At 44.4% G+C, this 144,179-nt stretch overlaps 1 long non-coding RNA gene across 1 annotated transcript; it reads right to left on the bottom strand.

The window, feature by feature from the left end:
* Positions 1-37,256: 37,256 nt before the first annotated feature.
* LOC138274330 (uncharacterized) lies at positions 37,257-113,362 on the bottom strand. The gene is made up of 3 exons (XR_011200372.1): positions 113,316-113,362; positions 85,274-85,319; positions 37,257-38,376 (listed from the first exon to the last, which is right to left on the bottom strand). It is a non-coding gene; the product is annotated as an uncharacterized lncRNA (long non-coding RNA).
* Between the last annotated feature and the right edge of the window lie 30,817 nt (positions 113,363-144,179).

Below are 144,179 nucleotides of genomic sequence, written 5' to 3'. Positions count from 1 at the left end.
ACATTGTTAGAGGCACCAGACAGGGATGTCTTCTATCTCCATTGTTATTTGCTTTAGCTATTGAACCTCTGGCCGCCCGCCTTCGCATAATGGCCCCCACATGGGGTGTTTTGGATGGCCAGTCGCACCAGATAGTCTCCTTATATGCAGATGATGCGCTGATCTTTCTACGAGATCATTCGGGAGCCCTTCCGGGCCTGCTGGAACTTTTAGAAAAATTTAGCTCAGTGGCCGGGTTAACAGTGAACTGGGCAAAATCCTGCATATTCCATATGCGCCCGGTCCCCGAGGCACTCAGAACACTATTGGGTCCGGGTGGCTTGAAATGGTGCTATACAACATTTAAATATCTAGGGGTAAATATATACCATGATAGTCAAGATCTTAGAGATGGTAACCTTGGCCAAGTGATCAGATCAACGAGGGGCTCCTTATCCTTCTGGTGCTCACTCCCATTGTCCCCTATGGGCAGAGTAGCCATTGCAAAGATGATAGTGCTGCCACGACTCCTCTATTATTTTATGGCATTACCCTTGGTACTCCCGGGCTCCTTTTTCAAACTATTGAATAGCTAACGGACCTAATATGGGGCAATGGTCGCAGACGCGTTGCATTAACAAAAGTGCTCCAACCACTCAAACTGGGGGGGATGGGCGCCCCCAAATTTGAAGCATACTACGCAGCTGCTCAGATACAATGGATATCCACTTGGGTTGGAAACTCCGCCGGGGCCGAAACTCAGAGAGTGTTGTCGGATCTCGACGGTACAGAAGTAATGCAATACCTCATGAATCGGACCGATCCAGTACACACTAGTAACATGCTGCTGTACACCGCACACTGGGATTGGGGCCGGTACACTCTGAAATGCGCAAAAGGTCCGCAGTACTCACCTAGGATCCCACTGTTGGCTCAACCGACATTAGCAAAAATAGCAGCCAAAGTTGGCCTGAACACATGGGGTAGCAGGGGCATACATACACTAGGGGACATTTACCAGGATGGGCAACTTCAAACATACGAGGCATTAGCCGATAAGCATGCGCTGGGTCGTGGTGGATTCATAGCTGACGGGGCAGTCCGGCAGGTAATGCGAGAGTGCTGGAGAAGCGGCAATTCGGAACCAGATGTCTCCCCTTTGCTTCACGAGCTGCTGGGGAGCACTAACGCCCCATCAAGTATATTGAATATATACAACATCCTCGCTGCCCAGTCTGAACACAAACAGGAACATGCAAAAAATAAATGGGATCGCGTGTTACCGGAACCATTAACACACAATTCATGGGAACAGGCGATGAAAATGACTCGCGAGGTCTCACGTAACCCCCGCTTCCGATACACACAGTTTAACTATGTGCATCAGACTTACTTATCACCACACCGCATAACGCGCATGTTTCTCCGATCACCGCAGACATGCCCCAGATGCGACACAGTAGAGGCCACCTTCTATCACATGACATGGGAATGCCTCCCGGTCCGGAACACATGGACAGATATAATAACGTTGTTAAATGAATGGACAAACACTACATTATCTCCCACTCCCGAGGTGTGCCTACTGGGTATAACAACCCTCTCCAAAAAACGCAAACGTACATATAAATGCATTGCCCTGGCATTGGTGCTGTATAGACGCCTTATTGCCATGAAGTGGAAAGCCCCGGCGCTCCCAGTGTTGCCCAGTGGTGAGAGGAGGTAATACGATGGGCCAAAGCAGAGACACAGACACTACAGATTTTACTGGATAAAGGTATACTAGTTAAAGGCCTTGAGGTATGGAATTCATTTGTGATAGCTGCAGAAAACAAAGACGATGAACGCCCTCCTTAAATAAACGAGAAAGAGATAATTGCCGTCACCTCAGTGGCCACAACAAAACATTATCGTAGAGGCTGATGGATGCGCATGGGGGAAGTAATGAACCTATACAAAACCACAACACCCTTCGCATGAACACCTAGGCGCATCACTGGTGCTCTGTGGTGTGCTGGCGTGTGATGGGATGGGGGACACTGAACCCTGCTGTGTCCTCCTATCGTGACCCGCTGCCCACGCACAGCTGCCCACGGCTAGCAGCGGGCTGGACTCCTGTGGATCTGGGGCAGCATAGTTGAGTGCAGGTGCGACGACGTCACTGGGATGAGCATGCAGACGTGCTGCACAATTAGTGGAGAGTGCCTCTCTTCCCTCCAGCACCTGGTTCCTCTTTTCCTGGGCCTTCCCCCCCTCCCACGCTGGTTTCCCTCCCCCCCCTCTGCCCGTGACCGCCGGAACCGCCTCAACCCCTATTTTACTCTCTCTTACTATGTTGCTTGTTTCTTTAATAACCTTGCACATGTCGAATACACCTCGTGTGTAAAGATACAACTCATAAGGCCCAAGCTGGGTAATGGTGGACCCACACGGGATTTGCAGAATGTGCAAGCAAAATAATTAACATGAACAATGCATGATGTAACATAATGTAACCTCTTGTATTTCATTTAAATGTTGCCAATTGGCTGGTAAAACAATAAAAACATATTAAAAAAAAAAAAAAGTGTGTAAAAGAGTCCTTCAGGAGTACTGCTTTACTTACTCTAAAATGCCTTAGTGAACAGACCTCTATAACTTGCAGTAAGTTACAGTTAAGATGTGAAATATAATTTTGCAGTGGGGTAAGTTAACACTGAATAACGTTAGACATTCTGATTCCTTTCAGTCACCCACAGTGAACACAAAACTCACCTCTCTCTATGTTAGGAAAGGTCCTTATTTCTAATTAATAATTACTGTTTTTTAGAAGTCTACTCTAGCTTTAATTCTTTTTTTTCATTAGAGAATGTTCCTCCAATGGAGTACATTGTGAATTATATACTAACTTAAAACCATTGTTATATGAGACACCGTCACATTTTTGATTTCCGGCCAAAATGGGGATACGCATTTAGTCTTTGTCTCTTTTGAGAACAGAGAACAATATTCATGAAGTTGGCACCCATAGTCGCGACAGGAATATAAATGTAGGTCTATTTTTGTCAATTGTATCTTAGTACATGATGTTAAACTTGACAACATGCACTAAGCGCTGCTGGGCAGCATCACAAAATCCTAAAAATGCCTACAGTTCCTCAAAGCAATTCAAACATTATATTTTTATCCGGAGATTTGAATGCAAGCATGACTCAGAGAAGCCCGCCCTTACATGTGAAACTATTTGTGAGCACCTATTTACTGTTCTAAGCTGACACGTTGATCAGCCCCTGCCCTTAATTTGTTTGAGATTTCAGCATGGTGTTTTATATTTTGCAGAATCGATAGATATTATTTGCATCTTGCTATTTTCCTTTCAGTAGAGCTTTTAAATGTCTCTCAGTTGTTTTATAGCTTCTGTTTGGATGAATGATGGAACAATGCATGCGCCAACCATGCATGCCTGAACAACGCGGTCGGAAGAACAACCGCGTTATTTCTACGAATACCTTTACAACGCATGCCTGTACAATGATTTGTCATTGTAAAGGCATGCCTATTAAAGGCATTTGTGGAACAGCATGCATGGTTTTCGCATGCCATCCCCCACCTGCCCTAAAAATACAACTACCCGACCCCCTGACCTGCCCCTAAAAACTACCCTGATACACCCCACCCACCCTGAGCCCCTAAACCTTTCCTCGACCCCCATCCACCCTAAAAACAACTGACCCCCCCACCCGAAAAAAAAACTACCCTGCCCCTAAAATCAAAAGTACACCGGCCCCCCACCTATACCCTAAAAATAAAACTACACCGTGCCCCCCACCCACCCAAAAAATAAAACTACCCCAAAACTCACCTACAAAATAAAACTGCCCTAACCCGCCACCCGCCTCAAAAATAAAACTACCCCACCACTCCCACCTGCCCCTAAAAACTACCCCTATATACCCCACCCAGCCTGAGCCCCAAAACCTACCCCAATCCCTTACCTGCCCTAAAAACAACTGACTCCACCCCAAAAATAAAACTTCCCACCTGTAAAAGTAAATTATCCAGATTCTCCACCCCATCCCTAAAAACCCACTATAAATACAAAATTACCCTGACTCCCCCCAGCCCGCCCTAAAAACCATAGTACCCGACCCCCAACCACTCCCATTGATAAAAATAAATAATACCCAACCACCCTCACCTCTAAAGACTACCTCAACCCTGTCCCTGCCCCACTTATTTGACCGTGTCCTACCCCGATTCCCCGCCCTAAATACAAAATTACCCGAACCCCCAGCCCCCCCTTAGAACCCAACCCCCACCCTCTAAAAACAAAATTACCACAAGCCCCCGGCCCGCCCCTAAAAAATGCCCCCACCTGCCCTAAATACAAAATTAGCCCTACCTCCCACCCCCACCCCTAAAAACCCACCCCACCCCTGCCCCACCCCTAAAAACCTACCCCCCACCAAACCTAAATACAAAATTACCCCTTCCCCTCCAGCCCACCCCTAAAAACAAAATTACTCTTCAGCCCCACTTACCTGACTGCATCCTCTCCCGATGTGGACTCCCTTTTTCTCTGCCTCAACCACGCATGTGCGTTGCTCAGCACATGCGTGGTTAAGGCAGAGAAAATGGGAGTCATTGTTAACACAAGCGTAGTTCCGCTTGAGTTAACATTGACGTTGTGGTTCCGGCGTCGTTGTTCAGGATGTTTACCCTGGTGTTTGCCTCTCGAGAACATGACAGTGGTATCAGAATACAGTTAACATTGATTGGAACATTTCCATCTAACTAGTACCATGTCTTCTTTAATGCCAATAGACACCCTTATTTCATATATCTAGTCTGCTCACCTGCGACATTAACCTCATTAGTGGAGGCATCGGCCATTGGCCGACGCCCACACTACCTCCTTGGTGCAGGTCACAACCAGTGGCCGACACCAGGGAGGGGGTTAAAAAATCTTCCAATGCATTGCATCGGAGGATTTTTGTTTATTAAAAAATTCCCAGGAGACACAGAAGATCTTCCGTGTCTCCCCACCCCTCCACCCACCCCTTGTGACATCAGAATGCCGCGAGGCACGCTGACATCACTGTTTGTTTTCTCCACCTGAGGAGGAAGCGACCTTGAGGCCGCTTCCTGCTCCAGTGGGAAAAACAGGCCCAAACGGCCTTCCTGACATTCAGGAAGGCTTCATTTGAAAGGGGAGACTCTCTTCTTTCAAACGAGGCCCTCCTGAACCGGTTTCCTGGCCCTCGATAGGCCCATGAAACCCCACTAGACACCAAGGATTTCACTTGGGGGGGTAGACCCCCTCGGAAAATGGGTCGCCACCCCCTGAGGACATATTTTTTATCTCAAAGGTAGGTTTACCTCTGTGGGGGGGGGGGGCGCAAAAAAAATTAATGAAAATGACAGGGGGCCACAAGTTCTCTTGCAGTTGCAGCTTCTGTCTTCAAAGCAATGCACATACTTCAACTGAACCGTTTCAACTGTGGCTTTTAGGCAGCAATAAAAAAAGTCAAGTAACTCTGGTGATTATGTTTCTGCTAGAAAAGGATCTGACTTTTGTCTAGTGGCAGTGTTGATGTCATAAAGTAGCACAGAAGGTTTATATGCCTACTGTAAGGATCAAAACTGTATTATTTGTGAATAGCTGAGTGGGTTAATAAAGCCAGTCATTATCTGCGCTATACTACCAATTAAATGTATGTGCGAGGGAGGCTATGGAGAGTTGAAATGCACTTTTGCTGGGTGGTAGTGAGGGAATCGGAGGAGGAGGTAATTGGAGTGGGAGAACCAATAATTATTGTTGGACTGGGCTCTAGAGGCGCTAAAGACTATGACTATTGGTATGTGACAATAGTGTGTCTTTTTTTTTTTTTTGAGTGTCTTGAGAGAACATACTGATTGAGGGAAGAAGCGAAGGTAAGGTGACCTCTACTGTTGCAGGTATCACACACACACACCCACCAGCAATTTGTGACTGTCTACATAGGCTAGTGTTTTAGAGCGACAGTTTAGCCAGTAGCAGAGATGGCATCTCGTTGGATGACTGCTGCTCAAGCCCTAACTTGGGTTATAAAGGACAGCTCTGACTAAGGATCAGAGACTGAGACAGCAGATACTGAGACAGCATCTGAGGGATAGGGCAATGGCACAGACTCTGGGAGTGATTTTTCAGTCGGATGTGTCCCATTCGATACCTCCTCTTCCAGTGATTATGAGGGAGGTTATGAGGACAGTTCTGCTGTCCCTTTGCAAGCATAGTCTATGCAGCAAGACAATAGCGAGTTAGCCCATCAACGAGAACAGGTGCATGCGGCGGCAAGCACAGAGAGAGTGTTCTCTTGGGAGCTCCCCAATTTAGTTCAGCCCCAAATTCCACCATCCAAATCGTACTGTGGAGACATCAAAATTATCTATCACAAAACTACCTGGTTTTGTAAGGCAGGCACCTGTGTTTTTGGTACTGGGCTTGGCGACAATATAGGGAAACCTACCAGACCCAGACATTTCTGGAAACTAGACAACTGGGGGAGTCCACAGAGGTGTGACTTGTATGAATTCCCTGCAAAGCTGAAATGTTGAAAAAAACCTCTATTTTTCTTGCATTTCTGTCACACAAACTACAGGAATATGCTGGGATCCACAAAATTCCTACCACCCAGTGTTTCCCCACCTGTCCTGACAAGAACGCTGCACCACTTGAGTGCCTGTACCTAGTGCCTTCATCAGGAATGGATCACCCGAGGGATCAACAGTTGACCTCATGTAAGGGCCAACATTAACCGTTGTGTGATCTATTCCTGAGACAGGCACTAGGCCTACCCACACAAGTACGGTACCATTTTTATTGGGAGACTTGGGGAAATGCTGGGTGGAAGGAAATGTGTGGCTCTTCTCAGATTTCAGAACTTTCAATCACGGAAATGTGAGGAAAAAGTGTTTTTTTGCCAAATTCTGAGGTTTACAAAGGATTTTGGGTGACATAACCTGCTGAGAGCCCAAAAGTCACCACATTATGAATTCCCCTAGATGTCTAGTTTTAAAAAATGTATAGGTTTGCTAGGTTTCCCTAGATGCCGGCTAAGTTAGAGGCCAATGACCACAGCTAGGCACTTTGCAAAAAACAGGTTCGTTTTCTTTGGGAAAATGTGATGTATCTACGGTGTGTTTTGGGGCATTTCCTGTCGCAAGCACTAGGCCTACCCACACAAGTGAGGTACCATTTTTATTGGGAGACTTGCGGGAACACTGGGTGGAAGGAAGTATGTGGCTCCTCTCAGATTCCAGAACTCTGCAGCATCGAAATATGAGTGAAAAGGCTGAGCTAGAGGCTAAAGACCACAGCTAGGCACTTTCCAAAAAATACGTCAGATTTCAATGTAAAAATGTGATGTGTCCATGTTGCATTTCCTGTCGCGGGCAGTTGGCCTACCCACACAAGTGAGGTACCATTTTTATAGAGAGACTTGAGAGAACACAGAATAGCACAACAAGTGTTATTTCCCCTTGTCTTTCTCTACATTTTTTCATTCCAAATATAAGACAGTGTGTAAAAAACACGTCTATCTGAGAAATGCCATGTAATTCACATGCTAGTATGGGGACCCCAGAATTCAGAGGTGTGCAAATAACTACTGCTTCTCAACATCTTATCTTGTGCCCATTTTGGAAATTCAAAGGTTTCCTTGATACCTATTTTTCAGTCTTTATATTTCACCAAATGAATTGCTGTATACCCTGTATACAATGAAAACCCATTTCAAGGTGTAGCTCACTTATTGGCTCCGGGTACCCAGGGTTCTTGATGAACCTACAAGCCCTATAGTTCCCCCCGCAACCAGAAGAGTCCGGCAGGTGTAACAGTATTTTGCTTTTGAAAATTTGACATCGCAGGAAAGAGTTACAGAGTGAAACATGGAGAAAAATGGCTGTTTCTTCAGCTCAATTTCAATATATTTTTTATTTTAGCTGTTACTTTCTGTAGGAAGACCTTGAAGGATCTACACAAATGACCCCTTGCTGAATTCACAATTTCTTTTCACACCCACTTCTGTCACTAACTGGAAGGAGGCTGTAAGCACAAAAAATAGTAAAAATGGGGTATGTCCCAGTAAAATGCCAAAATTGTGTTGAAAAATGTGTTTTTCTGATTTAAGTCTGCCTGTTCCTGAAAGCTGAGAGGATGATGATTTTAGCACCACAAACCCTTTGTTAATGCCATTTTCAGGGTAAAAAAACACATGCTTTCTTCTGCAGCCCTTTTTCTCATTTTTCTGAAAAAGGCTTGCCTGGCTTATAGTGGGTACCAATGGTACTTACACCTTGTGCCAGGTCCAGAGCATCCAGGGCTGAACTAGGAGACATGCAAAGCTCATGCAATACCACTTATATCATATAGGTACTACATCATAAGAAAGACAATACTCAGTGTTACTAAAAATAAAGGTACTTTATTAGAGTGGCACTGTGCCACAAATATCTCAGAGGATATACTCCCTTAGGAGTTAAGTAAAATACTCAAAATATACACAACAAACCAAATCAGGTAAGTAAAGCAGTCAGAAAGTAGTGCAATCACTGTAGAATTCATTAGGATGCAATAGGCCTAGGGGCAACACAAACCATATACTAAGAAAGTGGAATGCGAACCACGAATGGACCCCTAGGCTGGTGTAGTGTGTAGAGAGTCACTGGGAGTGTAAGAAACACTAAGGGTGTCAAAGATACCCCACCCCAAGACCCTGGAAATTAGGAGTAAAGTACTACTATTTCCCCAGAAACGCACCAAAGTCATGATAAAGGATTTTGCAAGGACCACAACAGACTGAAAAGCACTGAAGACGGATTCCTGGACCTGAAGACCTGCAAAGAAAGGGGACCAAGTCCAAGAGTCTCTAAAGTGTCCGGGGGGGCAGGAGCCCACTAAACCCCAGGTGAAGGTGCAAAATGGCTGCCTCCGGTTGGAAGAAGCTGAAGATTCTGCAACAAAAAGTTCTTCTTCATTCAGAAGATGTCCCACGGCGTTCTGGAGGATGCAGAGCTCTTTACTTGGCAAAATACCACAAACAAGCCTTGCTAGCTGCAAGAGTCGCAGCAGGAGAAAAAGGGTGCTGCCTGGGCCCAGGAAGGACCAGAATGTCGCCACTTGGGAGAGGGAACAGTGGGGGCCCTCAGCAACATAGAGAGCCCATTCACAAGCAGGAAGCACCCGCAGAAGTCCTTGAACATGGGTTCAAGAAGACTGAACATGGCGGTTGTCTCAACACTACAAAAGGAGGTCCCATGACACCGGAGATCAACGCAGGGAGCTGAGCATCGCAGGACAGAGTGCTGGGGACCTAGGCTCAGCTGTGCATGCAGGATTTCTTGGAAATGTGCACAGAAGCCCTTGTAGCTGCAGATCATGCAGCACCCAGGATTACTGTCTGGAGAGGGGAGGCAAGGACTTACCTCTTCCAAATGTGAACAGTTGGACCACTGGAGAGTCTTGGTCACTTGGGTCCACCACCTGTGTTCCAGAGGCCGCGCTCGTCAGGATGAGAGGCGTCCCAGAGTACCGGTGAAGCTGAAGTTTAGTGCCTGCTGGAGCAGGGGGAAGATTCCGTCGACCCACTGGATATTTCTTCGTGGCTTCCAGTGCAGGGTGAAGGCAGGTAGCCACCCGGGGCATGCACCACCAGGAAACAGTACAGAAAGCCAGCAGGATTAGATGCTACAATGTCGTTGGTAGTCCTCTGACTACTTTGTTGCAGTTTTGCAGACGTTCTGGAGCAGTCAGCGGGCAATCCTTGGCAGAAGTTGAAGAGAGAGGTGCAGAGGAACTCTGGTGAATTCTTGCAAGTCGTTATCTGAGGAAAAGCCCACTGGAGAGACCCTAAATAGCCCTCGGAAGAGGATTGGCCACCTATTCAGGTATGCACCTATCGGGAGGGGTCTCTGACGTCACCAGTTGGCACTGGCCACTCAGAGGCCTCCAGAGTGCCCCCACACCTCTGGTTCCAAGATTGCAGAAGTCTGAGACACACTGGAGTTGCTCCGAGGACCACCCCGGAGGTGGTGATGGACAGGGGAGTGGTCACTTCCCTTTCCTTTGTCAAGTTTCGTGCCAGAGCAGGGACTGGGAGTTCCCTAAACCGGTGTAGACTGGCTTATGCAAGGAGGGCACCATCTGTGCGCTTCAACGCATTTCCAGAGGCTAGGAGAAGCTACCCCTCCCCAGCCTTTAACACCTATTTCCAAAGGGAGAGGGTGTGAAACCCTCTCAGAGAAAATTCTTTGTTCTGCCTTCCTGGGACTGGGCTGCCCAGACCCCAGGAGGGCACAACCCTGTCTGTGGGGTGGCAGCAGCTGTAGCTGCAAAGAAAACCCCAGAGAACTGGTTTGGCAGTACTGGGGGTCCATAGTAGAGCCCACAGGATGCATGGAATTGGCCCCCTAATACCAGATTTGGAATGGGGGGACAATTCCATGATCTTAGACATGTTACATGGCCAGATTCAGAGTTACTATTGTGAAGCTACATATAGGTATTGACCTACATGTAGTGCGCATGTGTAATGGTGTCCCCACACTCACATAGTCCGGGGAAATGTCCCTGAACTATGTGGGGGCAGCTTTGCTAGTGCAAGGGTGCCCTCACACTTAGTAACTTTGCACCTAACCTTCAGCAAGTGAAAGTTAGACATATAGGTGACTTATAAGTTACTTGGGTGCAGTGAAAATGGCTGTGAAATAACGTGTGTGTTTTTTCACTCCGGCTACAATGGCAGTCCTGTGTAAAGGTTTCTCTGAGCTCCCTATGGGTGGCAAAGGAAATGCTGCAGCCCATAGGGATCTCCTGGAACCCCAATACCCTGGTTACCTAGGTATCATATACTAGGGAATTATAAGGGTGTTCCAGTATGCCAATTGAAATTGGTAAAAGTGCTCACTAGCCTATAGTGACAAATTTAGGCAGAGAGAGCTTAAGCACTGAGGTTCTGATTAGCAGAGCCTCAGTGACCCAGTTAGTCACTACACAGGTATACACATTCAGACCACAAACTATCAGCACTGGGGTCCTGGCTAGCAGGATCCCAGTGAGACAGGCAAAAACAAACTGACATACATGTGAGAATGGGGGTAACATGCCAGGCAATATGGTACTTTCCTACAACATGGAGAAAAATGGCTGTTTCTTCAGCTCAATTTCAATATATTTTTCATTTTAGCTGTTACTTTCTGTAGGAAAACCTTGAAGGATCTACACAAATGACCCCTTGCTGAATTCACAATTTATTTTCACACCCATTTCTGTCACTAACTGGAAGGAGGATGAAAGCACAAAAAATAGTGAAAATGGGGTATGTCCCAGTAAAATGCCCAAATTCTAATGAAAAATGTGGTTTTCTGATTCAAGTCTGCCCGTTCCTGAAAGCTGAGTGGATGGTGATTTCAGCACTACAAACGCTTTGTTGATGCCATTTTCAGGGAAAAAAACACATGCATTCTTCTGCAGTCCTTTTTTAATTTAAGCCCTGATAGCTTATGTGGACAATAAGTTATGAAGGCTTAGGTGCGAACTACCCCAAATAGCCAAAAAAGGGCTCAGGACTTGGGGGGAGGGAGATGGGCCAGCAGCTAAGGGGTTAATAGATCTTCACTGTTGGCCGATATAAACATTTTGGAATATATCATATGTCTAGCATACCCTCCCTCCTCATTTCACTTAATTACACCTCAAAATGATTTCTTTATAGGTTGCTATTAATTAGCAAATAGAAGCATCTCCAAAACAAATGGGATGCATTTTGATAACATTTACATTTCTCTGTTATTTTCATTTTCTAGTGTAGTGCCTTGTTTCAATCATTAGCGACTATTACTGAGTTGTATCATTTAAATATTCCCATCTGTTTCCGGGCATTAGGATGTTTTACATTTTGCTTCATAAAACATTTATTGTTATTCTAAAATCTTTTCAAAATATAGAAAATATGTCAGTGGAAGTGTGCCTTCTCCATGTCCACTCAGATTGGAGTGTATCATGTTACACACTGCAATAGTCCCTCAAACAATTTCAAACTTGTGCAATGCAGCAGTTTCTTAAACAGCCACACAGATCCAACATAAGGATGTAGGTGGCAGGAAAATAGGTGGTGGAAATTGAGGCCCGATTTGTATGTATTTCTATTCATAAGTGCTTAATTAGCGCCCTGTTACCTACATGTTTGAAAACACGATCCATTAGGTTGTTCTCTGTGAAGCTTTGTATTTATCAGCAATAATGTTCCAAATATACAATATGTTTGGTGGTTGAAAACCAAATACAAAATGGAATAATGAAAAAACAATGACTATATGCCCACATATATGATAGATGAGCATTGTGAGTACAAGTGACAGAAGCACTAACTTTGGAAATTAGGTCCTCAGAAAGAGAACTATATGGCCTATACGTTTGGGAGTTTGGCTTAAAGTAAAAAGTATCACATTCTGTGGTTGCCTCGCCCTGTATTCATAACAATCATCAATGTGACATGGCTCTTTACCAGCCACAATTATATTAAGAGGGCCTGCTATGGCATGAGAAGGCGGAAAGTCGGATGGGAGATTCTACATGCAAAATACAGTTACCAGATATTGGTTTGGAAGGGGAGGATTGTTGGAAATGAAAATGGTAACAAACTCATATGAAGTACAGAAATAAAAAAAAAGTTGTGGTGACTTCCACCAAAATTATAGCTTAAAACATAAAAATAGAGATTCTCTTTCTTTTGCAATAACCTTTGAAATGAGTTGTACAAAAAAAAAGGTAAGAAGGTGGAGTGGTGACAGTATTTACCCTTCATAATCGCATGTGAATAACAATATGCAACCTTTAAAGTGTCTGGGGGCTATTAAAGACAAACAGGTGTACATCAAGGGAGAACATAGCAATATTGGGGGATACCCACAAGACTAAGAATCAGCATTTTAATATTTCATGTAAAAATAAGGCTTCATAGATTTGTACATAAAACTGTAAAAATTCACAAGAAAACCCTACTAGTCCACAGCTTTCTAGCCACAACTCACAATTCTCAGCTTGGTTATCGCAGGGGGAATGGTAGAAGCTCACATCGTCACTACCAGGCTCCCCCATACATAAATGTATCCGTGTCTCCACACTGATTGTAACAAAATGTTAAACCAGGGGGACTTATGGTTTGAACTAAGGTCAATTCTGAACACTATTGACCAATCACCCCCATAATTTTGAACGTGCCATGGTGCTTTGATACTGCAGTTAAATCGGACAGACGCATGTTAAGAGTTGATGCATCTGTTAGTAAAAATCCCTCCTTTCATAGAGAGACATTTAGCTGAATATGTCTCTCTATGTCTTGCAGGAAACCCTGGGATAGAGGGTAATAGAATGACTTTGAAGAGGAGTCGGCTCACCTTGTGGGGGTAGGAGTTATTTTTGAAGTGAGAAGATTGGTGCCATGTTGGATATTAATTTTCTTTGAACTACAGACATTTCTTGGTGCCCGTTGGAACAGAACATCATTGTAGTAAAAAGCAGACGTTAATGCAATGGGGACAGTTTAAGGATTGAACTGGGTTACCTGTAATATGATGTTGGAACAAGAGGAATGTCTCCTGCTTGGGTCAGGTAGCATTATCTGGCAGCCAAAGGGAAGTTTGAGGAGATTGTTCCTCTCCCTAGTGAGAATGGTTGATTTTAAGACTTGATTCCAGGAGTAGGAGAACACTTCTGCTATCCTGGTCCACAGAGCTCTCACATATACTCTGTTTTGGAAAGAAAGACTGACTGAGAATGACTATGTGATAAGACACTTAGGAGGTCCTGGATCCATGAGTTGCTCACCACTGAAGCCCTGCAGAAAGAGAACTGGAACTGCTGATCCAGCTCTAAATAACTGCATCAGTATTTAATTAATTAAATAATGAACTTGCACCAAAAGTTCATTTGCATTTCATACACTGTTTTGAGACAAAACTTAAACTCTCTTTCAGTATAGTTCACCATGGAGCCACCTGCTTCCATATTTGATCTAGTGTGATTCGTTTGACCTGGTGCACACCTGAAATACCCTCCTAGTACAGCACACTTCACCCTTCTTCCAGGAATTGGACATATTTTTGTTGCTTTTTTTTGTGCCCTTTGGCTTACATTTAGGCAATATTTGATTGTTTGAAGGTGCTGATATTGTTTTCATTTTCTATGTAGTCATTTACACTTCTCAAATGTTTTCCTTAATCACCTATTTTTGACTATTGTTTATGTTTACTAGAGCAGGGTGTGGACTTGTAATTGTTAAAAATTGACTCTCTGGTTGTCAGAGTATGCACACTGTACAAGCAGGAACTACCATTTCTAGTCAAGGCATGCTAGGTACACAATTAGAGATTACCTGTGTTCACCCTCTGGTAGCTTGGGACAGAGCAGACAGGCTTATCTAAAGAGGCACTCTGTAAAGTATTTGTGCAACACCCACATACACATACAGTAACACTATGAAAACACCACAAAAAGACTCCACACAGGTTTAGAAAAATAGTGGATATTTATCTTTTGCAAAATGACACCAAAATGACAAAAATCCAATCAGTAGAAGCCAAGATATGAAAGAATAAATAAAAAAAAATGCTGGAAGTCAATAGTGCAAAAAGGTGACTTGAGGTCGCGCTAGACCAGGCTAAATCCAAACTTCAGGCCGACCATGATGGAAGGCAGGCTGGCTACAGTACTCATGCAGATCCCGTTGAAAGAGTACCTTGGGTTCAGCAATGAGCGACGTTGAGAAGCAATGCAAAGGTGATGCTTCAGTTCTGATCCACACAGTCGGGTTGATGTGCCTGTGTCGAGCCTCGCAGTCGGGTCCTGCGTTGGTCTTGACCTCTGTCAAGATGAAGGCAATGTGTTGATGACAAGCTGTGAGGACCATTGTCATTGGGACGTGCTGGCTGTAGAACTGCTGTCATCGAACAGCCTCTCCATCAGAGGCGAAGGACGATGCATCAGTTCCTATCATTGCAAAGTTGAAAATGCATTGATTTTGTAGCAAAACAGTTTGCAGAACCCACTTCTGAGGCCCAGGACTAGAGGGGGTGACTCAGGCAATAGTAGGACTCACAGATAGCAGAGTACAGGAGCCAAAGCAGAGTTGCAGGTTGTCTTTCATGTCCATGAGACTGCAAGAGAACGTCAGGGAAGCCAGCAAGCTCCTGGAGCCACTGTGGGTCAGATGAGATGGTCCAGTCCTTCCGCAGCTGTGCAGAGATCAGCAGGCAGCAGAGTACCTCATCAAGGCAGAGAGCAGTCGGTCTTGGTAAGCAGTCAATCAGTGTGGCATTCCTTGCAGCCCAGCAGTCCTTAATCCAGGCAGGCCAGCAGACCTTACTTCAGGGTTCCTAGAATTGTACATAAAACTGTACAAATTCACAACAAACCCTTCTAGTCCACAGCTTTCTAGCCAGAACTCACAATTCTCCTTACTTCAGGCAGAGTTCTTTGCAGGTCAAATAGTGTACTGATTTGGTAGAGTCAGAGCCCCAGTTCTTGTACACAAATGTGCCTTTGAAGTGGGGGTGACTTCAAAGAAGGGTCTTTGAAATGCTCAGAGATCCTTTCTTCCTAGCCCTGGCTCTAGACAACCAGTAGGTGGGAATCACCCCTTTATGTGGTGACAGGCATTTCCCCATTCAAGTGTGTCAGCTCCCCTCTATCCTTCCTGCCTGGAAGGCCCATCACAATGCAGATGAATGCTGATGAGTGCTCTGACACATATAACTGTTCTGTGTTTGACCTGTCTGGAGACAATGCACAGAGTGTAACTTTCACCTACCCCAGACATCTATTGGAGATAGGCTGAAAGGCACACACAGCAGTAAAAGCAGAGAAATGCCCGCTTTCTAAAAGTAGCATTTCTAAAATAGTAATGTTAAATCTGACTTTACCCTTAAAGAGGATGAATCATTATCATTGCAATGGTATGAAACATGAAATATCCTCCCTTTCCTGATCAGGAATTACAGCTTAAAAGTAAATTAAGAAATTCCCAATGCTTGCCTATGAGAGGAATAGAAATGACTTTGGGAGTTTTTCATTACAAGGGCATAAAAGCTTATGCCCTGCCATTTACTTACATAGCAACCAACCATATGGGCTACCTAGGGCCTACCTTAGGGGTGACATATATATAATAAAGGGGTAGTTTGAGACTTTGCAAGAGATTTAAATGCCAAGTCGAAGTGGCAGTAAAACTGCACACACTGGCCATGCAATGACAGGCAAGAGACAGGTTTGAAAGGCTACTTGTGTGATTGACACAATCAGTGCTGCAGCCCCACTAGTAGCATTTAGTTTACAGACCCTGGCTGTATGGTATACCACTTAACAAGGGGCTTACAAGTAAAGTACACATGCCAATTGTGGAGATACCAGCCTCTTCTCTAAACATGTAAGCATGTTTAGGGGAGAAGCATATGCACTTTAACACTCGTCAGCAGTGGGAAAGTGCACAAAGTCCTAAGCCTAACAAAAACATACAGCAAACATGTGAGGCAAACAGGCAAAATGTTTGAGGCAAAACCACCCTAAGGCTGAGAGGTCTAAGAGTAACCATATTGTTGTTTGGTTACGTTGTTTTTACGTTTCTCCATATAGTCTTTTGTTGCTCTAACCAACGTACGAGGGACAAACCAATGATTACTAAGGAATTGTGTTTACCTATGTTCAGAGGTTTTCTGAGTTTTAGACCGGTTTATTTCATTGTGGTGTTCCCAAATTCCTTAATTATCATTATCTAGAAAGGGTTTTTGGCAACTAAATTTGGGGCCAGACCACATGTTTCCCAGCTTGTTGTAAATAATTAGCTCAAATTGCTCAAGTCTGATTGCGCTTCATAACAGTATGATTGATTTTTTACTTGACCCCTATTACTAGAAACTCTTCACGTAAGCACTGAGTCACTCTTTAAGCATCTTTGCAATAGATGGTTAAATCACCGTACAATGAAAGCTACTAGACAGTTGACAAAATATCTAGCCTTTTCAGTCTAGTATTTTTGAAGGTAAAAATGGTTTGAATGAGGAGACAGTGTCTACTAGGAGTGAGCATAATTGCATTGTTCCTCCTGAAATTCAATTTTCAAGATAATTATTCTTACTACACAGAACTCATTCAAGTGAAAGCAGTACATGATTCCTTACCTCACATACAAAAGTCACTTAAAATGCTGACACGAGACTTGCTCAAACAGAAACTATTTCCTTTGAGAAATTTTCTTCTAAAATCAGCCTCTCATTAACAAATAATACATTAACATGTATAACCGGGAAGGGGCGTTGAGGTTAAACTAAATAAGCATGACATGGAAATGGGAATTATGAAAGATTTAGCTTGGTAATCAAAATTTTACTCCAGCCTGAAGAGTACTTTAGTTGTTGAAATAAACTGCATCTTAACAGAAACAGTTACAAAAATGATTACAATACTCAATTGTCTTATGTGATGGATTTCTGCCAATCAAAGTGACTTGTCGAATTTTAACAAGAATGGGTGCTACATAACATAATATTTTTGTTTTAAAAAACTATGAGGCATAGTTATACTTTGTGCCACAGTTGCATCACTTTTTTATTCAAATAAAGCACAAACCTAACTCCATATTTATATTTTGAAGGTAGGTGCATGTAGTGTCAAAATACTGGAGACTGCTATTTCTTGGATCTGTTAACCCACCTTGCATCAGTGAGATGCAAGGTAGGCGTTCCCATCCAAAAAATTACGCTATCCCCATAGTGTCATATTTTCCCTGTGCTAAAATGACGCACCGGTGAGAGGAGGACCCAAATAATGGCACTAAGCTTGTGTAGCACCATTATTTAATACCTGGGTACTGTGGACCTCTGAACCCATGTCAATGGCTAGACGCCATGGAATGGGCCCACAGGTGCCAGCCCTAGGAAAACCCTACCCACATCAGAGGGACACCAGAAAATAGGTGACCCCATCCCAGGTAAGTATAGGTAAGTATTTGTAAAAAAATGTTTTAAGTGCCATTAAGGGCCCGGACTTGGCCCCCCTGCAATGCACTCGGTGCAATTGCCATGCCCAGGGGACTCTGGTCCCCTGTGCTGGCCATTGGGGTGGTAGGCAGGACATCTGTCTTTTTAAGTGTTATGGATCGTTGGGCGTCAGGAAATGACGCTAAGCTGGTTAGCGGCATTTTTTTTACGCTCAACCTCCATTTCCTCTACCGCCACCCCGCCAGGCTAGCGTCTTTTTTAAAAATGCTAGAACAAGCTTAGCACTGGCTTACGCCATTGCATAAATGTGCTGCCCTGCTTGCGCTTTGGAATGACGCAAGCCGGCTGTAAACTTTTTGATGTAAAACTGCATTAGCGCAGTTTTGCACCAAAAAGTATAAATATGGCCCTATATTTCTTAATACTGAACATAATGGAGGCTCGTACTTCAATAATTGCGTTGTTATATCCATGAAATCCCTTTGCTGCTTAGCGTCTGCTTATTGCTACTTTATTACTGTTTTTTCCCCCGCCAAAACATGCAGGAAGAAGCGCTCCAATTACACGGTGCATTAAAGCAACAAGGGCACAGCAGCATTTAAATCAAGACACTTATCTAAAGATGGCCGAATCATCCAACACAGAGTTAGAGAAACAAAGGCATTCATGTTTACAGAACTGTGTATTCCGTTGCCAGGCTCCAACATAAAAAGGATCATTGCCCCATTATTAAATAATGATACCATGTTTTATTGGGGATTGAACAATCTGGAGTGTTTTTGTTAAACTGTGTTAAAATAAAATGTATACATCTTTTTCCAACAAAGGAAGAACAGTTTGCATCCCTTGTGCTGTTTAGCATTCAGATGGAGTGTGTATACATGGACTTGAGCCAAGATCTGCGATTCCATCTTTTCACATCTGTTCAGAATAGGTACAGTATGTTCAATATAATATAGAAGAGCTCTCTGCGGTTTTCGATCTAAAATGGTGCCTCCGACACATCGTAGTATCTGTCTTGTGTACTAGTATCAGGGCATTGTTTATCTTTTCAAATATGCTTTCCATGAACAACAGTGTCAGGGCAAAATGGAGAGAAACACTGGGTGTGATGCAATAAATAAGTAATTGAAAACCTATTTATTGAGTTGACTGGATGATGTACAGTTTCCAAAGCAGACATAAAAACACGAACAGCCCAATAAAAGGCAGCTCGAACTCTTGGAAGATACCGGAAATGCAGACTGAGTGGCTGGCTGCCTGTGACTAATAACGATGAAGAGACCCTGACAGCCATGCGAATTCTCATTGAAGGAACTCATTAGCCGCAGAGATGAAAATAGGAGATTAGAAAATTAAATGAAAATATAAAAAGGGAAAGCGCGCCTCGTGCATTGGTTTGAAATGCAGGACGTGTAGTTCTAGTACATATATTGTACTGATTAGCTCTGATGTCTTAATAGTATCTTGCATAATGTTCTCCACAATGCACAGGGGGCGCTTCACAATCCTAACATTCACGTTGCGCAAATCTGCACATGAAAATTTTATCTTATGCTTTTGAGTAACTTGGGGGCATATATATATATACTCTGGGACATATTTATACTTTTTGACGCAAAACTGCGCTAACGCAGTTTTGCGTAAAAAAAATTAACACTAGCTAATGCCATTTTTGTGCGTCGTGCGGGCGTCAAATTTATACTTTGACGCTCAGCGGTGCAAATCAGAGGTGTGAGTCATTTTTTTTACGCACACCGCAGCGGCGAGTCGCAAAGCAAAACGACGCTAACGCGACGTAACTCGCTTTACGACCACGCACAACGTATATGCGTCGTTTTTTGACGCAATTGCGCCAAAAATCGCCGCAAACACAGTCATCGCAGCAGAGGAGAGCCAAAATGGATCCTACATGCCCCAACAGACCCAAGGAAGAGGACAACAGACCAGGAACAAGCCAGGAGGACCCACACAACAACCAGGACACCTCAAAGAAAAAAGAAAGTGTTGCTTCAGTGCAGAGGAGCAGGAAATTCTGGTCAAAGAGGTGACGGAACACCAGCACCAACTGTTTGTCACATCCAAATTGCCCATTAGTAGGAGAGAGGCCATATGGCAACAAATTGTTGCCAAGATCAACAGTGTGGCAGAAGTACGCAGAACGGTCATCGAGTGCAAGAAACGCTGGCATGACTGCAAGCGCAGGACCAAGGAGAAGATGGCCAGGAACAGGAAGGCAGCACTGCAGACTGGAGGTGGGAGTCCAGCACACCAGGAGGCCCTGGACCACATGGAGGAGATGGTCGCAGCCGTCATCCCTGAGGAGATCATCACAGGGATTCAAGGACAGGACAGCGCAGATTACCAGGAGACAACACACATGCAGGGTAAGTTGCATGGGGAATTAACATGCACTAATGTCAACTGTAAGCAGGGGAGGGATACCAACCACTAAATGCATGGAAGACATCATATACAAGGAGTGGCATGGGCAAAGGGGGATGGCATGGGGGCATGGCCTGCACAGACAGAAGCTGGGGCACACCATTACACTACACCATCAACAGTCCCATGGGGGCATGCCGACATGCCAACAATGGAGCAAAGGGAAAGCCATGCCAGCAGGGAAGGGCACAATGTCAAACTGACATCCCGGCACACGTCAGCCACCATACCCCCTACCCTAACTAGGGCCCTAGTAATAACCACTAGCCATACTGACAACTGCAATGTCACTGCCACAACAGTTGCCACCACCACCTCTGCACTGTGTGCAGCTCAAGTAGCCAATGCCAGTAACTTCCCCATGGATCATACACACCTAAATCAGAGGGTTGGGGATGACAGCTACAGTAATCCCCTGAAAAAAGACAAAGGCCCCAGTACTGTCAAATGTCAATGCCCATAGTTGTCCACAACATCAGCCAACATCAACAACAATAGGAGCCACACAGCACTAAGGACACACCCATGCTGCACATGTCAGGGTCCATCCTGTGCCCGGGTCACAATGTAACATCACAAATGTCATACTGCTCAGACAACAGCATTGAGGGGGAGGACACATGTAACTGCTCACTGAAATACACCTGCACAGTCAGATCAGGAAATAGGACACCACTACCATTATCAGGGCATTCCAATGTACCACACATTCACAACATCAGCTCCACACATTACCAATGCCAACATCCATATGGTGCCATAACAATGCTATGCATAGGAGATGCCACATGTCAACTACATTTAAGTGGAAGCAAAAGATCACAGACTGGGGAAGGTCCAGATTAGTAAGTGTGCTGCCAGTGCCATCAGAACACCCACAGACAGTGAAAGACTCACCATGAGAATGGATGTAGAGGGAGGGTTGGGTAGGACAAGAAGGTGCCAAATCACTAATTGGCCTAAAACTCTACTAGAGGAGATGATGCTGACAAGTCCAATAACCTAATACTATACATGTGACATGCAGGTGGGCCATAGGCCTGGGAGAATGTCCATCTGAAAGACTGGAGCTATGCACACGAAACAAGATCACAATGTGAATCCATCACAAGGCAGCCATGTCACATCACTAATGCCACTACACAGACCCACTAATTGTACCCTGTTTCATTGCAGAGGAAGATGGATCTCCTGCAGATATGCCTGTCCCAGAATACCCTGATGACATGGATGACAAGCTGATAAACATTACCCAGGAGACCATCCAAGAGATCCTTGGAACCCTCCAGACCCCACCTTCAGTCACAAGGAGGAGCACAGAACAAGCAGCCATCACACAGGACCCACCCACCACCCCAATTGTAAGACCTGCCAGCTCCAATACAGCTGAGGACTCAGACGACACTGGCACCAGCTTTGAGAGAACTGTAGTCGGAGTACAGCGGGAGCTGGCCAAGGAGGTGCGGGTGGGGATGCAAACTATGGCAGCCAGCCTTGAGGGGGTGCGCTCGTGCATGATGTCATCGGCAGATCAGGCAGCAGCTATGCAGGCGCTAACATCCATCTTGCAGGAACAGCAAAAAACCCAGAAGGAAATCTGCACAGCCGTAATACAGTTGACACAACACCTACAACAGCAATCCTGTCAACGCGTGCACAAATGCAACATAGAACCCCTCAGGGCCGACCTGGCTGCCTACCATCGTGATGTGGCTGCTATTCTTAAGGATCAGCAGATTCTCCTTGCAGCAGTACTGCCCTTAATACCTTCCCAAGGAGCAGCGGCCGGGATGTTTGACTCCACGTCTTCTAACACTGAGGTGTGTGTTGCCCTTTCACAACCACCACCAACAAGGACAGAGGAGGCAACACACACATCAGAAGAAGAAGACATGGAACAGATGACCTTCACACGGAAAAGTACCTGGAAGCACTAGTCCCTGCCACATGGCCAACTATTACCAAGGTCCTGTGCTTTGTAACATGCCAGTCTTACAACAACTCGACTCAATGACTGTTCTGCTAACCACTCTATATCTTGTCAGCCTGCCCAGTGATTGTCTCTCTCCTACTAATCGGCAAATCCTGTCCCTCTGCACTGTCTGTAACATCACCCCAGCATGTCAGTAGCATTACCTTCACCCCTTCTGTAGGATCACAACGTAAGATTTCACTAGAATGGACTCATCAAACATGGACAATGTACATATTGCACTACAGCACTTTTAAAAAAATAGCACTTGCACAAGAAATCTGTCTCTGTGTAATGTGACACATCAACTGTGCAGTAGAGAAAACAAATGTGCCTGTGTTCAAATCATGTAGCTTGTCAATACAACTGTCCTGATATCATGTAGTCAGATACATCTGCACAGTGGCCAGGATTGCATCATAGCCTGCCCATCCTGAGGATAATAACTGATGAAGTGAGAAACCACACACCATCATGCTGTGTTGAACAGAATAATGCTTCCTCAAGGGATATCAAAGTCAACAAATAGTGGCTGATAAATGTTGTCACCATGCAATACTAACACATATAACTGTGCACACTAATCTAAGCAAACACTACAAAACACTGCATGAATTAAGCTGTCTGAGTTAACATCCAAATAGGTAATCATGCTGAATAGTGCCACAAATGATCTATGTGAGTCATGAAGACAAGAAGACAAGAGTGATTACAAGAACTCATCTTAGAAGGGGTCCCTGAACATCACACTGCAGTCAGACCTAAAACTGTCCCCCCAATACCAAGTCTGGAAGCACTCTTTGTAACGTAGAAAACATACTCATCAACAGAAATACTTTGTGATCCATGTTAACTGTGATTGATGGTTGAAACAAATGGTGGATTCTTACCAAGGTAGCTCTGGGGTAGCTGCCATTTTACACCTCAGTTTGTATTTGTTTGTAGCATAGGACACAAATGTCATAGTACAACAATCATCTACACTTATGCCAAGGCCATGATCAAGTAGCAGTTAACACATAATGTAAAGGGTTATATATATATTTATTAAAAGCTAATCACACAAGATGAAACTGAGGGAAAAGTCATACCTACCCTAATCTAACCTGACTACTCATTACCCACAACTGTCCCTAACTAACCTAAGCTAAACTTACTTGTCACATGTAACGAATCGTTCTAAACATCAACCTCCCCACTCCCCATTATGAGACGGGACACATGGAGGACAACATATACTAACCTACACACATACTATACTATCCTAAACAAATCTATATTTTTTTGTATTTTTTTTTTATAATTTTTTTCTTTTTTTTTTCTTTTTTTTCTTTTTTTTATGAAACACACAGGAACCCCAACATTGACAACACACACTTAATAAGTAAAAGTAGAAAGAATCAGGACCCCCCGCCCCCTCCCTAACACTAACTAAACTAACAGCCTATACTAACCTAACACTAATCCCCCAAGCCCACTAATCATGAGAACAAGGAAAGAGGAGGGAGGGGAGGGAATCATGTCCATTGCAAAAAAAGATATTTCTAGAGGGTGGCCCTCCGGAGGGTCCGCCTGATCGATTTGACCCGCCTCTTGATGTAGCTCACATCCCGGGTAAGATTGTTTACCCTCCTCAAAACTCGGTCCATCTCATGTTCCAAATCCCGGAATGCCGCTGGGTCAACTGTTGGTGCTGATGCCGTTTGTGTCCCGGTCGAGGTGCTCTGTGGCCGTGTGGAGCCTAGCCCACTGGATTGTCCTGCAGCTGTCACACTGCTGGGGCCTGGGTGTGCTGCAGATGTAGGGACAACTGTCCCCGCTGTGGGTGGGGCCACCTGGGGAGAACCGGTGGTTGTGGTGGTGGTGGCTGTGGTGGGCAACGTTGGGCCACCCTGTGGTGAAGCCCACCATGCTCCGGAGGCCCGTTCTGCCTGGTATGTACGGGCCATCCTTCTGAACCCTGACTGTACCTGCAGGATGTGTCGGTACCTCATGGCCCGCCTCTCAAACTCATGCTTCTGGCCGGGTGTCATGTTTGCAGCTGTGAAGACAAAGGGCAACTATTTACCATAGGAACTGCATTGTGTGAAATAGCACAAGTGGTCAATCTGACAATACATCTACTGTACTTGTAACAGCTCATATCACCATACAGATCATTGAAAGTCTCAGAGGATGTACATGGCAAGCCTGACTACAAAGGTCATCTCACACATAGCATATCCAAAACCTACATGATGGGTAACAACTGTCAATAAGTTGCCATCTGAGTTCTGACAGTTGTCAGCTAACAATCATGCTGCACATCCTCCGCCTATTGCCTGGACTACATATGTCAGTGTATGTGATGATAAACAAAAACCACAAGGTCTGCTATTTGTAATAGGATTTGCTAGTACAGTACTCATGTGCCATACCTGAGTGTGTACACTAGGTTCCAAACAAACTTTCAAATAGTCACAAGTATGTGTAACATACTGGTAGCTTCAGTCCCATGTACCCTATTCACAAACCCATGCCTGTGTTTGGGGGGGGGGGGAGAACAAAAAACAATTCCAAACAACATGCACACCCAGGAGTGTATAGAAAGCTCAACATGTGTTTGGCTCTACACACACACCACGGGTAAGGGCTATCAACAATTCGGAGTCAGCTAAACCTTGACCTATCCAAGGCCCACACATGTCAGAATATACTGACCTAGGTCAACATCACATACTTCCAGTGAGGCATTATTTTCAACAGACACAGAGTAGCCAGAACACCCATGATGATGATTAGCATGCACACCTAGGCCTTAGCACTCTAGTTCCACACACTTGTAGTACTACATGTGAAAGTATATGCTACCAGAAGGTTCAACCTACAGTGTAATCAGTACATCGGTGAATAGGGAAGCAGCAGTCTTCAGAAAAGCAATTTGCAGAAGCTATCTGGGTGAATGTGAGTCTGACATGCAGACTCAATCTGAGACGAGTCCCAGTGCAACTCTTATTGTTACTAGTGTATTCCACATGACTCACCCCAGTTGTCATAGCAGGGCCTACAGGAATGGTCTACAAACCCTAGATCATACAATTGGAGAAGCATTGGCCTAGTCTAATATTTAAAGACTGAAATCCCCCTAATGGAACAAGACTAATGATTGGGCAGCGCATCACACCTTGCAATGTGTTCAACACACAGGAGTCCATTACACATCACCAGCAAACGCAAAACATAACACACATGTCAACACTCACTGTAGGTGTCAGGGTCCTCAAAACGAGCCACCTCTCCCACTGTGTATGGTGCCGGTCCACCTGTAAAGCATGGAAGGAAGAATGTGCTCAGAATCTGTGCACTGACAAACAATTTCAATAACAAAAACAATGTGTAAGCTGACATAAGTAATGAAACCCTTTCAGACATGCTCATACTGCATGGAATATCTCACGGCCAACATTTACATAGGATGGGTCTCCTGCAACAGTTACACACACTTCTACACACATGCAGTTGCCCTGACTGTCATGTGGTGGCAAACATGCACCTTCATTAGTGGGCAGCAACAATATTGGTGTGTATTCGTCTCATCATGTGCATCCAAGAGAGACATCGAAAGGCTGGTTACTTGAGGACTGCATTACCTGTCAAACAGCCTATGTGATCATGACACATTTGTGACAGATAGGTACATTGAACAGAGGGGCAGGGACTTTGTCAATACCTCATGTTGTTACAGTTTCATCATTTGATGTGTCCCAACAATGGTGATTGGCACCAAACATATATATTTGTACCCTTGTTCATACCTTTGGACTACCATCCCTAATCGGAATTTGGCACAACAAACACCAAATACCTGTCTAAGATGTTAGCTGAGGGCACCTAACTCCTTTCCAAAAATGGTTCATGTCCAGATCTAGCATGTATCAATAAAATATGAAGGAGCACATTAATCCCTAACAGGCATAGCACTTCCGTGAACGATTTCCTTACACACTCACCAGACACACATGAGACATATGTCTGGCTCACATTGCTATCATCAATTGACGTGAAGGCAGCACTCATTTTCATCATCATGTAGTGTTTCCAATGTCAGTCTAGCTATAGCGTCAAAGTATGTAGGTATGATGTTAGTACATCTATACTTCACTGGCAATTGTGGCCTGTAGAGTCATGATTGCCTCATAAATGTTTTGCTTGTCTGACACAAAGGCGGCACTAAATTACATTAAGCAACAAGCATCCTGTAAGTTTGCAGAGCATGAGCTCGCTGACTGCTAGCATTTGTCATCCTTCACATAGTGCATCAATTACCCTGTATGTTTCGGCAGCATTACACACAGTCAGCAACTTATCTGGCAGATTGTGTATCAATCATCTCATGTCACTACCCAGCTTTTAATTGTGCACATTTACATGATCTGTACTCACCAACAGGGCCACCAATCATGATTCCCAGGTGGTCCAGCAGATCTCGCTCCCTGGAGATCAGGTCAGCCCAGCGGTGCTTCAGCTGGTGGTCATTGTGCTGGCTCCCATACACATGCACCAAGTGATGCCGCACCTTCCCCCACCGGACTTTTCGGGCCCCAGTGTGATACCCCTATATCACCCTGCCCCCTGCCTCGATCATCAGTGGGAGGAAATGGCACACCAGCCATATGAACCCCCCCCAACTCCTCCTCACCCATCCTGCCAAGACGTGGCCTACCCGACATCTCAGCACAGATAAGGGGAAAATGTAGGGGGAAAAAAGAAGAAAGGTGAAAAGGGTGAAAGTAGGAGTAAGGAAATACAAAGTAAACTTAACAATTTGAAGAGCCCAACTATCCCCTATATAACAGTACCCACAACAGACTCCCACAAACAATAAATACACCACTGGACCGGACAAAGGTAAACAACACACACTCAGACAGTATTATACAACAATATTAAAATCACAAAACAACAAGTAAGATAGCTCTCAGGACACAAAAGCATAAAATCACTAGACAACACTCTGCACACAGCCACACAGTGTAGAAGAATCACAGACTGCAAAGTGAAAGTGAAAGTACACCCACTGTACAGATTCTGTAAACAGGATATCCTATTACATCACATCCAGCATAACATGGCCGCCGTTTTTTTCGATTATGTGTCATTTTTTCACCCATACAGCTTGTGCGTCATATTTTTTGATGCACAGGAGTGAAAATAATGCCGCCTCCAAATATTATTAATAATTGGTAAATATAATTTGGATGCAGCATAATTTTCACTTACAGAAGTTAAAAATATGCAGCATCCAAATATTATTTACCAATTATTAATAATATTTGGAGGCGGCATTATTTTCACTCCTGTGCGTCGAAAAATATGACGCACAAGCTGTATGCGTGAAAATATGACGCATAAGGGAAAATATGTATTTTTTATGGCCAGATGATTCATGCAAATTTGCTTTCGCTAACGGTGCAAAATGCAAAATACTGGGCTTTGCGAAAGCAAATGTGCCTTTCAGGATGTATGGAAGGCATTCACAGTGCAATAGTAAGGATTTGCCAAAATAGCCATTCCTTAAAATTGCGCACACATTTAGATAATTGCTAATTGCGACTCTCTAAATATGAAAGAGCTAATAGGGTGTCCTTACTAGCTAATTTGTGAGCAGATGTATGAAGCTTTTCCTAAATTCAAAATAGCCATTTAGGCAATGCAATTGACGCCAACACAATTTTTGGTGGTAACCATGTGCTAATTACCAGATAATTTAGAGGAAATATTTTTTACTATTGACATGTAGCGCACCCATGCCCCTTAAGCATGTGTGTGCTTCATGTGTCCATAAAAAGTTTTTAATTGGGCTGCAGCAGAGGGGGACTTAGGCCCCCAGCACCCTGGGATTTACTGTACCTCACTTGCTAATTCATCAACGGTTTTCCCAATTTATGTACTGCTAAACCATTGGCAGCAGGCCCATAGATGCAAATGGAGTATGATTCTCTATTTGCAAATCAGTAATAGCATTTGCCCATTTGAAGTTGTCCCTATTACTGCTTTGGAAAAATCAGACATACCATTTAGCATTGATTTAATAGCAAATTCTTAAAGTTCCATATGTTAGAATAGCAAATAGGTTTTTTGATACATGTGGCCCTTAATGCATTACCTGGTTTAGTGGCCATGTTTCAATCTTCATGCTAGGTTACAATTGGGACACTACTGTGATAGGCTGCTTGCAACCATGTTGGTGATTGGTGGTGTATGTTCATATGTGAGACATCATACTGCAAAGGACAATGCACCACTACTTCCTTAGCTGGAGTTTGACGGTTGGCTGACGCACTAGTTGACCATATGTGTGGGCTACATATATGTCTTGCAGAATTTGGCCATGTTTGCCATCAGGAGAAGATAGCAGTGTGACGTACATGGGTACGATACCTCAATGCCTATGGCTTACTGTGTGTGCAGTGGCCACTAATGTAGTTGTATGCCCAGTGTGTGTGTGCATCACAAGATACATTATAGCAAATTTGCTTGTAGTATGTGTTGTCAATGTGTCCATACCATAGATGCAAGTCAATGTGGAAATGCGTTAGGACATGTGTCAGTTATACATGTGGCAACATCCATTGTGTGGCCTTCCAAGGTTTTGGGTAACGTAGACACCACAAATGGAAAAACATGCACCAGATGGATGGCTGACATTTGGTAATGAGAATTGCCCACAGTCAGACCTTCCTATTGTCCTGGATATTTGTAAACTGCTTCCTAGGCACTTGTTGGTGACTCTAACAGTGAGTCAGGCCAAAGCCTTGACGAAGTGGGTACCTTGTAATTGGGCCAGATAGCCAAAGGTGAAGCAGATATGTATAATGAGGCCACAGTTGAGGACATATAACTGAGCCACACCTCTCCAGTGGCTGTGGTGTACCAGCATCCGAGGCAGCCTGTGTCCACATATTTCCTGTGATCAATTGCACAGAGATATCATGTTCATGTGTGTGGTCCAATGTTGATCCTGTATAAACTGTTCAGGTGTATGTTGTCATGTTATGTCCAGGTCTCATCATGAGTTAGTGGCAGCTAATCGTGTATCTACTGAGTATCCTTTGGAGATAAATGTGAGTAAAGTCATTGAGGACATGGGAACCTACACGTGGATGGTCCCACCCTGTCACTGAAGACGTGTAATGAGACTTTCAACTGGGCAACCTTGGTGTGCTGAGTGAGAGAATGTCTCAGGTGTCAGGATCCGGCCAGTGTCATTGCAACATTTGTACTCATGTTGGCCTCTGTGGATCCTACTGCATCTGGGAACATCATAGCCTCTGTGCAGAATAATATGGCTGCTATTCACCACACACAGGCCATCTCTAATATTTGGACAATGTTTCTCAGCGTTTGAACTGTCAGGGTCCTAAAATGTTTGGACTTTTCATGGACATCATCTAAGGTTGCTGGTTCTGCTGGAGCCCACGTACACCATCCCAGGCTATGGCCCAGGTACACTGTCACACTTTGTAGTTCAGGCATTAATGAGGCCCAGACAAGGGATGGGCCATGATTTTGCTATTCTAGGGCAATGTAACAAATATGGTACAAATAAAAGTCAGATGATGCAATACAATGTATTTGAGTATACATTGATGAGGCACATGACAAATTAGCCTCTGAGGAATGAGAGGTTTTGTACAGCAAGTGTGGTCCATATGTAGCCACCGGGAATCTTTAGGGTGACCCACGGACAGGTGCCAGTCAGGCTGACAGGATGCAGGGTCAATCAGGATCCAGCTCTTTCACAAGTGACATGATCAGTGGTCTGACTAAGACTGGTCGGAGGGAGCAGTAGACAGTTGACATGTCAAACTGTGTATGTCCTGTGTTGTTTTAAAGGTGACACATGAACCCAGATAATGTGTTACACGGCTTCATTAGTAGCAATGCTTAACGGTGTATTTGCCAAAATGTCAACTTCTATGCTGTTGGAGGCATCAGCAGGGGCGGTGCATGTAAAATTGGGTGGTGTGCATGGAGGTGATCACTGGTGTGGCCTGCATCAGTCTCTCACAAGTCCTGTCGGATGAGATTTGCTTTCAAATGGCCAACAGTACCTTTCACACGGGAAGCAATCTACAGGTTATACCAGGCCTTAGAAACTCCAAGCCAGTGTATTATTTGAGCTGACGTCCATGCAGTCAGATAGTACTATGACAATGGTATACCATAGGAAAGGGTGTAGCACACTGGATGACTCTTGTTAGTGTGTGTGTGTAGAGGAGGGAATATCAGGGTACACATATTTGTATTCCAGGGACCTCTTCAGACTGGCGGGTTGTGACCAGGCGCATGGGTGTGTCAGGATTTTAGAAAAGGGCATACATGTAGATGGAATGTCATGTGCTGAATGCTTGTCATATATGTGACACTTATGCTGTGTATGTTCTGCTTATGTGGAACTCTAGTGACAGATAGTCTTTGCAAAGATTGTATGTAGTTGGACTTACTGCTGTCAAGGGTCTGGTCATACATTCCTGTTCCTGAAGCGAAAGCATGTCAACTGCCTGATGTGTGAGGCCTGTTTTCCCCTACTTGAGTGATGGTGTTTTAGTTGTGTGCCATATGCTGCAATGAACCATGTTTCCAACATGTATGTGTGTAATAGGTGTGGTCCTCTGCTATTGCCCTTCAAAGGTGAACTGTACAGGATGCCAGTCATTTACATTGTGTGTGTATGTGACCGTTGTATGATAGGCATCATATTTGTTGTGGGATTTTCTGTGTCCTGATTGTTATATCATCAATGCTCCATGAGGCGACACTCTTCTTCTGATAGTTAGAGCTAAAGGTGTGCAGAAATGATTAGCCAGACCATGATATGGTGTTTCTTATCAGTGTTTATTTACAATAGTTCATAAAGTGGTGATGGTGATTATATTTAAAAGAAATTGTTCACGATGTGTTGGCGCCTACGCACTCCAGCAGCCGTGTTTGGTTGTTCCCCCTCATGTTGCAGGGCAGCATTCTCCTCTTCCTCGTCTTCAAGCATGTGTGGGTCTGGTTCCAGGAGGGGAATGTTCCTTCTTATGCAAATGTTGTGCAGGATGGCACATGTTAGTATGATCTTACAGACCATTTCAGGGGAATATAGGAGGCTACCACCAGTGATGTCGAGGCACCTGAATCTCGACTTGAGAATGCCGAAGGTCCTCTCGACTATGCTGCGTGTCCTCCTATGTGCGTCATTGCAAGCACGCTTTGCTGCAGTACTTGGGTTGCCAAATGGTGTCATGATCCATGGCTGGATCCCATACCCCTGATCAGCTGTAGGAGAAAGAGAATGGGATAATTTAGATGTAGCTTGGCCCATTAATATCAGCTTGCATGTCAGTAGTTGTCTTATGTTGTCTGTGTCTCTTTTGTGTTATTGTGTTGCATCCTGGGCTTATAGGATGTGCCATCTGCATTGTGTTGTTCTGTTGGCTGACCGAGTGTTTGGCTGGTGAGTGGTTGTCAGCAGTATGTTTTGGGATTTGCAGTACAGTGTGCCCTCCCTTGCACTGTGACTTGTGATCCAGGTGTCCCTGTGTCTTGATTGAGGGTGAGATGATAGTTCCATACACAGGATAATTTTGACAGTGTTGTTAACACGTTGATATCAATGTACCATGTACATCCCATACATTTAGACTTCTGCAATGGATTGTAGAAAACATGATTGTGAGGCTTACTATTTTCAGGTGACATTTAGCCGACCCACTCCAAACGTTGTGATCATAGACGTCTTAACATTAGGCTCTACAGTATTGTCAGATGTGTGACAGGTTCAATGGTGAGCTATGAGACATGGCTAGCGATGTCACAACCTGAGTGTGTTCTTGTCGACATGTTGCAGTTGTGGTGTATGTGTTTTGTGTCCTAGAGGGTTTCTGTGCAGTGTGAATGTCAGTAGGTTTTCTGTACTTACCGACAAGTAATTCATTGCCATAGCTTCCATCCTGGAAGTGTTGATTGATGGTGCTGTGACGGAAGATGAAAGAGTCATGTACACTCCCAGGATATTTAGCAACGATGTTGGTGAACATTCCTTGGTGATCGACAATGGCCTGCACATTGATGGAATGTGTGTGCTTCCTGTTGCGGTAGAGGTGTTCAGTTGCAGCAGGTGGCACATGGCGTACATGTGTGCAGTCGATTGCACCAAGTACGTGTGGGAAGCCACTGATGAGATAGAACCCCTGTTTTGTTTCCTGCTGCTTCTGCAGTGTGTTAGGGAAGCAGATGTGTTGGGGTGTGAGTCTGATGATGGCATCCAATACTTTGCGCAGGAATGCAGAGAATGATGGCTGTGATATTCCGGCACCCAGGGCACCAGTTGTTTGGAAAGAGCCACTTGCCAGCATGTGGAGTACAGAAAGCAGCTTGGTTTGTGTTGGGATGGTGCGGGGTGTCATCAAGATGGGTGCCAACTGTGGCTCGATGTTTCGCAGCAGGTGCTGAATGGCTTGCCAGTTGAGCCTGTACCTCTGTATGATGTTGTTTTCCCTGAGGCCATGAAGAGTTGTTCTGGTGCGAAATATCCTCTGCTGCCTTCTGCGCTGCCTTTGGGGTCCCTGCTGGTGTTGTGGTTGCTGCTGTTGTTGTTGCTGTGCTCTGCATCTACGTGCACGCTGGATGAGAAGCACCTCCATGCCTCCCTTTTGCTGCTCTGGTGTTGCTTCTGTGTGTTCTGATTAAATATAGGTGTGTTTGCCCCATTTTAACGCCTGCCCTGACAAAGGCGTAAATTTTTTAGGCAAATCAGTCTTTGCGTCATTATTTGAGTCCGCATCCTGGCCGTGCGTCATTTTTGCCCGGAAGCATAAATACGACGCTGAAAGGTAGGTGTAAAGTGCACCTACTACCCCCAGAGAGCACAGAAGTCGTGATAGGGGGATTCTGCAGGAGGAACAAACACCAGCAATGCAACAACAGTGGATTTCCGGACCTGAGTACCTGCAAGACAGGGGGACCAACTCCAATAGTCGCAACAGTGTCAAGAGTGGGCAGGAGCCCAGGAAATGCCAGCTGAGGGTGCAAGGAAGCTGCTACTGGATGGAAGAAGCTTGGAGTTCTGCAAGAAAGAAGAGAGCTAGGGACTTCTCCTTTGGAAGACGGATGTCCCACGTCGCGATGAAGTTTGCAGAGGTGTTCCCACGCAGAAAGATCGCAAACAAGCCTTGCTAGCTGCAAGGGTCGTGGTAGAGGTTTTTGGGTGCTGCTGTGGCCCAGGAGGGACCAGGATGTCGCCACTTGGAGGAGGGGACAGAGGGGGCACCCAGCAAATCAGGGAGCTCTCACAGAAGCAGGCAGCACCCGCAAAAGTACCTGAACAGGCACTTGGAAGGAAAGTGAGGCGGAATCCACGCGAAGTCACAAAAGGGAGTCCCTCGACGCCGGAGGTTGTGCACTGCAGGAAGGAGTGCCGGGGACCCAAGCTTTGCTGTGCACGAAGGAAATCCTGGAAGAGTGCACAGGAGCCGGAGCAGCTGCAAATCACGCGGTACCCAGCAATGCAGTCTAGCGTGGAGAGGCCTTACCTCCACCGAACTTGGTCTGAAGAGTCACTGGACTGTGGGAGTCACTTGGACAGAGTTGCTGAGTTTCAGGGACCACGCTCGTCAGGATGAGAGGGGACCCAGAGGACCAGTGATGCAGTCTTTTGGTGCCTGCATTAGCAGGGGGAAGATTCTGTCTACCCATGGGAGATTTCTTCAGAGCTCCTGGTGCAGGGTGAAGGCAGGCTACCCCCAGAGCATGCACCACCTGGAAACAGTTGAGAAAGCCGGCAGGATGAGGCGATTAAGGTTGCTAGTAGTCGTCTTGCTACTTTGTTGCAGTTTTGCAGGCGTCCTGAGAAGTCAACGGTCGATCCTTTGGTAGAAGGTGAAGAGGGAGATGCAGAGGAACTCTGGTGAGCTCTTGCATTCGTTATCTAAAGAATTCCCCAAAGCAGAGACCCTAAATAGCCAGAAAAGGAGGTTTGGCTACCTAGGAAGGAGGATTGGCTACCAAGAGAGGTAAGAGCATATCAGAAGGAGCCTCTGACGTCACCTGCTGGCACTGGCCACTCAAAGCAGTCCAGTGTGCCCCCAGCACCTCTAAATCCAAGATGGCAGAGGTCTGGGACACACTGGAGGAGCTCTGGGCACCTCCCCTGGGAGGTCAGGGGAGTGGTCACTCCCCTTTCCTTTGTCCAGTTTCGCACCAGAGCAGGGCTGGGGGATCCCTGAACCGGTGTAGACTGGCTTATGCAGAGATGGGCACCATCTGTGCCCATCAAAGCATTTCCAGAGGCTGGGGGAGGCTACACCTCCCCAGCCCTCACACCTATTTCCAAAGGGAGAGGGTGTTACACCCTCTCTCAGAGGAAATCCTTTGTTCTGCCTTCCTGGGCCAGGGCTGCCTGGACCCCAGGAGGGCAGAAACCTGTCTGAGGGGTTGGCAGCAGCAGCAGCTGCAGTAGAGACCCCGGAAAGGCAGTTTGGCAGTACCCGGGTACTATGCTAGACACCCGGGGGATCATGGAATTGTCCCCCCAATGCCAGAATGGCATTGGGGTGACAATTCCATGATCTTAGACATGTTACATGGCCATGTTCGGAGTTACCATTGTGACGCTATACATAGGTAGTGACCTATGTATAGTGCACGTGTGTAATGGTGTCCCCGCACTCACAAAGTCCAGGGAATTTGCCCTGAACGATGTGGGGGCACCTTGGCTAGTGCCAGTTTGCCCACACACTAAGTAACTTTGCACCCAACCTTCACCAGGTGAAGGTTAGACATATGGGTGACTTATAAGTTACTTAAGTGCAGTGGTAAATGGCAGTGAAATAACGTCGACGTTATTTCACTCAGGCTGCACTGGCAGGCCTGTGTAAGAATTGTCAGAGCTCCCTACGGGTGGCAAAAGAAATGCTGCAGCCCATAGGGATCTCCTGGAACCCCAATACCCTGGGTACCTCAGTACCATAAACTAGGGAATTATATGGGTGTACCAGTATGCCAATGTGAATTGGTAAATTTAGTCACTAGCCTGTTAGTGACAAATTTGGAAAGCAGAGAGAGCATAACCACTGAGGTTCTGATTAGCAGAGCCTCAGTGAGACAGTTAGGCATCACACAGGGAACACATACAGGGCACATACTTATGAGCACTATGGCCCTGCCTGGCAGGGTCCCAGTGACACATAGACTAAAACAACATATATACAGTGAAATATGGGGGTAACATGCCAGGCAAGATGGTACTTTCCTACAGTTATTTACGAACCAAATTGTTTTGAAGTTGTGTATAGAACTAAATTTAAATAACCTAAACATGTTTTTAAAAGTAAAGTTACATTGTTGTTTACATTAAAAAATAACACATTTTATATTAAATCAATATTTAAGTTTTATTTATGTGCGATTTCATTAAACTGGTTTCATTTATATGTTTAAAAAGTTTTAAAAAGATGATTAAAATTAGTTCCTATGGCGTTCTATTTATATTTCTTGTCTCAATTACTTTCTGTGGTTTTATTAGGTGTCTGGTCAGGTGTGGTGCTGGAGTTACTCCAGATCTGTGCTGGAATACAGTTACATTTCAGTTTATGTGTAGTAATATTTATTTCCTCTTTTGTGGGTAGGTGCATGTCCCTCGCTAACACCATCCACGGCCCCCCATTAGTCACTCCTTCCTGCTCTCTAAACCCTCCCATTTAATCATAAATGTTCCCCTTTTCTAAGATACTTGCTGCTGTGTCCCCACATTTGTTATTAAAACGTATAACTATGTGAGTAGAGATCGCCTTAGTCAGGGTGGAGACCTCAGCACATACAAGATATTGGTGGCGGAGGCTTAAATATCCTCATGTAGGTTTATGAATAGCAGTTTATAGTACATTAGTAGTCCTACTGCACTACTACTAAACTTACTAAAAAAAACACAGTTTTTGAATAGATCCTGCTGCAGCGCGAAGAAATCCTAGCTATCACTTCAAACTGAATAGTGGGTTTTGCGCTATAGGCCAATGGATTGACGTGGCATAGGCTTGAGGGGATGTCAATAATGGATGCTATAATCATCAACAATAGTCAATATTTTCAAAAATCTGAACATCAAACAATAACCACACTAGTTTATTAAGAAGGATTGTGAATTTATTTTCTATATTAACAATGCTAATGTCACGAAAATAACTTTAAAAAAAATGATAAGTATATAGAATCAATAATGGCTGATTAGAATGTCTTATATATCTGAGTTTAATCAAAGCAATCAAACAAATAATATCAAGTATCATAACATTGATTAATAACACGAAGATTGGCAAAAAAGGCAACGTATACATTAGGGCAAAAGATCAAAATATATCATCACTATGAATCATGAGCATGTGAAGTTAAATTCCCTCACTAACCACACATTAGCATTAACATGTTGGACTTCATGTAAAAAGAATTTAGAAACACAGATTTAGAAAAATCACACTTGCTCAGGTTATTATTAAAAAAACATTGTTATTATGCAGCAATTAAACTATAAGTTGCAGCTGGTACTGTTGCGTAGGCTCCCATTATCCTAATGAGACTACTGGATTTTGAGCGGCAACATCGTTCACAGTGTGGGGGACTAAGTCTGACCCACGGTGAAGGACCCTTTTCACTCTAAATCCGGTTTTGCTCCGGCTAACTAGCAGTGCCTCATCTCTCCCAAAGGGAAGAGACAATTGGGCAGCCGAGCTCATGACATCTTAGCACTTCCCAGGGAAGTCGTGGTCACTCAGGTCACAACCGGTTCTCTCATACACAGTACGATCTCATATAGAAATGACAAAGGCAGTTTAAGTTTTAAAGATTGATTTAATAAAACAACTGCATTTTAGATAGCAAAGCGTGAGCTGCAATAACCAGAACTACACAACACAATAGGATTGAAATAGTAACGATGAGAGTGAAGCACAAGAATAAGGCTATCATAGTGCCACTAGATTATGTTCTCTCTAAGTTATAGTCTGAGCACAGCATGTGAACCTCTAAGCCTGCCTTTTAGGTTCCCCCGGGAGGACATCAACTCTCAAACCTGAGCAAAGGCCTGTAATCTGCATCAGCATCTGCAACTGGGCAGTCAGCATCTAGTTGTAGGTTCCTGGCCGGAATCTCCCTCTGACGTGTACTAGGACTAGGAAGTGTTTTTATAACTAACACGCAGATGTTCTAAGAAAATGGCCCTACGTAAAGATGTGTATTTTCTACGAATACTGGAGACTAAACTTCTACCACGTTTACCGGCAATGTACCAGACTGTAGCCTTGACCGAAGCACAGGGCGATAAAGAATGCATTATTTGAGAACACAGTGCTGAACTAAGCTAAACAGTGTGATAGGAGGAAATTAAAACAAGACCGTAAATCTGGTTATTGTAAAATAACAGTGCAAGACTGAATAAAATGTATCTAGGGCAAAGTGCACAGCGGCCTAGTATGTTAAATTAACGTGCATGAAGCTATATTAAAAATGGCTACACTACAGTACCTGCAAAGCAAAAGAGGCACATATAACAATGCAATTTCATTCATTACTCATAGATCAACAACATGCAGTCTACTTCAGCAAGGGGACACCATTAGGTAAGTCTTCAGAGAATCGGGCCTATCAACATCTAAACCCACATCGCTAAAATGACGACCCACGAATGAAGAATGAAGAAGAAGAAGAATCCTTCCTCAAAAAAGATGAAAGATCGTTAAATCAAATCTTGAAAAGTCCATGATTGGTCAGTACATGGGGTGGTTTATGATTCAGCCAAATGACCATTTATTATATCAAAAATACGTTGATGACAATACTAACTAGGGCACAATTATAACAGTAACTTTTCCTCTTCCGTCTCGTCTGTGACTCCATTGTTCCATCTTGTCTAAACTTTTCTTCTCAGGAAGAAACGTTTCGGTTTGCAACATCTACTTCCATCCTCGAGGAAGAAACCACGTATTAGTGATCATTTCAAACAATAGAACATTCAAACTCATGTAATGACTTAATAAATCTGACCTTGTAAGACATGATGCAGCAACCCACTAGGGGTAGCTGTTTACACATTTATAAGCTATTAATCACACTCTTTTCTGTCAGCATTGAGCAACAGAAAATAACTACAATTTTGACTGAAGCTTTGCTTAGACAGGGAACAAAATGAATTATGGTGATAATTTACAAAAGTCACCTGTTTTCTCATGTTAGTTCACCAACGATTAGTACATTAGTAATCATTATAAAATTTGCACTCTTGCAATCCTACAATGTGTACAAGGTCTGCTTAGATGCATGAGTCATCTGGTTTAGTGTTTCAAATGTTCAATTTGTGATATAGCAGGATGAGAAAGTAACATGGAGAAATTAATAGAGGAGATGTATGAAAATAGGTTATTAGTTGGGGAGGAGGTGAGTCCTTCCCAAGTAATAAGCCCCAAATCCTATTACGTCCAGTACACAAGCTGAATTAATAAAAGTGAGTTCAACCTTTGCAGCTATGGCATAGACAGGCACGCTTAATTTATGTAATACTGTGGAAAGTATTTAGTAATAGTAAAAATAATTGGAAAGACAAAACATGACACAATTAAAATCCTACAGTCAATTTTTAAAAGTACAGAAAAATGTATTAATAATAAAAATAACTTGTATACATCGAAAATTCAATACAAGAACTAACAAATATGACTTTTTAAAGGTTTTAAGGCAAAAAGTGGCAAGAAAAAAATCAAGCATACCTCACATGCCTGTTCATGTTTGACCGAAACATAGATATGATTTCCAGCCAACCGCAATGAAGCAAAGGTTGTATACTCAAAGTGGGTCGTGCTGGTCAAAGATAATACGTTCTGACTTGTGGCTTGATTTAGAGTTTGGTTGAAAGGTTACTTGATCATAGATGTGACAAGTATGCCACCCTCTTTATTAGTGCATTACATCCGATGGCATGTGTCATAAGGCAGATCACATTTGTCAGAGAGTAATGCTCAACCAAAGATTAAATCAAGCCCCCAGTCTTTTTTATGGATGGGTAAGGCTGCAGGTTCTATCCAGTGACATCCTCCTGAAGTTGAATAGACACTGGACGAGTCCTGCTGAAGCAGTTTGGTTTTGGTGAGAAAAGCTCGGAGTGGAAACATTCAAATTTCATGGTTGCCAAAGTCCTTTTGTTGAGCTAATACATTTCATGTCTTCATCTGGTTAAGAATTCTCCCTTCAGACTTAGGGGGTTATTCCAACTTTGGAGGAGGTGGTAATCCGTCCCAAATGTAACGGATTTACCAACAGCCGTATTATGAGATCCATAGGATATAATGGACTTGTAATACGGCTGGTGGTATATCTGTCACTTTACCGTCACTTTTGGGACGGATTACCACTTCCTCCAAAGTTGGAATAACCCCCTTATTCTCTCTTTTTTGGAGCTTAAAATTCTCCAGGAAGGCAAGCCTGAAAACTGTGCAGGACCACGTCTTCCTAAAGTTTTAACCTATGCTGTGAGGTTGTTGTTGACTCTCCTGACTACTGGAAGTCCAAACATGTTCTAAGGGGAGAGGGGGCAACCATGATAACTTCATTATAGAATATGTAAAACCAATGCAATTTGAGAGGTAACAGTTCAAAGTTAGCACAGACGGTCAAAGGAAAGATACTGCAGGGGAGAATTTTCCCTGGAAGACCTCGATTACATGTTAATCAAGGGGATTTTGTAATGATGGAGGAGGAGAGATGGAGGCCAAGATGGCGGTGTGGCACCAAAGCCGCAGGTCAGAATCGCTCACCGATTGAAGGAATCCCGGATAGGCCACAAGAAGCTTCACAAAACACTACTGTGAGCCTCTACAGTATTCTCTACAGTATTGTGAACTCAGAGAGGGTGCCCCGAATTGTTGCACTGCTTTCCCGGTGAGTGAACAATCTGGGCCAAAGCGGATGTGGCCCCACCCAGTGCCTCCAGTGCAACACAAGCATTCCCGCAGCCCACTATTGAACCCACAGACTTACTGGGGGCACGAAGGAACTGAGGGCAATCCCTGTGTGCCTGATAAGACAGGAGGGACACCGAAACCCAACATTGGGAAACTGCTGGCATTTGCCTGACCTTCCAATGGTGGTGAGATAATATTACATGTGCTGCCTATTAGCAAGCAGTTCTTTTAGTACCATCCAACTGATGGATGATTGATGCTACATCTGCCTTAAAAATGTAATGATTTAGGGCACTCCCCAGCTCACTATTAGCCCGGGGACATGAGGAGCACAATTACTGACTTTAAAATGGTGGTCTCAGGGTTCCTTCTACATTGAAAGCTTTAGGACCATCACCTCTGTCCTCAGCCTTCTGTGCAAACAAGCCCCACTCCTGTCAGCAAAAGCGGCTAAATGGTGAAGGAAAGACACCCTGGACAGATCTCATGGAACTTCCAATAGAGACCTTGCTGGATCACGCGCTAGTTCTGCGGTCTCAAAGCTAGAAGTGACACTGGCAACCTCTTTGGTGCTGGCAATATAGAGCTCCCTTAACCACAGCTACTACGAATACACATTGTTGCGAGAGAGACACTGCACAGGGGAAATAAGACTGCACCTAAGACTGCAGCACTCAAAGATATGTGCTTTAGAACCATTAGTGATCAGTGACAACTTGCTCCAGTCATCTAACACCATAGCGGGATCGCTCCCACAAACAGGAAACAACATCTCAGCCCTCCCCCAGAAATATATTGACTGGGGATCCTTTGCAAGAGCTCTCAGTTCCAACACTCCTCCTATTTGTGCCACAGACAGTCTACCACCCCTCACCCTTTGCCTATATGCTGCCAAAGAAGAAGGGTATCTAATTATTTCACCCCGGCCGAATCACAAGAACATTCTGCAGTCCACACTTCCATGGTCAGCATGTCTCTTATAAAGGAAGATCTCCTTGCATTCTTATGTGACTTCAAGAACGAGCTCCATGAGGAATTGAAAACAGACCTGACCTCCTCTCTAGAGGCCTTACAAACTGACTTACATAGCACACTCCCTGAGCTCCAAAAGAACATTGACTCATTGGATACCCATGTGCTCAACCTCGAATCCAAGACAAATGATTTGGAAGGCCATACTGGCCAGATGGAGGTCTCATCTAGTGTGCTCCAATAACAACTACAAGCAGCTATCCTTAATTGTGATGCCCTTGAAAATAGATCACGCTGTAATAACATCCGGATAAGAGACCTGGAGGAGGGTTCAAGGGCCCAGACCTGGAGGCCTTCATGATCATCCTCTTCTAGGAGCTTTTGGGTGATACCTCACCTGAAGTCAAGCTTGATAGACTCCAAGGGATTGGCCCCCAGCCAGGGACAGGAAGCACCCAAGAGACATTTTAGCAACACTACACTCTTTGAAGACTAAAGAGGCCACATCTTGTGTGCACAAGGTGGAGACAGTTACTTTTAAAGGAGCTTTCTGTCTGCGCTTTAAAGATATTACACCATCGACCTTACTCAGGTACCAACAAATTCACCCAGTCACTGACAAATTGAGGAAAGACCACATCAAATATCGATGGACATACCCCTTTGGTCAGGCCTTCGAGCTTCACAACAAACCATGATAAGATGCAGATCTCACAGTGGCCATGAACCTAATAGGTCTTCCAATCCCCAGAGCCCCAACACCAGAGAATACACCAGCCAACTCCAACGGTCACTCAACTGGCTCTCCAGATAGAGCCCTCAGGCGCTCCCAATGCTGACTATGCCATACTAAGAAACATTGACTTGCCGTAGACATACTAATTCTTTTATGATTAATATGTTTAAGAGACACTACTTGCAAAAGGCCAGAACGTCCTTGCCAGCATGCTGGATACTAGATACTACTGATGTGATACCCAGTGTCATTATCCTTTTTTGGGGGCTTGGTGGAGGGCGAGGGGAACAATCACAACTAAACAGATGACACAAAAATGCCTTGTATTTAAGCTTAATACTTGAACGCAAGTTACAATGCCTTAACCAACATTGTTATCTTGAAGTACTATTAGCAGTTTTTGACTGATTCACCTTCTATGCTCAAAGTGCATCTCAAGGAGATAACTCTTCCAGCTCCAAATGTTAGGTTGATTACATGTTTGTTGTTCTATTTTTCTGTTACATTCAGTAAATGGATGACTCTCTTCTTTAGGTCCCTTAGGGACACTGGAGAGAAAATGAGATGAGGGCTAACAGAAGCAGATGGATGGGGGGTTGGATCCTTGGGGGATTCGGGGAGGTCAGGCCGAGTAGGACCTTAGAGAATAGCTTTCAGGGCTTGGGTTCAATTCTCCTGCCAAGGTGATCACTATACTTACCTGGAATGTTAACGGCCTCAATCTGCCCCAAATGTTATGGAAATACCTTTTAGATAAATGCCATGACATAGTGGCATTACAAGAAACCCATTACACAAGAAACGAGGACCATGGGCTGAGATATAAGACATACCCCCAGTGTTCAAATCTTTGGCTTCCTCCAAACACACTGGAGTGGCCCTACTGTTCCACTCCTCATTGTAATGTAAACTAGAGGGTTAAAAGACAGACATGGAGGGTAGGATCATCATGGTGAAGGGAAGTCTAAGAGGCAGAGGGGCACTTTTGCTACTGCTTATGCACCCAATTCTAATCAGGCGCCATTCATACATTCATGTCTAGGTATGTTGGGGGGCTTTGCGGAGGTAGATATTGTCTTGATGGGGGACTTCAACCCAACCTGGCACTCAAAGACAGATATCACTCACCCCCACAGATCACCCACTGGCAGGTTTTCCAAGGCTCTTAAACAGGCTTTCCAAAACACGAGCCTCATAGGAGAACACTCCATCCCAATGCACATAACTATACATTCTTTTTCCACATACATCGTTGATACTCCAGGCTGGACTATGTCTTTATCAACCAAGCCATGGGACCCGACCTTAGGGGTGCTTCACTTCTCCCTATTACCATTTCAGACCATGCACCAGTTTCTGTGAGGCTGGAAAGGGCCCTCTATCAAATCTCCACCCCGCTGATATTTCCTCAATTCGTTGATTAGGGAGTGGCTTCTTCGTGATGACCTTTGGAAGGCAATTATGGAGTTTTTCCAGATCAATACCCTGAAAAGCACCTCTCCTTTAAACACTTGGGATTTGTTTAAAGCATGCATTAGGGGAAAATGCCTAGCATTGAACTCCTCTCTTAAAAAGCAAAGGGCCTCAGAGCAAAACTCTCTTGAGTTTGAATTACAGCATGTGGAAAAGACCCATAAAGAGACACCGATGCTAGCCCTCCAGGGAAAGGTCACTGTACTAAGGGGGAAACAATGCTATTTATAACAACAGAAGAAAATTCACAATGCTGCACCTAAAACACACATTTTACAGAGTAGTGAAGTGGGCATCCATCTAGCTTGCAAATTTTGAATTAAAAGAGAAATACAGCATAAAGGAGATAGCCTAGAAGAATCAGCAACCCTGGCAACATCTGATCCAGAAAAAGCACATACATTTAGAGATTTCTACTCTAAACTTTACACAGTGGATCAAGTAAACACAGAGGCACAAATAGAGTATCTGGAGAGAGTGGACCTTCCACAAGTGACAAAAGCACAAAATGAAGCTTTGGGAGAATCAATTAAGTACACAAGGCTATTAATTCTATTAAAATCCATAAAGCTCCAGGACCGGATGGCTTCACAGCCCAATTCTCATTCAGGCCAAAGCTGGTCCCACACTTGACCTTGATGTTCAATTACATTGCGGAGTCAGGGGCAGTTACTCCCACCATGGACGAAGCAGTGGTAACAGTTCTTCCAAAATCTGTGAAAGATCCTCAAGCATTTAGCTCATATTGACCCATCACATTACTGAACTTAGATGCTAAGCCCTACTTCAAAATTCTAGCCTCACAACTAGATGACCTGATGCCATATGTAATCTACCTGGATCAGTCAGGTTTTATCAAGGGCAGACTCATGATAATTTGAGGTAAGGCATCCACTTGATAGAGGAAGCCACTAAAGAGTAGATCTTGGCAGTTCAACTGAGGCTTAATGCCAAAAGACTTTTGATAGAGTGAACTGGCCCTTCCTCTTTCTAATGATGAAACACTTTGGTTTCTGTGATCCATTCATTGAAATGATTTGATCAAATTATGCAGCCCCAAGATCTAGAGTACTATTCAATGGGACTAGTTCTGAACCCTTCTCCCTGGGGAGAGGATGACAGCAGGCTTGCCCTCCCTCTCCCTTATTACATGCCCTTAGCCGAAAGCCACTAGCCACCCAGATCCGTGCAAACCTAGACATCGAAGGCTTCAGGTGTGGAGGAACTAAGCACAAAATATATTTCGTAGACGTCCTACTTTTGACTTTGTCTACACCCAATTCCTCACTGTGGTTCCTACAGGACGATCTGAGTAAATTAAAAAAAGTTGCAGGTTTCCAAGTTAACCTCACAAAATCCTTCCTCCTTTATTTGACACTGCCCACTATACATATGGAATCCCTAGTTGCTTCAACTCCATTTCAATGAGCGAAAAAATAAATTACCCATCTGGGAATAAAAATGACTACCAATTTATCAAACCTATATCAGGCCACCTAGCCCCATTTCTGTGTCAATTAAAAGCTGACCTTAGGTGCTGAGCTCCCATAAACCTTTCATGGCTGCAACACATTAATGCTATGAAGATGGTGGTGTTGCCTAGAGTCCTGTAGTTCATCCAAGCCCTACCAGTAGCCTTGGAAGGAGACTTCATAAAAACAATTCCCTCCTTCATCACACAATTTATATGGCAAAAAGGCAGATACCCTTACTGTTTGAACTCCCAAGTCTTCCTAGTGAGACAGGAGGCCTGGCTCTCCCTGATTTTCACCTGTATTACAAAGCTAACTAAAGGTCATAACCGAGGGGTCCCTCAGGGAATCAGACAAACACTGGCTAGATACAGACAGAGCTATAGCCAGACAGATCATTTTGGATCAGCTATAGAAACCTGAAGTGGACTGCCTCCTATCCTTACCTGAGTACCCCCATAAGACCATCTCTGAAACATGGGATGAAGTCAATAAAATGGCTGAGTGGACCACTTAACCCTCACCATACACACCCATACATTGTAACTCCACTTTCCCACCAGCAGCAAAGACCACACCCTTTGATGGTAGCTGTCTGAAAATCTCTGATCTATTCCGCAACTGGCACATCTTGACATTTGAAAACTGTAAACACAATTTTCAAATAAATGATACAGAACACTACCATCATATCCAACTGAGACATTGGGTGTTACGCCCAGAGATTAGGGAGGCTCCACCAGAGACCTTCCCCCGGTTCAGCAATTTGTTAGGAACACTAGGTGTGCCAAAGAGACTATGGGGGTCATTACTACATTGGTGGTAAAAGGCGCTTACCGCCGTGCAGAAGACCGCCAATACACCGCCGCTACCGCGGAATCCCGCCACAGCTATTATGACCCACATCTCAGAATCCGCCGAAATTCAGACACCCTCACAAGTCCGCCACAACAAAGGTCAGTGTTAAACTGGCGAAAACAAAACCTCCACCTCCACGCCAACAGAAACACGCCCATGCTATTACGACCCACGAATCCATGCAGCGGTCTGTCAGCCGCGGTATTCCATTGGCGGTACACACCGCCGTGCTCAAAATACACACACATCTCCAAAACACCGCCACATTGGACAATTCCAAATACACACACCTGATACACATACAAACAACACTCCCACACACCCAACACAATATAAAACACACACCCACAAACCCCTACGACAAAAAAATAGAGACGAAGTCCAGAGAGAGAGCACAGAATAGACAACCCCACCACACAGAGGCACACAACACCATCACCCACACAACATCCACGCACAAAACACCACACACCACTACACATCACCACACTCATCAACACATACACCACCCCACACATCACCTACGCCACCCCATGTCACGCCAAAGACACCACCGGTTTTCAGAGGAGGAGCTCAGGGTCATGGTGGAGGAAATCCTACGGGTAGAGCCACAGCTATTTGGCTCACAGGTGCAGCACACATCCATAGCCAGGAAGATGGAGCTATGGCGCAGAATCGTGGACAGGGTCAACGCTGTGGGACAGCATCCAAGAAATCGGGAGGACATCAGGAAAAGGTGGAATGACCTACGGGGGAAGGTGCATTCAGCGGTCTCCAGGCACAACATTGCGGTTCAGCGGACTGGCGGCGGACCCCACCTCCTCCCCCACAACTAACAACATGGGAGGAGCAAGTCTTGACCATCATGCATCCAGAGGGCCTCGGAGGAGTCGGTGGAGGAATGGACACTGGTAAGTCAAATCTTAACTATCATATCCCCCACCCTACCTGCATGCTATCACACACCCCCACCCTCACACCCTCCCCTATCGCTCCAACTCCTCACTAATGTACTAATAACACAAACCACACATCCCAACACCAAGCCCTCAATGACACAACTAAGCATGGTCACCCCTCACCAAAGCATGCTCACTGCACATACCCAGAACACCCCCCCAACCATCATCACACAAGCCCCCCCTCAGGAATACTTGCACTGGTGTACACGGTGAGCCACCCATTGCACACCATGACACACACACATGCAATAATCATGCACTTATGCCCCTGCAGGATCACGAAGGGTCGTCACCACACCGGAGGGTCCAGACAACTACACTCCACCCACAGAAGAGGCCCACAGTGACGATAGCAGCTCTGCCCTACTGGATCCTGATGACCAGGCGGGACCATCGTGGGCCTCGGGACAGTCGGTTCCCCTTGCACAGGCACAGCCCAAAACTGACCTTCCACCCTCCGGTAACACCAGCACAGCACCCACCCAGCGGGCCCATACCTCCCTACCCAGGACACGTCAATCAGTGGTGTGTCCACCACTACAGGGAACCCAGGATAACCCACCACCCCAACAACAACAGGGACAAGGGGGCAGTGGTAGTGGGCACACGGCCGAGGGGACGGAGGCACAGGAACACAGGGGAACTGGGAGGGCTGTGTGCGACAAGGTGCGGACAGGCCAAGGGAACCCACTCTCCACGAGGCCCTATCCTCCATCATGGGAGCATACCACCACTCCCAGGAGACGATGGCGACGGTCCTGGCCAAGTTTCAGGACACCCAGCGCCTGCAGGAGGAACAGTATTTGGGGTTCAGGGAGGAGCTCAGGACCATTAGCTCCGCACTGGGCACCATCGTAGGGGTGCTGAAGGACATACAGCAGACCTTGAGGGACATCGTGGCACTCCATGGGGCCCCTGACACTAGCATGGACAATGAACTGGCCACCACCTCCGCCGGCGCTAGTGGACAGGATGCCATGCCACAGGACCACCACACCAGCACCCCACCCCCTGCAGACGGACAACCAACACGCAAGCGGTCCCTGAGATCCAGGAACAGGACAGAGCAAGATGGCAAGACCCCCGCCAGGAAATGAGACCACCCTGATTGTCCTCCCACTGTCCCACTTTGTTACCCTGTCCATACTTTAACTGCCCCAGCTCCACTTCCTTTGCCCATATGGCCAGTGTACCTGTGTGACCAATGGACTGGACTCTGCCATGGACATTCCTCCACCGTCCCCCATCACCATAGTACAACCCTCCTCCATTTTTGCACACTTCAATAAACACCCTTGAACCACCCAAAAATCTGGAGTCAGTCTGGGATTTGGTAAAATGTATCGTCAATGACAGTGACAAAATGCGTTTCTAGTTGCAAAGCCAACATACCTATGTCACACATCACAAGTCCTTGAAGGATGCCAGCAGATAACACACGTTGGTAACCACACCTGTGAAACCGTAATGGAAAGGTACAACTCAGTTACCAAATAATGCTATGAAATTACACACAGGATAGAGGAAGACGTGTGACAGTGAATGTAATGGTAAAAATGAAAATGTTCTCACCTGTGTGTCACTGGAAATATTGCTGGATGACTGACTCCCTGTTGTCGTTGTCTTCCTCAGCTTCCTCCTCATCACTGTCCACAGGCTCCAGAGGCTCCACAGCTGCCACAACACCGTCATCTGGACCATCCTCCTGCAGAAAAGGCACCTGGCATCGCAAAGCAAGATTGTGAAGCATCGAGCAGGAAATGATGATCTGGCACACCTTCTTCGGTGAGTAGAATAGGGAACCACCTGTCATATGGAGGCACCTGAACCTGGCCTTCAGGAGGCCGAAGGTGCGTTCGAGCACCCTCCTAGTCCACCCATGGGCCTCATTGTAGCGTTCCTCTGCCCTGGTCCTGGGATTCCTCACTGGGGTCAGTAGCCAGGACAGGTTGGGGTAACCAGAGTCCCCTAATAGCCACACACTGTGCCTCTGGAGTTGACCCATCATATAAGGGACGCTGCTATTGCGCAGGATGTATGCGTCATGCACTGAGTCAGGGAACATAGCATTTACCTGGGAGATGTACTGGTCTGCCAAACATACCATCTGTACATTCATCGAATGATAACTCTTCCGGTTCCTGTACACCTGTTCAGTCCTGTGGGGGGGGGACCAGAGCTACATGGGTCCCATCAATAGCATCTATGATGTTGGGGATGTGTCCAAGGGCATAGAAGTCACCTTTTACTGTAGGCAAATCCTCCACCTCAGGGAAAATGATGTAGCTCCTCACGTGTTTCAGCAGGGCACCCAACACTTTGGACAACACGTTGGAAAACATAGGCTGGGACATCCCTGATGCCATGGCCACCGTTGTCTGAAAAGACCCACTTGCAAGGCAATGGAGCACTGACAGCACCTGAACGTCAGGGGGGATTCCAGTGGGATGGCGGATTTGTGACATCAGGTCAGGCTCCAACTGGGTACATAGTTCTTGGATAGTGGCACAGTCAAACCTGTAGGTGATGATTAAATGTCTCTCCTCCATTGTCAACAGGTCCACCAGCGGTCGGCACACCATAGGATTCCGCCATCTTCTCAATTTTCCCAGCTGACGGTGCCTAGGAAGGACAACAGCGACCACATAGTCATCAAATTTCCAGGTATGTACCCACAGATACACAGAACACGACACCAAACACAAAACCATTCCTGTATGTGTGTTGAGTGTAGGCCTAGCTATGTGTCACGCAGAAGTAAATGAAGCCATGTGGGCTCCTGAAATGGCGGCTGCCTGACCTCTAAACTGGGACAATGGTATTGTGAGGTAACTGCGCTGGCGTTGCACACCATCGCAATAGGCGGTGGTAGACCGCGGCGCAATGCAGCATTGGTTAACATTGGACCCTATGGGTCCCAGGAGCCAATGAACAAGTGCGCCGGAGTTGATGATACGCTCTGCCGCAGACGTCACCGCCGCGGACGTCACCGCCATTTTCTATCTATTCAATCACTCGATACCTGACCTTCGACAGGAGAGGACCTACACTGCAAGTGCTGCTGTGACCTCGGTCTGGAAGCAACAATGGCTGCTGCATCTGGGGAAAGGGCCCCTGCCTTCACTGCTCAGGAGTTGGAGAAACTAGTAGACGGGGTCCTCCCCCAGTACACGCTACTCTACGGTCCTCCAGACCAACAGGTAAGTACACAGGGAGCACGTTGTATGGGCTAGGCCTGGGTGGAGAGGGCTGGTTGTAAGAGGGAAGGGGGCAGAGCTCAGGGAACATGAATGCATGTGAATGCATGTGCCACATGGCAAGGGTAGGGAGGGGGGACACTTACATCGACGGTGCAGTTGGTAATGACTTATCTTCTTCCCTTGTGCATGTCATGTAGGTCAGTGCCCACCAGAAGAAGGACATTTGGCGTGCCATCGCCAAGGAAGTCCGGACCCTGGGGGCCCACCAGAGACGGGGCACCCACTGCCAGAAACGATGGGAGGACATTCGCCGCTGTAGCAAGAAGACGGCGGAGGCTCACCTGGGGATGGCCTCCCAACGTGGGACGGGTGCCCGTCGCACCATGACCCCCCTGATGTTCCGGATCCTGGCGTTGGCCTACCCTGAGTTGGATGGGCGCTTGAGGGCATCACAGCAGACACAATGGGGTGAGTACACTATCATTCGGGGGACTTTGCGCGCAGTGGAGTTGTCTGGGTGGGGGAGGAGGGCTGTGGGTTTCCCTTGGCCATGGCGACTTCCATAGGCTAGGCCCCTCCGTAATGCAGGCCATGTGGCACTCCACCCCACCGCAGTAGAGTGCCAAGTGCAGGTATACATGCCCCTGTGGCATCCATGTGTGCAGATGTCCACCATAGCCATGTAGTCCAGATCCCAGGAATTGCATTTGTAGAGGCCAGGAGCACGGCGTAGTGCAGGGGGCTGCTGTGTCTGTATTGTCCGCCAACGGTTGCGGTATGCCATGCACTCAACCTGTCTTTCTTCTGTCGTTCCCCCCCCTTTTTTTGCTCTCCCTGTTCTTTTGTGCATCAGCATCATCAGGCGGAGGTACAGTGGCACCGGAGCACGAGGGAGCTGCATCCCACATGGCCATGGAGGGCCACACCACGGACTCAGAATGCACCAGTGGGACGGAGGGCGAGGGGAGCTTCACGTCAGGCACCAGATCACCAACCAGCGACACAGACTCGTCCGCCGATGGGAGCTCCCTTGGGGTGGCGGCACCATCTGTGCCCCCCACTTCTACAGGTACAGCCGCCACCTCCCCTACCAGCACCGCCCTCCCAGCAGCCCCTCAGCGTTCGCCCCGTGCCCGCTCACCCAGGAGGGTGGGCATCTCCTTCGCCCCAGGCACCTCAGGCCCTGCCCCAGTCACCCCTGCTGCCCTCAGTGAGGAGGCCATTGACCTCCTCAGGTCACTCACTGTTGGGCAGTCTACCATTGTGAATACCATCCAGGGTGTAGAAAGGGAGTTGCAACACGGTAATGCATTCCTGGAGGGCATTCATTCTGGTCAGGCTGCCCTTCAGCGAGCCTTTCAGACTCTGGCCTCAGCACTGATGGCAGCCATTGTCCCTGTCTCTCGCCTCCCCCCTCCAACTTCCTCCACCCAGACCCACACCCCTCCCTGTACCTCAGACTATCCCAAGCACACCATCAGACCAGCATGCACACACCTCAACACACAAGGGAAGCTCTGGCAAACATAAGCACCCCACATCCCACAGGCACTCATGCAAGCATCACACACATGCAGGCACACCAACATCCACTGCCTCCACTGTGTCCCCTCCTCCTCGTCTCCCTCCTCCCTCCTAGTCTCATCTCCACTCACACCCTCACAGAGGCTGAGGGGCTGCTGGGAGGGCAGTGCTGGTGGGGGGGTGGCGGCTGAACCTGTAGATGCGGGGTCACAGATGGGGCCATCACCACAAGAGAGCTCCCATCAGAGTAGGAGTCCGTCTCGCTGGTGTCAGCTCTTGTCCCCGCCGTGGAGCTCACCTCGCCCTCCGTCCCACTGGTGAATTCGGAGTCCGTAGCCTCGCCCTCCAGGGCCATGTGGGATGCAGCTCCTTCCTGCTCCGGTGCCACTGCTCCTCCGCCTGATGATGCTAATGCACACAAGTACAGGGAGACAACAAAAAGGAGGGGGGGGACAGAAGAAAGACATGTTCAGTGCATGCAATACCGCTACTGTTGGCGGACACGACAGACACAGAAGCCCCCTGCACTATGCCACGCACTCGGGGTCCACTATTCAATCCCTGGGACATGGCTTACAAGGCTATGGCCGATTTCTGCACACATGGATTTCACAGGAGCCTGACTAGGTGTAGTTGGCACTGTACACAGGTGGGGTGGGGTGCCACAGGGCCTGCCTGAAGTAGGGAATTAACTAGCAAACTCGCCCTGGCCTAGGGGAACCCACAGCCCACCTCCCCCACCCAGACACCTAAAATGTGCGCTGAATCAGCAGAATGAGAGTGTACTCACCCCCTTGTGGCTGCTGTGATGCCCTCAAGCGCCCAATCAACTCCAGATACGCCACCGCCAGGATCCTGAACATCAGGGGGGTCATGGTGCGATGGGCACCCCTCCCACATTGGGAGGCCATCCCCAGCTGGGCCTCCGCCATCTTCTTGCTCCAGCGGCGAATGTCCTCCCATCTTTTCCAGCAGTGGGTGCTCCATCTGTGGTAGACCCCCAGGGTCCGGACTTCCTTGGCGATGGCACGCCAGATGTCCTTCTTCTGGTTTGCGCTGACCTACAGGAATTGTACAAGGGAAAAGAGAAGTAATTACCAACTGCACCGTCATAGTCATTGGCCCGCATCCCTACCCTTGCCATGACGCACATCCACTCACAGTCGTTTCATGCACGCCTCATTCTCACCCCCCCTATCTTTCATCCACCCCACTCCACACAGGCATTGCACATACAGCATGCTCACAGTGTACTTACCTGTTTGTCTGGAGGACCGTAGAGTAGCGTGTACTGGGGGAGGACCCCATCTACGTGTTTCTCCAACTCCTCCGTGCTGAAGGCAGGGGCCCTTTCCCCAGACACACGAGCCATTGTCACTTCAAGACTGAGGTCACAGCAGCACTTGCAGTGTAGGTCCTCTCCTGTCGAAGATCAGGTATTGAGTGATTGAACAGATAGAAAATGGCGGTCACATCCGTGGCGGTGCGTACCGTCACCGCCGGTGTACATCGTCATTGGCTCCTGGGACCCATAGGGCCCAATGTTAACCAATGCAGAATTGCGCCGCGGATTTCGACTGCCTACCGCGACAGTGTACAACGCCTATTACCTCATATCCCCCTGTCCCACTTTACAGGTCAGGCAGCCACCATTTCAGGGGCCCACATAGCATTATTTCTGACTGCTTCACACATACCTAGGCCTTGCCTAACCACTCATACAGGCAAATTTAGATTTATGAATATTTTCAGAGTAAGCTGTGTTTACGTACCTCAGAGTTTGGTTGACTATCTGCTCGCTGTTCTCCTCCGTAGGCACCGCCTGCTGGGGCATGTGAGGAGATGGCGGCATCCTCCGGTGTACAGACCGCTGGTGGACCTATTGACAATGGAGGAAAGACATGTGATCATCACCTACAGGCTTGATCGTGCCACAATCCAGGAACTGTGTGCCCAGTTGGAGCCCGACCTGATGTCAGCTATACGCCATCCCGTCAGAACTCAATTTCCTAGCAAGTGGGTCATTTCAAACAACAGTGGCCATAGCATCAGGGATATCCCAGCCTATGTTTTCCAATGTGTTGTCCAGAGTGTTGTCTGCCCTGCTGAAACACATGCGGAGCTATATCATTTTCCCTCAGGTGGAGGATTTGCCTACAGTGAAAGGTGACTTCTATGCCCTGGGACATATCCCCAACATCATAGGTGCCTTTGATGGGACACATGCGGCCTTGGTACCCCCACGCAGGAGTGAACAGGTGTACAGAAACCGGAAGAGTTACCATTCGATGATTGTGCAGATGATGTGTTTGGCAGACCAGTACATCTCCCATGTTAATGCAAAATTCCCTGGCTCAGTGCATAACGCTTACATCCTGCGGAATAGCAGCATCCCTTATGTGATGGCACTCCAGAGGCACCGGGTGTGGCTATTAGGTGAGCACCTGGACCCAAATCAGTGGGAATCGTTGTCTGGGTCTGTGGATGTCCCTGTGAGTCAGTGTGTGTCTAACAGTTGTCCCTCGTCATTTGCAGGTGACTCTGGTTACCCCAACCTGTCTTGGCTACTGACCCCAGTGAGGAATCCCAGGACAAGGGCAGAGGAACGCTACAATGAGGCCCATGGGTGAACTAGGAGGATTATAGAGCAGACCTTCGGCCTCCTGAAAGCCAGGTTCCGGTGCCTCCATATGACAGGTGGTTCCCTATTCTACTCACCAAAGAAGGTGTGCCAGATCATCGTGGCCTGCTGTATGCTTCACAACCTGGCTTTGCGACGGCAGGTGCCTTTTCTGCAGGAGGATGGTCCAGATGGAGGTGTTGTGGCAGCTGTGGACCCTGTGGACAGTGAAGACGAGGAAGCAGAAGAAGAGGACATCGACGACAGGAACACAATGATCATGCAATACTTCCAGTGGGACACAGGTAAGAAGACAACACTGCCTGCTACATCTGATTTTAATCCACTACCTCTCTACTGTCTGATATTTTCACCCAGTGTATGGTCACTGAGTTGTCACTTTCCCTTACGATTTCACAGATGTGGGTCCCACTGTGTGACATCTACTTTGTTTCCTCATGGACTAGAGCTGTGTGACATAGGTATGTTGACATTCCATTTGAAAGAACATTTTGGCACTGTAATTGCTAATACACTATTTCGAAATCACAGACAGACTCCTGATTGTTTTGTGCTTTAACGGTGTTTATTTAAGTGCTCAATATTGGAGGGGGTTGTAAAATGGTGAGGGGTGATGGTGGAGGAATGTCCATGGCAGAGTCCAGTCTATTAGTCTCACAGGTGCATTGTCCAAAGGGGCATAGGAAGTGGAGCTGGGGCAATTTAAGGATGGACAGGGTGACAAGGTGGGACAAAAGGATGACAATCAGGGTGGTCTCATTTCTTGGCAGGGGTCTTGGCATTGTTCTCTGTCTTTGTCCTGGATATCAGGGACCCCTTGCAGGGTGGCTCCCCATCGGAATGGGTTGGGGTGCTGGTGTCATGGTCCTGTGGTGCTGCCTCCTGCCCACTAGCGCCGGCGGAGGTGGTGGGCAGTTCATTGTCCAGGCTAGTATCAGGGGCCCCTTGTTGTGCCACAGTGTCCCTCCTGGTGTTGACGAGTTCCTTCAGCACCCCTACAATGGTGCCCAGGGTGGAATTGATGGATCTGAGTTCCTCCCTGAACCCCAAATACTGTTCCTCCTGCAGCCGCTCGGTCGCCTGAAACTTGGCCAGTACCATTGCCATTGTCTCCTGGGAATAATGGTAGGCTCCCATGATGTTGGAGAGGGCCTCGTGGAGAGTGGGTTCCCTGGGCCTCTCCTCCCCCTGTCGCACAGCAGCCCTCCCAGTTCCCCTGTGTTCCTGGGCCTCTGTCCCTTGAACTGTGTGCCCACTATTACTGCCCCCAGGCCCTGGTGTTGTTGGGGTGGTGGGTTATCCTGGGTTCCCTGTAGTGGTGGACACACTGCTGCTTGACGTGTCCTGGGGACTGAGGTATGGGCCCGCTGGGTGGGTGCTGTGCTGATGTTTCCAGAGGGTGCAAGCTCTGTAGTTGCCTGTGCCAGTGTGAGTGGAACCAACTGTCCTGAGGTCCCAGATGGGCCGGGCTGGTCATCTAGATCCAGTTGGACAGAGCTGCAGTCATCACTGTGGGCCTCTTCTGTGGTGGAGGGGACATGTCTGGACCCTCCTGTCCGGTGACGTTGGGTAGGGGTCCTGCAGGGGTGTAAAGGCATGATTATTGCATCTGTATGTGCCATGGTGTGCAATGTGTGGGTGACCCTGTACCCCAGTGCTTGCATTCCTGTGTAGGACCTTGTGTGATGATGGTTTAGGGGGGTGTATGGGTATGTGCAGTGGCCATGCATTGGTGATGGGTGTCCATGCTTTGGTGTTGCATGCAGGGCTTGGTGTTGGGATGGGTGGTTTGTGATATTGAGACATATGTGAGGAGTAGGAGTGATGGGGTGAGGGCGAGGGTGGGGGTATGTGATGGCATGCAGGTAGGGTGGGGATGTCATAGTAAAGAGTTGACTTACCAGAGTCCATTCCTCCAGCTACTCCTGCGAGGCCCTCAGGATACAGAATCGCCAAGACCTGCTCCTCCCATGTTGTTAGTTGTGGGGGAGGAGGTGGAGGTCCGCCGCCAGTCATCTGTACCGCGATGTGGTGTCTTGAGATCATGGAACGCACCTTCCCCCGTAGGTCATTCCACCTCTTCCTGATATCATCCCTATTTCATGGGTGCTGTCCCACTCTGTTGACCCTGTCCACTATTCTTCGCCATAGCTCCATCTTCCTAGCTATGGAGGTGTGCTGCACCTGTGGTCCGAATAGCTGTGGCTCTACCCGGATGATTTCCTCCACCATGACCCTGAGGTCCTCCTCAGAGAACCTGGGGTGTCTTTGCCGTGCCATGGGGTGGTGTGCGTGATGTGTGGGGTGGTGTGTGTTGTGATGTGTGGGGTGATTTTAGAGGTGTGTTGTGTGAGGTGCGTGGATGCTATGTGGGTGGTGGTGTTGAGTGCCTGTGGATGCTATTGTTCTTTCTGATGGTGTCTCTCTCTGGCCTTCTGTCGCAATTGTTGTCGTGTGGGTTTGTGTTTTATATTGTATTGGGTGTGTGGGAGTGGTGTGTGTATGTGTATCAGGTGTGTGTATTTCGAATTGTCCAATGTGGATGTGTTTTGTATATGTGTGTGTATTTTGAGCGCAGCTGTGTCTACCGCCAATGGAATACCGCTGTTGAAAGACCGCCACGTGGATTCGTGGGTCGTGAAAGTGTGGGTGTATTCCTGTTGGCGTGACGGGGGAGGATTTGTTATTGCCAGTTTATCACTGACCTTTGGTGTGGTGGACTTGTGTGGGTGTCTAGATTTAGGCGGATCCCGGCCTTTGGGTCATAATGACCGTGGCGGAATTCAGCGTCGGTGTGTTGGCAGTCTTCTGCACGGCGGTATGCGGCTTTTACCGCCAATGTTGTAATGACCCCCAAAGTCTTCTCTTCCCTGGGACCTCCCTCACAGTTAGCTATGAATGAGAAGACCTCATCCAGGTTCTTGTCGAGTTAGTTAGTTCCTTGAGCCTTCCCAACTGCCCTTCCTTAGCTGACAGGAGGTACATACCCCACACCCAGACATTCCTGCGAGAAGACCTAAGTCATTGTTTCTGCTTTAGGATCAGGTTTCACACCTCATTAAGGGGAAGCACTTACAGTGTCCAACTCCTGGTAGGATAATTCTAATTAGTCTACTGGACGTTCAGGCAGACAAAGTCTAACTTTTGTTAGCTGCTTTTCTTACATATTTATTAAAAAATTAAACTTCTGCATTGAATTAAAATTGTACTAAAGTAATGGACTTTACAAATAGTCTGGTAGCTTGTCCCAAACCAAGGATAGCAGAGTTATGAATTTATTCTGAACTTTAGTTTTTTCCCACAGGATGGCTACAGCCCTTTCTGGAGCAAAAATAAAATAAATACAAAGCAGTCTATCTTGTGAGCTACAAAGCTAACTTAGGGGAAGCTATTCAATATTTAGAAGAGGTGTTCTTTCCCATCAACTGAGGGTTTTGCAACAGGTTTACCTACAGGTTAAAACCTGCAGTAGTCTGGTTACACATACAAGACTGAAGCCATACTTTTCATTATCAGCCTAGTGGATGGCACCACATGTGTTGCAGTCTACAGGTGATATTTACTTTTCCCATGCCACTGGTGTATTCTCCTGCACCAAATACTATAGGGTGACAGGACAGTTTAATATGTCAATTGGGATTTAGACAACTTTACCATAATTTAGGATTCACAGCATACACATTGTGGATTGGACAGAAGTGTCTCAGTGAGCAAAGTTCAAAACCAGCAATACCAGCCAGCAAAAAATGAAAGATGATAACGCAAAAGAGGGATTTACTCACTTAGACACAGCAAGGTGAAACAACTTTCTTAATCAATGAATGAATCATGCAAATCTCTTTGGAGGTCTCCCCAGGGCGTTTGGCTGGGTCATTTTGGCAGGAGAGGCATACCTGTAATAAAACCTTCATGCCTTTTTCATTATAATGTTTTTTAGGTGTAGTAATCAATCCATAGGGACAAATTAAGCTTGTATTGATTTAATTATATGCCAAAGATATGTGGCTTTAAAAAAATGATCATTTGTTTATAAACTCCATTGAAACTGTTTCCTGTCATCGCACAGTATTCCTCAACCGTACATGAATACACTTTGATAGTCTACCATAATTCCTTTTCGAAGTAAGAATATTGTACCCTCTCATATTTGCCAGCAAGTAGTAAACTTACATATTTGGAGCTCTCCCCATAGAAAATATAGGAGAGGTGCAGGTGGAGATTTCCCCTGGTAAGTTTGTGAATTGCTTTTTTCAACAAGTAGTACTAGCATAGCACAAACTTATGTACTTCAAAATGTAATTTGAAAATTGGGTCCATAACATCCAAACGGTGAAGGGTCTCCTAGCATCGACATAGTACATTTTAGTACATTTGAATATGGTACAAGGCTTATAACATTAGACCAATGCATTGACTAAATTGAATCAAGCTGCCATCTGTGGGTCAAATATATCCACAACAGATGTTATGCATCTGGGACTTCACCTACATTTCTGACACAGAAAACATATCTGCATCACCAAATAAGGGATAGAAAAGTGTCTACCATACAAAGTCCCTCCCACTTCACCCACAATCCGACCCATCCCCTCTGCTCCACTCTGAATGACCCTGCTACTTTCCTAGCTGCAGTGTTCCCCAAGATCTATAGATGTTGAGGAAGAGAGCAGGGTTTTCATTCAATATTTCCTTCCACTGGATGCCTCTTATCATTTACTGCTACTGGATGCTTCTTATCAGTATAGATTTAGCAAGAAATGGGAGGCTGGTTTAATGGCATCTCATGTGGTCAAGTAAAATAAATGGCTGTCCAGCTGCTCCCCACAAATTGTAATGTTCTGTTTTTGCTTTATTAAGCTAGGAAAATAAAATATACTAACTGCCCTAGTCAAGTTCACTTGTTTAAACAGGGATTATGTCACAAGGTTGAACATTGACTTCTGCTTATATGAGGAATCAGGAAAATGTTTACATTCAGAAAGTGCTATAAAGTTATTTGATAACAGTTTTGTAGTATGTGAAAAAATGTCTGTTTCTGCATTACAAGACTAAAATGTACCAAAGTAACTTCTTCCACTCTTCCCAAAAATTTGCCAGCTTGATACTTTGCTTTGAGGTAAATGAATTCTCACCTGTGACAACATTTGATTCCAATCTGACAACAAGGCATGGCCATCTGATGACGCTCTTTCATGTTATATTATTGTTCTCTTTTTCACTTCAAAAAGAACCTTGGTTGTTGGCCAGAGCTGGAGATTTCCAGTGATGGGTGTGAAGACAGCAAGAAATCCTCGAACCCAGGGATTATGAAGGATCTTTAGGGCAATTACAACTAATGATTTGTTTCTGGTCTTGGTCATAGAAAGGTATTAAAGGTCGATTAACTTCATCACTTTCTATTCAGCGCATTCAAGAAATCCAAGTCTGTCACAGTCAGTGGGTTACATAGATATATTTCATAGTTTATAACCATTTGAAAAAGTAAGAATGCAGCAATTTTCCAAAATTCTTAGCTATCAATTTTCCAAAATACTTAGCTACCCCATAAGCATCAAAACAGATTTGATGAGTTCAACATTTTGTTTGCTTATTCCTTTTGGAGATGATATAATGTGTACCTTAACTAACATGCGTGCTGATGCGTTACAGCCTACATTGCACAAGAGTAGAATCAATTTTGCATTGCAAATAAGTGAGGACAGCGTTCACTATATCTCCCTGTATCAGTTTCTAAGAATGCAATAAGAACTGCTAAACGGTACCATGAAACACTAAATTCTAAAATATATTGCAATCTTTTGTGAACAAACAGAGCACTAACTGTACTCATAAGTCATTATGGTCAATCAAGTCAATCGCGGAACAATATAAATGATGACCTGTTGCGATTCTTTAAACCATCACTTTATTTGAAGACCATTTATAAAAAAAATTGAGCTTAATTGTGACATATACCAAAATTATAGCCAACATGTTTTGTTCCATCAGAATTTCTTCGGGCTCTGTACACTTGTAAACATTGCAGTTATTGTAATTATACATGTCTCAACATTTCATTCCAATTATCACTTGCAGTGTAAATCCTTCCATGTGTAACCTTATAAAGAAATAAATAAGACCTCTAGTTTCTTCTATGTATCAATACAAACTTCCATACCATACAGTCATAGGCAGTTGGTAGTTAGTTCCCTATCCTGTTGACTCCTAATAGGTGCCAGGACACTGCTGTACACAAGTATAGAACACTAAACACCAGCAAATATACACATATAGATTTACCTTTGTGAATAGGTTTGCTACTGTGGAAAATGCGGGATTCTTCTCTTTATTCATAGAAGTAAGCAAATATGGGGATTCTTAAATTCATTCACAGGGTACTCCTCTCCCCTCCTTCAATGTGAGTATGGCCCACCACATCAGATTGCATTTCTTCCTTTGAAGGATCCTAACCGTCTTCTATGATGGCATCCTTGAGGAAAAATATGCACTAGAAACCTCTGTTTTATTGTTTTCATGAAATACTCTAGTCAGATACTATCTGATGGAATGATACTTGATATATGTTTTAATCTTGAAGTTCTCTGATTGACATTCTGCTTTCCCATCTTCAGGGAGGTGGAATTCGGCCTTTATTATTAGGACTACAAGCTTATTCAAGAATTCTTTTCATTTTATACATTTCTCTTGTTTGGTTTAGTAACCTATCCAAATAGGTGTCTATGTTACTTCAAAATACTTATCTGCTTTTGATTTTTTTATTGGAAAAAGTGAGGTCCTCAAGTAGATGGGAAGAAAATGGCCATTGTTTCAGATTAAAAACTCCTTGTAGAGAAGGTTGCTGCCATTGGTAATATGGCATTTCTAGGAAAACCAATTTTAAAAACTGACTTTAAAGCCATTTATCAGGCAGAACGTCATTGTTTGAGGTATATTGGGATAGAGTATTTTTCCCAGGTCTCACATATACTCTATGAAGGGCCACTACCGTTATGCGTTTGTGTGGATGCAGCGTTTTTGGTACAATTATACATTTGCCTTATAAGCCATCATCTACTGCATAATATGCAGATTTTAATAAAAACATGTTTCTAGCAGAAACAGTTCTAAAGGTACTAAAAAAAACAGTGGCAAATGTTGCCTTGACATCAAAGCCCTTTGCAAACATTGAGTCATCACCTTTCTTTTGCTTATTGATATATCTGGGTGTTAAACTGGCACGAATGAGGTACAATCAATTCCAGAAACAGTGTTAACAAGTGTACAAATGTCAAGAAAAACGAAGTAATAGGATCACAAAATGAGCCTCATTTCAAGGTATAATGTGCCTTTTCTTTTTGTATAATTTGCTCAACGCTGCCGCTTTAATTAGCCCTCAACTGTCTCATAAATCCAGTGGCCCTGCCTCTATGTAAGCATCATGCCTTGCCCAGCCTTCTACACTTCAAATTTGGTCTTTCTGAGCAAAAGTAGCTTTCAGTGCATTTGAGGCCAGATGCATGACCCTCAGTGTTTGTGACTCGCAATTAGCAATTTTTTGCGACTCACAAATTGTCCGTAGCAAAACCTAAATGTATAACAGTGTCTGAGACACTGTTTGCTATACCCAAAAGGGTCGCAAGTGACCTGCCTCAGTAATATTCATGAGACAGGTCACAATTTGTGACTCATTGGGAATGGCCATCACTCACAGGAATGGTGGCCTGATGGGGTCAGCAGATCACCATCTCTGTGACTGATTTTTCAATAAGGCAGGTTTCTTTTTGAAAAAATGCAGCCCGTTTTCCCTGAAGGAAAATGTGATGCATTTCAAAAACAGGAATGTAAAGTTTTCTTTTCATTTTTTTAGAGTGGGCAGTGGTCTGTATTATGTTGGCCCCCCAATTCAAAAAGGGGAAGGGGTGCCTTGGGGACCCCTTCACGTTTAAGAATGAGTTACCACCTCCTTCATGGAGTTGGCAAAGTATAAATGTTTTCCGACTGCATTCCCAGTTGCAAAACATTCATAGATACCAGTGCAACTTGCTTTTAGGAAGACACTCCCTTTACATGCCCCTTCCTAATAGCACTCGCACACTCTATTTTGCGAGTAGGTAATAGATTACCGACTCACAAAATAAGGGTGGTACATAGGAGAATGCATTTTACTGGTCGCAAGCCCGATGGGCTGTTTACGACCAGTAAAATGCTTTGCATATCTGGCCCTTAAAGTTTAATATTTTACCTGTAAAATTTGTGGTGGGAAAAAGGCTTTAAAATCTAAGTCAGAGTTGATTCTTCACAACAGTCCTTTATAAAATTGATTTGTTGCAAAGTTATCTTAGAAAGCAGTACCTCAATGTATGAGTTAAAAGTGCACAGTAAAAAGGGGTTATTTACTAGGGCCCTTATGTACAAAATGTTGCACGGACACTTGTGAGATTCAAGACACTGTGGGTTTTACAAGAATCTGATGCATCAGCCCGATGCGTCAGATTATTTTCGCTGCTTTACAATCTCCTAACTTCACCATGGATACCCTGTATTTACAATACAGAGCTCCATGGCACACATTTTCACAGATGTGTCAGAAATTCTGTTGGCATTGCTGGACTAGCCTCACATAGAGAAAAGCCTTGGGTCAATTTTGCGCCTGTTCTGAGCAGGTGGTAAAATTCGGACGCAGTGAAATTCCAGAATGACACAATGAAATTTTCACTGTGTCAGTTCTGCATGGCTTTCCCCGTGGCAACCCCTATCCAGCATACATTATACTTATCGCAGGTATTGGGCCCAATGCATCAGTTTGTAAATCTAGTGCAGGATAGAGGACTGCTAGCACCACCTCTGCGTCAAAAACAGGCCCTGTGTGTTTGAAATGGTTCATCCAATCTGTTTTTAAAACACAATTAAAAGTTCTCGATTTTTCTAAAATGGGTTGGGACCTCTCTTACCTGTTGTTTTTCAGTTTGATATTGTTCTGTACATAATTTTTTGCTGCTATTGCCACAGCATTGAGGGTGGAAGCAGAGTTTTCGCTGGAACTGGGCTGTGACTTGACCATATTTTATTTCATTACATTGGTGCGCCAGTTGCTGATTATTTCTGCGAATTGGGCAGCTTGTGACCAAGAAAAAGCTACACACATCTGGCCCTAAGTTACAGTCTGCCATAACATGTCTAAATGTGTTTTGTTCAAAGTTGAAAATATGTAATTGTTTTCTCAGGTGATTATTTTACCTAAATGAAGTCAAATAGCACCATCTCCTGTCCTTAGCTCCCCAGTTAAAAGATATTCTACGTATTATCGTCCCTAGCTTAAAAATTGAAAAAAATATGTTCTATTTGCGAATGTAAGTACTCATCAGACCATTCAGAATGCACGAAAACATGGCTGCCTAAAAAGTGGATTAAAAGTGCAGGCTCGCTCGACCCATGCGTACCAATACTTAGCTTGAACTGGTGAAACTCCTTTGTTGTAGGGAAGCACCTACGAAAGAATCCCTATATAGACTTGCCACTGTGCCTAATACAAATTGTTGAGAATGGAAGCTTTGCCCAGCAGACCACAGCCTTTTTCGATTTTTTGTTTCTTGGGGATTCCACTAGTTTACCATCTGAAACATGTTCAAAAGCAGCTATTTACTCCATTGGCATTTTATCTTCCAGACTGCAAACCAAGTCATGCGCTTTCAATTTACAGTGGAACAAGCTGCCTTTCCGGCAACCAAAATATACAAATGCACGTCTTCCTTATCCAAATTTAGAACTAGTTAGAATACAACTGGCTGCAATGCAATCCATTGCAAGCAATACAATTATTTTGCCCCCAGGTACTCACAAATATGCTTGTAGGTCACATATGGTTGCAAAAGTTTTTCAATTCAGAAATGTCTTCCAAAAGAGCTGACCAAAATCAGAAACGTAATTAGGTCAATACTCAACACCCTCGGCACACCAGTGATTCAGTCAATAGTTATTTCCTGTACCTGGGTTACTCAAATTAAAATACTTCACATCTAGAGATTAACTAGAGAGCTGAAGACAGACCACCCAAAGGCATTATGAAAGAGTAATGTAGCGATAGCTTGTCAATGCCTCTATTGACGTAAGGTGTAAATTTAAAGACATCTGTCAAATATACGTATGTGTGAATGTCTATATGCAATGTTATGTGTATCTACAATCATCTTACATGGCTGCAATAAGCCAGAAAGATTATATGGCACTAGTTAGCAGTTCTCACCTTCTCCTCCCTACTGAAATGCAAGCTAACATTCAAAGTGCCATGCTCTAGATTTTAAAAATGCTCCCAAGAAAAGTTTAAGAAAACACCTTATCATTTCAACTTCAGTCTCTGCTGAATGGATATCCCCCATTACAGCCCTTATTACCTAAGTCCCAATATTTGTGAGGTGCATGTAGAGCGCTAGATCACTGTTGTGAATCCATCCATAATGATAACAAAAAAATAAACAAACCAATTACTGACATTCTTCCTCCATTCAGCCATCACCCATCTTGTCCTCCGTAATGAGGTATTATTGGACTTGACCTTCTCTGCTGGGTCGACCCCAAACTTTTTGCCTTCACCCTTCAGCTTCCTAAACTGTTTCTGTGGCTGTTAGGATTCTGTGCACTGCTAACCAGAGCTAAAGTGCTTTTGCTCTCTCCTCCAACCATTGTAAAACTGGCTTAAAACCACTTGGTTAATTTAATGTAATTCCTTTTAAATTGGTACTACATGTATCCCAGGGCCTTTGAAGTGAATGCTTCTAGTAGGCCTACAGCGCTCGTTGTGCCTCCTACTTAAGAAGCCCTCTAAACATGTCTCAGGCCTGCCATTGGAGCTGTGGGAGCAGTTTTAACTGTCATTTGCAACTGTAGAAACATACCTTTTGCCAGGCCTACCTCTCCTTTTTAATACATAGAAGTTGCCCTTAGAGTAGGCTCTGAACAGCCCCTAAGACAGGGTGCAGTGTATTTAAAACGTTGGACATGTACTTTTATGTTTTACATGTCCTGGTAGTGAAAACCACCTGAACTTGTTGTTCACTACTGTGAGGCCTACCTCTCCTGTAGGATAACATTGAGTTACCTTACATTTAGTTGGGAATGTAGGAAAGTCTTCCTTTTTGCCCTGGTCACCCCCAAACGTTTTGGACAGATACTGGTAGTTACTGACGCTTGGCTGTGCCCTGGATACTGCTAATCAGTCCCAGGGCCCGTAAAATTAAATATGCAAATTGGGCTAATTATAATTGGCTGTATCAACCTACCAATAAATACCTAGTATATGGTAGGGCATGTTGGTTTAGGAACCTCAGCATAGGTAGTGCCCCCATAGGTGCACTGCTTAGGTGCCCAGTGTAATTGTAAAGGCAGACCAACCTTGCTAGCTGCTTTTAAATTAAAGTTACCTTCAAATTCGACTTTGCAATTAAAAGTACTTCCAAAGTGTCAAACTACCTTATTTTAACTTATAAGGCACCCCTAACTATAAGCAGGGATCTTATAAAATACGTTTAATAATCCCTGGTGAGGGAAAAATAGCCACATTTGTTTTCCTTCATTGTAGTGAATGGGTTCCATAGGTTAACATGAGGATACTTTATTTTTAATTAATAAATTCTCAGAAGGCGCTAACTATTTCAATTTTGGTTTCAAACTTATTATTATAATAAATCCAACAACTTGCCATTGCTGAATTTAATAGAACTAACTCAGGTAAAGAGTTTCAGGACTCTACCTGAAAGTTACCAGTTTCAGCTATGTAGTACCCTTTCTTCATTGTCCAGCCTCTGGCAGCATGGCCTGCCGCTGTGCACTTTAACTTAGATATAGTTTATTCAGCTTTGTTTATTATTTTAACAATAGCCACATTTGCGGTCTTGTTTTATTTCTCTCCATTTAGCTGTTCTTTGCCTAGGTCAGCACTGCGTTCTTAAACAAGACATTTCTTTCACTCTCTGTTTTTCTCAAGGCTGCAGTAAGATAGGTTGCCGGTAAACGTGGTAATGCTTTGTCTCTAGTGTTCATAGAAACATACACATCCTTAGGTAGGGCCATTTTCTCAGAAGATCAGCTGTTTCATTATAAAAACACTTCTCTGTCCCATACACGTTGGAAGGAGATTCCAGCCAGATGACCACAACTTATGCTGATTGCTGAGTGCTAGTTATTGCAGTACATGTTTTATTATCTAAGATGCAGTTGCGTCATTAAAACCTTATTGAAACATATACTGCCTCTGATTGTCCTTGGACATGTTAGACTAATGTAACTGAGAGAAACTGATGCAATCTGAGTGACCACGATTTCGCTGAGGATTCAATTGTGTCATGCGCTCGGCTGCCCAATCATCCCTGCTCTTGGGTAGAGATGAGGCACTGCTAGTTAGCCAGAGAAAAACCCAGATTAGGCCGACAGGTGTCACCTGCAGTGGGTTCAGACTCAGTCTCCCACACTGGAAGTGATTCTGTCACCCAAATCCAGTATCTCATTAGTATAATGAGAGCCTACGTGACTGGGAGAGTAGCCAAACTGGACCTCAAAGGATGGAAGGACATTTGGTCCTTCAAGGGAACCTCACCCATTTCCTGCAACACCAGACAGCCATGTGCCTCCTGATTAGATTAGGAGAGGGTTGGGAAGGGGTGTTTCAAGGGAACTTAGCCACACCAGCGGGTAGGCTCAACCAGACCTAACCTCTGAGATAGATTTTCTGCTGGTTTGGATTTTTGAGAAATGGTGCTCCCTGGGATTGTTTTTTGCCACATTCCCAGAAAGTGGTCATCCTAGAGGGTGGTAGCCTGCCTGTGACTGGACAGTTGCCCACCCCCTGCTTTCTACCACAGGAGGAAGGATAAATATGGCAGATCTGCACCCACTCATCAGATCCCTACAGGGAACAAAGACAACAAGAAGGACTGTCCTGTTGGATCCCTGACCTGCACTTGGACACTGCTCTCTGAAGGACTGCACCAGCTGCACACTTGGGCTTCACCACAAAAAGGACTTTGCCTTTCTTCAACTCTTCAAGAAGGGTCTCCCTGTTTGCTACACATAGAAAATAAATGACAGAGGGCCTGATTACAACTTTGGAGGAGGTGTTAATCCGTCCCAAATGTGACGGATATACCACCAGCCGTATTACGAGTTCCATAGGATATAATGGACTCGTAATATGGCTGGTGGTATATCCGTCACTTTACTGTCACTTTTGGGACAGTTTAACACCTCCTCCAAAGTTGTAATCAGGCCCATAGTCTCCTGCATCAAAACCTGAAGAAACTGATTAGCTGACCACTGTCTAGTGGTCATTTTTGGATTTGAGCAAGGTGCATTCTGGGAGTTAGAGTCCTAACCCTCAAGGAGCAACTCAGAGATTCTGGAAACCTGGGGTGAGTTGTGGGCTTGTAAACGACCTTCAAAGACCTTCTGGAAAAAGATCCAGATGTTTGGAGAAGATTGGAGAACTTTTGGAAAAAAGCTCCATAAAGGGACTGACCCGACTTCGTAGGTCAACCCAGCCTGACTTGCAGGTTTGTCCTGCTGAAAAGCTCCGCACTTGGAATGGCAATCTGATGACGTCGACTGGAAATTGGCTTGCTGAGGAGGGTCGTCTGACGTCAGAGAGAAAAAACTCCAAAAAAGTCTGAACGTAAAAAGTTGACTGAGACTTCCCAGGCAAAGAATCCAAGGAGGACTCCAGGGAGGTTGGCTTGAAATTCCACTTGGTCCCGGATGAAGGATTCCATCCTGAAGAGACTAAGGGCCCCACTTATGAAAAGTTAGCACCACCTTTCTGGCATTTTTTAACGCAAAAGCTGTGCAAACTTAAAAAAATTATGCAAAGGGGGCGCTAACTTTTCATAAATCAGGTCCTAAGTCAGAATGTAGAATCTTCACCGAGGCCTCCTGTGCAGTGCATCCTACAAGGGCTCCATGGAGTTCGACTTCAATTATGACCTGGTCCCGGATGAACGTTTCCAACGCAAAAAGAGACTAAGGGCTTTATTTATGAAAAGTTAGTGCCACCTTTACGTCATTTATTGGGGCAAAAATGGTGCAAACTTACAAAATGTAATATTTTGTAAGTTTGCGTCGTTTTTGCATCCACAAATGATGTAAAGGCGGCTCTAACTTTTTGAAAATCAGGCCTTAAGTCTGAAAAAAAGATTCTTCACCGAGGCCTCTTGCAACGCAGATCCAAGGAAGGGCTCCAGGGAGGTCGACCTCACCTGTAACTTCATTCTGGTGCGAGAGAAGACTGCAAAAAAAAGACTAAGGGGCATATTTAGAGAAAGTACCCCCTGCAGCCACCATGTGTGCACTGTATTTAAAAATAAAAATACGGCACACCATGGCGCAGGGTAGGGGGCAATAGTGTAATCTTTCATGATGTTAAGGATGTACTCTGCAGCAGTAGCGCCAAAATATTGGAGCCACTCCTGCAGAGTACATAGGGCCCAATTCTAAAGAATGGAAGGCCTCTTTTAACACCTGTTCCTGGGCAGGCATTAAAAGTGACGTTAAAAATGGAGTAAGGAAATCACATAGATTTTTCTGGTTCCCCTAACGGGGGAACTCCCCCTTAGAATACATTATGGGGGTCATTCTGACCCTGGCGGTCATATGCCGGGGACCGCGGATGCACCGCCAACAGGCTGGCGGTGCATCCAGGCCAATTCTGACCGCGGCGGTAAAGCTGCGGTCAGAAAAGGGAAACCGGCGGTTTTCTGCCAGTTTTCCCCTGGCCTGAAGAATCCTCCATGGCGGCGCTGCAGGCAGCGCCACCATGGGGATTCCGACCCCCTTCCCGCCAGCCTGGTTCTGGCGGTTGTGACCGCCAGAACCTGGCTGGCGGGAACGGGTGTTGTGGGGTCCCTGGGGGCCCCTGCAGTGCCCATGCCAATGGCATGGGCACTGCAGGGGCCCCCTAACAGGGCCCCACAAAGATTTTCAGTCTCTGCATAGCAGAGACTGAAAATCGCGAAGGGTGCAACTGCACCCGTCGCACCCTTTCCACTCCGCCGGCTCCATTCGGAGCCGGCATCCCCGTGGAAGGGGGTTTCCCGCTGGGCGGGCGGGCGGCCTTCTGGCGGTCGGCCGCCAGCCCAGCGGGAAACTCAGAATGACCGCCGCGGTCTTTTGACCGCGGTACGGTCTTCTGGCGGTTCCCGCTTGGCGGGCGGCTCCTGCCGCCCGCCAAGATTAGAATGACCCCCTATGCCTGGTGCAGGCATAATGTAGCGCAAAGGGCTACAGGGTGGTGCAATGTATGGATTGTGCCACCATGTAGATATGGCTAGGGGATATTGGCCTCATTGGGCCACATTTACATCAGAATAAATGATGTTAATGGGGCGCAAGGTGGCGCTAGGGGCCTATAAATGGGCCCCTAAGTCTGAAGGTAAACGTTTGACCTAGATCTCCCATTTACTGTAGCCGAGCAGGGCTCCATCATGGGTGGCCTCAAATTTGTAATTTGCCCCAGTCAATGTGAGACCAGATATCCCAAGTGGCGCTACTAATTTCTATGCGCTAAAAAACAGTTATTGGCATTCCCCTTATCTGATTTTATTTGTTTAAGTGTAAAATTAAGGATAAATATATAACCTATTTTTATAAACTGGTGTTGGATTTTTAAACTGTTTCCTGTGTTTTATTTTATTGCTGTTTTGTGATCTGTGAATTCTTTACACACTTTGGGGGTCATTATGACCCCAGCGGTCGGTGTAACTGTGGCAGTAGTACCGCCAATAGGCTGGCACTACATACCGCCACATTATGGCATTGGCAGGTTGGCTGAAGCCAACCCGCCGATATACCACACCGACCGCTGTGGCAATAGCAGCCGGCGGGCTGGATATAACAATCTCCAACCCGGTGGCCACTACTGTACCACCAGCGGCATTTTAACCCTGCCTACCGCCATGGTTTTTGTGGTGTTAGTAATGCCACGAAAACCAGGGTGGTAGGCCCTACCAGTGTCAGGGAATTCCTTCCCTGTCACTGGCAGGAGGCCCACCCACCCCCCTTACACTCCCCAGATGACCCCCACCCTCCTCCATCCACGCTCCCCCTCCTCCAATCCCCCCCATACACGCACACTCGCAGGCACACACCACACATTCACACACTCACTCACACAGGCATACACGAATGCATACACACATGCATCCATTCATTCACGCATGCATCCGTACACACATTTAAACTGACACACAGACATGCATACACATTTCCATTCATAAACGCATTCTCACACATGCACACACACACACACAAACAACAATAACCACACATTCGCATTCACACACACACACACTCACACATTCATGCACACACACACACACCACCCCACCTCCTCCCCTGTTGGAAACCTGACTTACCTGCATCAAGGTGGTCTTGCGGCAGGGGCCGGGAAGGGGTGTTTTGGCGGCCATCACCACAGCGGTAGGCGGCCCTTACTGCCAATGTTATAATGTGCCCCTATGTCTCCTAAGTTAAGCCTTGTTGCTTGTTGCCAAGCTACCAAGGGTTGACCCAGAATTAATTTACTGAGACTCTGACTGGACCTAAGGGGGGAGTTGTGACCTATTGCTAAGCCACTTATCAATAACCCACTTTCAAACAGGTAGCACGTAGGAATGTTGAGCTTTGTCACTAAAGAATTGTAAATTAAAATCCTCTTTAATAGTAAAGTTAGATTTTAAGTCACAGTTCTGAAATTGCAACTTTCATAAATCCTGCATTTTCTTATCTTGTTTGGTGCCTATACCCTGTATCCTGAGTCGCATGATCAGGTGTAGTTGGCGGTTGGTCTATGTGCATTGCTCCCAGAGAGTTAGACAAAGAGGGAATAGCTGTAGTCCGGTACCACACTTGCACAACACAACGCTCTGCCTAAGCACATACCAACCAGTCTATTCCAGAATGGGAGCTGAGAAATTCCAGATACCTCTGCACCTGGAGGACTCCTACTTAAAAATGGGTAATAGGTATAAAGAATGAACCCTCAAACCCAGCTGTGCAGTATACCTCTGGACAAGTGGAAGACTCAGAAGCACTGCTGTGCTGTTCTGCATCAAGAAAGACTGCTACTCCGGTGTCCTGTGCCCTGTGGCTGAAGGAGAAGGACTGGATCTGCATCTTGATTCCAGGACCACAAGAGTGACTCCAAGGACTAAATGTCTGGCCTCCTGATCAGAGCTCCAGGGACAGAAAAGGAACCAACAACCTTGAACCCAGCCCCTGGACTCTGCCTGCTGTGAGTGTTGCCCCAGAAGTGGTGCTCCCCTAGTCCTGGACACTTAGAAGGGGCCTGAAGGTGCTTTGCCAGCCCAGCTATGGCCTTTCGGGCAGAACCAATGCAGTGTCTCGCAGTGTCACATTGGAACTGCTGCTGTGTGAAGCATCACCAATGCAGGACCTCACATAACAGCCCTGCAGCTCATCAGAACCACCACTGTGCGATTCATCTTTAACACGGGATGCCTCAATACTCCGCAACCAAGGTTTAAAGGGGCATATTTATACTCTGTTTGCGCCGAAAGTGCATCAAATATTTGGACGCACATTCAGCGCAAACCGTGCACCATATTTAGACTTTGACGCCCGAGCCCACGAATGCAAAATTCCGCTGTGTGCGTCATTTTCTAGATGCAGTAAACCACCTTGCGTTAATGACATGCAAGGTAGGCGTTCCCGTCCAAAAAATGACTTAAAAGCCCAGACGCCTTATTTATCCAATTGCGCAAAAATCCCGCACGGCTGGGAGGCGGAGTCAGAGTCAGAAAATGATGAACACCCCGTTTTGTGTAAAAAGATAACACCTGGGTCAAGGCAGGTGTTAAAATGGGGCAAACACACCAGTACTTAATGAAAACACATAGAAGCAACAGCAGAGCTCCAAAAGGAAGACATGGAGGTGCTTTTCATCCAGCATGCACGCAGACGCAGAGCACAGGACCAACAACAGCAGCTTCCACAATACCAGCAGGGACCCCAAAGGCAACGCAGAAGGCAGGAGAGGATATTCCGTACCAGGACAACCCTTCTGGGACTCCACCAACATGACATCATCCAGAGGTACAGGCTCAACTAGCAAGCCATTCAGCAGCTGCTGCCCAACATTGAGCCACAGTTGGCACCCCACTTGCAGACACCCCGCACTATTCCACCAGAAACCAAGCTGCTAGCTGTACTCCACATGTTGGCAAGTGGCTCCTTCCAAACTACTGGTGCCCTGGTTGCCGGGATCTCACAGCCCTCACTCTCCGCCTTCCTACCCCAGGTATTGGATGCCATCATCTCCCTCACACCCCGCCACATCAGCTTCCCCAACAAACAGCAGAAGAAGCAGGAGACCAAGCAGTGCTTCTACCAAATCAATGGCTTTCCACACTTCCTTGGTGCCATTGACTGCACAAGTGTACGCATTGTGCCACCTGCTGCAACCGAGCATCTGTACCGCAACAGGAAGCACACATACTCAACCAATGTGCAGGCCATTGTCGATCACGGGGGTTTGATCACCAACATCGTGGCAAAGTATCCTGGGAGTGTACATGATTCATTCATCCTCCATCACTGCACCATCGATCAACACTTCCAGGATCGACGATATGGAAATGGCCTACTTGTTGGTAAGTACAGAAACCTTCTTATATACACACAGCACAGCAACCTTGAAGGACACTCAACACATACACCACGACATCGACACACGGCCACGAAGAAAATGAGGTTGTGACACTGCTAAGCATGTGTGATATCCTTACCCATTTGGATATACACCTATGGACAAATGACAGTACCAAATAACAACAGATGCCACTCCACCGACACAAAGGAATAATTTATAACACAATGACAATTACATGGCCTCAACTGGCAGTACAACTTGGAAGATTAATCTTTCAATATCACATCAATAATACTCAATCAAACACCCTTCCAACCAATACATACTGTGTAAGGGGTGTATAATGTGTTATGCTACAGGTCAACACTATGACACACATAGCATGATGATGACTACAATGAAGGTGACATGGAATCATTGAGGCTGTACCAATATCTCACATCACTCCTGCTCTCACATTGACCCATTACCAATAAGCAAGTGGACTGTGCGAAGAACACATATTGATGGGACAATATTGAAAGTGCACATTCCTACACATACGGATTGAGACAATTTCACACACACACAACAGATGTACAGGCATACGGACCTTCTGACGCTCAAAATGACAACCTCACAATCAAGATAGCCAGCTGAACTAGAACATGTTCAGATGTATAGGTACACATTACAACCTGAGTCGACTTGGCAAGGGCAGAGAAATAAGTCTGCAGAGAACTTGCCAGACATGGGATATTTGTGCATAGTCAAATTTCAACACGTCAGTGCTGACAACGTACGGAGGTGTGTTGTACATTGTCACCTTGGCAAATCTAACGGTCTCACTGATGTTTAAATAGTTCTATTGCATATGTGAAATTGGATGGGATGTCCAGGGTATATAGATGCAACCATGTTATCACCACTGTGGAATTGATTCTGTGTATGGAAGTATCATGTCATCCCCAGTTAAGACACATGGACACCTCTTTCACATGACATAATGCAAGGGAGTACACAATGTACTGCAACTCTACAAAAAAACTGCTGACATCCAGTCAATCAGCCAAACACCCGTTCAGATAAGGAAACAACCCAGTGCTGATGGTATATCCTAGAAGCCTAGGATTCCACACAATAACACAAATACCGATGAGTCACAGACAACACAAGAGAACAACTGCCATGCAAACTGATAATCATGGTGCAAGCTACATCAACATGTTCTCACTCATTTTCTCTTTCAGCTGATCAGGGATATGGGATCCAGCCATGGTTCATGATCCCATTTGCAAACCCAAGCACTGCAGCAGAGCGTGCCTATAATGAGGCACAGCAGAGGTCACGCACCATAGTCGAGAGGACCTTTGGCATCCTGAAGTCAAGATTCAGGTGCCTTGACATCAACAGAGGCCGCCTCCTATACTCACCTGAAATGGTGTGCAAAATCATTTTGACCTGTGCCATCCTGCACAACATATGTTTAAGAAGGAACATTCCCCTATATGAACCCGACCCACAAATGCTTGAAGACGAGAAAGAGGAGGATGCTGTCCATCAACATGAGGGGGACCATCCAAACACAGCTGCAGGATTGCGTCAGAGACTACATATTGTCCAAAATGTCTTTTAACTCTACTCATCCATCACCACTGTCTTACCATCTGTCAATAAACACCTATTCTAATCACTATATCATGATCTGGATAATCATTTTTGCGTACAATTATCCCTATCTATCAGAATCAGAGTGTAGCCTCATGGAGCATTGCAGAAATACAGATTAGGATACAGAAAAATCCACATCTAATTTGATGCGTATGAATGTACAGCCTAATTCACACACACTGTAAATGGCATATATCCTGTACATTTTATATTAGAAGGGCAATAACAGAGGACCACAGGTATTTCACACATATATGTTGGCAACATGGTTCATCGCAGCATATGGCACAGAACTAAGACACCATCAGTCAATAAGTGAAAAAAATGCCTCATACATGAGGCAGTGGATATGCTATTGCATTGGTGACAAGAAGATATGACCAGACCCTTGACAGCAGTAAGTGGTACATCAGCTATCTTTGCAAGGACTATGTGTGACAAGAATTCCATATATGCAGCAAATGGATAGCACAAGTGCCCCAGGTATGACTAGCATTGCTCACAAGACATTCCCTGCACATGGCAGCCCAGGTCTTAGATCCTGCCACACCCATGTTCCCTGTCTCACCCCACCCTTCTTCAGAGGTCCCTGGAAAGGGAATATGTGTACCCAGATAATCCCTCCTCTACACACACCCAAACTCACATTGTGAATCCAGTGTGCTTCCCTCTTTAGTATGGTATGTTATAGTCATTGTACTTCTGTCTGCATGGAATTCGGGTTAAATAATGCACTGCCTTTTAGTCTGTAGTACCTATAATCACCTGTACATTGCTTCCCATGTGTAAAGGTACTGTTGGCCCTTTGAACTTGATTCTCACCTACAGGACTTGTGAGAGACTGAAGCTGCACACACCTGTGAGCACCTCCATGCAGACCAGCCATTTGAACTTGCACTGCCCTTGCAGCTGCCTGGAACAGCATAAAAGCTGCCAATTTTATGTCTAACACTGCATTATGCATTGCCGTATAAATCACTTGTGTAACACAGCCTTTGGGTTATTGTGTTACGTTCCAACACACAGTTTTCATTTTCCACAGTGTTGTTCCACCTTTGACCAGTCTGTCTGCTCACTGTGTATTTGCCTTGTTAAATTTTTTTATCCTGATTGACCCTGCACCCTGTTAGCCTGACTAGTTCCTGTCTTTGCATTACTTAAAGGTTACCTGTGGCTACATTTATATCATCGTTGCTTTCCCAGCCCTCACTTTCCTCCTGGGGTGTTGTGTCAGGTGGGTCTACAATGAATACTTATATACATTGTATAGCATAATCAGTTTACTTATCGTACCATGGGGTGGAACTTGTCACCAAATCACCTAATCATGGCCCATCCCTTGTCTGGGTTTCCTGTATGCATGATCGACAAACAGTGACAGTGTACCATGGCTGTATGCATGGATTGGGTATGGTGCCTCCAGCACAAACAATGTCAGATAATGTGCATGAACTGTCAACACATGTTAGGACCCTGACAGTCCACACACTGATTCACATTGCCCCCCACATATTGATGGGACTTGCGTGGTGAATAGCTGTGAGATTAATCAGCACAGAGGCACTGATGTTCCCGGATGCAGTGGGAATTTTTGAGGCCAACCTGTGTACAAATGTTGTGAAGAAACCTGCCGGTTTAAAATTCCTGATATATTAACCATGTCAGAACACCAAGGTTGCCCTGTAGTCAGTCTCATAACACGCCTGCAGTGCCATGGCTGGACTATCCCCATGTGTGTTCTCAATTCCTCATTGGCTTTCCTTCAATTCAGCTGTGAAGGATACTTTGTAGATGCAGGAAATGGCTCCACAGAATCATGACTAGACCTGCACATAACTGTGACAAAATGGACCCCAATAATGATACAGGCTAAACATTGGCCCACACACTTGAACCAGACACCTTTGTGCATTTTACCACTGGAAATATGTGAACACGTGCTGCTTGGCCTGCTGGTCCTCCACTGCCACAGGAGAGACATGGCTCATTTATATGACTCCAACTGTGGCGTGACATGAAACTTGTGAATTGTATTTGGGACTCGGTGTCACAAACACCATACCCACATAGCATTATCCCATGCCTGACTCATGGGGTGTAAACAAACAAGGAAGTAGTATCCAACATTCCAGGACATGTGATGGCTTAGTTTTGGAACATTGCCATGATCAACCGTCTGCTATCTATCCTGTGCATGCTTTGCCATTGGTGGTGCTTATGTTCCAAAAAACCTAGGAAGTGCACACAGCATTTGTTGCTACGTGTATGACAAACACATTTCCTCTCTCATTTCCACACTGAATAGCATCTGATGGTTGGACACATTGACTCCACATACATACAAGCTGATTTGCAAAAATGCGTCTTGTGATGTTCACACAGTGGGACAACTACAATAGTAATAGCCAAATCACACACATTGACCCATAGGCAATGAGTTACTGTATTGAGTTGTGTCGCCTTCCTATCCTCTCTAGACACAAAACATGCCCTAATACCTAATTGTATTCCTCATGTTTGGCCATCTATTGCATCAGTGAAGAGTGCAAATCCGGTACAACAAGTAGAGGATCATGGTCTGCAGTAGTACTATAATCTGTCACATGTGCCCATACACTGGAATGCACAATGTTGGTGCAATCAGCCTACCTCTGTATTGTCACACCTGTCATGTACTATTACAAATGAGTAATGACCCAAACCCAGTCAAAGACAGAAATGAAAAAATGACGCATATGCATCAAAATATGACGCTCATTGCCATGAAACATCCATTGGCCCTGAGCGGTAATTTCCACACTGTACCCCCTGAAAGTTATAGCTGACCTCAGGTAACATCTTAGACTGATATTTGGACTTTGTAGTACCACAATTAAATTAGGGATGGATGCCAAAAGTTATGCACACGGGTTCATATCTCTATGGTTGGTGCAACTTACCATAGCTGTGGCACATAAAATTAAGAAAATTATACAAATGGAGAGCTAACAACTGTCCCTGGCCCTCTGTACCTGTGTGTTTTAAATCGGTCTTAGTCACAGTAGCTGGGTGACTGATATTGCAGTCCTCCTGGAAAGTGGCTTTGCATATCTCTCTTGGATACACATGATGAGAGGAATACACTCCATGAATTAGTCTGCTAACCAATGATGGAGCATGTTTGCCACCTCTTGATAGCTAGGGCCACTGCATGTGTGCAGATATGTGTGTATCACTCACTGGAGTCCCCGGGTCTGCACCTGTTTGCAGTGGTATGTCGGATGCAGTATCATCATGTCTGAGAGGCTTGACTTTCTTATTTAATATTACTGATAGTATTTGTATTTGGAAGTGTTGTACAGTGCACAAACATTGAGCACATTTCTCCCTTCCATGCCTTACAGGTGGACCTGCCCTCTACACTATCGGAGAGGTGGCTCGATTTGCAGACCCAGACATCTCCAGTAAGTGTTGATATTTCTGTTCTGTGTTGTGTTTGCTGATGTTGTGTGATTGACTCCAGTGTCTTGGACACATAGCAAGGTGTGATGCGCTGGTCAATGATCGGATATGTTTCTTGAGTAGAGTATCATTTTTTCCCCATCTTTGAGTTGGCCAATCATTAGCGTATTGTCATAATTTGGGATTGTAAGTCAGTCCTGTAGGCACGGCCATATGAATAGGGATGAATTTTGTGGATAAAACTTAAAATCTGAAAATGTAGCAGAGGACCATATTTGTGATTTAGTCAGCAAGTCAGACCCGTATTCTCACAGAATAGGGATGCCAAAGTCTTACCCACAGACGTCAGCTTCTCTATTCACTAATGAACATGTTTGATTGTATGATTGACTTCCTAGCAGCATGTAGCTCCACATGTTGTGCTATGAGTATGAGGCACTTGAGTACAATGGCCTAGATGTTCATGCAGCTCATGGGCAGATGTGTGCTTGCATCGATCTGCTTGTTGTAAGTCATGTGTTACTGGTAGGGATAGATGCTGACAATTGTCTGCATTTCCAAACATAAGTGTGGATGGGATTGTCCAAGGTTTGGCTGTATCCTAGTTGGACTTCCTCCTTGCCTGTGGTGGGCTGCCCAAACCCATGTACAGCTGTCCAAAGCTTCCTGGGTGTCTTTGTTGTTTGAAAGTATTTGTTGCCCAAACCCCCCCCCCCCCCCGGCACAGGCGTAGGCTTGTGAAAAGTGTACCTAAGACTGATGATCCAAGTTTAGTACACAGACATGTAAATCTGTAAGTGACTTGTCCAAACCTAGGATACCCACTCATGATTATCAACTGCATTCTATCCTGACAATTCCATTTTCAACTCATAGATCTTGTGGCCCTTGATTGTCATCAAGAACATAGTCATTAGTTGGCCTGTCAGTGGTGGACTTGCAGCATTTTTTTTACCTGACAAATGGCTGAAAAAGGATGCATAAGTCATTCAAGTTGTGACCCATCTTCTAGAGTGTTGCTGTGCTGTTTGATAGGACATGTGTAGACCGCATTGGCATGTACTTCCTCAGGGACAATCAGTGATCTGTATGACGATATGGCCTGTTTCTGGTATATTAGATGTATGGTCTGATTTATTTCTGGACACAATGAAGTGCCTAATGTTTGGTTTTCTATTTGTTTTAACAGCTGCCAATATGAATCCCATCCATATTCGGGAGTTTCAGCGCAGGGCGATGCGTTACTGCCACATCCTGGATGTTGAGTCGGGGTTCCGCAACATGGCAAGGCTTTATCGCCATGAAAGAGCCTCCGGAGTGTGGAGGGCATTTGCCCAAGGGGCCCCTTCCGTGTCCACCACAGCCACAACCACCAGCACCACCACTACCACCCAGGTGGCACCAACCGTAGCAGGCACCTTTGCTTTGCTGGACCGTCAACCTCCACTGCTCCAGGACCTGTCACAGCACTAACTGCACCTCCTCCTAAAGACATGGCACCAACAAGGGCACATACTTTCTCAATTGGCACCCAGACCACCCCTGTTGCAGTCATAGACCCAGCAGCTTTTCAACAGATGCAACGGAACTTGAACCATATGTTGTGGAAAATGACCAGGCTGCAGCAGGAGGTGGCACAACTAAATCGGAGGGTGCGTGCCATAAAAAAAGACCCTGCGAAGGGCAAACTTGTAGACAATATACCCTCAGCCATGATTCCCTCCCTCCTCTTTCCTGGTTCTTTTAATTAGTGGGTTTAGGGGGCTTAGTGTTAGGTTAGTATAGGCTGTTAGTTTAGTTAGTAGTAGTGGGTGAGGGTATAATACTTTTAATATCTGTCTTTTTATTATGTGTGTTGATGATGTTGGGGTATTGGTGTTTTTAAAAAAAATATATATAAAACAAATACAAAAAAAATATATATTTGTTTAGTATAAGATAGTATGTGTTTAGGTTAGTATATGTTGTCCTCCATGTGTCCCGTCCCGGGGGTGGGGGTTTGATGTTTAGATCGTTTCGTTAAATGTGATAAGTAAGTTTAGCTTCGGTTAGTTAGGGCCAGTTGTGGGTAATGTGTAGTTAGGATAGGTTAGGTGAGGTGATTCCCCTGGTTTTAGCTTCTGCTTTTACTGTTTAATAAATATTTAGGTAACCCTTTACAGTATGTGTCACATGTTTGGAGATGTTTGGAGATTTTGGCATGAGTGAACAGTGTCTCTTTTGTATTAACTTTTGTGTCCCATGCTGCAACTAAATCCCAAATAAGCTGTTACATTGGCAGCTACACCAAAGCTACTTTGCTAAGATTCCGCCATACATTGCACCTACCACTCACGGTTACTATGGATCCCAAAGTGTGGTTAATTTTTGATGTATGTTTTCAATGTCACATACTTTGCTACCAAAATTGGTATTGAGGACACTGTGTTAAGTCTGCCTGCAGCCTGATGTCCATGCAAATCCTTATAAGGTGAGTGGTAGTATGCTCTCATGTATTATGGTATACATAACTCACACCTATCATTTGTTACAATGTTTAGCCCAGTGACATCTTTGTATGTAAACTCATACACATCCATTCATGCAGTATGGTGTATGTTAGGTAAAATTTGAGTCAAATGTCACATACATAAGTTTTTGCTTGAAGAAACATTTGAAGGCAATATTTTTTGGATTAGACATCCCTTGAGGAAGCGTTATTCTGTCCAACACAGCATTATGGTGTATAGTTTCTATTTTCCTCTGAAATAATACAATACAGACCACTGTGCATAGTTATCAGCCAAAATTCTTTCAGGTCAGGTGTATTGACAATCTATAATCATTGACCTGAGGTAAACATCACTGATCTACCTCACGGTTGATGTGTCACATTACACAGAGACAAAGTTGTTGCGTAAGTGTCATTTATTTTAAAGTGCTGTAGTGCTATATGTACATTGTCCATGATTGTGAGTCCATCAGTGTGACACTTTCCATTGTTATCCTGCACAAGAGCAAAAGGACATGTCATTGGACATGCTGGGGTGAAGTGTCAGACAGTGCTGTGGGGCAAGATTTGCCAATGAGTTAGTGAAAGACAATCAGAGGGCAGGGGACAAGATAAACAGTGGGCTGAAGAACAGTGCTTGAGTACAGTCGTTGCAAGACTGGCATGTTAAAAAGCACAAGACCTTGGCAATAAGTGGCCATGTGGCAGGGACTAGTGCTACCGGGTACTCTTACGGGTGAAGGTGATCTGTTCCACGTCTTCATCTTCTGATGTGTGTGTTGTCTCCTCTGCCCTTGGTGGTGGTGGTTGTGAAGGGACAACACACACCTCAGTGTTTAAAGACGTGGAGTCAGACATCCAGGTAGCTGTCAACTGTGGGGCTATTAAGGGCAGTACTGCAGCAAGGAGGAGCTGCTGGTTCTTAAGAATAGCAGCCACATCACTGTGGTAGGCAGCCAGGTCGGCCCTGAGGGGTTCAATATTGCTTTCGTGCACGCGTTGACAGGATTTTTGTTGTAGGTGTTGGGTCAACTCTCTAACAGCTGTGTTGATTTCCATCAACCTTTTTTCAAGTTCATGCAAGATTGTTGTTCGCCCTTGCATGGCTGCTGTCTGTTCTTCAGTTGACATCATGCACGAACGTACCACCTCTAGGCTGGCTGCCATACTTTCCATCCACACCCGCGCCTCCTTGGTCAGCTCCCGCTGTACTCCAACTACAGTTCTCTCAAAGCTGGTCCCAGTGTTGTCAGAGTCCTCAGCTGGGTTGGAGCTGGCAGGTCGTACAAATGAGGTGGTGGGTGGGTCCTCTGTGATGGCTGCTAGTTCTGTGCTCCTCCTTGTGACTGAAGGTGGGGTCTGGAGGGTTCCAAGGACATCTTGGAGGGTCTGCTGGCTGATGTTTGTCAGCTCGACATCCATGTCATCAGGGTAGTCCTGGACAGGCATATCCGCAGGAGAGCCATTGTCCTCTGCAATGAGATATGGTACAATTAGTGTGTCTGTGTTGTGGGATTTGTAATGTGACGTGCCTGCCTTCCTATTATTTTCACATTGTGATCTTGGTTCCTGTTCATTGTTCCTGTCTTTCATATTAGCATTCTTCCAGGCCTATGCCCCACCTGCATGTCACATGTAGTGCGGTCAGTTTGTGGACTTGTCAGCATCACATCCTCTAGGTGTGGGTTCTGGCCAAATTATGAAGTGCCACCTTCCATTCTCATGGTGAGGCCTTTCACTGGCTGTGGGTGTTCTGATTGCACTAGCGCCACACTTAACATTCTGGAACTGCCCCAGTCTCTGATATTTCACATCCTCCTATATGTTGCTGAGATCTAGCATATACTATGTATAGCATTGGTATGGCACGATACAGATGTCAGCATTAGTAATATGTACTGCTGATGTTGGGAAATGGGTGCTACATTGGATTGCACTGATGGTCCATTTCCTCCTCTGACTGTGCGGGTCCATTTTTGTAACCAGTTGCATATGTCCTCCCCCTCAATGCTGTTGTCTGAGCAGTAGGACATTTGGGATGTGGCATGGTGTCATTGGAGCTATTGTGCCCCAGGCATAGGGTGGACCCTGACATATGCAGCATGGGTAAGACATTAGTGCTGTATACCTCCTAATGTTTATGACAATGGCTGGTGTTTGTAGCAACTATGGACAATCACATTTGACAGGACTGGAACATTTGTATTGATTTCAGGGGATTGTTAACGTTGTCATCCTGAATCCTCTAATTTGGGTGTGTTGGATCCATGGGGACACTGCCATTAGCTACTTGACCTGCACACACAGCTGAGGCGGAAATGGCAACTGTTGTCAATGTTAAATTCCACTTGCAGATATGGCTAAAGGTTGTTAATTGGGCCCTAGTTCATGTAGGGAGAATACTGGCTGATGTGTGACAGCATGCCAGTTTTACATTGTACCCTACCCTCCTGGCCTGGCTTTATCTTTCCAACATCCTTGGCATGGCAGCATACCCCCATGCAAAGGTTGTTGGTGTAGTGTAGTACTGTGCCCCAGGTTTCATCTAAACGGGCCATGCCCCCGTACTGTTCTCCTTTAACCATGCCACTCCCTGAATATCATGACTTCCATGCATTGTGTAGTGGGTGTGTGCCCCCCCGGTTGCAGTTAACAATTAAGCATTTTAGTTCCCCATGCGACTTACCCTGCATCTGTGTTGTCTCCTGGTGGTCTGCGCTGTCCTGTCCTTGAATCCCTGTGATGATCTGCTCAGGGATGACGACTGCCACCATCTCCTCCATGTGGCCCAGGGCCTCCTGCGGTGCTGGACTCCCACCTCCAGTCTGCAGTGCTGCCTTCCTGTTCCTGGCCATCTTTTCCTTGGTCCTGAGCTTGCAGTCATGCCAGCGTTTCTTGCACTCGATGACTGTTCTCTGTACTTCTGTTGATCTTGTCAACAATTTGTTGCCATATTGCATCTCTCCTACTAATTGGCAACTTTGAGGTGACACACAGTTGGTGCTGGTGTTCCGGCACCTCTTTCACTGGAATTTCCTGCTCCTCTGCACTGAAGCACCACTTTATTTTCTTCTTCTCCCTGTCCTGGGTCTTGTGTGGGTCCTCCTGGCTGGTTCCTGGTCTGTTGTCATCTTCCTGGGGTTTGTGCAAGCATCTGGGATCTATTTTGGCTCTGCTTAGCACATTTTGCTGTGTTTGCGCTGCTTTTTGATGCTAATGCGTCAAAAAACGACACGTTTCTGGTTTGCAACGTCATAAACCGTCTCACAGTCATTTTCGCTGCGTTAACGCCGCTTTTCTTTACAACGTGACGCATTGGTTTGAGTAAAAGAAAATGACTCACACCTGTGGTTTGCGCCACTGTGCGTCAAAGTATAAATTTGACGCCCGCACGGCGCAAAGAAATGGCGTGAGCTGGTGGTAAAAATGTTAGCGCAAAACTGCATTGGCGCAGTTTTGCATCAAAAAGTATAAATATGGCCCAAAGTAGTTTGTTCAGTGGGTCGAACCTACTCCCTGTATTCAGCCAACACTCCATTGCAGTTGACCTGAACTTGTGACTTTGCCCCAGTCCAGCGAGACCACAGTTTGTCTGTGTTTTAAATTAGTATTTCTACTTACATCTTTGCAATTGCACATCTCCAGTTCTACTAACTGGATTTTTTATTTTTAATCTAAATTAATTTCTTCAGCTTTACTCTATTTTTCTAAATTGGTGTGGGATTTTTGTTTTGTTGTGTTTCTACTTTATTACTGTTTGTGTGCTCTATAAATACGGTGCACATTGCATCTAAGTTAAACATGACTGTGTTTGTGCCAAGATACCAGAGGGTTAAGAACAGGTTAATTTGGGGTTTGCTTGTGTTCCACCCTGCAAATAATTTTGGTTGCTACTTTAATAGTATTTCACTCCCCTAACCCAGTGACCCAATTTCCTACAGGCATTCCCAGTGAATGTAGAAGGAAAGTAAAGCACTCATAATCATCTCACATGTCAACATGCAAAGTTTTTCAAAAACTATTTGAAATGTACACATTCTCATGGATTTTTCCACTGTCAATTATTTTTTGGATAATCTGGATCTTTATGAGTCAACAATTGGATAATCTAATTCTGTCATAAACTGTACTGCTTAATCAAGAAAACCTAAGTTATCCAAGAAAAGGGGTTTCCAACCATTAACGTAATGGTATTTATGACAGCAGTGATAATTAAAAATGATCTTTTAAGCTACCTTTGTTACGCGGTGAGCTTTGGAATACAAGTGGCTGTGCCACCATGTATGAGAGCTTAAGTTCAATGAATAAGTATTCCTTTGCAGCAACACATACAGTTCAAGCACATGCTTAACAAGCTGAAGATCATTATCTTTTTCCTCAACGGTAGGGGGGATTCTGGTCTCCACGCCAGAGGTACAGAAAGGGATCATTGGCTGGAAAACCTCAGCCTCCATGTCCACCTGGTTGTCAGAGATTACAGGGGATCTTTCTCTTGATCCTACAGGTGGGATCCCTTCAATTCACTGCTCTGCCGAACAATCACACTTATAGGCCTTCCTGCCTTCCCTGTGTCCGGCTGTCCTAAGAGAGCTCCATATAGTGCCAAGCAATGCTTGTCTATTCCCTGGCCTAGTCACATCATTCCACAGCCATTCTGAAATTGTTTTTTATCATTTTTATGTGTTGCAAGAGACTGCTATTGGCTGCACTGGGAATTGGTTATTTAAGGAAGCACACTCAAATCAGCCTTCCTTTCACTGCATTGCAATTTTTAAACTGGTTCACTGCTTTTGGTTTTTGTGTTCCAGCTGTCGGGTTCAGTTATTGAGAACTTTAATCCTTTTGTACCTTTTCTTGGGTGTCCAAGGAGATGCCAGACTGCTCCTTCTTGCCACTATACAAAAAAGAACACAACATTGCAGGTAGAGTGATGTGCTGCTTTTGACCTCTTTAGAGTACATAATAATTATTTTTAAAATGTTCTGAATCCCCACAGTGTAAAGCTAACTTGACCAACTAGGGAAGACAGAAGTTACAATATTTATGTTAGCTGTCATTAAGCTACCACATAGCCTAAACAGATGGTGCATTAGAACTAAAACAAATTTCATGACAGCAAATTTGGATTACATTTTATAGCCTGATATGAATGACGGTGTGCTCCTAATCAAAATTGTTTTCAGAATATGTGTATATCAACCAACCAAATAACAATGTAGTAAAATCTCTAGAGCCTATACTTTCCACAGTAAGTACTAGCAAAAGATAAATGTTTATTGAGACAAATACAATGAAAACAGTGAAACACATATTATATATAATGGAAACCAAGAATTAGAGTTGCACATATTCTTAAATCCCGGTAGGAACAAGGGAAATTTATTTTTTAAAGAAAGTGTAATAAATAATCATTTAAGGTAAGAATTATGAAGATACATATGAAAGAGTCAACATTGGAGTGTTATTAAAAATGACATTGAAAGGGAAGGCATGTGCCAAAAAATTTCAAGACTATTAATTTGGTGCAAGTTTGTTAAACCTGTCAGCCTTAGGGTGGTCTTTCCTCAAATGTTTTGCTGCCCTTCAGACTCTGAGCACTTCACCACTGCTGATCTGTGCTAAAGTGCATATGCTTCTTCCCTAAACATATTTTCATTAGTGTATACACAAATGGCATGTTTAATTTATCTTTAAGTCCATTGTAAAGTGGTACACCATATATCCAGGGCCTGTAAATTAAATGCTACTAGTGGACCTGCAGCAATGATTGTGCTACCCGCACAACTAGCCTTTCAAACATATCTCAGGCCTGCCATTGTGGGACCTAGGTGTGCAGTTTCCTGACATTTTGACTTGACATTTATAACTACTTGCCAAGGTCTAAGGCTCCTGTGCTTGGGACAACAAGGGCTCTGGTGGTCCCCCAATGCTACAGGGCTCATGAAATTTCCCTGGCAGGACATTTGGGCAAAGACAAGACCATTGCAAAGCTTGTGCCCCACTTCTATCGGTCCCGGATCAAGACTTCCTCAGATGTATTCTGTAGGACTTGTGTCACCTGCCGGGCCAGTGGGAGAAAAGGGCATAGGCTGAAAGCGCTCCTTAATCCCTTTCCTGTTGTTGTTGTTGGCACACACTTTGAGCAGGTGGGCATCAACATTGTTAGTTCTATGGATCTCTAAAGTGCACCAGGCAACATGTTTATCCTGATTCTGGTGGATTGTGGACCACAACTGCACCTACAGTGGCAAAGGCCCTGATGGGGAGTTTTACTTGAGTGGGGTTCACCAAGGAAGCTGTGTCTGACAAGGACACAAATTTCATGTCTGCATGCAATGTGGAAGGACTGTCAGGTAACCTACAAGTTCTCCATTCCTTACTATCCACAAACAAATGGCCTTGTTAAAAGATTTAATAGGACCCTGAAGGGCATGATCAGAGGCCTACCTGAGGTCTCAAGTGAAAAGTGGGATATGCTCTTTCCATGCCTGCTGTTTGCCTACAAGGAAGTGCCACAGAAGAGAGTGGGCCTCAACCCCTTTGAGTTTCTGTATGGGCACCCTGTCAAAGGACCTCTGAGTTTGGTCAAGGAAAGATGGGAGCAAGTTCCCAGGACAATTCCTAAGATGTACTGAGCTAGATGACATCCTTCAGGAACCAAATGGCTAAGTTGTGGAAGCAAGAGTTATACAACTTAAAAGCTAGCCAGACTGTGATAAAAGGGTGGCATGACGCAAAATTCTATGACTGTGGAGTTATAGCCCGGACAGAAAGTGTGGGTTATGGAACCTGTGGAATCTAGGGCCCTCCAGGACAATTTGACTGGCCCTGTGAGGGGATTGAAGGAAGGGTAAGGCTAACTACCTGGAGACCACTGGGCACTCCACATCAATCGCCTCAAACCCCACTTTGATAGGTCTAAGCTCGCCATGCTGTTGGTGACAGATGGGGAAGAGGAAGAGGATAGTGACCCTCTCCCTGACCTCTGAGACTTCAAGGAGAACAATGGGTCTGTGGAGGGAGTTACCCTTTGCACCAGTCTAACTACTGAACAACATAGAGATTGCCACCATGTGTTGTTATAGTATTCATCTCTATTCCCCCTTTCTCCTGGGATTACCCACCTGTGTATCCATGATGTGGACAGAGGGGACAACCTTCCTGTTAAGAATAAGTCTTACAGTTTATCAGATAAGGCGAGGTCCTGCATTAAGGGTGTAGTCTCTAAAATGCTGGAGTTGGGGGTGATAGAATCCTCCAATAGCCCCTTTTCCAGTCCTGTGGTTCAGGTACCAAAAGCTGCTCCACTGGGCCCCACACCTGAACTGAGGTTCCATGTAGATTACAGAGGGATAAACTCAGTGACAAAGACAGATGCTCATCCCATTCCCTGGGCTGATGAGTTGATTGACTTGTTAGGGGCTTCCCAGCACCTAAGTACCTTTGATCTTACATCAGGGTGCGGCAGATGGTCTTGCTTGCCAAGGAGAGGTCAGCCTACTCCACTCCGGAAGGCCACTACCAATTTCATGTGATGCCCCTTAGACTCAAGAATTCCCCTGCTGCCTTCCAGAGGTTAGCGAATAAGGTCCATGCTGGTTTGGAGGCCTTCTCATCTGCCTACCTGGATGATATAGACACCTTCAGTAGCAGCTGGAAGGACCATCTTTTTCACCTACAGAAGGTGATTCAGGCTCTGCAGCAGGCAATCCTGACTCTCAAGGGAAGGGGTCTGTGGTGTACATGGGACACCTGGTGGGCAGGGGTAAGGTACAGCCCCTTCAGGACAAGATAGAGAATATCACAGCCTGGGAGCCCCCCAAAACCCATACTGAATTTAGAGCATTCTAGGGCCTCACTGGGTACTACATGAGGGTTGACAAAGGCTATAGCACCATTATGCCCCCCCTCGACTGAGCTGACTTCTGAGATGCAGCCCAAAAATGTGATTTGGACAGAGTCATGCAAAAAGCATTTGACTCGCTGAAACAGGCGATGTGAACAGCTCTTGTGCTGAGAGCCCTTGACTTCTCCAAGGTGTTTACCATTCTAACAAATGCCTCAGAACCTGACCCAGAGCCTGTAAATTAAATGATACTAGTGGGCCTGCACCACTGATTGTGCCACACACACAACTAGCCTTTCGGATCTATCTCAGGCCTGCCATTGTGGGGTCTTGGTGTGCAGTTTACTGCAACTTTGACTTGGCATTTCAAACTACTTGCTAAGCCTTAAACTCCTCTTTTATGACACATAAGTCACTTTCAAGGTAGGCACTAGGTGGCCCTAAAGGAAGGGTGCTGTGTAAATAAAAGATAGGACATGTAGTTTTAAGTTTTGCATGTCCTGGTAGTGAAAAAACCCCAAAGTAATTTTTTACTACTGTGAGGCATACTCCTATCATAGGCCAGAATTGCGAATTCTGTAATACACTTTTAGGTTGTAATTTCTGGAAAGGAATAGCTGCATCATGTTTCATATCTTTGGAATGATAATGATAAATACTCTTTAATGGTAAAGTTGGATTTAACATTACTATTTGAGAAATTACACTTTTAGAAAGTGGGTGTTCCTCTGCTCTTACTGGTCTGTGTGCCTTGCAGCCTGGTTTGAATACATGTCTGGGTAGGTGACAGCTATACTTTGTGCATTCCTTCTGGATAGCTACAAATACAGGAATGCTGGGTGTGACAGGGAACTCATCTGCATTCATCTCTATTCTGATAGCCCTTCCTGGGTAGGAAGAGAGGGGGGAGCTGACACGTACATCTGAATAGGGAGTGCCTAGCACACACAAAGGGCTGATTATCCCTTACTGAAAGTCTAGAGCCAGGGCTGGGTAGAAAGGACCTTTGTGCACTTCAAACATCCCTTTCTGAAGTCACCCTCAATGGGCCTCTGGCCCTACCAAGACAGTACAGAACTGGAAATGTGAAGAACTCTGCCAGGATTAAGGACTGCTGTGCTGCAAGGATTGCCACTCTGCTGAACTGCTTCCCTGGAATTACTGCTTTCTGCTTTGATGAGCTGTCCTGCTGTCAGGTCATCTATCCCCTGCTGAGGACCTGGACTAGCCCCATCTCACCTAAACCCAGAGTGACTTTAAGGGATTTAAGGCTTGCCCCCTGTTCTTCTTCAGTCCCAGGGACATGAAAAACTGCCTGCAATCTGCAACCAGAACCGGTACTCCATCTGCTGTGAGTCCTGCTCTGCCAAGTGGTGCCTTTGGAAGTGAATATCTGTGCTGCAACCCACGAAATCCAATGCATCAATGACATTGCATGAATCGGAACTAGTGCATTTTCAATTGACACCGATACATCGCTGCTGCTCCAGCCACATACACTGCATCGCTAACTTTCTGACACGCATCGTACACAGACTCTGAGACATATTTGACTCTGCATGGCTCAATGACGACATATCGCCTTAATACCCATCCCTCCTTGACTTTGATGTTTTCTCAAGGTTGCACAGCTTGCAACCGATGCATTGCCTCCATGATCAACATAAAGGCATCGCCTCCTCTGCTCTAAGCATCGAGTCCTCAACAGTGATGCTTATTCCACCCAAGGTACTTTTTCAGCAGGCCCTGCAGCCGGCCTGCTATCCTCAGGGTCTGCCTGAAAGTTGGATTTACCCCAGTCTAGTGTGACCTCAAGAAAACCCCTAAGCACTATTGGCCTCTAAGCACTACTTTTTGATTTATTCTTTAAATTCATATCTCAACTTCTACTCATACAATTATTGTCTATTTTTCTAAGCTTGTGAGGAGTCCTTTTGTGGTGTTTTTAGTGTGTTACTCTGTGTGCATGTTGCACGCACACTTCACAAATTGCCTCTTTAGATAAGCCTGATTGCTCTGTGCCAAGCTACCAGAAAGTGAGCACAGGTTACCTTTATGTTTGTATCAAGCTTACACTGACTAGAGTGGTGGTTCCTGCTTATCCAGCGTTCATACTCTGAAAACCAGAAACCCCAGCTTTAACAAATGTGTTTCACCATGTTCACAATGTAGGAATTAAAAGATATTTTTAGACAGAATCTGAGCATATACAAGTGATTTCATCCACTTGAAAGGAGTTGTTGAGATATTTCTTCTTGGTAACCAAGTCAGCAACAGTCCGTCTCAGTACACTAATTACCTCTTGATACTTTCAAGTTCTATAAGCTTTCTCTTTTTCAGGTCCTTCTTCAATCCTCAGTTCTCTTGACCTTACCACAATCCAACTTTATACCCTACCCTGCAGAAAAAAAAAATATTTTAAAAACTGCAAATAGATTAATCAGTGTTATTCCATGGTGTCTCCCTCATGCTCTTGTTCCTCGTGTGGACATTGAATGCTAGAATCTGCCTTTGTCCAGAACTCTAGAGGACAAGGAGCATGATATATGATCAGAAGAAGATGGTCCTGCTGGTGATCGCGTATTTACTGGTATTCATAAATAAACTAACTCTGTCTGCACTGTAACTGGCAATAAGCTGACAAACGCATCCTGTTACACGTTATTCTGGAGGTGAGTGCTAATTCCACTGGTTCTTTTTCTCAGCCATTGTTGTTCATTCCTGGCATTTATTTAGGCAACCACCTATCTGCCATTTTGCAGGAGCCATGGTATCTTACAAGCATCCTTTTTGAAGTACAGCTCTGGGCTGTTACCAATGACCTTTTCCTCACACATGTGTGCGAATCAGTGCACATGCCTGGTTGACTTATCAGTCCCTGTCTCTCTCCCACTGTGAGGGTCAGCCATCACATTTGTGGCATAGATCAGGAATCTCTTCTACATTTTAGTATGAGGGAACTATTGCTGGGTACAGCATCCACCTACAATTTGAATGTAAGTTATTTTTACAATAATTTGGATGTTTTATGAAAATACATTTCTTACGGATAACATCCATTTTATTTATTGGTTTCATCATTATACAAGCCATCCTTCCTCTACCACCTTTTTTGCAATTACCTGGTGACACACTGATAGCCTGGAAAGAATGGTATAGATTGTTTAACAAATTTTTAGGCGCTATTGATGGTTTTAAATTAAAACCAGACTAAAATTGTTGTCTCTTGGGACATCTGGTGGAGACCTTCCACGTGGGTAGCAGAAGAAGAAAATAGTGAATATAAGGTAGTTGTGAAGAAAATAGATAAACATTTTTGTAAAATTCCAAATTTAATTGTCAAGAGGTATACATTTTTTCCAAGTGAACAATCTGCAATGCAGGCAGTGGATGCATATGTTGCCACATTAGGAGATTTAGCTATTGAGTGTGAATTTATTACTTTCACTGATCAGCTAATCAGAGATCAAATGCTACTAGATGCCTTAATGAAGAATTTCAAAAAAGGTCACAGACATCCAATACTTGAAGAATCTTTGGATGTTGCTAATAACATCCAGGATTAATAAAAAATAGTTAAAGAACTCAACAAAGATGCTGATGAGACTGTTCCTGTGGTTAAAAAAACATAAAACTGGTCCCAACAAGTTATTTGATAAAAAGAACCTAGCTGATATTTGTGCAAATTAATGTTATTTTTCTAAATTTCAGATTACTTTGTTTTAACAGTTTTCATCTTTAGGCAAAGAATGCATCATGTGGCATATATGGACAGTTTTTGAGAATCGTTTGTACTTATCCTAAGAGGAACAATGTGAATATTGTGAACGATAAGGAACATGAATTACCAAATAGCGTAACATGCTTTTATGTTTTGTAGCATATGAAAAGGACTTTGCAAAGTGTAAAGATCCTATTGAAAATGTTTTATTGGTGATGTGATTGATCCACTGTTGACTGATTCAGGTTTCAAAATAATCATTGTCTCAAAAGACTTTCACAAGCAGGGACTTTATGACTAAATTAGACTTTTCCCGATATAAATCTTCAAGGGTACAATCATGAAAAAAGTAATCTGAAAGGTTTTTAACACTGTTCTAAAATGTAAAGGGTGGGAGGTACAAGGCAAGGTGTATGTGTCTCATCATGTTCCTGACACTGTTGGTTGGCATCACCATGGTTGTCTGGGTAGCGTTTTAAGGCCAGGTTGTGTGAAGCACATTTTAGTTTTAGATGAAGATGTTATAATTACAAGTAAGAAGGACATAGAGATGGTGTTTTCAGAACATAATGAAATATTTGAATATAAGCCAGGTATAATAGTTGGCTTTGAGTGCATCATCAAGCTCAAGGGATTAAGTATACATGTGAAGCAAAAATTGAGATGTATTGCGTAAAGTATCAAGGACAATCTAAATAACATCTTTCTAAGTTCTATAATGATGATGTGATTTGACCAGTCATATCTCCATGGTCGTAGTGGACAAGAAAAATAATGAATTAAGGATGTGAATCTGCCTTAAAGGTTGAACAAGACTATATGGATGGATGGACACCTCTTGCCCCAGATTAAATGAATGATTATCACATTGGCTGGTGCTAAATGTTTCTCAAAACGTGACATGAAGTCAGCTGACCCCAACAGGTTTTTGCCATCTTGAGAATTTCAATTTTGCAGAATGCCTTTCAGACTCACTTCATTGTTATTGTACTTCCGTAGGTTATTGGGGAGATTTCAAAGGGATTGGAGGAAATTGTGGTTTTCCAAGCTGACATTCTGGTTTAGGAAAAAGATTATGATGAGCATATTTCAAGATTAAGTGCTGTGTGTCTGCCCTTAAGGATAGAGGTTTGAGATTAAGAAAAGATAAGTATGAAATAGGAGGACCCAAAGAGCATTATTTTGGTAATGTTTTATCAGGTGATGGAGTTCCCCTATGTCCAGGGTTCCTTAAAGTGATTGAAAAAGTACCAACACTAATATATTATGAGCAACTTCAGGCTTTTCTTAGTATGTGTGAACTTTATTCTAAATTCATTTATAATTTATTTCCTAAAGCTGAGCCCCTTATTGCTCTTTTGAAGAAGAACTTAAAATTCATATGGGATCAACTACAAATGAAGCTTTTGGCACATCAAAAAATAACTCTTAAATGTTCCTTTACTCTCTCCACACATACCAGTGGATTCATCATCCATTGCTGTTGATGTCAGTGATGTGGACCTAGGGGCGGGTCTGTCTTAGAGGAAGGGCATATTTGAACATATTATTGCTTTTGTTTCACATATGGTCAAACCACAATAACCCCTTTATTAGGTGACACAGCGTGAAGTGCTGGCTTCTGCATGAGCAATTGACAGGTTTAAAAGATATTTGTGGACAACTAAATTTGTGTTCCACACTGACCACATACTTTTTGTAGTTCTAATTTTCATTCCTTGAAAGCAACATCCAGGTTGGTGAGATTAAGTGTTACACTTCTTCAGTGTCATTTTTAATGTTAAGTATGCTGCAGGACGCAAACACAAAAAGGCAGATTATCTATATTATCTATTTCATTTTCTATAGTCAGATGATGAACTAGAGGTGGTATTGGCTGATCATCAGGATGTGGATTGTTTGATGGCAAGTGTCACATGTCGTAAATCTAAATGTGCCAGTGAGGGTGAATGGAATAAAGATGGCTCAGGATATTTCTTTGAATACGGTATGGAATACATGAGTACAGGTTTGCTTGGAGAAAGGAATTTACCTGAAACTTTACAACCCTATAGTAAAGTGCAGTCAGAATTGTCAGTTGAAGCAGGGGTGCAGCCAAAAAGCTAATTTTGCCCTCAATTACCAGCTGGAAATCATATTGACCTATTTCAGGAATTAGTGGTTGAACAAGTTAACAACCTCAGAAAGGAATGGCACAATAAGGAAGGAAAAACTATTTTTGAGCTAAGGACTTGAAAGACCTCCTTGAGTAAAGGAACAACCATTCTCTCTTCATTAAACCCTCTGATAAAGGGGGCAACATTGTATTGAAAAGGAATATCATATAAAACTAAAAACTTGGTTTGATTATGGGCTGTTAGATTGGGAGGAGTACCAATACCTACAAATTTTGCATGCAACCATGGCAACCAGTTACCTTCTCCCGAAGATTCACAAGAACAGAGAGGTCCCCCCTGGTAGACCCATAGTAAATTCAATAGGGTCCTTGTTGGAGAATACATTGAGGTGCATAGATGTTTTTTCACAAGACTTTGTCTCAAATCTTCCATCATACTTAAAAGATTCGACTGACCTTTTGAAGAAATTGAATGGCATACCATGGAAAGATTAATACATTATGGTAACACTTGATGTTACATCATTGTATACCTCTATTGACCACTACCAGGGACTGTGGGCCTGTGAATACTTTTTAAATGACAGACCCGTAGAGTTATTTGAACACACACAAATGTTAATGGGTATGCTCAGATACTGCCTTACCCTTAATGTATTTCTCTTCGAAAGAAATATTACCTACAGAAGCAGAATACAGCAATGGGTACCACTTTCGCCCCAAACCTATGCAAACGTGTTCATGGGTTGGTGGGAGAAAGAGGTAGCCTGGATTGAAGAGAATGAGAAATATAGTCAGAACATTGCTATGTGGGCACAATTTATTGATGACCTTTCAATTCTTTGGGAGGGAGATGAGATGGATTTGTGTTCAGTTGATGAGAGGTTAAGCCAAAATGAGAATAATCTACAGTTTACTAGCTCATATAGTAGAACACGTTGTGAATTCCTGGTTGTTGAAATGTTAGTCCTCAAAATCCAACTAGTCTAGTGACCAAAATATATAGAAAACCAACTGCCACCAATGCACTATTACTTGCCAATAGTGGTCATCCAGATGCCTTGAAGTGGAGTATTCCATATGGTTAACTATTGAGAGCTAAGAGAGTTTGCTCCACTAATGATGAGTGCAATGGAGAGGTATTGGATATGATGAACAGATTTCTAGAGTGCGGATATCCCCTGAGTGTGCTTAAGGATGCAAAACAGAGTTGACATAAGATCAAGAGAACAGTTATTATACCCACTAGAGGGAGGCTCCAATGAGCATAGAGGCAAATTGAAGAGATTGTTTCTCAAGTATGACCCAGTAGAATCCGGTGTTAAGAAGATATTACATAGGAATTGGCATGTATTAAATAGAGATGAACATTTGAAAATAATATTGCAAGCAGGACCACAGATACATTTTAGAGAGTCCAGGTCTTTAGGAGATATTTTAATATCTACTATACTGGATACTGATAAGAGGGATGGAAACTTTAGGTATTCGTGGAGGCCGCTCATTTAAAGCATGCCAATATGGCTTACACTGTAAGAGTTATCAGACTTTTGAGGGGCGAAATATTAATTCAGGAGAATATTACCTGTAGTACGGATCATGTGGTCTATGCTTTGAAATGTGGTTGTAATAAATTATATGTAGGCAGCATCAGGATCCTCCAACATATGAGAGCAATTGTGAACGACGATAGAAGCTACCCCTTGGCAGTTCATTTTATAAAAGGTATCATACTTGATCCTTGAATACCTTTGGGTACTTTGGTATAAAATACATCAGGCCACATCCAATGTGAGGTAACAGGGAGAAAACGTTACGGAGGGTGGAATACAGGCTAATTTTATTGTTAGGAACTGAAGCCCTGTATGGGCATAACTTAGATGCTGAACTACATGTGCATTTGCAAGAACACACGCACATACACTGTAGCACTTTATTGCTCTATTTTCACTGTTCAAACCATTCCACTGTATGAATTATTAAAAAAGCTTTTTATTGACACTGTGTTTTTGGGCTTAGTTATTTGAGACCAAATATTGCACTTGAGTATGTCCGACTATTGACATTATATTGTTACTTTTGTACCACTCTGGCATTGATGTACTGGATCCTCAGCACTTTATTGCTAATCTTGCACAACATGGGCCACTTGAGCATTGATGCAATCAATCTGCAGCATTTTATTGCATGATTTGCACTGTTTTGCATGATTTGCACTGTCACTGACTTCCAAGCACTGATGCACTTGATTTTGTGAAATTGTTTGCGTACCTGGCACTTTCTCAATTATCATTATGTAATGTTTGCACTGATGCACTTAATCTTCTAACTCTACTGCTTGATCTGCACTATTTAGCTTGTTTTAATAGATTTGTACCCGCTTTTTCATATTTTACTGCCTAATTAGACGCTGTGGGGCACTTAAGTAGCAGTATATTCAATTGTGGATACAGACATGCTAATTTGCAATTCCAAGAAATAGAATTGCATTGAGAAATATGGAACAATACTTAATATTTTGCTTTGGCACCACTGACGTGCCCCGAACAATGGATCATATGTGTTTATTCCATCATTTCAACGTGTGGCATTGATAGGGGATTGGGTGCAGTATTTCCATATATATGAATATATTAGTACATTACCACTTTAGTTTGCTCCATTGACATTGGTATCCTTATCTTATTGTTCATTGGGGTCTGTATTTGTGTTTAAAACTTTTAGAAGATGATCGCTTTTATCAAATAGGCACCATGTGTAATGACGGAAGTTGCAGTATTTGCTTACTCAGTGAACAAAATGAATACAATGAATGTGAATGAATAAGAAATGACAATGGTACTAATGAAAATGTAAGGTTAAATAACCTCTTGTTACTATTTATTACTATTAGGAGTAGAAATGGCGGACATATGGTGACGGGATTTTGATTGATGGTTGCAGCTCTAGTGTTTGGGGCCAGGGAAATGAATGAAGGACTTTATAAAGGAATTCTATTGAGAGCACTTGTAAGGCCCAGTAAGAAGGAGTAGCCAAAACACGTAGGCTGTTTAACTTTTCTTAAATATGTTTTGCACTTTATTTAATTTAGTATTATGATGCCTGAAAAAGAAAAACAACAAATAAAATTCAACAAATATTGTGAATTGGATCGGGAGTCATCTGTTCTTTTGCCGCCGTGCAACTGGTCCAGGGAAATGGCTGAGAAGTGACCTGTATCGCATGAATATATAAATATAAATATATATATATATATATATATATATATATACATATATATATATAGCTAGATTTTGAGATATATATGTATATGTAACGAGAGACACATTTCTCTATAGATATGTATATATATATATATAAATATATATATATGTTTCACTTTTTTACATGTGTTGTTTTCCGGGAGCCACGATCACGCCCCAGGGAAACCACACATATATAGGAGTGAGATATATGTATATATATATATATATATATATGTAAACAAAGAAAAAAATATAATGCTCGCACACTCAGGTTTCAGGAACAAGAAAAATAAGTTTAATACACACACAACGCGTTTCGACTGACACAGCAGTTCAAACCGTCAAAGGTGTAACGACACGTTTATCAAAGAAAAAGAAAAACTGCAGTTCGTGCGGAGCAGAAGAAGGATATCGGAGAAATGTCTAAATGATGATCGTGCAAAAAAAATTCTGCCCTCAGCTCTAGACACATGCTTGAAATTCTCATTAAATATGCCTGGCATGATCGGAAAGTTCTACTAGAGGATATCAAGAAAATGAGAGATGAACTTGAGTCAAGACCTGAAAAGGATTTAATATCCAAGTTTATGGAAGCTATGAATCTGAGATTAAAAAAAACACGAGGATGATATTAAGTCCAAAAAACAACGGAAGCTACATAGAGATATAAGAGATATAGGTGACTATGAGAGTGGAAGAATTCTAACTTTCAGTAGAAAATTTGATCACTTATATAAGTAATCCCCAATGAATTACCCATTACAAGAAGGACAATCTGTTTCCGAAAGCGACGTGGAAAGCACAAGGGAGTCTGATACTCCTAGTTCCACGGAAAGTGAGAAATCTATTGAGGAAATTACCAACAAACCAGCCACTTTTTTAGACGAGTATCGCCTGCTGTGTCATGGCAGGCAAATTTCCAAGAACCAACAAGGACAGACCCCAAACTACAAGGGCAGGACATCGGGCCGAAGAGGAAGACGGGGCGGACCAAGAAGAGGCGAGAAAGACTCAGAAACCATAACAAGAACAGATTATACAATGGGGCAAGTGGGAAAAATAACAAGAAGCTCCAATTTACAGATATAATGGATAGCAATATGGTGAATAAAACAATTGTTAATTTATCCAATTTTGTTTTGTCCGAAAGTGATAAATTGACATTATGTCTAGGTCTTTCGTTTTGCCCTACTGAACGCTTTAATTATGCTGAGACAAGGATTGATTTCTATAAGTTCATCAAAAAATTGAAATTGAAGAAATGGTTTAAATCAAAGAATCCATCAGAGGGAGGGGATATCAGTTCCCAGACATTTGAACATCAGGATGTGTTGAGTATCAGTGATGTAGATTCCCTAATAACACTGTATGAATTAGAAAGAAATGATTCAGATCCTAATGTAACCAATAATGTTTATCAAATTCTCGACGAGCTAAATATTACTTATGATCTATCGGTTCCAACTGGCTTTAAACCTAAGTCTACATTCTTTCCTATCATGAATCATGACAACATCGATACATTTTATGAAATGGTGGTTAAGGATCTAATCAAATTTCGTCATAAAACTAGGTTCAATCCTAGATGCAATCTGACACAAGCACAGAGATCCTTTATTACAAAATTGATTGATGATAAGGATACAGTTGTTTGTCCCGCCGATAAAGGCGGTAATATAGTACTCATGGATAAAAACAAATATATTGAGGAGGCTATGCGCCAATTAAATAATACACATTTTTACAAGGTTACCACCAAAGAGGCATATATTAATAGTGTTACCGGAATTTGGCAGTTGTTGATGGAATGGAAAGACAAAGGCTTATTGATATGGGAGGAATATTGTTTTTTTGGAGAGAGATTTCCCCAAATTGCCTGTCCTGTATATCCTTCCTAAAATCCATAAAAATGAAATCAATCCTCCGGGACGTCCTCTTGTATCCTCCTGTGGCAGTGCACTTGAAAATGTTTCTAAATATGTGGATTATTTTCTGAGAGAATTTGTTGTGAATTTACCCTCGTATGTCCATGATAGACATGATTTTCTCGGCAAATTGGAGGGTATTGTATGGGAAGACGATTTTTTGCTGTTGAGGTTGGATGTCAACTCTCTTTATACCATTATAGATCACGACAAGGGTATCACTGCATGTAAACATTTTCTGTGTACGAGATCATTGAAATACCTGCCCCACACTGAGATGGTAATAGATATGATAAGGTATTGTTTAACCAATAATATTTTCTTGTTTAATGGGGTATTATACCAACAGACCCTCGGGACTGCTATGGGTACATGCTTTGCCCCAACTTTTGCTTGTCTTTTTCTTGGTTGGTGAGAAGAGACTATTTTTAAAGATGAAGAACTATACCCAGAAGCGAATCAGGCAATTCTTTGGCTAAGATACATTGATGACCTTTTCATTATTTGGAAAGGAACAGAAGAAGAGGCTATACAGTTTGTGGACAAGTTGAACAAAAATGATTTGAATATTGGTTTGACCTGTAATGTGAGTAGCTCCTCCATTGAATTTTTAGATACTGTGATAAAGATCAGGGAACAGAATATTACTACTGAACTGTTCCGGAAACATACGGCAGGTAATACTTTACTCCATGCCTCAAGTGGTCACCCAGACAGTCTAAAATGGAGTATCCCCTTTGGTGAACTACTAAGAGCAAAAAGAATTAGTAGTACCGATGAAGCTTTTGAGACTGAACAAACGGAGATGATTATAAGATTTAAACAGCGGGGATATCCAGAATGGGTAATCAAGAGAGCAATTGATAAGACTAAGGGGATAAAAAGATCTGATACCCTTTTTGATAACATTACCAAACAAGAGGCAGATGACAATGATGGGACTAGACTTATTATGACATCTAATGATGATACAAGACAGATTAATAACATTATTTAAAAAAACTGGAATACCCTAAAAAGTGATCCCGTTATTGGAGGTAGTATACAAAAGAGACCCCAGATCACTTAGACGTAGTCTACATGACATTCTGAGGTCCAAGGATATTACCTCAATTCCACAACTGAGACAACACAATTTGCAAGGCTTCTTTCCGTGTGGCCATTGCAAAGCATGTCGCAACAGCATTATGCGGAAGCAATATGCTGTATGTAAACCTGGGAAAGTCAGACAAATCAATCAATTTATAACATGCAGTACCCCTTTTGTGATTTATGTTTTGGAATGTCCTTGCCTGAGATGGTATATTGGTAGTACCAAACACGGTGTTAAGAAACGGATCTTAGAACACATGCGTGCGATCACATCAAACGATGAACATTGTCCGGTAGCAAGGCACTTCAAAGAAAAGCACAACTCTGATTGTACCAAATTATCCTATTTTGGTATTGAACATGTTCCTCCACATCATAGAGGAGGGAACAGAGAATTAGTGCTAAGGAAAAAAGAGTCAGTATATATCTAAGAATTAGAGACTAAGACCCCGATAGGCTTGAATATGGGGGAGGAATTAAATACTCATCTGTATGATAACCATTAATTTATCTTGACGGGACTCTACTATTTGCCTTTTTATCGATTAAGGAAAGTTTTTATCAGAATATGTAATGAGTTAACAATTTTACTGTGTATAGAATTAATTTAGGTCAGACACTATGGATAAATATGTGTTATGAATGTTAATCTTGTATGCAAATATCAACTCGATGTCTAAGCTTCCAGTTATTGATTTAACTATTTATTCACTTTTGGATATTCCTTTTAGAGATTCTGGGTCGGATGGAGAGCTACCAATTTCAACTTGTTCTCTTCTATCCATTTTCACAATTTCCACGTTATTATTGGGTGATCAACTTTGCAGATTTTCAGATAAGAATATTCAATTTAGTAATGTAGATAGTTTTTAGCCCTGAATAAGCTTATGATGATATATTTACAGTGTATATTTTTACTATCTGGTTAATTCTCTATTTTGATTCAAAATGATAATATTTTTTACAGACATTGTGGTCTAGAAGAGAAACAAAATATGAATTTTAACAGATAGAGCACTGTTATTTGATGTGATTGTTTCCCTTTTAAATTTAATAATGAATTTTTTATAAAAAAAGAAAGTAAAGGTTTTATTGATACATTTAGGGAAATGATTTGATAATAATTATATCTAAATTATATTTAGCAATATTTAGGGGCGCAAACTGGTTCTATTACTAATATTATTATTATGATAGTATTTGCAAAGAAGTTTGTGGTGTGGTTTTTATTTGATGCGCATGTTAATTGTCTCATTTCTATGTTTATGTCAAGAGGGTATTTAAAGGGTAATTTATTGGTGATATATATCACGTGACCAAGGCTGCTGTGTCAGTCGAAACGCGTTGTGTGTGGATTAAACTGATTTTTCTTGTTCCTGAAACCTGAGTGTGCGAGCATTATATTTTTTTCTTTGTTTAATTAATTACCGGCTCGCTCGTACCGGTTCTCGCACCACCCCTTTGGGCTGATTGAGATCTCATCTCGAGCATTTAGATTTTAGATATATATATATGTATAAACTGCAAAAGTGCTCACTACCGGGCTCCTAGAGGCCCAAGAGGGGTGGTGCGTCATAAACCGGCAGAGCACTCCGGTTAATAATTTTAAACAATACAAAAACTTCCGCAGTAAGACGCACACTCAGGAATTCACAAAAAATACATAGTGTTTATTAACACAACACGTTTCGGCTGTCGAGCAGCCTTCATCACGTGTATATATATATATATATATATATATATATATATATATATATATACCATCCAGACCATGACAGGTTGTACAAAGTTCAGCCTGTCGTAGAACATTTGTCTGCCAGGTTTCCAGAGATCTATACTCCTGGAAAGAATATAGCAGTCGGTCCTTGATCCTGTACAAAGGACGGCTGCTGTTCAGACATTACATTGTAAACAAAAGAGCTTGCTATGGCATACAGCTGTACATGCTGTGTGAGAGCTCCTCTGGCTATGTGTACAGTTTGAGAGTGTATACAGAGAAGGACTCTACCCTAAGCCCTGTAGGTTGCCCTCCCACATTAGGGGTCACAGGTAGGATTGTATGGGAACTTGTCCAGCCACTCCTTCACAAAGTTTATAACATTCATGTGGACAATTTCTATAAAGGAGTAGAGCTGTTGAGTGAGCTCTACAAAGCTGGAACTTTGGCCTGCGGTACAGTTCGTTGTAACCGCAAAGTATTCCTGCAGGAGCTTGTTTGCAAGAAGCTCCAGAAATTCCAGAGTTCTTGAATAATGGGGTCAGATGGCCGAAGTCCATAAGCCCATCTGTTTACTTTATTACAATCAGTAAATGGGCGAGTGGGCAAGCTCGACCAGGTTCTTCAACCATACAATGATTGCCGTAAAACTCGCACTTGGTACAAGAAACTGTTTACCCACCTAATCCAGATGGCAACATACAATGCGTATGTTGTTTATTGTCAGACAATCACAGGAAGACTCATGACTTTCCTTGACTTCCAGTTGTCTGTAATTAAAAGCCTCACTACTGTTACAGAAGCAGCAGCCTCCACCTCATATGTTCTGGAGGATGTGGCAAGGCTGCAGGAGCGACACTTTGCTGATCGCATTCCTAAAACACCCAAAAAGGATCATCAATGTCATCGCTGTAAAGTGTGCTTGAAGCATGGAAAGCGGCAGGAGAGTTGGTATTGCTGTCCCCAGTGCCCATCTCAACCAGGCCTCTGTGTCCCTACTTGCTTTACGTTGTATCATACTAAAGCAAAGTTCTGGGAAATCGTCTGAGGTGGAGCTGCTGTTAGGCAATCCTTTTAGTGGCTGTGCATGGATACCGAACATCCATGGACCACTGCTTCATTAGGCAAGCAGCCACAGAATTTTAATTAATCTACTTCAGGAAATCATGTACTTCCTTATGGCCTGCTTGACACCTATATCCACCGTCGGAAATTGGTAGGTGTTCTGTTCAATTAACATGCATTATAGTCTTCATACTGCAAATACTAGTGGACAGAACATATGCCACTTTGTTACAGAGTACTCTGTGTGGCAAAATGTTAAAGGCATAACTGAATTTTGAAGTGCTTGTTAGGGAACTAATGTATGCTACACAAGGACCACCATGATTGCCAACGAGGACCAGAGTATGTGTAAGAAGTCAAACAAATGTCCTCTCTGACATATTCACAAACATTTCTACCTGCTTGAAAGTGTGCAAACTCAATTTGTAACTTCACTTTCAAAGTAAAAGTAAGGGTGTTGGTGAATGTCTCACATAGGAAATTTGTTTGACTTTTTACTTTAGAGACCCTAGGATTTCTTCACCAGCATGTATGCCTTAGTTTCAGCTGTAAATATGCTTGCTCAGTTTGCGGAATAGGCCTCCCAAGGCATACTCAGACACCCCCAACTTGCATCAACAAACTAGTATAAGTTCACTTGGCAATTATACAGAATTTGTCAGGACTCTGATGAGGACAGAGACATGAATGGGTAAGGAAAGCTTATGGTAAGTGTGCCTTCACAGGGATATTACACAGATAGTAGGCAGATAGTAAAGGTAGTACAGATGTACATCATCTACACCTATGGATTCAAACCCATTGAGGCATCCCAGCACTGAAGAAAAATTACATGTATGGGTCCGTGTTTGACCTACTTTTCATGTTCATCCTCCATCAGAACTTAGTAGAAGTTCAATTTGCTGTATGATTAGTGCATTACAGTCACAGCACTGCACATAATGTTGGCTGGGACATATGCTATGTTCTTATGGACTACCATGTCTGCCAAACTCCACCCTTTTTTATAGCCTATGACCTTCTCTTTAGGGAACATCACAGGAATTTCCCAGCATGTCAGCCTTAGTATCAAAGGTAGATATGCTCGCTCAGTTCGAGAAATTCACTTCACACGGCATACTTGGACACCCCCAACTTGCATCCACAAACCAGAAGGAGTTGGATTCAGTCCGGCGAGTGCGTTAAAGGCTCGTGAAAAACGTCTTCTTGACACTCAGGTGGCTGTTATGGGAGTCATTAGTAAAGATTTGTTGCGCATGCCTTTGGTAATGTTCAGGAAGAAGGAGGCGGTTACTTGACAGGTGGTAAATTATAGTCACCGTTATCTCCGTCATGTGGCGTATGAGTGGGGTGGGCCCTTGTTTGGCAGCGGTAAGTTAATGTGAGTGCAGTGATTGGTTGGATTGGGCCAGTGGTTGAAAGGGTTGTTTGTTGTGCCTGAATGGCGTGTGAATGGACCATAAAGTGGTTAAGTGGTTGGTGCCTTGACGTTGCTTTATGGCCCACCTTCAGGAAGGCTTGGTTTCAATATTCTGATACTTTGATGAGTATTCATGCTTTGAAACGATGATTTCTGGAGGTGTTAAAACAACCAGTGTGAGTAGTGGATTAACTTTAACATAGTAGTACCAGGGGAGTTCATGGTGCAAGACTTGCATGGCTCTCACCAGCTTTCCTTTGTCCAGAATCCCCTTGAAATCACAAACTTTGCTTCAGTGAGGGGAAGTCCTGGAATCTGGAATCTGCTGGCAGCCACAAATTTTCTACCACCCAGCTTTCCACTAAGTCTTGTTTGTGTGGGTGGACAAGTGACCTCAATAGTACCCAAAACAGATTGTGGAGACATTACAATTACCTATCATAAAGCAGCCTGCTTTTGTAAGACAGTCACCTAAGTATTTGGTCCTGAGCTTGGCGACCATATAGGGAAACCTACCAAACCAGACATTTCTGTGAGGAAAAAGTTGTTTTTGTTTGCCAAATGTTGAGGTTTGCAAAGGATTCTGGGTAATAGAACCTGGTGAGAGCCCCGCAAATCAACCAAATCTCGATTCCCCTAGGTGTCAGGTATTAAAAAATGCACAGATTTGCTAGGTTTCCCTAGGTGCCGGCTCAGCTAGAGGCCAAATTCCACAGCTAGGCACTTTCCAAAAAACACGTCAGATTCCAAAGTAAAAATGTGACATGTTGAGTTTTGGGGCATTTTCTGTTGCGGCCACTAGGCCTACCCACACAAGTGAGGTAACATTTTTATTGGGAGACTTAAGGAAACACAGAATAGAAGACCAAGGGTTATTGCCCATTGTGTTTCTCTACATTTTTTGCCTTCCAAATGTAAGACAGTGTGTAAAAAAGAAGTATATTTGAAAAATGCCCTGTAGTTCACATGCTAGTATGGGGACCCCCAAATTCAGAGGTGTGCAAATAACCACTGCTTCTCAACACCTTATCTTGTACCCATTTTGTAAATACAAAGGTTTCCCTGATACCTGTTAGAAATGGCGTATTTGGTTGGCAGTAAGATTACGCTGTCCAAACAATGACCCTCACTCTAGTCAGGGTAAAGGAGATTCACCCTCAGCTAACCCCTGGCACCCCTCTTGGTAGCTTGGCATGAGCAGGCAGGCTTAACTTCAGAAGCAAGATGTAAATAGTTAGTACCAACACACACAGTAATTCAATGAAAACACTACAAAATTACGCAACACAGGTTTAGAAAAATAGATGATATTTATCTAAACAAAACGAGCCTAAAGTGATGAAAATCCAACATACACAAGTCAAGTAATTAATTTTGACAAGAATAAGAGTCTTGGGGCCAGATGTATGTAAGTTTGGGTTGCGACTCGCAAATTGCGAGTCCGAGCGACTCGCAATTTGCGAGTCGCAAACCCATATGCAGGATGGTGTCCCTGACACCATCTGCGAATCGCAAGGGGGTCGCAAAGACACACCTCATTAATATTAATGAGGTGGGTCGAAATTTGCAACCCCCTTGCGATTCGCTGAACACACTGGGATGGTGGCCTGCTGGAGACAGCAGACCACCATGTCTGTGACTGCTTTTTAATAAAGCAGTTTTTTTTTTTGTATTGCAGCCAATTTTTCTTAAAGGAAAACGAGTTGCAATACACTCGAGAAAATTTAACGTTTTTGTTTCATTTTTTCAGAGCAGGCAGTGGTCCATAGGACCACTGCCTGCTCTGAAAAAATGTTTTTAGAGTCATTCACAAAGGGGAAGGGGTCCCATGGGGACCCCTTCCTTTTTGCGAATGGGTTAGCACCCATTTGAAATGGGTGCTAACTGCGAAATGCTTTGCGACCGCGTTCGCGGTCACAAAGCAATTCTGCATCGCGATGTGAATCGCAAATAGGAAGGGGAACACCCCTTCCTATTTGCAAGTCGCATTTCCATTTTGCGAGTCGGTAACCAGGTTACCGACTAGCAAAATGGGAATGAGCATCGCGCTGCACATTTTGCATGGCGCAAACAGCGAAATTCGCTGTTTGCACCATGCAAAACACTTTGTACATATGGCCCTCGATCCTTAGAAAACAGTGAGAATGCTATTATTGCACAAAAATTCCTGGGTAGCATTAAAATAAAGCCGCACTGGCGAGTGTGCGTCCAAAAAAGGTTGGCAATGCTTAGATTTCTCACTTGCAAGCGAGACCATGCATCGTTCTTCTCTCCCTCAAGAGAGCGATGTGTCAACTGGATAGGCACCTCGGGTCAGGGCAGGCTTTCCCTTGAATTTCCGTGCCCAGCGATGTTGCATTAAAATCCGGTCACACAGTGTCAAGAAACCGTGCTGCGTGGGAGCTTGCGTGGTTAATAGCAGCTGCTGCGGGTGTTGCATGTCGTTTCTTCAGACGTGTTGAGTCAATCTCCCAACCGCGATGCATGTGGAGCGTCAATTTTTGCCTCAAGGCCGGCGATGTGTCATTTATCAGCCGCAGGGCGGGTGGTGCATCAAAAGCATGGCGGTCTTTGTGTGGATTTCTGTCCCTTACCACCAGTTTCAACTTTCATGGGCCCAGGGACAGGTTAGGGCACCATTTGGCAGGCAGGACTCTCAGCAGAAAGCCCAAGTGCTGGAAAGACAAGTATTTGTTGTCCCTGACACTTCAATAACAGGAGGCAAGCTCAGTTCAAGCCCTTGGAGATTCTTCACCAGTGGGAAGTCACACAAAAGTCAGTCTTTGTCCTCTCTCAGGCAGAAGCAGCTACTCTAGGCCAACCCAGCAAGCACAGTCACAAGCAAAGGAGCAGTACTCCTCCTCCAGTTTCCAGCTCTTCTCTTTGGCAAAGGTTCCTCGTGGCTCCAGAAGTAATCTGATTTTCAGGGATTTGGGTGCTCTTCTCACACCCCGTTCGATCTTTGAAGTAGGCCTACTTCAAAGAGAAGTCTCTGTTGTTTTCAACATCCTGCCTTGCCCAGGCCAGGTCCCAGACACACACCAGGGGGTTGGAGACTGTATTGTGTGAGGGCAGGTACAGCTCTTTCAGGTGTAAGTGACCACTCCTCCCCTCCCCTCCCCTCAGCCCAGATGGCCCATGAGGATATGCAGGCTACACCCCAGCTCCCTTTGTGTCACTGTCTAGAGGAGAGGTGCAAACAGCTCAACTTTCAAACTGATCCAGACAGGGAATCAGCAAACAAGCAGAATCACAGAATGGTTTAAGCAAGAAAATGCATATTTTCTAAAAGTGCCATTTTCAAACACACAACCTAAAAACCAACTTCACTAAAAGATGTATTCTTAAGTTGTGAATTCAGAGACCCCAAACTCCACATGTCTATCTGCTCTCAAATGGAATATTTGCTTTAATAATATTTGAAGGCAGCCCCCTTGTTAACCTATGAGAGAGATAAGACTTGCAACAGTGAAAATCGAATTTGGCAGTATTTCACTGTCAGGACATGTAAGACACATAAGTACATGTCCCAACTTTAGCATACACTGCACCCTGCCCATGGGGCTAGCTAGGGCCTATCATAGGGGTGCCTTACATGTATAAAAAGGGAAGGTTTAGGCCTGGCAAGTGGATACACTTGCCAAGTTGAAGCACTTTAAAACTGCACACCCAGACACTGCAGCGGAAGGTCTGAGCCATGCTTACAGGGCTACAAATGTGGGTAGCAGAACCAGTGCTGCAGGCCCACTAGTAGCATTTGATTTACAGGCCCTAGGCACCTCTAGTGCACTTTATCAGGGACTTACCAGTAAATCAAATATGCCAATTATAGATATGCCAACGTACACATATAATTCCAACAGGGAACATTTACACTTTAGCACTGATCAGCAGTGGTAAAGTGTCAAGAGCAAACAAAAACAGCAAAAACAGAGTTCAGCACACAGAAACAACCTGGGAAGTAGAGGGAAAAAGTTAGGGGAGACCGTGCTAATGATGTCAAGTCTAACAATACCTATTTTTCACTCTTTATATTTTACCAAATGAATTGCTGTATACCCAGTATACAATGAAAACCCATTCTAAGGTGCAGCTCATTTATTGGTTCTGTATACCTAGAGTTCTTGATGAACCTAGAAGCCTTATATATCCCAACAAACAGAAGAGTCCAGCAGACGTAACGGTATATTGCTTTAAAAAATCTGCCATAGATGGAAAAAGTTACAGAAGAAAACATAGACAGAAATGGCTGTTTATTCAACTCAATTTCAATATTTTCAGCTGTTACTTTCTGTAGGAAAACCTTGAAGGATCTACACAAATTACCCCTTGCTAAATTCAGAATTTTGTCTACTTTTCGGAAGTATTTATCTGTCTGGGATCCACCATTGGTTTCACACCAATTTCTGTCACTTACTGTAAAATGCCAAAACTGTGATGAAAAATGTGGTTTTCTGATTTAAGTCTGCCTGTTCCTGGGAAGATTGTAATTTTAGCACCCCAAACCCTGATGCCATTTGCAGGGAAAACAACAGATGCTTACTTCTGCAGCACTTTTTCCCATTACCCCTCCAAAAAAAAACAATTTTTAGCTTTATTTTAGCTAACCTCTTGGTCTCCTCCTGGGGAACCCACAAACTCTGAGTACCTTCACAATCCCAAGAACGTTGGAAAAAAAGGATGCAAATTTGGCATGGATAGCTTATGTGGACAATAAGTTATGGGGGCCTAAGCACAAATTACACCAAATAGCCAAATAAGGGCTTAGCATTGAGGGGAAAGGCAGCTAAGGGGTTAAACTCTCATGTTGAGGGGGAATTTGTGTTATAACGTGTTTTCTCCCTCGTGCTTGTGTTCCTCGTGCTGGTTTTGTTTGGAATTCTAGAAAGTTTGAGGAGCAGGACACACAATTAGGAGAAAGTGGTTGACCCATTTGAGAATGGGGTTTTGGGGGGAGTCAGGCATGCCTGGTCTCCCCCCGGGCTTATCGGGCTGGTGGAGCTGGCCACAAGGGGACCGGGTATTTGATTGGTTAAGGGACAGGAAGGGGTGGTAGCCTGGGGGTCACTATAAAAGGTGTGGGTTGGGCTTGGGCGGCCTCTTTGGCCGTAGTCACACCCAGGAGGCGGTACTCGGGCAGTTTTTTGGCCCACCCACCCTCCCTCGTTTTGTTTCAAGTTTTGGGTTTTTGCCTTGTTTGAGTTTTGTTGATGTCAAGGTTTTTCTTTTTTAGCTTAAAGAGACAGAGTTACCAGTTTTGGGCTTAATCAGGCTTTAAGAGGACAGGTAATTGCTTTGCACTTTGGTGGTAGGTTTGTTGTTTATTGAAAATAGGCTGCCGCTGGTAGACAGGTCTGGTGGGGGCGGGGGATTTGCACATAAAGCCGTTGGGGGGGAGGGGAGGAGGCGGAAGTTTGAGGTCAGGGAGGTTGTAGCAAGGGTCACAAGGGAGGAAAGGGAAGGGAAATACAGAAGGGGGGCAGGAAGACAGATGGGAAAGGTTTTGATTAAGGGTTTACTGGGAAGGGGAAGTTTAGTGGGGGGGAGGGGTTAGGAGAAAACTTTGTCTAGTGAGGTTATAGTTTTGTAAGGCTTGTTGCCAAGGTTAATTGTTTCACTGGACCTGTTCTATTAAAGCGGCCTTTTATCCCTTAGAGCGGTGTCGCGTGGTCTGTTCCTCATTTTCAGCCCGAGTCCTGTTGATGGTTGACTATTTACCAGTATTATTAAATAAACTAAAATGTACATTTTTCCGACTGTCTCCACTCTAATACTGTCAAAGATCGGGGACTACCCTGCTCTCATGATCTTGAGTGTCGCTTCCCTTTTTCCTGTCTTTCATTCAGATAGACAATCAGACTAGCATTATGTCCCAAAAAATTACCATAATCGTTACCATCCTCTAACAGTTATGTGTTTATAGTTTAACTTAGCTTTTGATATAGAGGATGCCAATATTGTAAATTGGCAGGCCTGCAATTTACAACTCTATTTCAAGATGCAAATATATAGTACGGTGGATGCTAAAATGTATATCTGGTTAATTGGCCAAACAGTTAATTCTTAAAACCGTAATACTTTCTGCAGTTACCTTTCGGTATCAGATGTGTATCTAGGCTCCATGCCAGCAGACAATGAATCACAGAGGCAGGGCTGGAAGCACAGGGAACACAATTCATTTTATAAATGGCATACAGCGTTCATGTCCTGTTTTGTAGAACCTCTACCCAATCAGAGGCCACATCAAGGCATGTTGAGCTTCCACCATATAAATACATTAACATATCTCTGTACTCGGCTTGCAAGAGATCCCAAGGCACATTTGCTTGTAGTCATCTTGCTGTCACCTCTTCACTGGGAAATGTGATTTCTGCTCAGAGTGAACTTTAAATCACTGTGATTACCAATCAGATGAGACCCCGAAGTAGTACAATATTAGTTTCTTTTTTGCCATTTCGTGGTTTGCTCTGCAGCAAGGCACATTGAAAGAGCTAAACCTGTATGTCGACCTTCATTCAAAGGTAATACAAAAGATGCCTGATCTATCTGTGAAAAAAAATAAAAAAACGAATTTAAGGCTGCAGGCATCAGCTCTAAAAGCACAAGGTGGAGTATTGGGTCACACTACCTTTAATGGACTATCTTTTATAGAGATCTGCACAGGTGCGGATTTACCCCTCTTCACTGAGTCTAGAAAGGAACAGACTTTTCGGCCGAGATGTATGAAAAAAGCCTTTTGCGATTCGGAAATAGCGATTTTTAAGAAATGGCTATTTCTGATTCGCAAAATGCAATGTATCATATTTACGATTCGGTAATAGCGATTTCCTAAAAATCACAAATGCTATTACCGAATCGCAAATTGCGATACAGCCCCCATTCACAGCTATGATCCTGTCGGCCCATATATGCAAATTTTTTGCATTTCCCAAATTGCGAATTCCTAACTGGAATTTGCAATTTGGGACATGCAAACTCCAGGGTGCTGGGGGCCTAAGGCCCCCTCTACTGCACCCCAAAACAATTTTGGAAGACGTTACATCTCAATTTTAAAAATGCATTTTTAATGCATTAATAACATTTGCACATGGTTACCACCAAAGTCAGTTTGGTGCTAATAGCGATTCCTTAATGCCCAATTAGCATTAAGGAATTGCTTCATACATGTGCGTAAGGAATCGCAAATAAGGATTCCTTATTTGCGATGCCACATTTAGAGAATCACAAATTGCGATTCTCTAAATGTGGTCGCAATTTTAAGGAATCGCTATTTTTGCGATTCCTTTAAATTGCATTCAGAATGCCTTTCATACATTCTGAAAGGCCTTTTTGCATTCGCAAACGGGCATTCGCACCGTTTGCGAATGTAAAAAGGCTTCATACATCTGGCCCTTCGACTTTTATCAAGCTGGTTTTTACTTTTATTCCTGGCATTGCAAAATATGAAAAAGACATTTACTGGTTATGAAATTGTTTATTTCCAACTTTTGCTTTTGGGAATTATTTGTAATAAGTCTAATTGGAATCCAATGGTTGATTATATTCAAATGTGCATGTCTTGTGGTGCAACCGCCTAATTATTCTTGAAGTAGAGTACAAATTTCAGAAATACATTTTGGACCGTATTTCTAGAGTAGACCCACACAGCACGTTAGTGTAATGAAACATGAGGGGAGTCCCCAGCAAGATCTGCTGAAGTGGGGCCCACACAATCTACTACCTCCTTCAATCTCCATAAAATTTATGCTATTTACTTTACTCAGCTACCATGGAAGTTTGTATTATGAAGCGCTACATAAAAAGAGAGTAGAACGTAGAGGTTTGGCGTTTGATTGTTTCTTACTTGACTCATGGAAATGTGCATCCCTGGAAAGCGATGTTTTGAAGTAGAAAATGAAAACCTATTTTTTTAATTAAACCTTAAATGTGAACAAGAATTTAAACTTAATTATAAAATTGCGAACCATGCCATCTATGTTCTATCATCTTTCTCGTTTGAACTTTAAACATGTATTTCAGTCTATGGTGTATACATATTACTTGCTCACATATTTTATTACGAAAAAATGATGCATTTACAAAGTTCCACATTCAAATGTAATCAGAGGTTGCTGGTGGATTTTTAAAGTGGTGGGGCCCAAAACCACTTTTTAGGGTCGAGCCTGCTTTGCATGCGCTCGCGCATGCGTATAGCAGGGAGACTCTTTTGTATTTATAAAAGGGCTCGGAGCCCTGTCAACTTCACGTCAGTGCTTTTTATTGGTTTGTGTGCTTCCCTAATTAAATCTGCTTGCTTTCATTATTTGAAGGCACGCATATGGCATGCCTTTTCCGGTGGCAAGCCCTCCTCGAGCGCAGCGACCAAGTACAGAAAACATGCGAGGCTCGCTGTTTTACATCGAGCTTGTGGACTTTTTTTTCTCTAATTTAGGAGCCCGATCTCGCTTGGCAGAAGTTGAGCGCTTTACCTACTTGATTTCACTTTTTCGGGTTACGTGCATAAATGCACTTTTGCCCAATAGGTGAAAAGTCGGGTTAGGAGTTTGCAAACGCGAGACCCGATGCATTGTAAATGCTTGTTAGCATTTTGCCTGGGGCCTAGCTTGCCAATTCCTTGGGCCAAACTTTCACATTACACACAAGCAGACATGTATTACATACACACACAGTTGCAGGCACACGCACAAAGACATCCACACCTACCTACACATGCGCTCCCCAGCTCGCAAACACAACAATTTACCTGGGCAGCCCCGATTTCCGACTCACATCTGTCTGCATCAGCCGAACGCAGACCCATAAGCTTCCATCCAATCAGGAGCTGGAATAGAGTTGAAGGTGCAGAGGTAGACCTTCTTCTCTATTCCAGCTTCTGATTGGGCAAAAGGGCGTGTGATTGAAAAGCCCTGGTGCTCCCTTATCTGACATGCTGCACTGTGTGTTGCGTAACTCTATGGTGACACTTCATAGAGTATTTTTCCTAGCAAAGAGCTAAAAAAAAAGTAATAAATTACAACGCATTCATTCAGTGACTGGCCAATTTGTCACCCCCAGAGAAGCTTTAGCTGTTGTATTTCTATATTTAAAAAAAAATGTTTTAAAAAATCTCTGATGGTAGATCCTTAAAACGAAGCAGACAAATATATCATGCTCGATAGTCTATGCGTCATTGTAATATAAGGTGCAAATTATTACTTCACAAACGACATTCTGCCATGCATCTGTCACAGTTTTTAGTGGTAAACATTACAGCCTACATAACATTATACACCTTGACACCCTGTGTTCCAGGTTTCAGCTTAAAAACTCTTGGGGAATTGCCACCTGAGATGATTGAATTACACAATGGAAACGAGTTTCATTCTACACATATCCATATCATTCACCATGGAGGAATTTATTATGCTATGCTTTAAAAACATTTTTAGGTGAACATAGCTCATGTTCTGAATATCTGACCTATTCAAAGAAAACTGCTGAAGTGCAGATAAAATGGTAGTTAAAGACGAACCAGTGTTTGTAGTTGCAAGGAGGCATTCTGTGACCATAAGACTCCTTAACCCCTTTCGCTGCCAGGCCTTTTCTTCCTCAGGTGCCAGGCCTTTTTTTGGCTATTTGGAGCAGTTTTCACTTAGGCTTGCGTACATTTTTGTCCACATAAGCTACCCACGCCAAAGTTGCATACTTTTTTTCAACATCCTAGGGATTCTAGAGGTACCCAGAGTTTGAGGGTTCCCGTGGAGAAGACCAAGAAATTAGCCAAAATACAGCAACATTTTCGTTTTTTTTTTTTTTTTTAAATGGGAAACAAGAGGTGAAGAAGAAGGCTTGAGATTTGTTCCCTGAAAATGGCATCAACAAATAAATTGTGGTGCTAAACTAAAATCACCACCCTTCCCAGCTTTCAGGAACAGGCAGACTCGAATCAGAAAACCACATTTTTCAATACAGTTTTGGCATTTAACTGGGACATACCCCATTTTTACAATTTTTTATGCTTTTAGCCTCCTTCCAGTTAATGACAGAAATGGGTGTGAAACCAATGCTGGATCTCGGAAAACTAAACATTTCTGAAAAGTAGACACAGTTCTGAATTCACCACAAGGTTTTCCTACAGAAAATAACAGCTGAAATAAAACAAATATATAATTGAGGTGAAAAAAGCAATTTTTCTCCACGTTTTACTCTGTAACTTTTTCCTGCAATGTAAGATTTTCAAAAGTAATATACTGTTACATCTGCATTACTCTTCTGGTTGTGGGGATATATTGAGCTTGTAGTTTCATCAAGAACCTTAGGTTCCCACAGCCAATAAAGGAGCTGCACCTTGCAATGGGCTTTCCTTGTATACCTGGTATACAGCAATTCATTTGCTGAAATATAAAGAGTGAAAAATAGGTATCTAGGAAACCTTTGTATTTCTAAAATGGGTACAAGATAAGGTGTTGGGAAGCAGTGGTTATTTGCACATCTCTGAATTCTGGGGTGCCCATACAGGCATGTGAATTACAGGGATTTCTTAAATAGACATCTTTTCTACACACTGTCTTACATTTGGAAGGAAAAAATGTAGAGAAAGACAAGGGGCAATAACATTTGTTCTAAAATTCTGTGTTCCCCCAAGTCTTCAGATAAAAATTGTATTTCACTTGCGTGGGGAGGCCTAATGCCCATGACAGGAAATGCAACATGGACACCTGACATTTTTACATTGAAAACTGATGTGTTTTCTGGAAAGTGCCTAGCTGTGGATTTTGATCTCTAGCTCAGTCGGCACCTAGGGAAACCTGCTAGACCTGTGTATTTTTGAAAACTAGACACCTAGGGGAATCCAAGATGGTGTGACTTGTGGGGCTCTTACCAGGTTCTGTTACCCAGAATCCTTTGCAAACCTCAAAATTTGGCCGAAAAAATCACTTTTTGCTCACATTTTGGTGACAGAAAGTTTTGGAATCTGAGAGGAGCCACGGATTTCCTTCCACCCAGCATTTCCCCAAGTCTTCCAATAAAAATGGTACCTCACTTGTGTGGGTAGGCCTAGTGCCTGCAACAGGAAATGACCCAAAACACAACATGGACACATCACATTTTACCAAAGAAAACAGAGCAGTTTTTTGCAAAGTTCCTAGCTTTGGATTTTGGCCTATAGCTCAGCCGGCACCTAACGAAACCTACCAGATCTGTGCATTTTTTAAAACTAGATACCTAGGGGAATCCAAGATGGGGTGACTTGTGGGGCTCTTACCGGGTTCTGTTACCCAGAATCCTTTGCAAGCCTCAAACTTTGGGCAAAAAACAATTTTCCTCACATTTTGGTGACAGAAAGTTTTGAAATCTGAGAGGAGCCACAAATATCCTTCCACCCAGCATTACCCCAAGTCTCCTGATAAAAATGGTACCTCACTTGTGTCGGTAGAGCTAGTGCCCGCAAAAGGAAATGCCCCAAAACACTACGTGGACACATCAAAATTATCAAATTTTTTAGGGGGGGCACCTGCGTTTTTGGTCCTGGGCTCAGCAGCCATATAGGGAAACCTACCAAACCCAAACATTTCTGAAAATTAGACACCCAAGGGAGTCCAGGGAGGTGTGTCTTGGGTGGATCCCCCAGTGTTTTCTTACCCAGAATCCTCAGCAAACCTCAAATTTAGCTAAAAAAATCAAATTTTCCCCAGATTTCTGTGTGAGATCACTATTTTTCTTTTTAATTCCCTGGCATCTAGTAGGCTTTCTGCCCCCCCCCCGGGTAGTAGATCAGGGGTAATTGCCCCATCTGCCCACTGGTGGGCAGAACAACTTTGGTCCCATTTATTTGGGGCGGGGCACGGCCATACCCCCACCCTCTTTTTTCGAAAAAATTAAATCCCTGTTCTCTGGTGGGCTTTCTGCCCCCCTTAGGGCAGATGGGCCTTCCAAAAATAGGATGATCTGCCTCCAAGGGGGGCAGATATGGCCAGCAGTAATGTGCCCCCATGGGGAGCGACCCTTGCCCAAGGGGCTGCCCCCCCCAAACAAAACACACACATACACACACACCAATCCCTGGTGCCTAAGTGGTTTCTGCCCCCCGGGGGCTGATTGGCATAATAGAAATAGGCCGATCAGCCCCCAAGGGGAGCAGAAATGGCCTAGAATAAATGTGCCCCCCTTGAGCGACCCTTGCCTAAGGGGTCGCTCCCCTTGCAGTAAATTGGTGCAAAAAAAAATCCCTGGTGCCTAGTGGTTTCTTCTCCCCCCTTTGGGGGCAGATCGGCCTAATAAAGAGAGGCTGATCTGCCCTTAAGGGGGGCAGAAATGGCCTAAAAATAGTTTGCCCCCCAGGGGAGGGACCTTTACCTGAGGGGTCTCTCCCCTCCTGCAAATAAAAAAAATAAAATAATAATAATCCCTGGTATCTAGAGGTTTCTGCCCCCCCGGGGGCAGATTGTCCTAATAACAATATGCTGATCTTCCCCCGGGGGGGCAGAAAAGGCCTTAAGAAAAATTGCCCCCCTAGGGAGCGACCCTTGCCCGAGGGGCCGCTCCCCTTATTGAAACATATGTATATATATATACATATATATATATATATTTTAAAAAATCCCTGGTGCCTAGTGGCCATTTCTGCTGCCTGATTGCTTAGCGATCGGGCAGCAGAAATGCTGAGAGAGACATGAAAGGAAAGGAAAGGACTTTCCTTTCCTTTCATGCCTCTCCCGCCCCACCTCCCTGTCGGAAGAGAAATGCTTTTGCATTTCTCTAGTGGGATTGCGCTGGAAGCAAGGCTTCCAGCGTGATCGAGGTGGCCTCTGATGAAGTCAGATTGCGATTCGCTTCCCCTTCCATCCCTGCCCTGGGGGTGTGGGGGGGAGCGCTAGGCCTGGTGCAGGATGGGTTGGTCTCATCCCCGGCACACGGAAATCATGTGTGAGGACGAGACCAGCTCGTACTGGGCACCATAGCGGATAAAGACTTTTCTTTGGCATGTAAAATACAATTATACCATCGTGGAATAGCGGCTAGTCCTCTTGTATAAGTTGTCACCAATCCTCATTCTAGCATTAATTCTTCTATCGAAACTAAGGAATTTAAAGTGCAAATATTGTGAAGAATCATCCCCTCCACTGTATGCATAAAGTGCCATTGATTAATATTTCTTGTTGCGATAGCATATTAAAGGTTTGGGGGGGTCTTCATTTTGTATACTGTTAAGAGATTATTAAAGTGCCTATAGCCTGTTGCTCTGTAAATTGCATTTAGTCCATTTCCATGAGCATATGCCTTATTTGATATATATGTGCAATATGTTTGTTGTCAGCCAAATTTGCAGATATAACTCTTCAAAGATAAGGGTATGACTTTACTACTTTTATGGTAAATTATTGTAAAACCACATACTTTGTATTGGTCTGACACCCCCTTGGACAAACCCTCATGACTTTGGTCTTTTTTGTATTAACCTTCAAGAACTGATTGTCTGAGAAAGATGACAAAATATTGAGGCATTTCTGGAGGCCTTTGGGAGTCAGATGTAGCAGGACAATATTGTCCATATAAAGGAATGTCCTTGAAGGATAAGAACCTAATTTTGGGACATCGCCAGCAGCCTTGCTCAACACATCGGGCAGATCTGTCATATACAGGGACAAAAGCAAGTGTGCCACTGACAAACCTGCTTCAAGCCATTTCTGCTCAGAATATTCATGGTCATACCCCTCCTAACTCCAAAGATAACATGACACCATTTATCTATGTGAAGAGCAATATTACGTTTTAGGAGACCCCCTGGTATTCCCATGGCACTCAGCTTTTTTCAAAGGATCTGCCTGCCTACGCAATCAGAACCAGTTGAAAAATCCATGTAGTCTGAGTGACCAGCTCTAAACCTGCTCCAGTGGTACAATGTTTTTGTCTCCACCCATTGCAGTAGATTAGATAATACACACTTAGCAATAATCTTTCCTGTGGCATCCAGACTAATCTGCCTATATCTGCAAGGAAAGTTTGAAGGACCTTTTTTTATGTAACAGCAAGATGATACGATCCCTGCGTGAACTAGGGACCACCCCAGTATAGTAACAGTAACGGAACAGTGCAACTAAATAAGCAGCCCATAGGGCCATACCTATGTTTATGATAGGGATTGGTAGTTGGTCTGGAACTCTTGCCCCAGTCTTCTTAGTTACATCTAATGACTCTATAGTACTGTTACAGGGTGTCTGTCTGTTGAAAACATAGAGAGATGATATGTATTCTTGCTATTCCATGCTAGTGATAATATTTATCTTAGGCTTTGAGAAAGAACCTCTATTTTCCCATATAATTTTCTGAAGGCTATTGATTTTTACATTTTACTGCTTCTTTTATTTTTACCCAGGCATTATCAGAGCTACCTCTTTTTTGAATTCCTATCTACCTAGATCTTCTCCCTTTTAAACGCGAGATCAACTTATTCTGTTCCTTAGAATAAAAAGTAAATTGTCTTCTGTGATTAATAAACTTCTTTAAAACTGTGAGAAAATTATCCTTTTAGATTGGTAGTGATAAATCCAACAATTTGCCACTGTTGAAGTTGTCATAACTATTGCAGAAACGAAGTTATAAGACTTTATATTCTGTGAGCCGAAATCAGCCTTCTAGCAGGCTCTCCTGATTGGTCAGCCTTAAAAGGCTTAGCCAGACAGCTTTGATGAGGTGGTAAGGGGCCTGCATAAAGCTGAGGTTATCTGCTAGGGGGGAACCCCGCAGCTCCAGAGCACAGGCAAGAAAGGGGGATAGGTAAATCAAACTTGGCTCCAAAGAGCACAGGACAGAAAGGAATGCCAGCCAGGTTTACCCCCTTACCCTTTACCCACCAGATAGATGGCAGGCTTAAGAATGGAATTTGCAGATGGTCTGGAGTGGGAGTGTTAATGGTGATGAGCCACACTAGTAGGTTGGTATAGCCAGGTTTTACTCTGCTGGAGAGGCATTCTCAATCTTGGATTTTAGAAGAGCAGTGCTTGTTGGGACAAGACTATGCTACACTTTGAAGGAAGGTGTCATGCTTTTGGGTGGCACCCTGCATTTCATTGGAGAGGGTGCCCACCTGCTTGTCCCCCAGACAATTGAATACATATGTGAGAGGATTAAGGAGTGGACTCCCTGGAAGCAACAGGTTAACAGAGCTTCCCTGGACCATCTCCACAAGAAGTCCCCAGCCTCGAGTGTGTCCAGTGAACATTTAAGTATTTGGCCAGATGCATTGTGGGAATTGAAGTCCAAACTTCCAAGGACCACCTCAGAGCTTATAGATCCTTGAATTTGTGTTTTGGAAACTTTGAACCCTCAAGAGGAACTTCAGGAAGAAGTTCCAGACGTTTGGAGAAGTTTAGAGTAACCTCTGGAAAAACCTCCATAAGGTGACTGACCCAACAACAAGAGTCAAGCCACCGCCGCCAAACTGATACCTGGGCTGAATTTCAGGTTCATCCCACTGAAGCTCCAGTGCTTTTCCCCATCAACGAGTCTTCCGAGATATGAATGGGGCCCCCGTAAAATGAAGCTGATGACTTTGCGTTGGAACTCAGCCTGACGAGGCACATCACCCAATGACAAGAGAAAAAGTTCAAGAAAAACAACTAAGTCTGAACATAAAACTTTGACCAAGGCCCCCCGCTCAGTGTATCTGATCAAAACTCCATCGCAGTTGGCCTCAAATTGTGACTTGGTCCTGGTCTAGCACGATCGTATGCCCCCAGTTGGCACTAATGGCTTTTAAGCACTAGACAGCACATTTCTTTATTTAATCTTTACAAATGTATATCTACCGTTCCCTATATTACATTTTTGTTCTTTTGGTGTCGTTTTAAAGATATAAATATATCCTATTTGTAGCAATTTATGTGGGATTTTGATTGTGTGTTGTGTCCGACTTATGTACTGTATTGGTGTATTTAATTGTTTTACATATATGTCTCCTAAATTAAGCCTTCCTGCTCATTGCCAGCATCCAGAGGTTGAGCAGCAACTAATATATTGAGAAGCCGACTGAACTTTATGTTGGCAGGGTGGCCTTGTTGCTAGTGGTAGGTGTATACTTATCCGTATTAATAACCCAGCCTCCAACAAAAACGAACAATTTATAAAAAATTACTGGACTGCCCTATAGGTTTTTTGCATGGACTACCTACCAAATTCAGATTTATCCTCACTAATTTTCAAATATCTTCCTCGAATAGGTCTTCAGGTAGCTAGACTGATGGAGGAAGGTCTTCAGTAAGTTTCCTTAATTCTACTGATATTGACTGTTTATCTTTCTTCGTCCATAAGAGTTTCCCATTCACAATGCTAAATAACACATCATCAATATCTAAAATCTGCCATTATGTACATCATCAGGTTTCTCATTAAGAGTAAGGAGGAGAATATTGTAGTCCCTCCAAATATTCTTTAGCACCTTTAAATCAGATAAATATATGAACTAAAAACATAGGGGGTCATTCTAACTCTGGCGGGCGGCGGAGGCCGCCCTCCAGAGTTCCCCCCTCCGAAATACCGCACCGCGGTCAGTAGACCGCGGAGGGTATTCTGAGTTTTTCCCTGGGCTGGCGGGCGGTCGCCAAAAGACCGCCCGCCAGCCCAGGGAAAAACTCCCTTCCCACGAGGATGCCGGCTCGTAATCGAGCCGGCGGAGTGGGAAGGTGCGACGGGTGCTGTTGCACCCGTCGCGTATTTCACTGTCTGCCAAGCAGACAGTGAAATACTTGTAGGGGCCCTCTTACGGGGGCCCCTGCAGTGCCCATGCCAGTGGCATGGGCACTGCAGGGGCCCCCAGGGGCCCCGCGACCCCCCCTACTGCCATCCGGTTCCCGGCGGGCAGACCGCCGGGAACTGGATGGCGGTAGGGGGGGTCGGAATCCCCTCGGCGGCGCCAGTGTTTTGCCGGTCTGACCGCAGCTTTACCGCCGCGGTCAGAATGCCCTGCGGGGCACCGCCGGCCTGTCGGCGGTGCTCCCGCCGACCCTGGCCCCGGCGGTCTAAGACCGCCGGGGTCAGAATGACCCCCATAGTCATTTATCGTAGCTGATTTTGCTGTAGTATGGGTGAAATGAGTTAGAATGTCACCCTAGCATCCCCCATTGAGGACAACAAATTAATGCTCCCTCCCAGGAGAAAAGATCCTCTTTTATTTGTCCTGGAGGAGAAAGGAAACACTGTGACTGGAATATTAACAGCCTCTTCCTGTTCCTAGTCTGCAGAGAGAGCAAACTGTTGCATTCACATATCCCATTATTAGGGCCTTGGAAATAACCACTTTGCGCATAATCATGGTGATGTATTGAAAAAACAAACTTCTCAAATTAGGGGCATGTTAGAGAAAAATGGCGTTGCACAGTGCAGTGTCACTTTTCTTGCACCCTTTAGCTCCCCCCTACTGCTACCATGTATGTGCCATATTTAAAATACATTGTGCATTTGGCGCAGCGTTTTTGGCCTTCTTAAGCCACATTAGCATCTTTTTTTTTATGCTAATGTGGCATTAGAATGTAAAGGTAACCAAAAGAAATGGAAAAACAGAACGGTGACCCAAGTTCTGCTCTGGAAATAGAATACAATGTAATAGATTTGACTGAGGCCAATACACTTGGTATGTCCCAGTAAAATAAGAGGACAATAGTGTGGCTATCCCACAACTAGCAATGCCTCTCTGACCTAATACAGGACAACTAATCACAAAGAAATTTTGACCCTCAAAGGTGCAGGAATCCATGTATCTTGCAAAAAATTACTGCAGGACTCAATACATCCAAATTCTGAATTTTCCCAAGATTATTCCAGCAGCCAGCTGTATTCCATGATATAAATTGAATGGGGTGGGACACGTTACTAAATGCCCTACTTCAGCACATTTGGAGCAGCCATTCTCACAGTGGGATGTGGCATTGACAAATAATGTTTCCCCCACTGGGAAGACCTTGTTTTTAAGATAGGAGTGAACAATATCAATTCCTTGAGTCATAAAAAAGTCACAGTTGTTCAAGATCAAGTTTACAATAACTGGCAACTTAAATGTAACTCTTGTTTCCTTCTCTAGACGAGTGTCCTATATTTCCACCAATTTCAGATCACTGCTCCTGACCAACTTTAGTTGATCTACCTGAACCAAGAGATTCAGGAAAAAAGATCCATTCAAAAAGAAAGAATCATCCTCAAATAGGACAATAAACATGTTAGAACCCTTTTCTTGTTGTATGAGGCTCACAATCCCATCCCTGAGGTGTGGCTACCTGCGGCTACACGCCCTTGGAAAAACCAGTGTGACAATGGCTTCCCCCTCTGTCCTATATGTCATCCTGTCTGCAAGAACAAAAGAACATCCCTTCTCATGTGTTTCAACCAGTAGCCCTTCAAAGGCAGATTTCCCCTTTGAAGCTTGCCTTTTGGGCTTACTTCCTGTTTGGCCTTCCTGCTAGGAAGATGTCATACCTCTTCCAATGGAAGGCCCGTCCTTCCTGAGACTCGGTCACACCTGCACCCAGGAGGGTAGAAGCCAAGATTGTCTTGTGGCCGGCAACTGCAAATGGTCAGTGGAAATCTTTTTGTACAGCAAAATTGGCTACTTACTAAATTTGTCATGTGTAAAAGTTACATTAAACTCAACGTGGGCATCCAGCAGGGTTTAATGCAACCATTCTTTGATACCTTGAAGTATCATAATTACTAGACTCATTCAAAAGTTAGCACTGCTTAGCTGCCAGTATGTAACTCTGTACTCAGCAATGGAGCTACAAGGCTTCCCACAGTAAGAAATGATAATACAAGCGTTCAATGTGAGGACACATGAAGTTAAGAACACCAGGTCCAGTGTTTTAATGTAATGCACTCTACCTTTAGGGCTAAGTAGGACTGCCTTATAGTAACATAAATAGTAAAAAAGGAAGGTCTAGGCTTTGTTATCCCTTAAAATGGCAAAGTAGAGTTAGCACTTTGAAACTGCTCTTCCAGTCAGCAGTGGCAGACCTAGAGACATGCTTTACATTGTCACACTCATAGTGGCACAATAAGTGCTCCAGTTCTCGATGAATACTTTAACTGACAGATCCGGGTACGCCTGTTACTATACACAAGGCTCTTATAAGAAAGTTAACCAATGCCAATTGACTAAAAGCCAATTAAACAGACACTTTTAGGGGTCAGAGCACATGCACTGAGGCCTGGTCAGCATGGCCCAGTGCATTACAGAGACATTCCATCAGTACCTAAAAGTCAAAAACTGGGGTCAAAAACTGGGGGTGACCCTGCAAAAAGCCATTTCCTCACAGCGCCTGAAATTATTAGAACTGTTGATAGCTCACCAATAACTATTGGTCCACTATGAGAAATCTCCTTTGCAAGTCTCCTTTGGCAATCATACACAGGTATCTTTTCTATTTTTGCCTCTCCTAATTATGCTGTTTTTAGGAAAACCTAGACTAATGAGGCAAAATCCATACTTCACCTTGTCTACTCAAATAACATAATTGTTTGCACTGTTTTGTGTTGAACAATATAATGCTTCTGAAAGCTATTGGTTACTGCAGGAAGTTGGCTCTGTATGTACTATTTCAAAGTAAGAAATATCATGCACAGAGTCCAAGGGTTCCCCTTAGAGGTAAGATAGTGGCAAAAATAAATAATTCTAATGCTCTATTTTGTGGTAGTGTGGTCGAGCAGTAGGCTTATCAGAGGGTAGTGTTAAGCATTTGTTGTACACACACAGGCAATAAATGAGGTACACACACTCAAAGACAATTCCAGGCCAATAGGTTTATATAGAGAAAAATATATTTTCTTAGATTATTTTAAGAACCACATGTTCAAGATTTACAATCAATACTTCAAATGAAAGGTACTTCACTTATGTATCATAGGAACTTTGAATCAGCAAAATTGCATGTACAGTTTTGTCAAAAAAATGACAATAAGCTATTATAAAACTAGACAGTGCAAATTTCAACAGTTCCTGGGTGAGGTAAATATTTGTTAGTTTTGCAGGTAAGCAAACCACCTACAGGGTTCAAAGTTCGGTCCAAGGTAGCCCACCGTTGGGAGTTCAGGGCAACCCCAAAGTTACCACACCAGCAGCTCAGGGCCAGTCAGTTGCATAGGTCAAAGTGATGCCCAAAACGCCTAGACTTCAATGGAGAAGGGGGTGCCCGCTTCCATTCTGCCAGCAGGTAAGTACCCGTGACTTCGGAGGGCAGACCAGGGGGGTTTTGTAGGGCACCGGGGGGGGACACAAGTCAGCACAAATAGTACACCCTCAGCGGCACGGGGGCAGCCGGGTGCAGAGTGCAAACAGGCGTCGGGTTTGCAATAGATTTCAAAGGGAGACCCAGGGGTAGCCACCACCTGGGCAAGGGAGAGGGCCACCTGGGGACCGGTTCTGCACTGGAGGTCGGATCCTTCAGGTCCTGGGGGCTGCGGGTGCAGTGTCTTTACCAGTCGCGGTCAGGGGAAGCCTCTGGATTCCTCTGCAGGGGTCACTCGGTGGGTTCAGGGGGGTCAACTCTGGCTACTCACAGGGTCGCAGTCGCCGGGGAGTCCTCCCTGTAGTGTTGTTTCTCCGCAGGTCGAGCCGGGGGCGTCGGGTGCAAGTCTCACGCTTCCGGCGGGAAACGTGGAGTCCTTTTAAAGTTGTTTCTTTGTTGCAAGTTTTGGTTTCTTTGGAACAGGGCCGCTGTCCTCGGGAGTTCTTGGTCCTTTTAGATGCAGAGTAGTCCTCTGAGGCTTCAGAGGTCTCTGGACCCTGGGGAGCGCGTCGCTGTTGCAGTTTCTCTTGAAGTGGGGAGACAGGCCGGTAGGGCTGGGGCCAAAGCAGTTGGTGTCTCCGTCTTCTCTGCAGGGCTTCAGGTCAGCAGTCCTTCTTTGTCTTCAGGTTGCAGGAATCTCTCTTCCTAGGTTCTGGGGGCCCCTAAATACTCAATTTAGGGGTGTGTTTCGGTCTGGGGGTTAGTAGCCAATGGCTACAAGCCCTGATGGTGGCTACACCCTCTTTGTGCCTCCTCCCTGAGGGGAGGGGGGCACAGCCCTAATCCTATTGGGGGAATCCTGCATCTGCAAGATGGAGGATTTCTAAAAGTCAGAGTCACCTCAGCTCAGGGCACCTTAGGGGTTGTCCTGACTAGCCAGTGACTCCTCCTTGTCTTTCTCATTATCTCCTCCGGCCTTGCCGCCAAAAGTGGGGCCGTGGCCGGAGGGGGTGGGCATCTCCACTAGCTGGAATGCCCTGTGGCGCTGTAACAAAGGGGGTGAGCCTTTGAGGCTCACCGCCAGGTGTTACAGCTCCTGTAGGGGGAGGTGAGAAGCACCTCCACCCAGTACAGGCTTTGTTACTAGCCACAGAGTGACAAAGGCACTCTCCCCATGTGGCCAGCAACATGTCTGGTGGGTGGCAGGCTGGCAAAACTAGTCAGCCCACACTGGAAGTCGGGTATGTTTTCAGGGGGCGTCTCTAAGATGCCCTCTGGGGTGTATTTCACAATAAAATGTACACTGGCATCAGTGTGCATTTATTGTGCTGAGAAGTTTGACACCAAACTTCCCAGTTTTCAGTGTAGCCATTATGGTGCTGTGGAGTTCGTGTATGACAGACTCCCAGACCATATACTCTTATGGCTACCCTGCACTTACACTGTCTAAGGTTTTGCTTAGACACTGTAGGGGCATAGTGCTCATGCACTTATGCCCTCACCTAGGGTATAGTGCACCCTGCCTTAGGGCTGTAAGGCCTGCTAGAGGGGTGACTTATCTATGCCATGGGCAGTGTGAGGTTGGCATGGCACCCTGAGGGGAGTGCCATGTCGACTTAGTCATTTTCTCCCCACCAGCACACACAAGCTGGGAAGCAGTGTGTCTGTGCTGAGTGAGGGGTCCCCAGGGTGGCATAAGACATGCTGCAGCCCTTAGAGACCTTCCCTGGCATCAGGGCCCTTGGTACCAGGGGTACCAGTTACAAAGGACTTACCTGGATGCCAGGGTGTGCCAATTGTGGAGACAAAGGTACAGGTTAGGGAAAGAACACTGACGCTGGGGCCTGGTTAGCAGGCCTCAGCACACTTTCAAATCATAATTTGGCATCAGCAAAGACAAAAAGTCAGGGGGTAACCATGCCAAGGAGGCATTTCCTTACAGTTACTGACTAATCATATGAGAGAAACCAGAAGCCAGCTCAATTCTAGTTCACCTTACGTGAGTACCATTGCCATACTGTGCTCTTTACCCAGTTTTTGCTAAGCCTGCTTTTTGTTCACTCCTTCTTCATTGGAAATGCGTACCACACATACTGATTCTGAGCTGTTGGAAATAATTGTTAACTAGCTGGGAATGGGAAGATGATTCAAAAGAATTATTTGCAAGAGAAGTTACAAAATAGCTTCAGCATCATCATCTTCTGAAGCACATTTGCTTTTATTTGTCATAAAGATTAAGATTTTCAACCTTTAATTTATTATTGAGCTTTAAATAAGATCACCATCGAAGGTAGTTTTCCTTTCCTTTTTACAGAATATGGCCCTCATTACACGTTTGGCGGGCAGCGAAGGCCCCCTGCCAAATTCATACCACCATCAGGCTGCTTGTGCAGCCAGAACACCGCCGGCACTATAAGGAGTTCACGCAGAGCCGGCGGGCCGAAACAGCGTTTGCGGTGAACAGGGCCTTAACATTCACGCCGGCTCATAATGGAGCCGGCGCCAATGTGGTGGTGCGGTGGGTGCAGCAGCATCTTTTGCTCTTTCCACTGGCAGTAATTTGGTCAGTGGAAAGCATGACGGGGCTGTCCAGGGTCATAATGAGACCCTATATCTTGGAATCAGTCCATAGAGCACAAGTCTTTACTGAACTTGATTTATGAGGGGCTTGTCATTTGCTGTATATAAAAAATGGCAATGAGTGGTAGATGTCTTGTGAACCCCCTTTGAGCATTTTGAATATTGTCTGCCACCTTTTAGGTTGTGCAGTGCTCTTCCATTTTCCAGCACATGGACTCACTATTGTCAGGTGTCTGGTATTAGTTTAGACTGATGCTACTTTAGTGTTTTCAAAGACCCCTATAAAATATCCGAACCATGTGAGCCGTGACTACAGTAAAATCATTCATCCCATAAAACTATAGATTTAAGTTCCTCTGACCTCTGTGCACATCCAAAGAAGGATCAGATACACTAATTTGTCAAGCTAAAAGAGTTTTCTGCACACTAAGCCAGGTTATTTGGTCCTTTTGGCAGCAAATCTGGAAGTCAAAATTTCAAAAACCTTTCTAAGTCCCCCTTCAGAAAGAAATGTTAACACTTTTTTTGAAGAACAGCTTTAACATTTTTTCTGAGACCACACTCAGAAAAAGAATTTCTCAATTTATGAGAAGAAAAATCATTCTGCTGCTGAAATTAAAACCAGCTACTTCAAGCAGGTTGGTCATGCTGCAGCCTTTGAACTTTGGAGATATCTCACTGAGAACTTTCCAAGTCCCAAAACAGAATGAGATTTAGCAGTTTTTCAGAGATGCTGGGAGTCTTGGGAGGGCTAAGGTTGAAATTCAGGGGCATATTTATATTCCGTTTGCGCCGAATTTGCGTCGTTTTTTTCGACGCAAATTCGGCGCAAAACTAACGCCATATTTATACTTTGGCGTTAGACGCATCTAGCGCCAAAGTATGAGGAATGAGCGTCATTTTTTTGCGTGAACGCCTTCCTTGCGTTAATGAGATGCAAGGTAGGCGTTCCCGTCTAAAAAAATGACTGCGACGCAAATGCGTCGTATTTATACTCCCGGGCAAAAAATCACGCCCGGGAGTGGGCGTGGCAAAAAACCCCGCATTTGCGCCTCTTTTTAACGCCTGGGTCAGGGCGTCTAACGCCAAAGTATAAATATGGCGTTGGTTTTGCGCCGAATTTGCGTCGAAAAAAACGACGCAAATTTGGCGCAAACGGAGTATAAATTTCCCCTTAAGGGACCTGTGGGCTCAAAATTAGCCCACAGCTGCCCTCTCATGCCCCCAGGGACCCCCCCTGCCACCCTTGCCCACCCCAGGAGGACACCCAAGGATGGAGGGACCCATCCCAGGGACATTCAGGTAAGTTCAGGTAAGTATAATTTTTTTTTTTTATATATTTTTTTTTGGCATAGGGGGGCCTGATTTGTGCCCCCCTACATGCCACAATGCCCAATGACCATGCCCAGGGGACATAAGTCCCCTGGGCATGGCCATTGGGCAAGGGGGCATGACTCCTGTCTTTACTAAGACAGGAGTCATGTAAATGGCGTCTGGGCATCGTTAAAAATGGCGCAAATCGGGTGGAGGCGATTTTTTTGCCTCAACCTGACTTGCCCCATTTTAAGACGCCCTAACGCCATTTTCCCCAACGCCGGCGCTGCCTGGTGTACGTGTTTTTTTTCCACGCACACCAGGCAGCGCCGGTCTGCTAGCGCCGGTTAACGCCATTCAATAAATACGGCGCCCGCATGGCGCTTCAGAATGGCGTTAGCCGGCGCTAATCTTTTTGGCGCAAAACTGCGATAGCGCAGTTTTGCGTCAAAAAGTATAAATATGGCCCTCAGTCCGATGCAGTGGAACTGTCAGTCAGGCGCTTTTCATACAGGTGCCACTGGACTGCTGCACAAAACGTTTCCATACGTTTCCAAACTTCCTTCAGGTGCCGAAACATTACCAGGAGTGAACTGCTAAGTTCCCCCGTGCATCAGGGGAAGGCACTTAGAGACTCACAAGGTGTGAAGCAGAGACTAGCATCAAAGTCAAGACCAGGTCTATTATAAATAATACATTTGATCTAAACTAAGATAGAAAGGTGCCGCAACTTTAAACATTGCGATGTAAAGATAATCATGATCTGATTACTGAGATGTAATTTATTCCAATTAATTTACACATAATGTAATGGATGAAACTACTTCGTCCATCAATTTGAGCCTGTCAAAAAAATTAACCTCACAATATGCCAGTCTTCACTATAATACTATTGGTATTTCCAAATTCAGCAGAAAGTGGAAGCTGAAAGATCTTCTATCTGAATTTTGGTCATAAACCAAGCATACGGTCAGTGCCATGTCTAGATTACTAGATTTTACAAAGATATTCCTGCATCAGTGTTTTTTCATGTCTTTACACCCGTGGGGATGTGTCCGAAGAAGTGATATCACCACTTTTCACTTATTATGGCTGCTAGAGAGGAGGAGAAAGTCTGATGAAAGAGGTTCTAACCACTCAGCATACCTAATATGACAGTTTCTCTGATTCCTGTGGGGACAAATGAGTCCCCAAAAATGAGTCCTGTAAAAAATCAGTTACATTTAAAAATAGCACTCTAACAGAGTTATTTTTCAAATGGGTCATAATCTTTGAGCAATCCATCAATTTGTGATATGTGAAGTGGGGCGGCCCTAGAGCCAAACAAAGCAGGACAAAGGAGTATAGGTCCAGCCAAATAATGGGCTGAATAAGAACAATACAAGCAACTGACAAATGTCCTCAATGGTGCAATGGCACTTTTGCCACCTGAAAAGAGAAGAATGGCTCTGTAGGAGTGAACAGAATAAAACCAAAGAACAAGAAGAGGGCCAATGGGTCAGAGATCAAAAGACACAGGGAAAAGCAACCTGTGGCTGAGAGCATGGCAGCAGTCTGTGAAGTATTTTGGCATGATCGCTGGAGCGTGATACAATTAGAAAGGGAAATGGTGTGTGTGGAGTTAATGAAAGAACCATCTGCTATGACATAGAAGTTATTATATGGTTAGACAATGTTTGTGCACCTATGCTTCAAATGGGTGAAAGACCCTGGGAGGTGAGGGAGAAGCCTTTGATCACTAGGACCTAGATTCACTGGTAATTCACACCTTGAGAAAGTTTCCAGTCTTGAGTAAGTTTGCTATTTTTCGTAATTGACAAACTCCAACTGTAAGTCACAACTAGACAAAATGTAAACTTTTCTCCTAAGTCCTTCAAAAGAAAAGCATACACCCACGTTTGTATGGTGCAAGTGATTTTATTCCTCTATCACCTCTGTGTCAAAATTACAAAACATAGCACCCTCATAACACCTGATGCATTTCAGCACACAACCTTTTTTGTGGGATACAGCTGTGTTAACATTTCTTTATTTAAATGGGAATAGTGAACTAAACACAAACAAAGTCTTATCCTGGGCACCTTTGCCCTGAAAAATGGCTGCCATCTTGAAACATGTAAAGGTATTTCGCTAATCTCATGTACCGCCAACCCAGATGTGTAATATAATCAATTCTTATCCTGTCAAAATCAATATATAGTGTTAATATTGTAAAAGTCAATGTTGATGTGCACAATGATACATTCACATATAAAAACTAACTCACATCACTATTATCGAATTGACCCATCATAAACTTTCCATCAATCAGACTCAGAAATATGTGGTCAGACAGGCTCTGAGACCTAGGGCTGAGGTTACTGATTGACAGATCACAGGTGGGGTAGCACGTAGCCGGCAGACAAACACGTGAACAGGAAACTCAGATCAGCCTCACAGATAGGTGCAGCGACACCACAATGGTCCAAGGAAATTGGCCCCAATAAAGCAAACATGGCGGGAGGAGTGAGCCTGTTCCCAAAACACCATAAAGTCAGATGCCACATGAAGTTAGGTACACTCAGCCAACAAGAACACAGCACACACAGTAACAGGCAGTGATCACAGGCCCCTCAGGCCAGACATCTGGACACATTACCCACTGGCCCTCATTGTGTCCACATAAGGTCAAGACCCACCTGCGTATGTTATCAGGGACCTTATTTTTGACTCCTAGACACCGGTTCACATTCTTTACCTAAAAAGGAATGCTAAAATTATTTTATGGTGCCCAGAGAAATGTATGAAACACAGCTCAAATCAATTGTACTTTGAGACAGTCCTCACACCCCGTTTCTGTAACTGCTCTCCCAGCCTTAGTGTTTAATTAAACCAACTATTCCTGTTTTGCCAAATGCCTCCTGTCTTTTGTTTTTTCAAGGTAAATTCACATTCAAGCAACAATAGTGCAACATAGTCAGCAATCAAGAATCCAAAAAGCTAAAATAAAAGTACTATTCAGGCAGATTTCAAAATGTAAAATGTCCAAATAAATATTTTTATAAAGTTCTCACCGAATTTCCTACACCTAAATGCACAGAAGGAACTCATCCCATTACTCCAGAATTCACTGACAAACTGGCAAATCATTACACAACCAAAGCAGACACATTGGACTCCTATTTAAAACAAAGTAAAACCACTAGCACCAATCCATTTCCAAAAATCCCCTCCAAGAGTACGCTAACTAAGCCTTAGCATTCCTTCAAACAAATATCACAAAGTACAGTTATGGATATGGTCAAAGCAAGCAGGCCATCCGGCAGACCCTTGTCTTCATAAATCTTCAAAAACATTCCTTTAACTACATCTTTTCTGAAGACCTAAAAAAGACATAGCTATGTAAGAAAACAAACCTGGACCTGCATGAAGCAAATAACTACAGACAGATTACAAATGGGCCTTCCCTGGGCATACTGATAGAAAGAGCAGCATTTACCCAGATGTCACTATTCATTGAAGATAACTCCATACTTTCAGACAACCAAACTGGATTCCATCCAGGAAGAGGCACAGAGTCTGCCTTCATTGCCCTCTGGGATGCCCTTAAAAACACAGTAGACCAGAACGGAGTCCCTGCACTACTTCTCTTGGCCCTCTCAGCTGTCTTCAAAACAGTTGACCATGACACTGTACTACAAAGACTCTACAAAGCTGGCACTAAAGGGGCTGCTCTCGACTGGATCACATCCTACCTTCAACACAGAACAAATGTAATCTATACTCCCCTTCTCAACCAAACTTTACTTCGCAAGAAGCAGGGGTCCCTCGCGGCTCTACCATCTAACCCATGCGTTTCAACATCTACATAAAATCATTACCGACAACGTTCAATTAATTTCTCCTCACATGCTATAACTATGCAGATGACACACAAATACTCTTCAACTGGAAAGCCCCAAAGACATTGGAAACTCAAAAATCTTCAGTTGCTTCAGAGCCGTTGATGATATGGAGCCATCTCAAATTGAATGCTTGTAAAGCTGAAACACTTACATGTGGCAATTGGAAACACTGTGACCCACTCTGTCCCTGGACTGAAAATCTGGGAGCAACTCCTTAAGTATCTTAGGAAGAAAGAAACCTTTGAATCACCATGGACTCCAAGTTTTCAAAGGAAGCTCAAGTGGGTAAACTAGCAAGATAAAGCATCATTATTATGAAAACTCTGTAACATATCTTGCCCCACCTGGGAATTCCAAACAAGGGCTAGGATACTATCTCTCTTGTACTGTCTAAACTGGATTATACCAATGGCCTTTTTACACTTGACAGCCTTAAGGTAGTCTTCCCCTAAATTGTTTGCCTGCTTACCTCATATTTTGTTGATTTATTTGTGTTGCCTTTAGGATTCTGAGCACTTGGCCATTGCTGAAAAGTGCTAAAGTGCATGCAATTTCTCCCCTAAACATGGTTTAATTGGTGTATCCACAATTGACATATTTAATTTACTTATAATTTCCTAGTAAAATGTATTACATGTGCCTAGTGCCTGTAAATTAAAAGCTATTACTGCTTGTGCCACCCACTTAAGTAGCACTGTAAAACATGTCCCAGGCCTGCCATTGCAGCTTGAATGTGGTGTTATAGTGCCATGTCGACTTTTTTTCAAACTCCTTGCCAAGCTTTAAACACTCCTTCTATTACATGTAGGTCACCCCTAATGGAGGCCCTAGGTAGCCCATAGAGATAGGTGCTATATAATTAAAAGGCAGGACATATTCACTTAAGCTTTACATGTCTTGGTAGTGAAAACCCTCAAGTTCATGTTTCACTACTGTGAGGCCTAGCCCTCAAATAGGATAACATTGGGGCTTCATTATTACATTTAATAATCTGTAACTCCTAATTGAGAATGAGTAGATATATCATGTTTAGTACATATGGAATTGTAATAATAAATGTTTGTTAGACCTGGCATCCTTGGAATGGTTTCCCCTAACATTTTGTCCTCTGGTCTCCTGTTATTCTGACTCATTTTTGCTGGCATTTAGGACCCTGGGCATTTTACCACTGCTGACCAGTGCCAAAGTATAGGTGTGCTGCACACCAAACATGGTGACATTGACGTCTCCACTGTTGACATCTTTAAGTTACTTGGAAGACCCCAGTAAGGTGCACCATATGTGTCCAGGGCCTGTAAAGTAAATGCTACTAGTTGGCCTGCAGCACTGATTGTACCACCCACTACAGTAGACTCTAAAACATGTCTCAGACCTGCCAGTACAAGGGCCTATGTATGAAGTTTGAAACTGTGATTTCAACCTGGCAAGTGTACCCACTTGCAAGGCCAAAACCATCCTTTTTATTACATGTAAGTCATCCCAAAGGTCGACCCTAGTTAGCCCCACGTGCAGGGTGCAGTGTATTTAAAACGTTGGACTTGTACTTTCAAGTTTAAGATGTCCAGGTAGTGAAAAACTCTTAAGTTCATTTTTCAACATCACAAGGCCTATCTCTCCCATAGGATAGCTTTGGAATTACCTTAAATTAATCTTTAAGTGTAATTTCTAAATTGGAAAAGATAGAACTATGGAGTTTGATGTCTCTGGACTCACAATTTAAAATCACAACTAATGGTGATGTCAGATTTTAAGTTGTAAGAAAGTTGGCATTTTCTATCTTTAACCATTCTGTGCCTCTGCCTGTCTCTGAATATATGTCTCGGGTAGGTGACAGCTGGGCTTTGTGCATTCTCTCTAGAAAGTCACACACAAAGGAAGCTTGGGTGCGATATTTGCATCCTGATGGCCCATCACCAGGCTAATGGGTTTTTCTGAGCTAGATGGATGGGAGGAACTGACACATCTGAACAGGGCTGTACCTTTCCTCACGCAAAGGTCTGCATACCCCGTGGAGAGTATCTGGAGCCAGGGAAGGAAGAAAGGACCTTGTGATCTTCAAAGGCCTTTTTAAAGTCAACTGCACTTCAAAGGCACATTTGGGTATAAGTACTGGACCCCCAAAACCGACCAAATCAAATCTCTATTGGAACTAAGGACAGTTTGCCAGGATGAAGGGCTGCTAGGCTACCAGGAGGGACTGCCACTCTGCAACTGCATTTGTGTATTGGCCTACTGCTTTCTGTGTGCTGTGCTGTAGGAGGGACAGCTACTTTTCTACTTGTTTGGTGTGACCTGTTGCCTGATTCTTGCCTACAGTGAAAAAGGACTGGATGTGTTCTTTACATCCTTGCACCCAAGAGTCTCCAAGGGCTTGTTGGCTTGCCCCCTGTTCCCCTGCAGTCTCAGAGATGTCAAAGACTGTCTGAAACTCTTGTGGTGTTGCTGGACTATGCCTTATGTGAGTCATACCCCTGACTGAGGTGCCCCGTCCAGGACTGGGCTTCTAAAGTGTATTCTCTAGCTGATTCCTGTCAAATCTGACGCATTGGCGCAAGTGCAGAAGAAATTCTGATGAATCACTCCCTCGATGCCATTGAAGAGGCTGCTCAACAACAGTGGATTCATAGCCTGCACTGCTCGATGATGACGCTCCGTGCGCTTCAATGGCAATACATCACTTTCACTTCAGTGGAGTATGACAACGATGCAGTGATCTGACTACATGGAAAATACTGATGCATTGTCCCCTCAACATTGAAGCTGTGCTCCATCCTAGGTACTGTTTCAGTGGGCTCTGCGTCGGTTATGTAGCTGGCCTGCCCTCCACAATGGTAGGCCTGGATTTTGGATTTTCACCGGTCCCTCGGAACCTTAGCAAACTTTTGACCGCTAGTGACTTTTAAGTACTGTTTTCACATTTAATCCTTAAAAATTCATGTCTCGACTTCTAGTGTTTGGATTTTTGTCATTGTTGTCTTGTTTTACTCAGATGAATATTTTCTATTAGTGTGGAGTCTTTTGGGGGTGGTCTTTCACTGTGTTACTGTAACTAAGTGTTGAACAAATACTTTACCTATTGCCTCTTAAGTTAAGCCTGACTGCTCTGTGCCACGTTACCAGAGGGTGTGTATAGGTTAGTTTAAGTTGTGTATCTGACTTATCCTGACTTGTATTGTGGTCCCTACTTGGACAGGGGGCATACCTCTGCCAACTAGAGACCGAATTTCTAACAATACTCTTCAATGATAAAGTCAGATTTATTGTTGCGATTTTGAAAATGCCACTTTTAGAAAGATGACATTTTCCTGCTCTTAGCCTTGGGTGCCTGCTATCTTTCTCCAGGACACATGTGGGACAGGTGACAGTTGCACTTTATGCATTTGCTCTAGACAGCAACATACAAAAGGAGCTTAGGTGTGACTGATTGACCATCAGCATCCTGATGGGCCATCCTGGACATGATGCGAGGGAAGAGCTGGGCACAGCCTCATACTTACACCGGAACAGGCACTGTCCTGTCCGTACACAAAGTGCTGTATACCCCCTTAGTGAATCTTGACTCATGGCAGCAAGAAAGGACCACTGTGTACTTCAAAGACCCTCCTTTGAAGTCCCCCCACTTCAAAAGCACAACTGAGTATAAGTACTAGACCTCTGACTCTACCAACTCAGTACAATACTGGACCTGTGAGGATCTCTACTAGGAAGAAGGACTGTTGTTCTGCTACAAGGACTGCTATTCTGGACCACCCAACCAGAGCAATTTTCAGGGGGCCAAGGCTGGTCTCTCTATCTAACCCATGCTCTATCGTGGTCGGCCTGAACTTTTAGATTTACCCCAATTTAAAGTGACCAGATAGCCCCGGTTGGTGCTTTATGCATTTAAGCACCACAATGTCATTTATTTATTTTTTAAAGATTTATATCTGAAGTTCTACTTATTGGATTGTTGTTGTTTTGGTCTTGTGTTCACAAAAATATAATCTATCTTCTTAAACTGATGATCTTTTCTCTCTGTTACTGTTTGAAGTGTTGCACAAATACTTTACACATTGGCTTTTAAGTTAAGCCTGCCTGCTCTGTGCCAAGCTACCAGGGTGTTTATCTGACTTACCAAGGGTTGTGGTTCCTGCTTCAATAGAGTGCACACCTCTACCAACCAGAAATTCAATTTCTAACATTGGTGTTCAGTGGTGAGGATTGGACTTGTGCAAACCCATACAGTGAACTATTGTACACTACTACTCCACATCAGGACCAGTGCAAGTTCTCCACAACTGACACTTGATTTTTCTAAATTTTGTGATTCTAATTTTTCCTGCCAAGGCAGAGTTTGAACTGGCCAACCTAGAGAGCTACACAGTGACCCAGCTCAAGGGATTTTGCTAGAAGAAGAGGTTACTTGCCAAAGGGAGCACTAGGAGAGCAGAACTCCAAAAGGCCTTAAGAGCATTGGCAAAGGCTCATCAGATCCACACAGGCAATGAGGAGGATGGGGTCAAAATCTGAGGTGGCATTTAAATAGGACCTGCTTGAGGATCTTGACTTGCAACCTGTTTAGATGGGAGAAATATCCTCCCAGGAGTGGAAGCCCATCCACAGGCAGAAAGCAGTGTATCATCAAGGAACCTGTCCCCAGAGGAGCCGGGGACAGGAGGTAGGAGAGAAAACTGGAGCTTGCAAAACTAGAGAACTAGCACATTCTAGAGGTAAAGAGGCTGGCCATGGAGGACAGGAGAATGACCCATGAGCTTATCCTCAGGCAACTGGACATTAACGCTATGCAGGTAGAATCCAACAGCAATGGTAGCAGCATACCTGCAGAGTCTACTGAAGAAGAGAATTTCTACATCCCAAAGGATTTGGTGCCCAGGTTTGTTGTGGGGGATGACATTGGCAAATGGTTTGCAGCCTATGAAGTGGCTCGAAGAGTGCACAAGGTTTCTGGTAGGTACATGCCAACAGTAGGTAGGGACATACTTCTAACACTAGAGGAGGAAGACCAGACACACTACGCTGACATGAAAGACATTTTTGTCAACAAATCTGGCTTACCCCGGAGAGGTATAGGTAAGGATTCAAGGGCAGTAACAAAATCTCATCACAGACCTGTATGGATTTCCTTGATTATGCCAGTAAGGCACTGAACGGCTGGGTTAGGGGCAGCAAGGTTGACAACTATACCTGACTGTACAGCTTAATTTTGAAGGAGCACATGCTAGATATTTATTTTCCAGAGCTGCACCAACACCTGGTTGATAGCAAGCTGACTGTCCACAGGAACCTTGCTGAGAAGGCGGTTATCTGGGTCAGCACCAGAGTGTCCATGAAGGCACCTGGGGAGGGGGCTCCCAAAAGGGTGGTCAGGGTTCCAACCACAAGAAGGAGGAGGGGGAGAAAAAGAAGGAGTTCTCTCAAGGTGCCCAAAACAGTTTGTAGGGCTAAATGTCTCATTCCCAACCTGGCCACCAAAAAAGAGCTTGCTTGATGAAAGTCAGAACAAAAACTCTAAGTGTTATGAGTGCTTTGTGTATGAGAACTACAATGGAGATCCCCAGTGTGTCAAAAGAGCACAGCCTTCTACTGGAGGAAAAATGCCAGGGGTGGTAAGTGTAGTGCTTGAGGAGGAGTTTGTCTCAGCTCATGGTGGGGGGACTCAGTGAGGTTTCCCTAGTATCCCTGGGTAATATGGAGATGGTCCCAAAAATCCATGTGCCTTCCAATGCTGCGAGGTATAGGCAGTGGGTTACCATCAATGAGCAAGATGTTGAGGCTCTGAGGACACAGGTGCCATTATGACAATAGTCATGAGTCAGCTGGTAACCGCAGAGCATATTTTACCCAATACTTTCCATCTGGTTGTAGAACTTGATAAATCTGAAGGTCACTACCTAGAGGCCCTTGTTCCTTTTGAATGGGATGGGGGGGGTTTCAGGTCTTCTGAAAGTGGCTGTGAGCCTTGCCATGCCTGTGGAATGTTTGTTAGGGGATGTTCTTGAGCACACTATCTGCAAGGAAGTGGAACTCTGATCATACCTGGAAATGTTGGGGAGCAGGTTTGTGTAACCACCAGGTCCTTGGCTGCTCAGGAAGGGAGTCAAGGAGGCCTGCAGACTGGAAGGATTGCCCAGACAGCTGCTACCAGAAGGAAGGGTAAGGAGTATGGGAAGCCAGCCACTTAATTTCTCCCAGCTGAGGTGGCTGGGCCACCAGAGGAGGTTGCCCCGTAGCCCAGTGGAGAGGACATAGCCTCCCTTGTTGATCTGTCTGAACTTACTGAATGGAAAATAGGAGAATACACCAGAAAGAATTTCTGTAAGGTGCAAAGGGAATGTCCAGCCTTGGAGGGCATTAGGCAACAGGTCGAAGCCCAGGAAGTAGGTGCTGCCTATGGTAGTCACCAGATTTGTTGGATGGACACTCTCCTGTATAGTGAATCTAAGGCACCCGTGCATGGGACAACAAAGGCCCTGGTTTCCCCTGAATGCCAGGGGCCTTCCTACTGAAGCTGGCTCATGGGAAACCCTGGCAGGACATCTGGGCCAGGACAAGACATTTGCTAGGCTTGCCCCCCACTTTTACTGGCCCTGATCAAGATTTCCTCATAATACTTCTATAGGACTTGCTTGACATGGTAGGTCAGAGGGAAAAGAGAGCAGAAGCTGAAAGACGCCGAAATACCTTTCATGTTATTGACACACCCTTTGAAAGGGTGGGCACCAACATTGTAGGGCCCATTGATCCCCAGGCAGACTCTGGCTGCAGGTTTATCCTAGTGCTGGTGGATCATTCAACAGATACCCAGAGGTCATCACTCTGAGGACTGCAACTCCCCCTATTGGGGATTTTCACCAAAGCAGGTTTACCAAGACAATTATGTCTGACAGAGTCACCAACTTCATGTCTGCTTATATGTAGTGAATGTGGAAAGAGTGTGGAGGTACCTACAGGTTCTCCACGCTACCTTCCACAAACCTATGGGCTTGTTTGGAGATGCAACAAGACCCTGAAAGGCATGATTAAGGAACCTTCCTGAGGTCCTGAGGCATATCCTCTTGTCATAGCTGTTCTTTGCTTACAGGGAGATACCATAGAAGGGGTTGGCTTCAGCCATTTTGAACTTCTGTATGGTCTTTCTGTAAGGGGACATCCTAGTCTGGTTTGGGAGGGATGAGAGCATGCTCCCAAGAAACACTTCCAAAGATATTGTTTGCTACATGTTGGCCTTCAGAAGTCAGATGGCCAAGTTGTGGAAGCAAGCTTTTGACAATGTAGAGGCCAGCCAGGAGGTACCGAAACGGTGGAACCCCTGTAGAATTTCAGCCTGGGCAGAAAGTGTGGATCATGGAGCTCAGGGCCTTCTAAGACTGTTGTATTAAACCCTACGAGATTGTTGAGAGGAAGGACAAGGTCACCTACCTGGGGGACCTCAAGACCCCCAGGCACCCCCAGAGGGTGCTCTATATCAACCGTCCCAAACCACACTTTGAGAGGTCTGAGGTCACTATGTTGTTGGTGATAGATTGATGGGAGAAAGAAGATAGTGAACCTCTCCCTGATCTCCTAGCGTCCATAGAGAAGCATGGGTCAGTGGAACGTATAACCCTTACCCCTACCCTGAGTTCAGAACAGCAGAGAGATTATTACCAGTTGCTGGAGCAACTCTCCTGTGGAGAAGTGTGGCGCAATGATTAGAGCAGCAGACCTCTGATGCAGAGATCTGGCCTGGGACCAGGGTTCAATTCCCACCTTGGCAGGTCTTGGGCTCAATTCCCTTGGACCAGATAATTCTCACCTCGGTGCCTAATATAATTAATGGGTCCCACTCTAGGGCAATAGCTTGCTAAATCTCCACAACAACCCTCACAGTGCTTGGATGCCTGGCTTCACCCTGAGGCTGTCCAGGAGTGGGCACCTCACAGGGAAAAGCCAGGAGGGGTTCCACAGCAGTATGCGTACAGCACCTTGAGACCCTAACAGGTGAGTAGTGCACTATACAAGTGCACATTTTTGTATTTTTTTTTTACAGTTTATACATAGCATGGGCATAGAAATGATGTTCACATTGCCAAACAGCCCTTTTTGAATGAAAAGCCAGTCGTACAGTATAAATGTTTTTTTAGGAAAACACAAAAGTAAAGAAGGATGCTGAATGCACGTTACCTAGCAAAACCTTGTGCCCGTTGCCACACCCAGTTCTATTCCAATGAATATTGTGAAAAGGCATGAACACCACAACCCTATACAAATATTGAAAGATCACACAGAGGACACTAGCCAATAATCAATTAATGATAAGTAAAAAAAAATGGTAAGTAACATGTACATAGAGGTAATAAACAGCTCATTGGGAACCATTTTAAATAGAGAACTTCCTATAAAGAGTAGATATTTAAAAAGTGTATAAAATCCCTAGTCCACTGCTTATTTTCAGGAGTCCAGAGAAACAATAGAACTAATAACCACTGTTTGTATTGTTAGGGGGCAACACAACAGTGTATGTATGCTGAATGCAAGAATAGATCTTACAGTAGCATGCTATATTTAGCCCGTTAGAAACACAAGCAGTTCTTTATCCACATTTAGGCCCTCATTATGACATTGGCGGTAAGTCCCGCTTACCGTCATCCCGACAGCCGCCAACATACCGCAGCAGTATACCGCTACCCATATTATGACACACATAGCAATCCGTCACTTTACAGACACACACACAAGTCCGCCAGCCCAAAGTTCAGTGATAAACTAGCGGTATCCAAACCCACACCATTACCCCAACAGAACTACACCCACAATATTATGACCCGCGAATCACTGCAGCGGACATTCAACCGCGGTAAACCATTGGCGGCACATCCCGCCGTGCTGAAAATACACACAAACCAACAAAACAACACTACATTGGACAATTCAAACTACACACACCCGACACACATACACATACGACACCCACACACCCACAGCACTATAAAACACCCACCCACACTACCCACATCCCTTTATGACTAACAAAATTTGCCACTAGAGAGAGATACAGCAAGAGCACCAACACAACCAGAGCCACAGAACACCATCACCCATACACCATCCACGGACCTCACAGCACACACCCCAACACACCACCCCACACACCCTCACACACACCGCTCACACTACACCCATGGCACCACAAAGACACCCCAGGTTCTCAGAGGAAGAGCTAAGGGTCATGGTGGAGGAAATCATCCAGGTAGAGCCACAGCTATTTGGATCACAGGTGCAGTAGACATCCATTGCAAGGAAGATGGAGCTATGGCGGAGAATCCTGGACAGGGTCAACGCCATGGGACAGCACCCCAGAACAAGGGATGACATCAGGAAGAGGTGGAACGACCTACAGGGGAAGGTGCGTTATGTGGTTGCAAGACACCAGATAGCTGTACAGAGGACTGGCAGTGGATCCCCGCCTCCTCCCCCACAACTAACAACATGGGAGGAGCAAGTTTTGGCAATACTGCATCCTGAGGGCCTGGCAGGAGTAGCAGGCGGACTGGACTCTGGTAAGTCAAATCACTATTACTATCACCCCCTACCTGCAAGCCATCACATAACCCAACCCTCACCCTCACTCCCATCACTCCAACACCTGCCACACACACCACCATCATAACCTACCAATCTCAATACCCAGCTCTGCATGCAACAATCATGCATGGCCACCGCTCACAGCCCTTCATGGACACCCATCACCACAGCATGCACACTAGAGAGAATCACCTAGCCCACAAAATAACTACTCACACAAGGCAAAGTTGACAGGGCACTCACAACCATAGAGGCCAATACACCCATGCACAAGATGTCACACACAGAAAGAATAACACTGCATTTACATCCCCACAGGTCATACACCCGTCACCGGAGAGGAGGTGCCAGCAACAACCAGTCCCCCCCCCCAGAAGAGGCCCACAGTGATGACAGCAGCTCTGCACGCCTGGATCTGGATGACCAACCTGGCCCATCAGGGACCTCCAGACAGTCGGTTACCAAGGCACAGTCCCATACCACCACAGAGCCTCCCCCCTCTGGAAACACCACCACAGCACCCTCCCAGCTGGCCCATACCTCTGTCCCCAGGACACGTCAATCTGCAGTGTGTCCACCACTACAGGAACCCCAGGACACCCCATAAACACAGGACAATCAGGGACCTTGGGTCAGTGGCAGTGGGCACACGATTCAGGGTACAGAGGCACAGGATAACAGGGAAACTGGGAGGACTGCTGTGCGACAGGGGGAGGACAGGCCCAGGGAACCGAATCTCCACGATGCACTCATGAACATCCTGGGAGCATACCACCATTCCCAGGAGACGATGGGCCAGGTACTGCCCAAGTTGCAGGAGACCCAGCGGCTGTAGGAGGGACTGTACCTGGGGATCAAGGAGGACCTGAGGGGCATCCACACCACCCTGGTCACCATTGCAGGAGTGCTGGCAGACATGGCCAACACCATGAGGGAGGCAGTGGCACACCACCGGGCCCCTGACACCAGCCACACTGATGAACAGCCCTCCACCTCCGCTGTCGCTAGTGGACAGGAGGCCCCGCCACAGGAGCAATAGGCCACCAGCAACCCTCCCCCTGCAGAACGAGAACCACGATGCAAACGGTCCCTGCGATCCAGGCAGATGCCAGAGAACATTGCCAAGACCCCCGCCAGGAAATAAGACTCTCCTGAATGTCACCCTGGTGTCCCACTCTGTTACCCTGTCCACCTTGAACTGCCATTGCTTCCCTTCCTATGCACCATTGGACAATGCAGCTGTAATACAAATAGACTGGACTCTATCCGGGATTTTCCTCCACCATCACCCAAGCCCATTGCACATACCCATTTACTTATCAGCACTTAAATAAACACCCTTTGAAAAAATACAAGTATGTAGCATGTCAAATGATTTAAGTATGTATTTGTTTAACAATCTGTAGATGTTGCAATTAGACTGTACAGTAATGTACACACAGGTATGACCTGTATTTTGCTGCAGTCAGTACACCAGGAGGCAGAGTAGGGCACAGATATCTGTGAATAGACATGTTAAAGGGTACAGTAAGTGGCCATAGTAGTGGGAACAGCAGCCTGCCTATGAAAATTTACAACACAAAACTGCAATGGAAGGTGAAGTTACAGTGTCTTACCTGTGTGTCACTGGAAGTACTGTTGAATGATTGCTGTTCTGTTGTCCACATCCTCATCCTCTGCCTCCTCTCTGTCACTGTCCACAGGCTCCACCACTGCCACACGCCCATCTCCATCCTCATCCTCTTGCAGAAAAGGCACCTGGAGAGGTAAGGCAAGGTTGTGAAACATGCAACATGCCACAATGATCTGGCACACCTTCTTGGGTGAGTAGCACAGGGAACCACCTGTTAGATGGAGGCACCAAAACCTGGAGGCCGAAAGTTCGCTCTATAATTCTTCTTGTTCACCCATGTGCCTCATTGTAACGTTCCTCTGCCCTTATCCTGGGATTCCTCACTGGAGTGAGTAGCCAGGAGAGGTTGGGGTAACCAGAGTAACCTGCAAATATTGAGGGATACCTGTAAGCCAGACACTAACCCTTAGGGCCAACCCCACACCAATATACCAACATAC

This window comes from Pleurodeles waltl, chromosome 2_2 (assembly GCF_031143425.1).
Source record: "Pleurodeles waltl isolate 20211129_DDA chromosome 2_2, aPleWal1.hap1.20221129, whole genome shotgun sequence".
In the NCBI taxonomy this organism is placed as follows: Eukaryota; Metazoa; Chordata; class Amphibia; order Caudata; family Salamandridae; genus Pleurodeles; species Pleurodeles waltl.
The sequence above is the reverse complement of the archived record's forward strand: the minus strand, read 5'-3'. Positions and strand labels throughout refer to the sequence as shown.